The sequence below is a fragment of the Lynx rufus genome, unplaced genomic scaffold (genome assembly GCF_022079265.1).
Source record: "Lynx rufus isolate CCGP_SWC_20201006 ecotype Redwood Valley unplaced genomic scaffold, mLynRuf1.p SCAF_16, whole genome shotgun sequence".
Lineage (NCBI taxonomy): Eukaryota > Metazoa > Chordata > Mammalia > Carnivora > Felidae > Lynx > Lynx rufus.
This window is the reverse complement of record NW_025814830.1, coordinates 8,714,380-8,852,450: the sequence shown is the minus strand read 5'-3', so window position 1 is coordinate 8,852,450 and position 138,071 is coordinate 8,714,380. Positions and strand designations below refer to the sequence as shown.

At 50.3% G+C, this 138,071-nt stretch overlaps 7 protein-coding genes, 1 long non-coding RNA gene and 1 pseudogene across 19 annotated transcripts; 5 read left to right on the top strand and 4 right to left on the bottom strand.

Moving 5' to 3' along the window:
* The first annotated feature begins 3,040 nt into the window (after nucleotides 1-3,040).
* TEX101 (testis expressed 101) lies at nucleotides 3,041-5,529 on the top strand. Its single transcript, XM_047077941.1, has 5 exons — nucleotides 3,041-3,107; nucleotides 3,240-3,383; nucleotides 3,501-3,695; nucleotides 5,025-5,153; nucleotides 5,312-5,529. The coding sequence occupies exons 1-5, from the start codon at nucleotides 3,044-3,046 to the stop codon at nucleotides 5,527-5,529; spliced, it is 750 nt and encodes a 249-aa protein (XP_046933897.1). The 5' UTR covers nucleotides 3,041-3,043.
* A 36,999-nt stretch (nucleotides 5,530-42,528) lies between these two features.
* LYPD3 (LY6/PLAUR domain containing 3) lies at nucleotides 42,529-47,698 on the bottom strand. The gene is made up of 7 exons (XM_047077940.1): nucleotides 47,526-47,698; nucleotides 46,934-47,008; nucleotides 46,516-46,833; nucleotides 45,821-45,952; nucleotides 44,854-45,024; nucleotides 44,404-44,565; nucleotides 42,529-43,583 (listed from the first exon to the last, which is right to left on the bottom strand). The coding sequence occupies exons 3-7, from the start codon at nucleotides 46,598-46,600 to the stop codon at nucleotides 43,102-43,104; spliced, it is 1,032 nt and encodes a 343-aa protein (XP_046933896.1). The 5' UTR covers nucleotides 46,601-46,833; nucleotides 46,934-47,008; nucleotides 47,526-47,698; the 3' UTR covers nucleotides 42,529-43,101.
* LOC124511068 (uncharacterized) lies at nucleotides 44,928-46,104 on the top strand. The gene is made up of 2 exons (XR_006961817.1): nucleotides 44,928-45,369; nucleotides 45,853-46,104. It is a non-coding gene; the product is annotated as an uncharacterized LOC124511068 (long non-coding RNA).
* A 4,165-nt stretch (nucleotides 47,699-51,863) lies between the features above and the next one.
* On the bottom strand, nucleotides 51,864-73,664 carry PHLDB3 (pleckstrin homology like domain family B member 3). 3 transcript variants are annotated; one of them, XR_006961816.1, is made up of 16 exons: nucleotides 73,302-73,662; nucleotides 72,452-72,634; nucleotides 72,094-72,231; nucleotides 70,628-70,756; nucleotides 70,229-70,390; nucleotides 69,160-69,270; nucleotides 68,915-68,998; nucleotides 68,447-68,557; nucleotides 59,122-59,221; nucleotides 58,865-58,955; nucleotides 58,695-58,782; nucleotides 58,423-58,479; nucleotides 54,223-54,442; nucleotides 53,520-53,605; nucleotides 52,030-52,282; nucleotides 51,864-51,984 (listed from the first exon to the last, which is right to left on the bottom strand). XR_006961816.1 is itself a non-coding variant. In XM_047077937.1 (15 exons), the coding sequence occupies exons 1-15, from the start codon at nucleotides 73,560-73,562 to the stop codon at nucleotides 52,148-52,150; spliced, it is 1,917 nt and encodes a 638-aa protein (XP_046933893.1). In that variant the 5' UTR covers nucleotides 73,563-73,664; the 3' UTR covers nucleotides 51,864-52,147. The 3 variants fall into 3 exon arrangements, 2 of the variants coding, with proteins under 2 accessions (XP_046933893.1, XP_046933890.1); XM_047077937.1 differs by having other exon boundaries at nucleotides 51,864-52,282; nucleotides 72,133-72,231; nucleotides 73,302-73,664; XM_047077934.1 differs by having other exon boundaries at nucleotides 51,864-52,282.
* A 1,831-nt stretch (nucleotides 73,665-75,495) lies between these two features.
* ETHE1 (ETHE1 persulfide dioxygenase) lies at nucleotides 75,496-92,368 on the bottom strand. Its single transcript, XM_047077933.1, has 7 exons — nucleotides 92,220-92,368; nucleotides 91,706-91,850; nucleotides 91,448-91,596; nucleotides 78,355-78,484; nucleotides 76,366-76,455; nucleotides 75,848-75,964; nucleotides 75,496-75,682 (listed from the first exon to the last, which is right to left on the bottom strand). Exons 1-7 carry the CDS (start codon nucleotides 92,298-92,300, stop codon nucleotides 75,630-75,632), a joined length of 765 nt encoding a protein of 254 aa, XP_046933889.1. The 5' UTR covers nucleotides 92,301-92,368; the 3' UTR covers nucleotides 75,496-75,629.
* On the top strand, nucleotides 77,411-77,523 carry LOC124511995 (uncharacterized; annotated as a pseudogene).
* A 5,026-nt stretch (nucleotides 92,369-97,394) lies between the features above and the next one.
* ZNF575 (zinc finger protein 575) lies at nucleotides 97,395-100,284 on the top strand. Of its 6 annotated transcripts, none has more exons than XM_047079164.1 (4): nucleotides 97,512-97,610; nucleotides 97,748-97,843; nucleotides 98,281-98,437; nucleotides 98,910-100,284. In XM_047079164.1, the coding sequence occupies exons 3-4, from the start codon at nucleotides 98,356-98,358 to the stop codon at nucleotides 99,566-99,568; spliced, it is 741 nt and encodes a 246-aa protein (XP_046935120.1). In that variant the 5' UTR covers nucleotides 97,512-97,610; nucleotides 97,748-97,843; nucleotides 98,281-98,355; the 3' UTR covers nucleotides 99,569-100,284. The 6 variants fall into 6 exon arrangements, with proteins under 6 accessions (XP_046935115.1, XP_046935120.1, XP_046935118.1 ...); XM_047079162.1 differs by having other exon boundaries at nucleotides 98,240-98,437; XM_047079161.1 differs by having other exon boundaries at nucleotides 98,194-98,437.
* Nucleotides 100,285-104,547: 4,263 nt separating this feature from the next.
* Nucleotides 104,548-130,950, bottom strand: XRCC1 (X-ray repair cross complementing 1). 5 transcript variants are annotated; one of them, XM_047077932.1, is made up of 17 exons: nucleotides 130,814-130,944; nucleotides 130,371-130,463; nucleotides 120,912-121,022; nucleotides 110,572-110,730; nucleotides 109,624-109,698; nucleotides 109,423-109,528; nucleotides 109,095-109,204; nucleotides 108,908-109,019; nucleotides 108,461-108,719; nucleotides 108,046-108,162; nucleotides 107,391-107,484; nucleotides 107,124-107,256; nucleotides 106,728-106,782; nucleotides 106,496-106,635; nucleotides 105,330-105,420; nucleotides 104,867-104,942; nucleotides 104,548-104,761 (listed from the first exon to the last, which is right to left on the bottom strand). In XM_047077932.1, the coding sequence occupies exons 1-17, from the start codon at nucleotides 130,862-130,864 to the stop codon at nucleotides 104,648-104,650; spliced, it is 1,896 nt and encodes a 631-aa protein (XP_046933888.1). In that variant the 5' UTR covers nucleotides 130,865-130,944; the 3' UTR covers nucleotides 104,548-104,647. The 5 variants fall into 5 exon arrangements, 2 of the variants coding, with proteins under 2 accessions (XP_046933888.1, XP_046933887.1); XR_006961814.1 differs by having other exon boundaries at nucleotides 104,669-104,761; nucleotides 105,330-105,629; nucleotides 130,814-130,948; XM_047077931.1 differs by having other exon boundaries at nucleotides 108,908-109,204.
* Nucleotides 130,951-132,250: 1,300 nt separating this feature from the next.
* Nucleotides 132,251-135,934, top strand: PINLYP (phospholipase A2 inhibitor and LY6/PLAUR domain containing). Its single transcript, XM_047079011.1, has 5 exons — nucleotides 132,251-132,320; nucleotides 133,144-133,260; nucleotides 135,081-135,233; nucleotides 135,455-135,598; nucleotides 135,780-135,934. The coding sequence occupies exons 1-5, from the start codon at nucleotides 132,251-132,253 to the stop codon at nucleotides 135,932-135,934; spliced, it is 639 nt and encodes a 212-aa protein (XP_046934967.1).
* Nucleotides 135,935-138,071: the final 2,137 nt, after the last annotated feature.

Genomic DNA, 138,071 nt, shown 5'->3' with positions numbered 1-138,071 from the left:
AGGGACAGGGTCCTTGGGACCAGAGCTACCTCTTCATATTTATATTCACTGTCCCTAATGTCTTCATTAATAACATATTAGTAATTATATTTAATACTAACTGCCCCCAATTGAAAGTTCTTAATATATGTTTAGATAAAATTAAGAGCTTTTACTAACACCATTCTTACTGAGGCATTTTCTCTATTAAAAATAAATATTCATGGGGCACCTGGGTGGCTCAGTCGGGTGAGCATCTGACTCTCGATTTCGGGTCAGGTCATGATCCCAGGATCGTGGGATCGAGTCCTGTGTCGGGCTCCACGCTGGATGTGGGGCCTTCTTAAGATTCTCTTTCCGTCTCCCTCTGGCCCTCTCCCCCACTCTCTCTCTCTCTCTCTCTAAAATATAATTAATTTAATTAATTAATTTAAAAAGTATTCATTTATATAGCTTTACTTCCAGAAATAGTACCAATCCTGAAAGTTCACAAAGGGTACCTTATTTTTATGTTACATTTAGATGCTGAGAGTTGAGGTGGGTAGTGGCTTGGGTTTCTGGGTCCAGGTGACAGTAGGCTGGGGGCAGGACCCCTGGGTCTGAGGGAGGAGGGGCTGGGGGCCTGGACTCCTGGGTCCAAGGGAGGAGAGGGCTGGGAATAGGGACCCCCAGAGTCCTGAGAGATGAGAAAACTCGGGGCGAGGCATCAGGGACCCCGTGTTTGAAGTGAATTTCTTGCTATCTTTTCTCTTTGCTCTTGGGGGTGGGATCAAAACCACAGTAAGCACTAAAAACGGCTTATCCCGTAAGTCTGCTCCTTGTTAAAAGGCATCAACCAAGACGGTCCCTTCGTTTACTCTAAGAACCGCCAAATGTTCCAGGGTATTCCGACCAGACAGTGTGGACAGAATAGCCAGGCTCCCCCCCATCATAACAGACAGACCTCCTCCCCTGAAATCTGTGGGCTCTACCCCGAGACTGGTTGCTGGGGCAAGGCTGGGACTGGCCATGGCCCTGCTGTAAGGTGCTTTATTTTTCCTGCCTCCTAATGATCCCAACCCAGCCTGTCCTGTAGTCCAGGACTTAAAGGCATCTGACACCTAATTATTTCTCATCCCATGAATCACATGCCTCTTCTTAGTGTTTTGAGCGTTAAAACATGAAATAATTAGAGCTACACTATAACCTAATTGCAGCTTTTTTTTTTTTTGTCCTGGATTAATCTTTGAAAACATTTTTGGGGGTGCCTGAGTGGCTCAGTCGATTAAGCATCCGACTTCGGCTCATGTCGTGATCTCACAGTTGGGGAGTTGGGACCCCACGTTGGGCTCGCTGCTGTCAGCAAGGAGCCCGCTTTGGATCCGCTGTGTCTCTCTCTCTACCCCTCCCCCACCCCCCCAAAAATAAACAAACATTAAAAAAAAATTTTGGGGGGTGGTTTCTAAAAGGTCAGAATACTCTTCCTAATCTAGACAAATTGTTTTCGCTTCACATTTGCATTAACTGTTCCCAGTTGTTTCAGTTCTCATGGTAGTATTTTCTCGATTCAAAATAAATACTCACTTACAGAAACAGCACCAAGTCGGAAAGCACAAAAAGGGCACCTTTGCTTCTTGTTACATACATATCTGGAAAGCTCACCTATAGACGAAATAGAATTTTCAGCCAGGAACAAGAAATCTGAATGAAAGGCACGTCTTAGTCGTGGCAGTGGCACGGCCACGTGGGTCGGCCATAACGGCAATCTGCGCCTTCAGAGTTGAGGCTCATGCACACATTCGGGGATGCTGGAAGGAACCCTGAAGCCGGCATTTCTCTCTTCGGCCTTCCAGAAGGCCATGGAGGGGCCGGTGCTGTGATGCGATCAGAGGGAGGCGCCCGGGCTGGGTAGGAACCACTGCAAGTGAGGGTGATGAGATCACGTTGCCTCCCCAGTGCCTATGGCCACCGGGTGGGTGCTGGGGCAGGAGCCAGACTGGGAACATGGGAGGCCATTCGGACAGGGAGAGAACTTCACTGGGTGATGGCCAAGGGTCTGACCTCCTAGCCTGGCTGGAGAAGCAGAGATTCCACAGCTCAATGAGAGAAAAGGGTCAACGAGGCCACTTGAGGACGGGCTGCCCACCTTGCCTCGCACGACGCGTACCACAAACACCGGCTACGTCTCTGGACTCACACACCCCCACCCGCCTCCCGTTTGCTCGCCGCGCGCCAGCCTGCGCATGCGCACCTCCCAGGACTGCCTCTTCTCCGGGGCCAAGGGGGTGCGGCCTTGCTTCGGGTTCATCCAATGAGCTCATCAGATGCTTTCACATCGACCAATGGGGCTTCGAGTGACCCGCTGGGCGAAGCTGGCCCCGCCTTCCGTGCCTCCGAGAGACAAAACGAAGGCCAAGTGGAACGAGAAAGCCGTTCCGGGCCGTTCCTTCGGCTCCGTTAGGATTCTTGTGAGATTATCCAAAGCCAGGTGGAATTTGGGTCCCTTAAAGAGAAAAGGGGGGGCTGGGGATCCTGGGTCCTGAGGAAGGAGGAGGGTGGGCGCCAGGACTCTTGGGCCTGAGAGGGGAGGAGGCTGGGGGCCCTGCGGGAAATGGCGGCGGCTGGAACCCAAACCCCTGGATCCCTAGATAGAACAGGGCGGGGATCTCAGAATTCCGAGTTCGGGGGGCGGGGACTGGGGGCTGAGAATCCCCGGCCTCGGGAGAACGTAGGTTTGAACCCGGCCTCCCCAGTGTGCGGGAGCAGGGGCCTGTGGGCCGGACTCCCGGATCCCGTGGTTGGAGGGTACTGGGTTGTTGACGTCCTCTGCCCTCGGGGGACAGGTGTTTGGGTCGGAGAGTTGCAGCTGCGGAAACTGAGGCGCAGTGAATGCGTTATGTGGTGCAAACTTGCAGGCTCGATCGGGACACGCCGACTCTGGAGGTCACGGTCTTCTGTGGCGCAGACGTGCCCGTACTTGCCAGACGGTCCCTGCAATCTCGTTTTCTGTGAGGCTGAAAAGCCCCCTCGTCTCTGTCAAATCACAGATCCTGAGCCGCGCTTCCAGCCCTCTCTAAAGGACGCCATGGGTACCCGTCGTGCCCAGAGTTTGTTGTTCCTCCTCCTCCTGGGAGCCCCCTCCTTGGCCTGTAAGAACGGGGGCCGGGGGGGGTGGGGGTGGGGAGAGCTGGTTCACAGGGGATGGATCGCTGGTAAAGGAGGGCTGACGGGGGCCCCACAGAGAAGAGCAGGCGCTCACCCAGATCTCCTTTTCTCCCCAGCGGTGCAAAACTTATATTGTCACAAGGGCGTGTTCACCAGTATAGAAGAGGACCCAAGCAGTATGTTTAACTGGACCACGGAGAAGGTTGAGAGTTGTGAGGGCGGGTCATTCTGCCAGGAATCCCTTCTGATGGTCAAAGCAGGTGAAATGAGAAAGGGCGGGAGGAGGGGTGAGTATATCCGGGTCAGTGCTGCTCCCACCCACTCCCAGAAACCTCAGGCCCACCCTCCGCTTTCTTCCCCACCCCGTCTCCTAACAGGGGCCAAGACCGCAGTTTTGGCCACTAAGGGCTGCATCTACGATGGGACGCAGGCGGTGACGTATGTCCAGCACTCCCCACCCCCAGGCATAATCACAGTCTCCTACACCAGCTATTGTGAGGATTCCTTCTGCAACGGCAGAAAGGACCTCCAGGAGCTCTGGAGGCCGGCAGAGACCCTAGAAGCCTCGAGAGGTGAGAGATGGGGACTCGGAGAAACTATCTGAGCCCCTGCAAAGATGGTATGCCTCCTTTCTCTGTGTCCTTATTTGGCTCAGGCCCTTGGGGGGCCACACACACAAAAAGAACCTCAGACCTTCCGCCAGGCTTTTTCTAAATGGTTACCTTGGGGTCTAAACGCCGCCTGGAGCACCGGGACGTCAACGAAGGCTGGGGTATAAGTTGGCTTTTGTGTTTATTTATTTATTTATTTATTTATTTTTTAACGTTTATTTATTTTTGAGAAACAAAGAGAAACAGAGTGCGAGCGAGGGAGGGGCAGAGGGAGAGGGAGACACAGAATCTGAAGCAGAATCTGCAGCTGACAGCTCAGAGCCCCATGAGGGTCTCAAGCTCAGGAACAGTGAGATCATGACCTGGCTGCTTAAGCGACTGAGCCACCAGGTGCCCCATGGCTTTTGTATTTATTAAGCAATAAAGTGTCAGTGGAGGTTTCTGAGCAGGGCGGGGTGGCCTAATCAGTCTGGCAGTTACTGCTTCCCCAGTTCCCCAATGTGGCCAATGTGGCCAATGTGGCCGGGGGCCTATAGCAATCTGGCCCTGCCTGCTCTCAGCTCACTTCCTTCTCTCTCCTCCCCCTTTACTGTGGTCCAGTGGGGGGAGGGGGGCTGGTATTCAAAATGCTGAAGTGCAGATATGGTCCTGGCCCAACCAGAATGGGTGCTGGCCATAAAGACCGGCCCAGCCCTCCTGTGCCTACCAACTGAACGCCAGCCCTGCAGTGTCTCCCAGTCCCGGAAAGCCACCCGGCTGGCTCCCACCTCCGGGCCTTTGTCCTCGCCGATTCCTTTGTTACCCCACCCACCCCTCCACTTTCACGCAGCTAACTAACCTCTGTTCACCCTTCACCTCAACTCAGGTGTCCGCTCTGCGAAAATACTCGGCAAATTGTTCCGGAGAGTTAGGTTGTCCTCCACTCCTTTGCCATCATACCTTGGACGCAGCGCCTACTGAGATGTATTGTAATTCCTGACACATCCTTCTCCTTCTAGACAAGGGTCCTCGATGGCAGGAACCGTGTCCTTTTCATCTCTGTCTCCACACCCAAGCACACAGTTTGGAAGTCACAATGGATGGGTTCTGACAGCGAAGAAAAACAGCTGGAGAAGCCAGCGGCGGGGCGAGGCGGGGGGGGGGGGGGTGGGTACAGGGTGGGGGGAGGTGGCAGTGATAGGTCGTGACTGCTGTGGTGTCAGCAGCAAAGACTTGGGAAAGGGAGGGAAGCAAGAAGAGACAACTCCAGAGGCCGGACACACCCTGATTGTCCCTCTGTCTCCCCTCCAGCTCCCAGTACCTCAGTACCCTTCTACTGCCCAACCTGTGTGGCTTTGGGGACCTGTCTGACTGCTCCTTCCCTTCCCTGTCCCAATGATACAACTCAGTGCTACCAAGGAAGACTTCAGATCACTGGAGGTAAACTGAACATCTGGTGGTTTCAGAGGCTGGAAACCCAGACATCTGAGTGGATCCAAGAGGTTCTGATACTCAGGGTTCTAGGAATGAGGGAGGAATGATTCCTCTCTGATTTCCCAAAACATCTATGTGTCTCCCCGACCTTTCTTCTTCCACAGGAGGCATCGATTCTTTTTTGGAGGTGAAAGGTTGTACATCCATAACTGGTTGCAGGCTGATGGCTGGGTTCTTTACCATAGGACCCATGTGGGTGAAGGAAGTTTGTCCGTACCAGTCTCTCCCTCAACCCCGAAAGACTGAAAATGGGGCCACCAGGCTTCCTGTTTCAGTTTGGAGGTTCGAGCTGCTGCTGCTGCTGCTGCTGTTACTGCAATAACTAACTTGTCCATTGTTCCTGTGGAGACACTTCTGGTCCTGGATCACAGGACACCTCTTTTGACCGGGAGCCTTCTGACTGCTGGTCACCAACAAGTTGAGATTTGAAGAAAGGAGCGTTCTTGTGGTTGTGTTTTATATTTCTAATAAAGTTTCTACTGTAATTTGTGTATACCTCAAGCCTAGAAGTGGAATTTTAGTGCTGAAAGGGCCCTTAAAATTCATCGTATCCAACCCACACGTTTTGCAGAAAGGGAGGCAGAGATCTGGAAAACTTTAGTGAGTTTCTCACACGGATGTAGCTCTGGGCAGAGCAAGACCAGAACTTTGATACTTCGACCTAAAGTCTGGTTTTGCTTTTGCTTTATTGGTCACCTTCTCTTGCTGGCTGGGCAAGAGATCGGCATCAGACTCCTCCAGGGCACTCCCGGCCCAACCTTACGGCCACGGTTGGCTGTTCTGGTTCTAACATTTCCCTGGGAGGTATGGCAGAGTTTGAAAAATCAGACTCCAAATTCTTCCGTTACGTAACGGGCCCCCTCTCCTATGTCCTGTCTCTTGCCCCTTTCCATCATCCCTTCCCTTCTCTGCTGCCTACGTCGTCATCCTCGGTGGGCAGAGGGAACGCAGGAGGCAGCTGGGGCCCAGCAGGGTATGAGGACTGGGGGCCTGGGACTCTTAAGACTTGTTTTGAGCTTCTCATGCTTGTTTATTTATTACTCAAGAACACATAAAACCCATCTTAGAAAAGACTCCAATGACCTAGGAGCTTATAGAGAAAAGTAAAAAGGTGGGGTAAGGGTAAGGAGGAACAGATATTTATTGTTTTCTTTGAATAGCTTTATCGAGGCTTAATTGACATAGTCAATTGCACCAGGGGTGGAAGGAGACTTAAGGTGAACGATTGACCCCTCCCACAAAGGACAGGGGAGTCTGGCCATAGTATAGTCCAGCCAAGTTCTTTCTAGAAAGTTCTCTGGTTCTAAACCAACTCTTTTTGAGTTAGAGCCCCACTCCAGCTAATTCTTCATCTTTGTCACTAGGCCTCCAGTTCCCCATTGTGTCAGTTTGCCAGTTTGCAGAAGAAATCACAAACAACTCAGATTTGTTCATGAGGGGACTTAAGAGTTTCTGAACGATAAGTATTCAGAGCCATGGCTGGCAAACGCCATCTAGAGCAAAAAGATAAAAATAAAGAAAACAAAAAACAAAAAAGCCAAGTAGACGTTTCCCATAGGACAATGGCTTTCTGATGGCACTGAAGACAGTGACAGGAGAAATCCCTGAGTGGATGGAAGAATGACACCATTTTCTAAAAGCTGGCCTGTGGATTATTCTGGTATCTTGCAAATCCTATGTATCATATGCCACAGAACTTCAGGCAGCATGGGCAAATTTCTCAGGGCACAAACCCAAGTGTGTAAACTTTCCAATAACATATTTAGGTAAATATACATAATATAAGAATATTACAATATATTATTTATTTTTAGGATACCTTTGTTTATCACGATCCCTCATCCAACCCAGCGGTAGGCAGAAACTCAACCAGTTTGAATAAACTCAGCCGCCCCGGGGTTTTCTCCAGTCACTTCCAATTTCAGCTCGGTCAGTTCAGGGCTCTCTCCTTTTCTACCCTCCTCACCCAGGGCGTGGCTACAGGGCTGGTGGGAAGGAGGTGACGGTCTGGTTTTCGCCTCTCTGCTGCTCATGTCCAAGTGCCTGCGGTTGCCTGGCAGCTGGCTCCCGTTCCTGTTGGTGCCCACCGGGAACCTCCAAACCTGTCTGGGCACCGATGGGCACCCACGCGGGTCCCCTCGGCTCGGTCATCCCTTTCGGCTACATCGAGGTCTCTCCCAACGGCTTTCGAGTGCCACTGCGGTGCTTCAGGAGCATAGGAAACTTTCGCAGTGGTAGGTATGTCCCTAATCTTGACTGTGGTAAGAGTAGAGCTTTCAAGGTATACACAGGTCAAAAGTCATCGAGTGTTATGCTCTGAATATATGCAGTACACTGCTTGGCCATCACGCCTCCATAAAGTTGGAAAAACCAAAAAGAAAGCAAGCACAAACCGTCACACGGTAACAGTTTGTTTCTCAGTCCTTCCTTAAATTACCATTTCTTGACGAGTGAGAGCTGAGATGGAGGAGAGGGCTGTTACACCAAGAAAATTAACTCTGTGTTCGCTGGCCTGCCAGATGCCAATCCATCCCGTTCCTTCCTACTGTCCCCAGTGAGTCAACTGGCTGCTTCGCAACACAGGAAAATCTCCCGGATGTTCTCCTCCACTTCTCTGCTCTCAAAGCCAGCGTCGGCCTGGCCTCGGGAGGCGACCACAGCTCGCTCTCCGCCGAAGGGCTCCCTTCTGTGAATCGGCAGCACTTCCTTGCGTCCATTCCTCCTTAACCTTCCGTCGGCCGTGTGGAACACTGCGCGGTATCTCGGCATTTCTTGGTGCCGTCCCAGAACTGAAGGTCCTCCATGTGCTCCCACATCCCAGGCCAAAACCAGAATCTCAACGTGTGTCTAGCCTGAGAACGTGGAGTCTCTGGTCCTAATCAAATATCACTCGCCGGTGTTTTGCTTCTGTGCCTTCAGCATCACGCGATCACATGCTACTTTTCCTTGTCGTCAGCACCAACCAATCTCCTTTAAAAGCCCCTTCATCAGGGGCGCCTGGGTGGCTCAGTCTGTTAAGCGCGACTTTGGCTCAGGTCATTATCTCATGGCTCCTGAGTTTGAGCCCCACGTCGGGTCCTCTGCTGTCAGGGGTGGAGCCCATTTCGGATCCTCTGTCTCCCTCTCTCTGCCCTTCCCCCGCTCTCGTGTGTGCACACACAAACTCTCTCTCTCTCTCTCAAAAATAAACATTAAAAAATTTTTTTAATTAAAAAACATTGAAGTCCTTTCATCAGTTTATAACTTCACACTTGCCCACTGCCTTCTTCTCCATTATTTACTGTTACTACTCAGCTACCTGGCTCTCTCTCCTTAACCACCTCCCCTCTACTGACCTTTTTCTTTCTGTCCTCTTCCTCATTGTCATCACAAGTCCATTGAAAATACTGTACCATGGAATACTACTTGGCAATGAGAAAGAATGAAATCCTGCCATTTGCAGTAATGTGGATGGAACTGGAAAGTATTAGGCTGAGTGAAATAAGTCAGTCAGAGAAAGACGGATGTCATATGTTTTCACTCATATGTGGATCTTGAGACACTTAACAGAAGACCGTGGGGGAAGGGAAGGGGAAAAAAAATAGTTACAAACAGAGAGGGAGGGAGGCAAACCACAAGAAACTCCTAAATACAGAGAACAAACTGAGAGTGGATGGGGAGGGGGGGAATGGGTGACGGGCATTGAGGAGGGCGCTTGTTGGGATGAGCACTGGGTGTTGTATGTGGGTGACAAACCACAGGAATCTACCCCAAAAACCAAGAGCACACTTCACACACTGTATGTTAGCCAGTCTGACAATAAATCATATTAAAAAAAATAAAAATAAAAAATAAATATGGAAGGGGCTATTAAAGCAGAAAGAAAAGAAAAGAAAAAAGAAAAGAAAAGAATGTACCAACCTTGGAATGTCAATTAAATGTCAATGTCAAACACATTGAACAACTATAATATAAAGGAAGAGAGTAATAGGATCTGTATGGTGGTAAAATTTCTACATTATGCTTGAAATGGTAAAATTCTGATTCTAAAGAGACTGTGAAAAGTTAAGTGTGAATATTACACTCCCTTGAGCAATCACTAGAAATATGACACAAGGGTAATTATTAATGACCAATTATTATAAAAGACCAGTAAGTTAAAATTACAAGAGACCTATTATTAAAAGATCAATAATCAGAATAGATTAAAAACATGAGCCAACCATAAACTGTCTATAAGAAATCATTGCAAATACAATGATGCAGGTAGGAGAGAAGCAAAATGATAAAATGCTACACTTGTACTTCTACCTCAAATGGAGTAACAGGGACTGGATTTATTTTCCTACATAAAACAGCCAAAAAAGCAGAGAAAATACATGAAATAATAATTTTCTTTTAAAACATTTTTTTAGTGTTTATTTTTTTTTTAATTTTTTTTTCAACGTTTTTATTTATTTTTGGGACAGAGAGAGACAGAGCATGAACGGGGGAGGGGCAGAGAGAGAGGGAGACACAGAATCGGAAACAGGCTCCAGGCTCTGAGCCATCAGCCCGGAGCCCGACGCGGGGCTCGAACTCACGGACCGCGAGATCGTGACCTGGCTGAAGTCGGACGCCCAACCGACTGCGCCACCCAGGCGCCCTAGTGTTTATTTTTGAGAAAGAGAGAGACACGAGAGAAATGGAGACACAGAATCCGAAGCAGGCTCCAGGCTCTGAGCTGTTGGCACAGAGCCTGATGCGGGGCTCGAACCCACGAGCCATGAGATCATGACCTGAGCCGAAGTTGGACGCTTAACTGACTGAGCCACCCAGGCACCCTGAAATAACAATTTAAAAACAACAAAGGACAGTAATCCTTGAGAAATGGGAAAGGAAACAAGGCAAACCCTATCAATTACATCAACTTTCTATCTTGAGAGTTTCCAGACCATGGGACAGGGAGCGAGAACTCAGGGGGTGCCTGGCTCCCTGTCTGAGTTGAGGATAATCCAGAACTCAGAATCTGGGGCGCCTGGGTGGCGCAGTCGGTTAAGCGTCCGACTTCAGCCAGGTCACGATCTCGCGGTCCGTGAGTTCGAGCCCCGCGTCGGGCTCTGGGCTGATGGCTCAGAGCCTGGAGCCTGTTTCTGATTCTGTGTCTCCCTCTCTCTCTGCCCCTCCCCCGTTCATGCTCTGTCTCTCTCTGTCCCAAAAATAAATAAACATTGAAAAAAAAAATTAAAAAAAAAAAAAAAAGAACTCAGAATCTAAGGAAATCGAGGCAGCTAGAGTTTGCAGGACAGAATGCCACTGCGGAGAGAACGATGTAGAGAGAGAACTCTGGAGATCCGCAGAGGGTCCCCCTTGACCATGCAGCTGAGTGCTAATCATCACATATGTGTGAGAAAACTAGCAGGACTGGGGTGAAAACAACCTGAAAGGATCAGACATGAGTCCTGGCACTCACGTAGGGCAGGGAATAATGACTGTTGCCAGAGTATTGAATTGAATTGATTCATAACCCCTGATTTGCCAGAATTGAAATATTCATAACCCCTGGGACACTGGACTCAGGAACCTCTTGCCTCGGTAATAGAAATAATTAGCCCCAGGCAAGCAGTGTTCCAGACCTGCCTAACAAATCATAAAAGCAAGACCCAAAAGTATCAAACTGTTTCCAAATAGCTAAACCGAATTCTAGAACAAGGGTCAAGAAGACTTACAGGTACACAAAAATATTGAGCACCAAACAAAGGTAAAATTCACAATGTCCATGCTACTATTAGTTATAAGAAAGCTGGAGTGGCTATTTTACTATTAGCAAAGTGTATTTCACACCAGAGAACACTATCAAGGATAAAGAAGTTCATCTCATACGAAAAACAAGTCAATTCATCACAAGGACGTAACTATTAAAGATGTATGTCCTTGGTAATAGAGTTTTAAATCCATGAAACAAAAACTGAAGGAATCGCCGGGCACTTATCCCAGAGAAAGGAAAATTTATGTCCCTCCCAAATCCTGTACCTGATTGATCATAGAAGCTTTGCTTGTAATAGTCAAAACACCTTCTAATAGGTAGATGTTAAACAACCTCAGTAATTAAAAAGGAACTACAGAGGGGCGCCTGGGTGGCTCGGTCGGTTGAGCGGCCGACTTCGGCTCAGGTCATGATCTCGTGGTCCGTGGGTTCGAGCCCTGCGTCGGGCTCTGTGCTGACAGCTCAGAGCCTGGAGCCTGTTTCGGATTCTGTGTCTCCCTCTCTCTGACCCTCCCCCGTTCATGCTCTGTCTCTCTCTGTCTCAAAAATAAATAAACGTTAAAAAATTTTTTTTAAAAAGGAACTAAAGATACACACAACAACTTGGGTGGATCTCAAAGGCATTGGGCGGAATGGAAAAAGTCAATCTCAAAAGGTCACATGTTATACAAGTACGCTTATGTAACATTCTTGAAATGGCAAAATTGTTGAGAAGAGGTCTATTTTATTTCACTGAATGTATCCAAAATATTGCCATTTCTACGTGTCATATAAAAATTTAATGAGATGTTTTGCATCCTTGTCATACTAAGTCTTAAAAATGCAGTATTTTACATTCATCCTAATTTGGATTTGCCCACATTTCAAGCGCTCACTATCTGCAGGTAACTAGTGGCTACCACAATGGACAACAAAGGTCTAAGCAATAGGAAATATCTATTCAAATCTGTTGCCCATTCTTTACTGTGGTGCTTGTTTTATTTTATTTTTTAATGTTTGTTTATTTTTGAGGGAGGGAGGGACAGAGCACTAGCGGGGGAGGGTCAGACAGAGAGGGAGACACAGAATCCGAAGCAGGCTCCAGGTTCTGAGCTGTCAGCACAGATCCTGACTTGGGGCTTGAAACCACGAACAGTGAGATCATGACCTGAGTCGAAGTCAGACGCTTAACTGACTGAGCCACCCAGGCGCCCTGATCTACTGGTAATCTTATTGAGAATCCTTTGCATTGGTGATTTGCTTCTCTTGGTGCTTTCAAGATTTTCTCTTTGTCTTTGACTTCTGAATGCTTGGTTATAATGTGTCTCAGTGAGGGGCTCTTTAAGTCCATTGTATTTGGAGTTTATTGAGCTTCTGGGATGTTTACATTCATGTCTTTCATCAAAATTTGGAAAGTTTTCAGCCACAACTTGGAAACAACCCAAATGTCTATCAGTATTTCTTCAAATATTCTTACTACTTTCTCTCTCTCTCCTTCTTTTGGGACTCCCACAACATGTGTATTTATTCACTTGCTGGTATCCCACAGGACTCTTAGGTTCTGTTTACTTTTCTTCAACCTTTTTTTTTTTTCCTGTCTCAGACTTGAAAATTTCCGTTATCCTACACTCAAGTTCATTGGTTCTTTCTTCTGCCTACTCAAATTTGTCTTTGAATCCTTCTACTGAATTTCTCATTTCAGTTATTGTAACTTTCAGCTGCAGAATTTCTTTTTGGTTTCTTTTTAGGTTTTCCATCTCTTTATTGATATTTTCATTTTCTTCCCATGCTCTCTTCTTGACTTCCTCCACATCCTCCTTTAATTCCTTGAGCATTTTTAAGACAGTTAAAGTCTTTGTCTAACATATCTGCCATTAGGTCCTTTTTGAAGACAGTTTCTGTTGGTTTATTGTTTCTTCTTTGCGTACCACATTATCCTGTTTTTTTGTATGCCCTGTGATGTTTTGTTGTTGTTGTTCAACACTGGACATTTGAGTCTAATAATATGGTAACTCTGGATATCAGATTCTCCCCTTTCGTAGGGTTTGTTGTTTTTATTGTTTTTGTTTATATATATTTTTATTGTTGCAGATTGTCTCTTTGCTGACGGTCAGCCTGAGGTATAAACTCTAGGTCCTCTTGGGTCTTTTCTGAGGCTTTCCTTGGGCATGTAATAGTCCCCATATATGTAGTTGTTTTTTGAATATCCTAGTCTTTTTTTTTTAAGTTTATTTATTTATTTTGAGAGAGAGAGAGAGAGAGAGAGAGAGAGAGAATGAACAAGGGAGGAACAGAGATAGAGACAGAGAGAGGGAGAGAGAATCCAAAGCTGGCTCCACACTGTCAGCTCAGGGCCCGATGTGGGGCTTGAACTCGTGAACCATGAGATCATGACCTGAGCCAAAACCAAGAGTCAAACACTTAACCATCTGAGCCACCCAGGTGCCCCTGAATATCCTAGTCTAATGTCAAACTCCCAAAGGGGAAAAAGTGAAAATGAAGGGAGGAGGAAAGGTGTCAGCCCTTCACATCCCCCAGAAGTCACTTCAGCGGGAGAGAAAGGGGCTTACGACAAAAGGGAGGTGCAACAACGATGACTGCCCGTCTCTTTTGTCTGCAATTTTCATTTTGTTCACATGCTCTCTTCCTGACTTCCTCCACATTCCCTGAGCATCTTTAAGACAGTTAAAGTCTTTGTCTAACATATCTGCCATTAGGTCTTTTTTGAAGACAGTTTCTGTTGGTCTATTTTTTCTCCTTTGACCACCACATTATCAGAAGCAGCAATCAGCGATCAGAGCACAGACCCCCAATATTTGGAGAACAGAGCCCTCATTGCCCACACTGGCAATACAAGTTGCATACAAGTTGCATACAAGTTGCTCCAGAAACACACGCACAACAGCCTGTCACATGGCTGGGAGTGGTGGATGGGTAGCCGCGACTGTGCTGAGAACTAAAACTGGCCAAACTTAACCACAATTTACCCTCCAAGCCCTCCCCTGGAAGTTGAAAGCCTTCAACGGACTCTGCAGAGTTCCAAAATCGTATCAGACAGATTCTGCCGGTGCAATTGTAGTCTAGGTGGAGGGACAGATTCCTGGTGCTTCCTATTCTTCCATCTTCCCACTGTTAGTCTTATGTTTTTTAAGTTTTATTTATTTATTTTGAGAGAAAGAGAGGGCCCGAGCATGTGCTCAGGGGAGGGGCAGAGAGAGAGAATCCCAAGCCGGCTGGGCACTGGGCACTGTCAGCGGGAGCCTGAGGTGGGGCTCGATCTCACAAACCATGGGATCGTGACCTGAGCCAAAATCAGGAGTCAGCCACTTAACCGACTGAGCCACCCAGGCGCCCCGGTTTGTCATATTTTTGTAAGCTTAGATCAACAGTCCTAACTACCACGTTAAAGGGCATTCGTGGGGCAGAGGAATGTGTTAAGTGACACCAAATGTATACAGTCAGCAAAATCCAGACTGTGGGGACTCTGCAAGACAATGACTTGGCTTTGTAAAAAATTATGTTTACAGGAGAGAAAAAAAAAAAAAGATGGGAAGCTATAACTTAAAAGAGACTTAAACACACAAAACCAAGTGCAATGTGTGGACCTCATTTGGAGCCTGACTTGAAAAACCAGGAAAAATATTTTTATGAGACCAAAAAGGAAATCTATTAATTGACTGGCTATTTAACCATCGTAGGTATTTTAAATTCTATTAGATGTAAGAACTGAAACCACGTATTTCAACATGACAATGGTTTGCTCCCTGAAAGTCTTGCCTAGAAGGAAAAGGCTGTAAAAGCTCACTTATCAGACAACAGCTTGTTTATCAAGACTGTTTCAAGACCCCCCATTTGTTGTGTTCACTAATCCTAAACTTTTTTTTTTAATGTTTAACGTTTATTTTTGAGAGAGACAGAGTGTGAGAGGGGGAGGGGCAGAGAGAGAGGGAGACACAGAATCCAAAGCAGGCTCTGGGCTCTGAGCTGCCAGCACCGAGCCCGATGGGGGGCTTGAATCCACAAACCGTGAGATCATGACCTGAGTCGAGATCAAGATGCTTAACTGACCGCACCACCCAGGTGCCCCTAATCCTAAACTATTCTGTCCCAATCCTTGCCTAATCCTAGCCAGTTTCTTGCTATGAAGAGCCTGCCTCAAACAGCCTTACTTGACTTTGCCTTCTGTGGCACCACTGAGACTCTGGTGGCCTTTGTAAGAGGGTCAACTGTGAACCGGTATAATAGTTTTTTGTGCCATGTTTATTTTAAAAAAGGGAAGTTTATCTCCTTGAGGCATATATTGAAGGATTTACATATTTAATGAAAATAAGACTGAGACTTGCTTCAGTACCATATGGGAGCGAGAACGGGTGGAGCATAGAGAAAATGAAATTGGCCATAAGGTGATCATTATTGAAGCTTGTTGGTAGCTACATGGGGTCTCCTACACTCCTTTTGTCTACTTATGTACATGTTTGAAATTGTCTGTAATAAAAAGGTTTTTTCAGTGTGCTACTCAGACCACAACATTGGAGTTACGCTTAATCATCTCTTCTTCTCCTATGATGTGGCCAATCCATTAGCATATCCTACAGATACTCAGAATTCCTCTAGAACCTGACCACTTCGCATTACCTCTGCTTCCCCGCCCAAGCACCACCATTTCCCCCTTTGATTATTGCAATAGTTAATGGTCTCCATGCTTTAGCCCCTGCCCTCCCTCAACCCCATTCTGTTCTCAACACAGCAGCCAGAGTGATCCTTTTAAAAAATAAGTCTAGGGGCGCCTGGGTGGCTCAGTCGGTTGAGCGTCCGTCGGCTCAGGTCATGATCTCGCGGTTCGTGGGTTCGAGCCCCGCATCGGGCTCTGTGCTGACAGCTCAGAGCCTGGAGCCTGCTTCAGATTCTGTGTCTCCCTCTCTCTCTGCCCCTCCCCCACTTGTACTCTGTCTCTCAAAAATCAATAAGCATTAAAACAATTTTTAAAACTTCTTCTCAAAACATTGCAATGGCTCTCCCTCTCACTCAAAGTTCTTACAATGGCCTACAAGGTCCTACACTCTCTGTCCCCCCACCCTTTGTCTCTCTGACTTCTTCTCCTAAGTCACACCCTTTGGGCCACTTCAGTCACACTGGCCGCCGTCCTGTTCCACCAACGCACCAGGCATGCTCCCCCCTCAGGACATTTGCACTTACCGCTCCTTCTGGTCTATGATGCCACCTCCTTCAGGTCTTTACACAAATGTCCCCTTCTCAATGAGGCCTTTTCTGACCCCCGCCCCTCATTTAAAATTGCAAACATCCTGTCTCCCCACCCAGACACTCCCTCTTCCCCATCTTTTTTTTTTTCTTTTGTACTCATTGCCATTATACATCATGCTTGTTTACAGTACTGTCTCTTTCCTTAAAACAAGCCCCACAAGAGCAGGGATTTCTGTCTGTTCTGTTCTCTCCTGTAGCCCCAGTGACTAGAAAGGGCCTGGAACAGAATAAGTGCCCAGTCAATATTTATCCAATGACTTTGGTCACTAGTGTCTTCTGTACAGTGTCCTCGGCCACTGCACTATTCCTCCGGGGTTAAAAGTTAGCTGTTAGGTCCCGATGGGATAATTAGGAAAAAAAAAGTCTTGATTTTTTTTTTTTAATGTTTATTTTTGAGAGAGAGAGAGCACAGGTGAGGGAGGGGCAGAGAGGGGGACAGAGGATCCTAAGTGAGCTCTGCACTAAAAGCAGAGAGCCCGATGCAGGGCTCAAGCTCAACTGTGAGATCATGACCTGAGCTGGAGTCAGACACTTAACCAACTGAGCCACCCAGGCATCCCGAAAGTCTTTATTAAAATAATAATAATAATAATAATAATTATAATTATAATTATATATATATATACACACATATACATATGTATATATATGTATATGTATATATGTGTGTGTGTATATATATACATATATACATATACATATATATATATATATACATATATATATATGTATAAATATATATTCTAAGGGAAGAGAGGTAGGGTCCTAGCCCAGCAGTCTGTGTAAATGATGCTCTCTGGGAGCCAGAGTCTGTGAAGGGTGCTTCTGGGGCCAGGCCCTTGGACCGTGGCATCACCCGTAAATCGTCCAGTGTGCTGGGAGACTGGAAAAAGTGTGCACTTTCTCCTCCTAGGAACGCACAAAATGCAAACGAAACAATAAGTTACTTTGGCAGCTTTACAAACAAGGGAAGGAGATGGGCAGAAATGAGCAAACTTTGTTCAAGGCACAATTTTAAAGCAGCGTTTGATTTTCTGGGCATGTCTTCAGACAGATGCCTCCGATTTCTGCCTCTTTTTAAAATACTGACATACTTGGGGCGCCTGGGTGGCGCAGTCGGTTAGGCGTCCGACTTCAGCCAGGTCACGATCTCGCGGTCCGTGAGTTCGAGCCCCGCGTCAGGCTCTGGGCTGATGGCTCGGAGCCTGGAGCCTGTTTCCGATTCTGTGTCTCCCTCTCTCTCTGCCCCTCCCCCATTCATGCTCTGTCTCTCTCTGTCCCAAAAATAAATAAAAAAACGTTGAAAAAAAATATAAAATACTGACATACTTAACATCACGAAATCAAAAATACCAGTGTGCACTTTGGAACGACCGTTTGGCAGGACCTACCAAGACTATACATATGGGTGCCTTATGACCTACCAATTCCACATCTGGGTATATCCCCAAGAAAAGTGATTGCGTATATCCACATACAAGAATGCCCACGGCAGTTCTATTCATAATAGCTAAAAACTAGAAACAGCCCAAATGTCCACCACCAACAGACTTGGGAAATAAATGCGGGATATTCGTAAAATGAAACGCTTCCTGGCAATTTTTTAAAAATAACAATACTGCCGTATGCAACAACATGGTGGACCCTCACGACATAATGTTGAAAGAAGCCAGAGACAGAAGAATACATAATTGTATGATTCCTTTTATATAAATGTCAGAAACAAGCAAACCCAATTCATGGTGAGAGAAATCAGAAAGTGGCTAGCTCTGGATGGTGTTGACTAGGAGGGGGCACAAGGGAAACTTCTAGAATATTAGAACATTCTAGTGGTGCCCGGGTGGCTCAGTGGGTTTTCCACTCTGGATTTCGGCTCAGGTCACGATCTCGTGGTTTGTGAGATCGAGCCCCACAGCAGTGTGGAGCCTGCTTCTGAGTCTCTCTCTCTCTCCCTCTCTCTGCCCCTCCCCCACTCACACTTGCTCTCTCTCAAAATCAATAAAATTAAATAAAAGGAAGATTCTATATCTTGACCCAGGTGGTAATTACATATATATATATATATACACACACACACACACATATGTATGTACATGTATACAATTACCTAAATTCCTTGAGCTGCACACCTCAGCTTTGTGCTTTAAGTCATACCCCAATAAAAAAGTTAAAATTCTTAAAAATTATAAAGAAAATAGAGTAATGGCTGCTACTGTTAGTACCTTCAAGACCTGAAACGCCAGAATGCAGGGCTGGCCTGGTGAGGTGTACCCGTGGAGAACAGGGCCAGGTTCTAGGATCCCCTCTCTCTCCACAAGGTGGCTCTCTCCCCTCAAGTCTCCTTCCCGATCCTCTGGGGAAAACTCAGGAAATCTCCCAGGAAGAGGAGGAGTGTGTGCTCTGGAAACCACAGTGTGGGACCTGGGACAAGAATGCTGTGTAATGACCCCGGCGGCCTCACTACAGAAGAGTATAGCCCTTTCAAAGCAAAGCCTCGAATCCCAGTTCCGCCATTTTCTAGCTGTGTGGCCTTGGGAATGTTCCTTAACCTCTCTATGCCTCAGTTTCCTCATTGGTACAGTGGAAATAATAATAGTGCGTACCTCGTGGCGTGGTTGGTGGTGGTGGTGCTGTTATCGTTGTCGGCGTGAAGCGGGTTCACCCTCACGGAACTCTCAGAACCTCACTTGGCACGGAAGAGGTCAATGTCATTACCTGAGTTAATATTAAGAGACAAAATGTCAGTAACGGATAGGGGAACACCTGGTATCTCACTTCCTCGGGGACCAAGCAGGTACTGGAGGCCTGGCTGAGCTGGAGATGAAGAGAGCTTGTTCTGGCTTCCATGGTCTTTTCTAGAACCTGATGACCTACTCACGGTGGCCCCAGCGAGTACCGGTCCGGATCTGTGGCTCAGAGGGTTTGGCTGGTCTTTCTGTAGCTCTCAGAGCTCTGTACCTCAGTGTGGGAAGCAGAATAACGGTCCCCCCCCCGAGATTTCTACACCCCCATCCCCTCCGGACCTGTGAATATGGTACCTGACAGGGCAAAAGCGACATTGTCAGTGTCGTTAAGTACCTTGAGACGTGGAAGTTATCCTGGATTACCAAGAAAGATCCAAGGTAATCACCTGGGTCCTTATAGGAGGGAGGCAGGAGGATCAGAGTCAGAAAAGTGGAAACGAGAACAGACGCAGAAGTCAGAGCGATACGGCTAGGAGCCAGGGAACACAGGCCGATGTTGGATGCTGGAAAACACAAGGAGCAGATTCTCCCCTAGAGCCTCTGTAAGAACTGTGGGGGCCAGGCCGCCCCAAGATCTTCGCCATGAAGACTTTTTGAATTAAAAAGCAATGGAGGGGCTGCGCCTGGGTGGTTCAGTCGGTTGAGTGTCTAACTCTTGATTTCCGCTCCGGTCATGATCTCGCGGTTCGTGAGGTCAAGCCCCACATTGGGCTCTGCGCTGAAAGTGCCGAGCCTGCTTGGGATTCTCTCTCTCTCTCTCTGCCCCTCCCCCCATAGCTCGCACACTTGCTTTCTCTCTCTCTCTCAAAATAAATAAATAAAAACTTAAAAAAAAATAAAGCAATGGAAACCCAGAAGATTCAGGCTCTGTAATTTTCCCTCAGTGGACTAAAAAGAATTTAGATCAAGGACCTGATGCAGGAAGAGAGACATCAGAATAGATAATTACATTATGATATGAACTAGGTATGGTGGGCAGGAACTTACTGGCAAGGCCACTCTGATCAAAGCCCTCTCTCTGTCCCATTGTTTCCGGGTGGCCCAGCAAACATTTGTTTCCCAAACATTACTCTTTGTTTCATCGTTGTGTGAATTGCATCCCTTTCCTCTGAAATCCCAGACGTGCCTGCTCCCTTCTCCTCCATTCAAAAGGACACATAGAGGGGGGGCCCGGGTGGCTCAGTTGGTTGGGCGACTGATTTCAGCTCAGGTCATGATCTCACGGTTCGTGGGTTCAAGTCCCACGTCAGGCTCTGTGCTGTCGGCTCAGAGCCTGGAGCCTGCTTTGGATTCTGTGTCTCCCTCTCTCTCTCTCTCTCTCTGCCCTTCCCCTACTCACACTCTGTCTCTCTCTCTCTCAAAACTGAGTAAATATTCAAAAAAAAAGACACACAGACCTCATTTTTGCCTGAGTGTCTGGAATCTCCATGTCTGTGTGGCTTTCCTGTATGTACACCTGTTAAATTTGATTTTCTCCTGTTAGCCTGTCTCATGTCAATTTGACTCTTAGTCCAGCTAGAAGGAGCTAGAAAGGGACAGGAATTCTTGCTCCCTGGCAAAACACCGCCTTTGACATTAGCCCCGTAAGACCTATTTCAGATTTGGGACCTCCGGAACCATAAGGTAGCACAGCTGTGTTCGTTTAAGCCGCTAAGCTTGTGGTCAGCTTGTTACGCAGCAACTGGGAACTAATACACTCGAGTCCAAGCAATGTCTGGGCAACCCGGGTGGCGTCTGTAGTTGTACATCTGACAACTTCATTTCCTTCATTTATTAAAACGGCACATGCAATCGCATGGTTCAACATTCAGTAAGTACGTACAACCACCTTGGCTGACCGTCTGCATACCCCCGGACCCTGCATTGCCTGTTCCGCCTACGTTCTCGGCAGAAACGCACAGGTGTGTCCACCAAAGGACCTCTACAAGAATGTTCCTAGCGCCGCTATTTGTTATTGCCAAAATTTGGAAGGGACTCAAATGCCTGTCGGCAGTGGAATAGATAAAGAAACACACTCGTCATTTAATACGCGGCCACCTTGGGCCCCGAATCTGCCTTTCTCGGTGCTCACAGCAGGGAGGGGTGCCTGGAAGGCTATGACCCTTAGTAATCACTTATAATATCAACATTCAGTATTTAGGGTGCTTACGAGCAGGGCGGAGGGGGAGGTTTGAAGCACTTTCCGGATGTCACCTGATCTCATCTTCACAGCAACACTGTAAGGTCAGTGCTTTTATTATCCCCATTTCACAGATGGGGAAACTGAGGCACAGGTCATCTAAACAAGATGCCAAGGCATGCTTACGAGGGCAGAACGGGTATTTGGACCCAAGCAGTGTGGCTCTACTGTAGGAGACATGGAAAGTCACAGCAGATGCAGCCCGGGAGCCGGAAGCTTGTCCCCTGACAGCTGGGAAATGTAGAACATTCAGGGCCCAAACCACAAGAGGCCAGCTACCTCAAGACCCTGTCTGGAAGCACTTTCTAATCCGTGGGCTGTCCCTACAAATGGGCAGCCTTCCCAGGAGGCTGGTGGGCATAGGCTGAGGGTGCCAGAGTCGGAACTCATAATGTCCATCCCAGCTCCAGACTGGGTGCAGGACCTTTGTTCCCGGTCCGATGGTCAGTGCTGGGGACGCCCTTAGGGACACAGTGATGGGCACCGTGGAGCAAGGGGTAGCCAGGAGAATCTTCAATATTGCAAAAGCCTAACACTTGAGCCAGGTGGTTAGCGCTGGGGCAGAATACCATTCCTCAGTGGCCAGGACATAGCAGAAAAATCGAGTTCTGATGGGTAAAACACAGGGAAATTAATTAGCACTCCAAATGCATCGGGAGGAACGATAAATCTTCCAAATGTGGAAGACCGGGTTTGGGTTTGCCACATCAGCTGTAAAAGCTTCACTGTTATTACAGGCATGAGCCTCGAGGATAGGGAGGCCACTCCAGGAGACCAGGAACCGGGGAAAACCCACACCCAGAGTTACGGTAAGAATGACAGCTAGGGGGTGCCTGGGTGGCTCAGTCCGTTGAGCGTCTGACTCTTGATTTCAGCTCAGTCATGATCTCATGATTGGTGAGAAGGAGCCCCGCGCTGGGCTCTGCATGGAGCCTGCTTGAGATTCTCTCTCTCTCTCTCTCTCTCTCTCTCTGCCCCTCCCCCACTTGTGCACACACACGCATTCTCTCTCTCAAAAGAAAAAAAAAATGACAGCTCTATTCTGCATGTTGCTGAAGACATGGGCCCGGCCTCAGGCCATCTCTAATCTCTAATCTGCTGGTGACAGCCCGGCCAGCCTCACTTTACCCACAGACATTCCAGGACCATCTGGGTCCAGTTATTTTTACAAGCGGCAAAAGTCCTGGGAAACTCTTGTGCAAGCCACTAAATATCTCTCACTTGTAAACTGGAGTTAATCATAGTTCTGGCTCTACAGAGCTTCTGTGACAATTAACCGGCCTCCTCACGTCGTGTGCACGGAACCAGGCGGGAGTACAGGAAATACAGGAATACAGGAAGACCTAGATTGATGTATATTTGATAGATATAAATTAATCTAGATTAAAACTCCCAGGGGCGGGGTGCCTGGGTAGTTCAGTGGATTAAGCATCTGACTTTGGCTGAGGTCATGATCTCACGGTTCGTAAGTTTGAGCCCCACATCGGGCTCTGTGCTGTCAGCACAGAGCCCACTTTGGATTCTCTGTCTCCCTCTATCTCTGCCCCCTCCCCTGCTCTCTGTCTCTCTCCCTCTCAAAAGTAAGTAAGAACATTAAAAAGAAAAATCCCAGGAGCGCCTGGCTGGCTCAGTCGGTGGAGCATGTGACTCTTGATCTCGGGGTTGAGAGTTCGAGCCCCACAATGGGTACAGAGATTACTTGAAAAAGTAAAATCTTAAAAAGAAAAACCCAAAAACAGGTAATGAAGTGACCACAATTAAATATCAAGGCAGTCACTCATCAACCAGCAAACATGGATGTTCTCCAAGCTTCCTGCCAACTTCCTGTAGACAACCACACCCAAGTAAGAAATGCACACACAACAGCCTCTTTGCCCGGCCATCCTCTCCTGCTTGGTTCCCTTCCCCCACCCAAAGCCTGTTCTCCTGGAGCCTGGGAGTTCCCTTCAAAGAAGCCCCTCACGGGAGCTCCTGGGATCTTCTCTCAAATGGCCTCCCACCTCTCTCGCCCCAGAGACCCTGAGCTGATGACCAACTCTGTAGATTGCACGGCTGGCCCCGGTCGGTCCCCGTGTAACGCCAACGCCACGGTTACAGGACCCTGGCTTGGCCTTGTGACTTGCTTTTGCCAACAGCACGAGGGGGAAGTAACAGACCGCCGCTTACAATCGTAGGTGTCATGTGAGGGGCCTTGGGCGGTTCCACTCCACCTCCGGGAGGACAAGCCCAGGCTAGCCTATTGGAAGGTGACAGACACTTGGAGTAAAACCAAGTCTCCCGGCCACCCCAGCCGAGACCAAGCTAGATCAGCGAGCAGCTGGCCCGCAGACATACGAGCGTCCAGGAGACCTCTCCATCCAGACTCCGCTGAAACTTGTGAGCTTAAATAAAGGCTACCGAGTGTGGGGGCGGTTTGTTACAGAGCATTTTACCGTAGCAACAGAGCCAGCGGCGGGAAACCTGCAGACCCTGGTCAAACCTTCAGGCGGGGCTGCTCGGATGGGAATCCCATCTCCACAAGTTAACTCTTAGCTGAGTTGCCTTAAGATTCTTCATCTCCAGGGGCGCCTGGGTGGCTCAATCGGTTGAGCGTCTGACTTCGGCTCAGGTCATCATCTTGCAGCTCATGAGTTCGAGCCCCGCATCGGGCTCTGCGCTGAGCACAGAGCCTGCTTAGGGTTCTCTCTCTCTCCCTCTCTCTGCCCCTCCCCCACCCTCGTGGGTTTTCTCTCTCCCCCCCCCTCAAAATACATGCATAAATAAACGATGTTCTCATCTGTAAAATGGGGTAGTAGTGGTTCTAAGGGTTGTTTTGGCATTCAGGAGGCGTTCCTACCGCACGGTGTCAGGAGTAAGAGACAAGGCCCTCGCGAAGGGACACCCAAGCGGCGCACGTGCATGAAAACGTCAGGTGGAGAGAACTGCTGTGTAGAGAAGTACAGCCGAGCGAAGGGATGGGGGGCTGGGGGTGAGGGAGGCAGGCTGCTTTTGACAAGGTGGTCAGGGAAGCCCACTCGGAGGAGGTGACCTGCCAGCAGACACGGGAAGAAGAGGGAGAGGAAGCGACGTGCAGCCGGAGAGGGAGAGCTTTCCAGCAGAGCGCACAGCCAGTGCAAAGGCCAGGAGGCGGGCGTGCAGGTGGTGAGCCTGAACGACGGAGGAAGGCTGGGGTGAGGTGGGCACGGAGCAGAGAGGCAGGAGGAAGTGAGTGTCCGAGCAGCCCGAAGTGATGGGATCATGAGGAACCAGGAGCTTGCACGTTGTCGTTGCGAAAGTGAAACCAGTTAATATGTGGGAAGCGCTCAGGACAGTGCCTGGGTCGTGGTGAGTGTCCAGGAAGTGACGGCCTTTACTTTCCTATCCGCACCTTATCCACAAAATGCGGTGTCTCCCTGCTCGGGGGTCCTAAGAGGAAAATCCCCATGGGATGGTTGCCCTTTCCTGGAACTAAGGAGAAAGAGGCTCACTGAGGGAATCCTGACAAGGGAAATGCACTTTTGACTCTGAGTTGGTGCCGCTTGAGTTCCTGTAAGACTGAGTCCAGGGGTGCCTGGCTGGCTCAGTCAGTAGAGCCTATGACTCGTGATCTCTGAGTCATGAGTTCAAGCCCCACGTTGGGCATGGAGCCTACTTTAAAAAGTAAATAAGGAGGAGCGCCTGGGTGGCTCAGTCGGTTGAGCGTCCGACTTCAGCTCAGGTCCTGATCTTGCGGTCTGTGGGTTGGAGACCCGCATCGGGTTCTGTGCTGACAGCTCAGAGCCTGGAGCCTGCTTCGGATTCTGTCTTCCTCTCTCTCTGCCCCTCCCCCGCCCACGCTCTGTCTCTCTCTCTCTCTCTCTCTGTCAAAAATAAACATTAAAAAAATAAATAATAAATTAAAATAAATTAAAATAAAGCAAAAAGTAAATAAGGAGTCAGGGAACCTGGGTGGCTTAGTCGGTTGAGCATCTGACTTCCGCTCAGGTCATGATCTCTTGGTTCGTGAGTTTGAGCCCCACATGGGGCTCTCTGCTGTCAGCACAGAGCCCGCTTCCCATCCTCTTTCCCGCCCCCCTCTCTCTGCCCCTCCCCTGCTCATGCTCTTTCTCTCTCTCTCTCAAAAATAAACATTTTTTTAAGTAAATAAAATAAAATCCTTTAAGAAAGACTGAGTCCATGTATTATTTATGAGATTTAAAAAATAACAAAATGGGGCACCCAGGTGACTCAATCGATTAAGTGCCCAACTCTTGATTTTGGCTCAGGTCACCATCTCACGGTTCGTGGGATTGAGCCCCGCATCGGGGTCTGCGCTAACAGCACGGGGCGCCTGGGATTCTCTCTCTCCCTCTCTCTGCCCCTCCTCCACTCATTCTCTCTCTCAAAATAAACACATTAATTAAAAAGAAACAAACAGAAGGTGCTCCATAACAGCTTCTAGAATGAACAGAAATAGTCTCTTTCTTTTTTAAAGTCTGTACTGGCAGCATAAAAAGCTGATAATCCCATGTATGACCCTCCAATCTTGTCTTCGCAATTTGCCGGCTCCCAAGTTCCAAACTGGGTGACGGAACAAAATCCCAAGGCCAAGGTTCTTTGGCTAAATGGGCCGTGGCCTATTTCTGCAGCCGCATCTGGTGACTCCCTCCCACGCCAAGCTGCACACTCTTCCCAGAACAAGGCGGGTTCTCCCGCGCCTTTGCTACGTGTGGGGTAAGGCCCTGTTCCAACGTCGCCTCCTCCAAGAAGACAGCCCAGAGCCCAGGCAGAGCCACTCTCGAGTGGACACAGTGTCTCTGCCCCAGGATTTAGTTGAATGTCTTCCCCGCGTCAGCCCGAGAAGCCAGGAGCGGACAATGCTCCTCGCAGCCACCAGAGGGCGCTTTCAAAACACCAACCGGCCCTCTTGGTTTCAAAACCCCCAGTGTCTCCCAGGTGCTCTTCCGGTTACCAGTTAAGACACCTGCTGGGTTCAAATCCTGGGCGGGCCACTTATTCTGAAACTCTGAGCTAGTGACATCACCTGTCCAGGCCTCTGTTTCTACACAGTGTCGTCAGGTGGGTTAAGTGGATGGTTTCCTATAAAGCACTTGGAAAAGTGTCAGACACATAGGACGTTCTCAGCACATGCTGGCTTCTGCATCCCTAAGTTATTTACTGTTTTTAGTTATTAGTTATATGCTAATATTTTTTAGTTATACTATTTTAGCTATACTATTTTTATTTATTAGTTATATACTATTTTTCAGCAGCAAACAGCAGACTCAAGTTGAGCGACTGGGGAGAGTTAGAGGCTAACACAAGAGCAGAGGCAGTGAGCAGGGAAACCACAAAAGGTGGCTCCGAAGCCCCAGGGCTGGGAAGGAGTGATGGACAGACAGAGGGATGGAAAGAGGGGTGGATGTGATACAGCGAGCAGAGTACAATGTTAACTGTAGAATCCAAGTAATGGGTACGCAAGACTTCACTGTAAAATTATTCCGACTCCTCTGTACGTTTGAAATTTTTCATTAAAAGAGTTTGGGAAAAATGTAAAAATAAAAGCTGGGGGGGATGTTGAGTCAGCAAAGAAATGTGGACGGAATTGGTGAGAGAAGCCAAGAAAAAAAGAATTTCTCTGGGACTTTCCACAGAAACCACAGCCTGCAGCGTTCAGGAATGAATTAGGCCAACCATCAAGCCTCGGCTTCTGAGGAAGCCTGATGGCAGGAAAAACAAAGAGAAGGGGTGAAGACAGTGCTCCCACTTCTCAGGAGTCCCGCCATCACGTCCTGAGGTCCGTCTCACTTCTGAGCTCATTTGTTTCTCGTTCAACAAACATTTACTGAAACCTTCCTCTGTGCCTGGCCCTGAGCTGGGCAGTGTTAACAACACAGCCCGGCGCTGCCCTCAGGAGACTCGGGGTCCAGTGGCAGAGCCAGACTCGCTCCTCTGACCATCTAGAGTGTCAGAACACCTATGGGGGAAGCCCAGGGACTGTGGGAGCCCCAGAGGAGGCGCCCGATCCAGATGGAGGTCAGAGAGGGCTTCCTGCTGGAGAGGACGTCAGAGCTGAGTCTTGAAGAAGGAGGGGGTATCGGCCAGGTAGAGAGAGGGGAGGACAAGGGAAAAGCATCCTGGGCAGAAGGAACGGCACACGGGAAAGCAGGAGGGTGCCGAAGGGCATGATGCTCACAGTGAACTATGTGTCTAGGCCTTAAATTTTTTTTTAATGTTTATTTATTTTCGAGAGAGACAGAGCACGCATGGGGGAGGGGCAGAGAGAGAGACGGAGACAGAATCTGAAGCAGGCTCCAAGCTATCGGCAAAGAGCCCGATGCGAGGCTCGAAACTCAAGAACCGTGAGATCATGACCTGAGCCAAGATCAAGAGTCAGATGCTTCACCAACTGAGCCACCCAGGTGCCCCCCTTTTTTTCTTTTTTTAACTGAAGTATAATTAACATTCAATGTTATATTAGTTTCAGGTGTGTAATATAGCGATTCAAGATTTCTATACACACCTGGTGCTCATCACCTATTTCACCCATCACCCCCCCCTTCCCCTCTGGAAACCACCAGTTTGTTCTCTGTATTTAAGAGCCTCTGCTTTTTGTTTGTCAACGAGAGTAAATCTTTTTTTTTTTGTAATTTTTTTTTTAACATTTATTTGTTTTTGAGACAGAGAGACAGCATGAACAGGGGAGGGTCAGAGAGAGGGAGACACAGAATCCGAAACAGGCTCCAGGCTCTGAGCTGTCAGCACAGAGCCCGACACGGGGCTCGAACTCACGGACCGTGAGATCGTGACCTGAGCGGAAGCCGGTGCTCAACCGACTGAGCCACCCAGGCGCCCCAACGAGAGTAAATCTTAAATGTTCTCAGTCCACATACAAAACGTGGTTAACCATGTGAGGTGACGGACGTGTTAATACTTGAACGTGGCACATTTCAAGGCACACGTGTGTCAAATCATCCTTTTGTGCACCTGAAATCTATACAAGTTTTAATCATCAACTATACCTAAATAAAGCTGGAAAAGCCAATCAGGTGGCTGTTGAAACAAAAATGGACCAGTGCTCCCCATGACAGGAGCTAAAATTGGTACACCCAGCACTTGTCTAAACCAGCGCCACCCGAAACCAACTTTAAAAAATAAAAAAATAAATAATAAAAGAGGGGCGGGGGGACCTGGATGGCTCAGTCGGTTGAGTGTCTGACTTTTGACTTTGGCTCAGGTCATGATCTCACAGTTCGTGGGTCTGAGCCCCACGTCAGCCTCTGCACTGATGGTGCAGGGCCTGCTTAGGATTCCCTCTCTCCCCTCCTCTCTCTCTCTGCCCCACCCCTATTCGTGCTCGCTCGCTCTCTCTCAAAATAAATAAATAAACTTTAAAAAATAAATAAATAGACCATCACCATCCAAGAGAAATATAATGTGAACCACATGTATAATTCTAAGTTTCCTAGTAACCACGTTAGAAAAAGCAAAGAAACAGGTGAGATTACTCACAGTTCAACCCAACATGGCCAAAATATTATCATTGTAGAATGTGAACAATATAAAAAGTATTAATGAAGTCTTTTACATTCTTTCATTTTTCCTGCTAAGTCTTCAAAATGAAATGTGGGGGTGCGCCGGGGCGGGGTGGGGGTGGGGCTCAGTCAGTTAAACGTCTGACTCTTGGTTTCGGCTCAGGTCGCGATCTCGTGGTTCGTGGGTTCAAGCCACGCGACGGGCTCTGTGTTGATGGGACAGATCCTGCTTGGGATTCTCTCTCTCCCTCTCCCTCTCTCTGTCCCTCCCCCACTCACACTGTCTTTGTCTCTCTCAAAATAAATAAATAAACTTAAAAAAAAAAAAAAACACCAACCAACCTGCAGGGTATTTTACATTCACAGCACATCTCTATTCCGACCAGTCACTCTTCAAGGGCTCAGTAGCCACATGCGGCCACCGTATTGCACAGTGCAGATGTAGACACATTCGCCAATTACTGTGTCTTCACGACGGCCCAAAAAGTAGTTCCTGCTTCCATTATACAGATGAAGAAACTGAGGCACAGAAAACGCAGCGACTTGCTCAAAGTCACAAACTGGGGGAGGAGGAAGGCTTTGGACCCAGGCAATGGAGCTCCTTGTATGTGGAGCCCAGATGGGCTGGTACACAGGCTGGGTGAGCAAGAGCCCCGGAAGCACCCCCCACCCACGCTCACCGGAGGGCCCCGCAGAGGAAGAGGATGATCCTGGAGAAACCGGAAGAAACTGCACTGGACCCAAGCGTGGGGGAGTGGGTGGGATGAAGAGCCGTGAGGAAGGACTGGATCACCTGCCCCCTCACTTGGCCCAGACCTCCCAGGACTTAGGAAAATCCCCTGTGCATCTGGCTGCAGACCACGGGCTACGGTGCCACGGACCGTGGGGGATGAAGCAGAAAGTTGGAGGGAGTCCCCACGAAGGCCCAGATCCAGGAGGGTCAGGGTGGGAAGGCCTGTCTCTTCATTGGCCCACCTGGTGTACAACTCCCCAGCGAGAGCCCGGGTCTCTCATTTTAATGACCGTCTCTTTCCAAACGGGGAAACTGAGGCTCAGAAAAGCCCCACCACCCGTCCAAGATCACACAGGAAGAACGGAAAGGATGCATCAGGAAGGATGAATCCCATGGCCACCCAATTTTCCCTTTCCGGAGGCAAGGGTACTCACTGTCTTGGGGGTATCTCCTGAAATATTTTAGGCTATATAAACATTCACGCCTGGATCATCGCTTTTACACAGAAGTGGAACCCTACTCGGCATCTTCCTTATTTGTCACTGAGCGATATCATCTTCACGATCTCTCCAGATTAATACATCTAGATGTGCGGTTTTTTAATGCCCGTAGACATGAAAGAGTCTCCTCTTTTTTTTAATGTGTATATATTTTTGAGAGGGGGGTGGAGGGGCAGAGAAACAGGCTCCAGGCTCTGAGCTGTCAGCACAGAGCTGGACGTGGGCCTCGAACTCACGAACCTCGAGATCATGAACTGAGCCGAAATCAAGAGCTGGACGCTTAACCAAGTGAGCCACCCCAGAGCCCCAACAGGCGCGCTGTTAATAAACATTGAGGCTATCCCTAGTTTTCTGCCATCACAAGCCGAGCTAGAACCAGTGTCACTTGGGCAGACCTTCCGCCAGCCGCCAGCCACGAGGCCGCACCTGTAAAACAGATTCCCTGGAGGAAGACGGCCAAGTCAAAGGGATGTGCGTTTGTCATTTTGAACAACGTTTGCTTGCTACGCTCCAAATTCTCCCTTCCGCTGCTGGTTGACTGCCGGTCTCTCAAAAGGGCCTTTGGCTCTCTCTGTGTTGTTTAAATGTTTCACATGGAGAAGGTATCCACGTACTGCTTATGTAATTAAAATTAAATAAGCCCTTCATTAAAAACACAAACCTGGGAAGGAGAGAAACCAGAAGGGCCAGTCCCTTCAGAGCCTCCCACCCTGTCCCCTGTCACACCTGCCTTGTCTCCAGCAAGACCTGCCTGATGGCGAAATCCATTTCTCAAGCACAAACATGGGCCTCAAAGACCTTGGGGAAAATGCGGGGATGAGATGATGCCATTTTTGCCTCTGTTGCTTTTTTTTTTTTTAATTAAAAAAAAATTTTTTTAATGTTTATTTATTTTTGAGAGAGAGACACAGAGCATGAGCAGGGGAAGGGGCAGAGAGAGAGGAAGACACAGAAATCGAAGCAGGTTCCAGGCTCTGAGCTGTCAGCACAGAGCCCGACACAGGCTTGAACCCACGAACCACGAGATCATGACCTGAGCCGAAGTCGGCCATTTAACCGACTGAGCCACCAGGCGACCCTCTGTTGCTTTTCATCTGAGCTAGATTCTTCTGCTCATGTTCTTCTTCCTTCTCCTCCCTCTTCTTCTCGCTCAAACCTCTGTTTTGGTGAGCACTGGACTGAAGACGTTTTGAAGCTATGTCCAGTTCAATAAAAGAAGGCTTAAGTTAGGCAGAATCTGGCCTTTTTTCACCAGAAAGAGGAAAGAAAAGCAGAGCTAGGAGCTTAGAAGTAGAAATCAAAGAGCAAAAACAATCATCTATTCTATTTTAAATACTTTAATCTCTTCCTTTCCCTTCCCTTCCTGCACCCAAGCAAGCAGGTCTGGAAGACAGATCAGAGCAAGGGGGCACAGGGTTCAGAATTGGGTGTCAGAGACAAGTGGGATCAGCAGGGCGTACATCCCAGGGGCTGGTGGCGTGGGCGGATGGCAATCACAAGAGATTAGCTACATTCAGGGGGATCAAGCAAATAAGTAAACGTATTAAGATTTCTCACTGATGGAGGGGTGCCTGGGTGACTCAGTCGGTGAAGCATCCAACTCTGGATTTTGGCTCAGGTCGTGATCTCACGGTTCGTGAGTTCAAGCCCCACATCAGGCTCTGCGCTGACAGTGCGGAGCCTGCTTGGGGATTTTCTCTCTCTCTCTCTCTCTCTCTGCCCCTCTTCTGTTCACATTCTCTCTCTCTCTCTCTCTCTCTCTCTCTCTCTCTCTCTCTCAAAATAAATAAAATTTAAGAAAAAGATTTCTCACTGATGGAGACATGAGCTACAATTATGCAAACAGAGAAAAGGAGAATGGACTGTGCAGTGTGGGGTTGGGATTGGAGAGAGCAGGGGACGCTCATGGCTTTCGATGTGTAAAAACAGATGCAGAAATAAACATAGACGTAAGTCTGGGTACATGTATATATGTAGGTGTATGAGTATATATTCCCTACCTCTGTCCACTGAGAGAGCCTGGGTGCAGCAACAGCCCATGGCAACAACCCCATGTAGCAGCCAAATCCAGGTTTCTGAATCTCAGTCTCCAGCAAAATATAGCAAGGCTTCTTGGGGTGAAGGCTACTTCCACGACTGGGCCGGGTGGGAAAGCACATCTTGTTGCGCCAGGAAGCAAAGAAATGCTCCAAGAATGAGGGGGTCAGGCCAAAAGGACACAAAAGTCAGCTCCAAGGGGCTCCCTCTGGTCCAAGTGGGGACAATTTGAACATAAAAGTAAACAATGGTTATAATACATTGGAATCCGTTGATGCTGAGTCTATTTTGAGGGGACTAAATGAATAAATCAAAAGTTTGCATGAGGAATGGGATATTTGCATAGCCCGAAAATATCTCCCTAGAGCACACATGAATTACCAAGGGAGAAAGAGTAACTTTACAGTGGGGAGGCCTGGAAGACGCCACCTTCCTGAAGTAGCAAAGCACAAGTCCCGATAGGGGTATAAGAAGACCCCACATCGCTTCTGTGTCACTCCTGCCAAAGACGCTTAACCAGGCTCTGGTTGTGGGAAGATACCAGGCGAACACACATTCATGGACACCCAACCCCCAAACTGGCCTGTAATGTTGTTCACGGGAGTCATGAAGGTCAAGGAAAGAATGCAGAATGTTTCCAGACTAAAGGAAGATACAGACCACGACAAGGGAGGAGGGGCGCCTGGGTGGCTCAGTTGGTTGAACATCTGACTCTTGGTTTCAGCTCAGGTCATGATTTCATGGTTCATGAGATGGAGCCCCACATCGGGCTCTGCGCTGACAGCATGGAACCTGCTTCGGATTCTCTCTCTCCCTCTCTTTCTGACAGACCTCCACTCTTCTCTCTCTCTCAAAATAAACTTAAAAAAAATTTTTTTTAAAGAGAGTCACGACAGGGAAATGGAAATACAAGAGTCTAGATCAGAATCTTTGCCACGGAAGCCATTATTGGGATAGCCAGCAAAAACTGGAGTGTAAGAAGTGGAAAAAACTAGAGTATAAAAATTGAGTGGCAGTAATTTAATGATGCTAACAGTTTTCATTTTTGAGGCTCTAGTTTGGTTATACAGGAGAAGGACCGGGTTCGTAGGAAACACACATTGAACAAACTATCCAGGGGTTATGGGGGCATAACACCGGCCACTCACTCTTGGACAGTTTAGGAAAGATCATTTCTTTGTACCACACAATTGCAACTTTTCTGTAATTTTGAGATCTTGCCACTGAAAAAATATTACAGCAGTGCTTTTAAAACTTGTTTGAGCACACTGGGAGTCAGAAATAGATCCGACATCAAGACTACTGTGAAACACATTTGCAACACTGAAATAAAAATGTCACAAAATGAAACATATCCTTGCTTCGAAAGATAATATCAAATATGGGTTGTTGTTTTTTTTATAAATTATTAACATAACACAGGAAAATAATTCCAAGAGAAACCAGTGAAGAAACAAACCCCCAAAACACTGGTGGAGACTAAGTTGACTTCATGACCTACAATTTTTGTCCAGTCTTTTTGCAAGGACATTATAATAAGGACATACACGTATATAGGTTGCTTCAGGCCCCGGGCACTGTTGTAAGTACTTTGTAGCTACTGCTTACTCCTCAGGACTGTCTTACTCCCAACTTAATGAAACTAAGGCTGCAGAAAGGTTAAGTAACTTGCCCAAACTCACATTACTAGGAAAAGGTGGGGTTGGCTTAGAATTTTAGCCTGACTTCACAATACCCTGCAGAAGGGACGTCATCCCCCACTTGACAGACTGGGTAACTGAGTTTTGGAGCAACTAAATGGCCAGCCCAGAGCCATGCTGATTTTGAAAAGCATAGACTAGTCCCCAGGAACAGTCTGGCAGAGTCAGGGAGACAGGATGTCCATGTTAAATCCCAGCTCAGGAACCTCTATTTGTTCATCGAACCCAATTATGAGAAGAGAGTACGTCAGTTTCACCAATACTCAGGAGGTCAGTCTAGAGCTTTGCCATCCAATACAGTAGCCACTAGCCATATGTGGCTATGTAATTCTAATTAATTAAAATTAAAACTTTGGTGTCTCACACTCACTGCTTTTCTTTTTTTTTTTTAATTTTTTTAAAAAATGTTTATTTATTTTTGAGAGAGACAGAGCATGAACGGGAGAGGGGCAGGGAGGGAGACACAGAATCGGAAGCAGGCTCCAGGCTCTGAGCTGTCAGACAGAGCTCAAACTCATGAAAGGTGAGATCAGGACCTGAGTCAAAGTTGGACACTTAACTGACTGAGCCCCCCCAGGCGCCCCGCTTTTCTTTTTAAAGATTTTATTTTATTTTTTAAAGTAATCTCTATACGGGGCGCCTGGGTGACTCAGTTGGTTGAGTGTCTGACTTCGGCTAAGGTCATGATAGCGCAGCTCGTGAGTTCGAGCCCCGCGTCGGGCTGTGTGCTGACAGCTCGGGGCCTGGAGTCTGCTTTGGATTCTGTGTCTCCCTCTCTCTCTGCCCCAACCCACTCTCATTCTGTCTCTGTCTCTCTCAAAAATACATAAACATCAAAAAAAATTAAAGTAATCTCTATACCCAGGGCACCTGGGTGACTCAATCGGTTAAGCAACCCACTCTTGATTTGGGCTCAGGGCATACTCCCAGGGTCACGGGATCGAGCCCCGCATTGAGCTCCCCGCTGGGCATGGAGCCTGCTTGGGATTCTCTCTCCCTCTGCCACTCTTCTCCACTCCTGCTCTCTCTCTCTCAAATAAAAACACGGTGTTTTTTTTAAGTAATCTCTACACCTAACGTGGGGCTCAAACTCACCACCCCGAGGTCAAGAGTTGCACACTCCACTGACTGAGCCAGCCAGGCGCCTCTCACTGCTTTTCAACATGCGCTCACAGCCACTGGGCTGCACATCACAGACTCCAGGACATCTCTGTCACCACAGGAAGTTCTATTAGGGTGGAATCTAGAGATTACTTTTCTTGTCTTTTTTTTTTTTTTTTTTTTTTTTTTTTAGAGATTACTTTTCAAGGCCTCAACAATGATTCTTTCTAAGGGGGGCAGGGGGATGGAGTATTCCAGATTAATTAAATGACAAATTTGATGAAATGACAAATGCAAGAGCACATTCTATCAGGCTGGGGGGTTAACAACCACATTCCATCGTGTTTGCACTGAGGTAACACTGTCAGATTTTTCACATAAACGAGTTAAGTCAGGGGACAATGCCCACTGGCTCACAAACCCCCAGTGGGTTTCAAACCATGGTCATGACACCTGATGGTACCTTTGAACGCGCACTTTGTAGATTTCTTTCCTTTTTTTTTAATGTTTCTTTATTTTTGAGGGGGGGAGGGGCAGAGAGAGAGGGGGACAGAGGATCTGAAGCGGGCTCCGCGCTGACAGTAGAGACCCGATTCGGGGCTCGGACCCATGACACCATGAGATCATGACCTGAGCGGAAGTCGGACGCTCGACCGACTGAGCCACTCGGGCGCCCCCCTCCCCCCACTCCTGGGAGATTTCTAATCCATTGCACTGAAACCCCGGATCTTGCCCTGGCGTTTGACATTCTGTGTCACACAAGGTACCTATTGCCTTGAAGAACTCCAAGTGGAGAAAACAGAAACAGAGTTTCAGCAGCGACCGATAACTAATCGCTCTTTCCAGCCAGGGCTGTTCACAGACCTAATCGTCATTCTCACGCTACCCCTAGGAAGCACGCGTGATCACGGCCGTTTTACAGATACGACAGGTGGCTCGCAGAAGTGAAGTCACTGCCCAAATTCACACAGGTAATAAACAGAGAATATGAGCTTGGATCGGTCCCACCTCAAACTCCACATCCTGCTTCTTCCCATGAATAGATTTACCTAATCTAAAGCAAGCCCAGGAGAGACACGGATTGCGCCACAAAAGCAATTCTGACTCAGCCCACGGGAAGGCTGGGAAAGTTCAGTCAAGACCATTGGCACAGAACACACTTGGGGCCCTCCGGGGCTGGGGGCTCAGTCGGTTAAGCGTCCAACTTCGGCTCAGGTCATGACGTCGCGGTATGTAAGTTCGAGCCCCACATCAGGCTCTGTGCTGACGGCTCAGAGCCTGGAGCCTGCTTCGGATTCTGTGTCTCCCTCTCTCTCTCTCTCAAAAATAAATACACATTTAAAAAAGAAAGGATTACAGCGTGCTAACGACTGAATTCATGCTAATGATAGGTCAGAGGTAGGGTGGAAACTAGGAAAAAGTAATAGGCATATGAGGGCAGATGGAAGGTTTAAAAATAGAGTGAAGAGTGAGGGGAGGAAATGGCCAGCTGGTTAGATTTCCCCCCAGTCTGGTGCTGCCATATTCTCTAACCGATGCTCACTGCCATTACCACTGTCACGTGGGTTGAAATCACAGGTCTTTTCCACTGGAGTCCAGTGTGCTAATAATGAGAATTTTGATATCTGTGCCATCCATACGGCGGGGCTCGAACTCACAATCCACGAGATCATGACCTGAGCTGAAGTCGGACGCTTAACTGACTGAGCCACCCAGGCACCCCTAATTATTATTTTATTTTATTTTATTTGAGAGAGTGCACATGAGAGTCGGGGACAGGGGCAGAGGGAGAGAGAGAAAGAATCTCAAGCACATTCCAGGTTCAGTGTGGAACCTGAAGCGGGACTTGACCTCACGACCCTATGATCGTGACCTGAGCCAAAATCAAGAGTCAGACACTCAACTGACTGAGCCACCCAGGCGCCCTGAGGAACTGAATTTTAAATTGTATTTAACTTTAATGAATTTAGACTTAAAAGCATACACTGCCCGTGGCTAGTGGCCACCATACTGAATGGTGCTGCGCTAAACAGGGAGCTGTAGAAGGTCAGGGCAGGGCCTCCCCATTTGTGTCCCGCAATGTCGAACATATCTGGGGGACACCCTCTGGGGTCAGATTCCCTGGGTCCAAATCCCAGCTCAGGAAAACCTTCAGGAAGTGACTTAATCTTGTTTGCACCTCAGTGTTTGCATCTATAAAATGGAGCATCATTAAGTGGGCCTGAAAAAAATGTTAGAAGTTACTGAATCTAAGTGAAGCGCAAAGGAATGTGCATTGCATGATCTTTCCAACTGGTCTGGGTGAGATTTTTTTTTATAATAAAAGTTGGAAAACCAATGCTAGCTCTATTCTACAAGACCGCGCAGGGCATTCAGTGGTGCCTATAAAATGCTTACCTCAGTGCCCGGCACGTAGAAACAATGGATGCCTTAAGGAGCAAGCATTTACCTGGCAAACATCTACTTTCTGTGATGTTCCAGAGACATAAAGATCAAAGAAATAATAGGGGCACCTGGGTGGCTCAGTCGGTTAAGCGTCTGACTTCAGCTCAGGTCATGATCTCGCAGCTCGTGGGTTCGAGCCCTGCGTCAGGCTCTGTGCTGACAGCTCGGAGCCCGGAGCCTGCTTCGGATTCTGTGTCTCCCTCTCTCTCTGCCCCTCCCCTGCTCGTGCTGTCTCTCTCTGTCTCTCAAAAGTAAATAAGCGTTAAAAAAAATTTTTTTTAAGACATAATAACACGTAGCCAGCACCTTCTAGATGCCAGTTACTGTCCTAGCCATTTATGTATATGAACTTATTTTAATCCTCACAACTCTCTGAGGCAGGTACATTATTATTATTTGCTTTAGTGGGGTACTATGGTTCCCTCTTAATTTTTTTAAGTGTTTGACATCATTTCAGACTTAGAGGAAAAACTATAACAATGCAACAAAGAATTTCCACCTACCCTTCAACCACATTACCCTGAGTTAGCATTTTACCACATTTATTTTACCACTTTCACTATCTCTGTATAAATATTTTTTTTCCTGAACAGCCTGACAGTAAGTGGTAGACATGTTGCCCCTTGACCTCTAAATACAGGTTGATGTGGATTTCATAAAAACAAGGACATTCCTCCTACATAAGCACAGTGTATCTATCTAAATCAGGCAATTAACACGGAACACAAATGATCTCATTTGTGGACTTCCTTGAGATTCTTTTCAATTGCTTAAATAATGTCTCTTGTAGCAAAAGAAAATCCTGACTCATACACGCACTCTGTTGTCAGGCCTCTTTACCCCCCTTGCATGTACAACAGGGCCTCTGTCATTCTTTGTTTCCTGCCAGGGATATTTTTGAGGAGCAGAGGTCAGCCACTTGTCAAATGTTCCTCAGTTTGGGCCCGTCTGATGCCTCCACACAGTTAGATTCAGGCTGGGCACGTTTTGCCCAATAGCACAAAAGTGAGGCCTGTCCTTTCTCGGGTATCGTATCAGGAGGTCCAAGCTGTGTGTCCGTCCCATTATTAGTGATGTTAACTCTGATCATTCGGTTAAAGTGGTGCTTCCGGGGTTTCGTTTCTTTTCTTTTCTTTTTTTAATTTTTAGACAGAGAGAGCACTTGAGCTGAGGAGAGGGGCAGAGGGAGAGAGGGAGAGAGAGAGAGAAAGAGAGAGAGAGGGAATCTTTTTTTTTTTTTTAATGTTTAAGAGAGGGGAGGGGAGGGGCAGAGAGAAAGGGAGACTCAGAATCCAAAGCAGGCCCCAGGCTCTGAGCTATCAGCACACAGCCCGACGTGGGGCTCGAACCCACAAACCACGAGCTCACAACCTGAGCCGAAGTTGGACGCTTAACCAACTGAGCCACCCAGGCACCCCAAGAGAGAGAATCTTAAGCAGGTTCTATACTCAGCGTGGAGCCCAACGCGGGGCTTGATCCCATGACCCTGGATCATGACCAGAGCCAAAATCAAGAGTTGGACGCTCAGCCGACAGAGCCACCGGGCACCCCCCAACGCTTTTTTTACAGATTTTATCTTTAAGTAATCTCTACATCCAGCACAGGGCTCGAACTCACAACCCTGAGATCAAGAGTCGCACTGCTCCTCAACTGAGCTGGCCAGGTGCCCTAGGGTATTTTCTTTTTATGTCAATATTCCCTCCTGTGAGGGAGATCTCACAGGGAGATCATTTGTGACCATGTAAACATCCTGTTACTTCTCCAACATAAACCCACTAAGGTCAGCATCGATCGTTTGTTTTTTTCTTTTAATTTTTTTTTTAACATTTATTTATTTTTGAGACAGAGAGAGAGCATCAACAGGGGAGGGCCAGAGAAAGAGGGAGACACAGAATCTGAAACAGGCTCCAGGCTCTGAGCTGTCAGCACCGAGCCCGAGGCGGGGCTTGAACCCACGGACCGCGAGATCATGACCTGAGCCAAGTTGGACACTTAACCGACTGAGCCACCCAGGTGCCCCTCTGCAGTTTCTTAATAGCTGAACATACCCACATCCTCTAATGTAGCAGGTCTACTTCTAAGAAGTTATGCATGAAGAATGACAGCTTCTGTCTGTAAAAGCAAGCGTACAAGAATATTCCTAGCAGCTTTATTCATAATAGCCCCACACTGGACACGGCACAGGTATCCATCAATAGAAGAATAAACAAACCATGATATACATCCCGTTGAGTAAGTGAAGCCTTACACTTATATACAAAGTTCCAAAGCTTTCGATATTGAGCACTTGAAATGTGGCTAGTGTGAATTGAAACGTAATATAAGCATAAAATGCACACGGGATTCCAGAGGCTTAGTATAAAAAAACCCCACAAAAATATCTCATTAATAATGGTCTTATACTGATTAACTTTGTAAGTGATAATGTTCATATATATGAGGTTGAATGAATTACTAAAATTGACCACATCTTTTTACTTCTTTAATGTGGATACTAGAAAAATTTTTAATTACATGTATTTTTTTAATGTTTATTTTATTTTTGAGAGAGAGAAAGAGAGCAAGCAGGGGAGGAGCAGAGAGAAAGTGAGACAGAGGATCTGAAGCAGGCTCTTCGCTAACAGCAGACAGCCCGATGCGGGGCTCGAACTCACAAACGGTGAGATCATGAACTGAGCTGCAGTCGGATGCTTAACTCCCCAGATTACATGTAGCTTATGTGTGTCTTGCAATGTATTTCTGTGGGGCAATGCTTGATCTAAAATGTATAAATTAGACAAAAGCAGAACCTTAAAAATTTTTCACATCTTACTGGAGCGCTCACAGAACCACTCAAGGATTATCTGGTTAATGTAGCTTTGTATTTATTTATTTAATTTTTTTTAATGTTTATTTATTTTTGTAGTAGAGAGAGACAGAGCATGAACGGGGGAGGGTCAGAGAGAGGGAGACACAGAATCCGAAGCAGGCTCCAGGCTCTGAGCTGTCAGCACAGAGCCCGATGCGAAGCTCGAACTCACAAACCTTGAGATCATGACCTGAGCTGAAGTCGGACACTCAACCGACTGAGCCACCCAGGTGCCCCTGGATGTCCTATTTATTGTTGATTGGGGCCCAGACTCTGTAAAGTTTAGATTTAACTCTGCAAATGATTTTTGCTAATGATAAGGAGATTGATACACTGCAGACTATTTTTCTCGGTAAGCCACAAATGATTTTGGATGTAAATGATTTCTGCCCAACAAAAGTGCACCTGACTGCGTTAAACAGGGAAGGAGGACTTTATTGGGGGGGGGGGAGGGTACTGCAGGAGGGAAAAGAAGCCAGAGCTCAGTCTGAACTCAACTGAAACAAAGAGAAGGTGGGTTTTTAAGAGCTGGAGTTAAGGGGAGATCTTAGATCATCTGCGTTTGCTAACTGGCTTTCCCCAAAGGAAAAGGAAACGTGCTTGTGTCTCTGTGACAGGAGGCAGTTTTACAACTGGGAAAAAGGTGCCCACAGAAGTTAGGCTCTCACCCCCTTAGGGAAACTGGGAGACAGGGGGGCAATCTCCTTAGATGTTTACATTCCAAAGAGATGGTTCCCAGGTCCCCTGAGACCGACATTTCCTGGATTGTAAAACTGGCAAGCGGCTTTTAAAGATATTTACATATCTCTCAAAGGGACGGAGCAAGAATTTATAATGACAAGTTTTCTAAAGTCAATGCTCTAAGAAAAGCGAGGTCTGGGACCCCTGTGGTTAGGCCATCTGGATTCGGGAATGGCCTGGATGAGAGGGAGGTCAGCGGTTTAAAAACAGAGAGAAGTAGGGGTGCCTGGGTGGCTCAGTTGGTCGAGCATCCAACTTCGGCTCAGGTCATGATCTCACAGTCTGTGAGTTTGAGCCCCGTGTCGGGCTCTGTGCTGACAGTCTGTGAGTTCGAGCCCCGTGTCAGGCTCTGGGCTGACAGCTCGGAGCCTGGAGGCTGCTTCAGATTCTGTGTCTTCCTCTCTCTGACCCTCCCCCATTCATGCTCTGTCTCTCTCTGTCTCAAAAATAATAAACATTAAAAAAAAAAAAAACTTTTAAATAAAATAAAAACAGAGAGAAGACTATCTAAAGTTTAGTCGAGCTGAGGGAAAAGTCACAGCTATCTTGGTCACGCTCAGTAAAGCCAAACCACACCTCTTGGGTTCACATCTGGGTTCCAGTGACTTTTAGCTGGGTGACCTGGGGCAAGTGTCTCAACCTCTCTGGGTCTCGTCTCTTCATCTTGTAAAATGCAGATGATTAATACTTACCTCACAGAATGGCTGTACAAATTAAGTGTGTTAATGCAAGTACAGCACTTAACACAGTACCAGATACATGGATGGTCTGCTGTGGTGCTAAATCACTTTACCAATTGTGAGCTTTGGTCTCCCCAGCCATCCCTTCTGAGAATGTAAATGGAAAATAAGACTGTGGACGCAAACATCCTTGGTACAGGCCTGGCACGTGGTAAGACTTTTTAAAAAAATTGGGGCGCCTGGGTGGCTCCGTCGGTTAAGCGTCCGACTTCGGCTCAGGTCAGGTCATGATCTCACGGTGTATGGGTTCGAGCCCCGCATCGGGCTCTGTGCGGTCAGCTCGGAGCGTGGAGCCTGCTTCGGATTCTGGGTCTCCCTCTCTCCCTGTCCCTCCCCCGCTCATGCTCTTGTCTCTCAAAAATAAATAAAATAATCGTTAAAAATCTTTTAAAAAAGTAAATGATTAACATTCCGTAACTAGTTATTATTGCTGTTGCTCGTGCTCTTATTAATTTTCCATTTTGTCCCCGTAATCATTATTTACTCTTGTTTTGTCATACTACTACTCCCCATTAATAGTGATGTCGGAAATATCACTGTTACTATCTCACTCCTGCCCACATCTGGTCCCCCTTCCATCAAGCAGTTGCAAAGCCTGCCGGGGCCTCAGGCTCAAGCCAGGCTTTTCCTCCCTGGGCCCCTACACCTTCATCTGATTGGAGGAGAAGGAGGTGGAGCTTAGACGAACACAGACTGACAGCGGCACCTGTGGGACGTCTGGACAGGTGCGATGCAGTGGCTAAGCCCACCACACAATCCTTGGGAGACCAAACAGATGACAAGGTGGGTGGGGCCTGGCAATGGGGGACAACCCATTAAGCAGAGTTCCCCTCTGAGCCCAAACCTTGCTAAAAGCCCCAGGCACCCTCGCCACTGCCTAACGCTTTCACCTGGCATCCCCTTCACCAGTGGTGGGATCGCCCACAAGCTGGCTAAACCCCAGGAGAGCACAGGAGTTCCAACCCCAACCTCCCCCCTGGGCTGTGGCTCCAGGTCTCAGCTTCTCTGCGAACGGTCTTGACACTCCCGCCCTAGCTCGGCTAAGAGGCGACACTAAGAGGTCAGTGTAAGAAATGAGTCCTTCGAAACGCTTATACAAAGGAATTAAACTTTTATTGAGACCTTCATGTGCCAGAAACTGACCACACGGAGGCCTGAGGCGCGGTCCCTGCCCTTGAGGAGCTCACAGTCTAATAAGGAAGTCAGATGCTGAACCGATTCCCACAGAGAGGGGACGGGGAGCAGGGACACCAGCCAGCAGAGGAGGGAACCATTATCCTGCTCTGCGCCCCCCCCCCAAATTCTGGACTGGCTATAAGAAGGTGAATAGAAAGCTTATCAGTGTTTCTCCCATCTTCCCTGTGACAGCCCTGACTTTTCTCTGCCCAGAGACACCATGAGGAGACCAGGGAGAGACCAAGAAGAGGGAGATACACCTGTTGCCTTCCAGAAGCTACAACACCCTGGCAGGATATATATACAACGGTAAATTTATTTCCCAAAGCCGCAAACCAGTGCAGCAGAAGCTGGGGATGGGGGGGGGGGCGGAGATTGAAAGAAGAGGGGCTGGGCCAGCCCAGTCCAGTGAGGAGAAAGGGAAGTCATGGGAAGAGAGGGTACCCAGGGCTGGGGAATAAGGCAAGATGGAAGTTTCTAGATGGCAAAATTCATGGTAGGGTGCCAGCAGCCAAGGCCAACACTAGAGCTGCCAACCCAGCCGAGGAAGTTGAAGAGCCTTTATTATGGGCCCCCCCTCCTGTAGGGTGCTGTCCCATATTCCTGCGGTCCTGGTGGCCAGCGGCACCTCCAGCCAAGCTAGATTCCTCTTTCTGAGAGGTCTCAGGATGTACTTCCCGTGGGGAAGTCTGGCTGGCCGTGGTGGGTTTAGTGGCAGAGACAAGAGTGGTTGGGGCTGGAGTAGAGGTTGTGACAGAGGTGGTTGGGGCCTGAGTGGTGGGCTTAGGAGGGGGCAGCAGGACAAGGGGTGGGATCCGAGGGGAGAAAAAGGTCTTGTTGTGGAGGTCCGAGTTACAGCGGGACCCCTGGCAGCAGGAGCCACTGAGTGTGAACCCTGGGCCTGTCACCGCATCCCGCGTGCAGAACTCGTCCTGGACACAACCCCGCACAGGCAAGGATACAGTCACATTAGCTGCAGGAGGGAGACACAGGGAGGTCGGTGGTTGGAGGGTTGCAGAGCCAGAAGGAAACTTAAAGGCAAGACCAGGGCAAGAACCCCCAAAACAGGGGACAGGGGGCTCTACATCCATTAATCCAAAAAGCGCCACTTTGAGAAACACTGTCCCACTGTCTTTGGCACTTGGTGGACCACGTTTTCCATTTTGGAGAGGAAAGGTGTGTAGGACGAACTACAAGTCCCACAATGCCTTGGAAGAAAGTCTGGAGAGTTTGGACAGAGATACACCTCTCATGAGACCAAACAGCGAAACAAGCATCCCTATCATCGTATTTCCCATCTCCCTCTCTCCTGCACCTGCCAAAATTTAGTCTTAAGAATCAGAACTACATCTCCCATAACACCCCTGGCAGAAGAGGCGTTTGAAGGACGTCTCCCAGGGTTCCCTGAGACAGAGGCCAGGAGGTGGCCTCTCTCCTAGGTGGCTGGGTGGGGACCCTGACCCCTTGAGTTTTGAGGAGTCACAACTAGACTCCCTGGATTCTAGAAGCTTGGAGGCTTCCATTTCCCAAAGCACGTCGTCCCACTCTGCACCAGGCAGACCTCTATGGAAATGTATTTCCCAAAAAAACCTCTAGGACAAAAGCAACCGTAGCCCCACGCTACGTTGGGGATAGGCCTGCATTTCTCACGACGCTCTAGGGTGAGACGAGAACTTTGGCCTACAATTTTCCAGAATGCGCTGGAGATGCGTCCCTCTGGGTAAAGGGACTACCCACCGCCCATGAGACCAGAGAGGGCACAACTGTAGGCCCCCTCCTCCTGGCTCGCTCACCTGCCGTCAGGGTGACGTTACCGTCGAAACAGCCCTTGTAGACGCGCTCGCTGGCGTTGTAGCAGCTCACGACAGGTGGAGCCGTGCCCCGGCACGCCTCATGGCTCAGCCCCACGCAGCTGTAACACTCGGCACCGTTGGACGGGTACGCACTCTCATTGCCTGCGAGGGGAGCGCGACGGAAGGAAGGGGTCGAGAAGGTTCAGGCAGCACGGCTTCGCCCAAAGTCCCTCCAGCCTAGTACACCGAGCTCGGCCTCTAGCCCGGCCCCAGCGCCTGGCCCGCGCTTAGCGTCCCCGCTACGTTGCCTACAGCGACGAGGCCCCGCCTGCCGCCGCGTGGCCCCGCCCCCGGCCCGGGCGCAGTTCTCCCGCCTCCAGCTGGGGATCAACCCAGTGGCTCAGCCGCGGTGTGGCTCCGCCCTCGGGCCTAGGGCCCGCCTCCACCGACCTGCGGGGTTGAGCGCTCGCGACGTGAGGTTGAGTTTGGCGTTGCAGCGGTCCTGGGCGCATTGCTGCAGCTGCATAAAGGCCAGAAGCCCGTGAAGATCCAGTCCGCGGTCATTCTTGCCCGGGAGTCCGGACCCGCAGCCCCGCACTGCCACCGAGAACTGCCCGTGGACTGCGGAGAGGAAGGGGCGGGGTGAGCGGAGGCGGGGGGGCGGGGCCTCGAGTGGACTCCTCCTCCTCCCCCCTCCCCCCGCCACGGCCAGACGGTAGCCAGGCCAGAGTCGAAGGGCAGGGGCCTCAGAATGCCGATCGCCGGGGGAAGGACGACAGACGGAGGGGCAGAACCTCAAAGAGCTGAGTCCGAGGGAACAGACAGGCGGACAGACTCTGGACAAAATCGAGGAGGAGGGCCAAGAGTGGAGCTAGGACGGGGCTCGGCGGCAGAGGGGCGGAACCGCGGAAAGCATCCTATAAAGGAACTGGGAGACTGACAGAAAGGGCACCGGGTCAGACCGAGGTGGGGTCTCCGGGAACTGTAGCCTCAGAGAAGGGCGGGCTTCCCCCGGGGGTGGGCCAGCGGGGCGGAGCCTCAGTCTAGGGAACCTAGGAGGAGAGCCCTAGAAAGGTCTGCATCACCACGGGCCTGCCTGGATAGAGGATTCTGGCAGGGACAGAGTGGGTAGGGAGGTCTCAGGGGTGGAGCAGAAATGGATAGGGTGTGCCCTCGAAGGGGACCAGGTCCCCGATCCCGGATCTCCCAGTTCACCCCAGTCAGTTACTCGGCAGCCCCTCACCCATCTAAGCCCTAACGGTAGTGGTGTTAAAGGGCTCCAGCCAGGATGAAAGGGAGTCCTGGAGGGCGGTGAATGGGTGCGGACAAATTCAGAAGAAGGGGCGGGGCAAAAGGAGGCGGGGCCTGGCTGGAGGAGCTTCGAAGGGGTACGAATGGACCCGAGGGCCCCACTCACTGGTCTCCACCGCCCCCACGGCCTCTGTGCAGACGTCCACGCCCGGCGCGCACTTCACGGTCTTGGTCTTCTGCGGAGAGCATCCGTCATCTGCTTTCTGCACGCAGCTGTAGCACTCCAGGGCCCGCGCTCCTGGGGGCGCAGGGCCGAGCAGAACTAAGCGATTCCTACCGAAGCCTCGTCCCCGAAAGGAGAAATAGTCCTTCCCACGCCCTCTGTCCCCGGGACGTGACAATGCTATTGCCCACCATTTTCCGGGACAGGAGTAAAAATCTCGCCACAGATCTGGTGCCGCTTTCCTTCCAGCCGCCTATGCCTACAGTGGGAGCATCCTCCCCATAGCCCCTTCTGCCCAAGATCGGGGGATCCTTGCTTTGGATGGGAGGGACACCTTCCCCCCCCCCACCCCCCGCCCCGTTCTCCGCTCAGAATGGGAGAACTTTTCCCGCAGTCCAGTTAGCTCGGTGAGGGATCCTTTCCCACTGCTCCTTCGGACCAGGGCGGGGGATCCTTCCCCTCTGGCCAGATTGGGGGACGGACCTCTCTCACAGCCCCCTCGACCCGGACAGACGATCTTTCCCACAGGCCCCCTCTGCTCAGAATGGGAGATCGTCCCCACAGATCTCTCTGTAGGAGAGACCTCCTTCCCAGAGCCCCTACTCGACCTCCTCCATCCCCTCCCGCAGCACACCCACCTTCTCCAAGCAGCAGCGACAACAGCAGCAGCCAGCCCGTGGTCCAGATCACTGCCTGGGCGCCTGCTTTCCTGGCAGGGTCCATGGCTAGGTCCTGCTCCCTCGGCGTCCCCCCTGGGTGTGCCGCCTCCCAACCTGGGCCCTCTTACCTGAGCCCGGGATGAGTAACCTCCCCCCAGGCAACCCTGGCCTTGCCCAACCGGGCTAAATCAGCGTCCGCTGTGGGGCGGAGCACCCGCCCCTGGGTGCGTCACCCAGCAGCTGCCAAGGAGGGAAAGGGTGGGAGTCAAGGTTCCCCGACAGCTCCCCGGAGAAAGTCTGTGTGTTTGGGGGGTAGAGGGGAAAGTAGGGAGGCTCAGAATGGGGAAAGGGTCTACTCAACACGGGGCCCTTGCTGCTGTATTTAATGAGTACCTACCATGTGCCAGCTTTGATCGGGACTGCTGTTGGAGGTTAAGACAGAACCGGTGCCTGCCCTCACAGAGCTCACTGTCTGATTGGGGCGGGGGGGGAGGGGACAGAGATTAAGTAATCACACAAATTGTTGTATACAACTGGAACAATGAAGGAAGAAGTGTAGGTAGCTCCAAGGAGGTATGGAGTCTGGAAGTGGGGGCTGGTTGGTCAGTGAAGCTTCCCTGAGGATGTCCTTCAAGTTGTGCTCTTGAAGACCCCGGGGGCAGAGCAGATTACAAAGCAGAGGGGGGCCGTGCAAAGATCTAGGGGTAGGAGTAGCCTGGACCATTGTGTGCCTGGAGCTCAGGAAACAAAGAGGAGGAAGGTGGAAATTGAGGCCGAAGAGCCAGGCAGGGGCTAGACGGATCAGGACATTACAGGCCCAGCGAAGAGATTTGAATTAATTCTGAGAAAGGTGGGTGAGCTTTGAGAGGGTCTAAATCGGCGGCAGGGAAGGACACATTCAGACTTGCTTTTTAATATGATCAAAATCTGGGAATTAATGCGAATATCCACAAAGAAGAGAGCAGAAAAAGAATGAGTGGTTCACTCACCCCATGGAATATTACACAGCAGTGAGAACAAGCCAACTATTGGCATCTGCAGCCGCGTGGATGAATCTCAAAAACTTTATGTGGAGCTCAAGAAACCTTATGCAGGGGCACCTGGCTGGCTCAGTGGGTGCAGCATGCAACTCTTGATCTTGGGGTTGTGAGTTCCAGCCCCATGTTGGGTGTAGAGAGTACTAAAAAAAATAATAAACTTAAAAAGAAGAAGAAGAAGAAGAAGAAGAAGAAGAAGAAGACTTACCCAAATAAAACATACAGTGAACTCCATTTACATGAGGTTCTAGAACAGGGGTTACCTTGTCCCAAAGGGGCAATAGTGATGAGCCCCCACTATCTTCACACAGGCAATAGTTACATGTGTGTACAAATATGTGAAGAATTATCCAGCTATAGAGGTGCCTTGGTGCTCAGTCGGTTAAGCATCCTACTATTGATTTTGGCTGAGGTCATGATCTCACAGTTCGTGAGTTCGAGCCCCTTGGCGGGGCTGACAATGCAGATAGGGATTCTCTCTCTCTCTCTCTCTCTTTCTCTCTCTCTCTCTGCCCCTCCCCTGATCGCGCTCTCTTTCTCTCAAAATAAATAAATAAACTTAAAAAAAAAAGAATTACCCAGCTGTATACTTACATATTTCACTAAGTGTACATGATTAAAAAAGGAAGTAGGGGATGGGGAGAAAGAAGAAATGTCACTGTGGCCTCTGTGTAAAGCAGGACAAGATTCTGGAAGGAGAGAGAAATGCAGGAGACCAGTGACGATGCTGGACAGTCTTCCAGGTAAGGAAGAAAAGCATCCCCGGACAGCAGGGAGCTGGCCAGGCACCCACAGCGAGGCCATGGTGTTCTGTTACACCCTAACACAGACGGGGCCACACTGTGACCTGGGGGAGCGAGACACTCAAGACCGCTGCATTACCGTGTCTGAATTCAGAAACAAACAAGAACGTTGTGCAAACCACAAAATGACTAAGCGTCCCCATATCCAGGCCAATATAAGTGACTGCTATGTTATGGTATATTATACTGTTATGTTGTAGTATTTATACAGATTATGTATTATTTATCTTATATACTATATTACATCATTGTATAAGTTACATCTCTCACCTTCCTTTGTTTCTCCCGGCTCAGATGATTTATCTCTGCCGGGAAAACGAGCGGCTGTGTTCATAAAAATATTACCTGTTCCCCAGACCCTGTTCAGCACCCCCATTCCCAATAATGACTAGCGCCTCAGTCATATAGGTGGGGTCACTTGGGATCATGCTGAGGCTCACAGAGAGAAAGTGAATGACTACTTCTGAAGTCATCCAGCATGGGCCCCTGCCTCTCAGCCTTGAAATCCCAGCCCCACTGATGGTTTGCTGTGTGACCCTGAGAAAGTGTCTTCACCTCTCTGAGGCTCTGAGATATCTGTTTTACAGTAAAGGAAGGAGTGTCTTTCATGGTGGAATGAATGAGGCAGTGGGCAAAGTCTCAACTCTGGCATCAGACAACCTGAAAACTGAATTCTGCCTGCGCCCTCTTGCTGTGTAACCTTGAGCCGCTGGGACTCCCTCTCTGAACTTCAGCTGCTTCCTTTGCCAAAAGGGTCTGAAAACCCCTATCTCCTGAGACATAGAATGAGGCAGGGTAATAATACTGTAACTATTGTGCGTTCAGGAGCAGGAGGCCCTGTAGGCCCCAGCCGCGTGGGAGAGTTTCAGGGAGGAACCCCAGCTGGCCAGACTAGAAGAACTAGCATCTTGGGAGGGAGTGGTACCCAAGGGTGGGGAGCCTCCTCTTGCTCAGGCCTGCCTGGATCCCGGGCGCTGACCCCCACCTGGCCCGAGACCAGAGAGCAGAGGGAGGTGTGAATGTGGGGCCTCCACTTACTCTTCCCTGCTCCTGTTCACGGAGGTCACTGCAAAGTGATTTAGAATCTGGTTCCCCAGAGAGGTGGACGCAGGGGTCAACGTGGAGGCGGCTCTCCGGCCGTGGAGGTCATGCCTGGGCCTCAGACAACCCTGGGGCCCAATTTACTATGTTTTCCTGTCCCTGGGCCAAGGCAGGCTCTGAGGCCAGTGGTATCCCCAGCCTGTCTCAGACCCACTGCCTCTGGGACACACAATTTGGGAAGGGGTGGGGTCAAGGGGCAGGGCTGGCTACCTAATTTGTGAGGCTTGGTGCAAAATGTAAATAGGGGGACCCGGTTCAAAAGGCAGGAAAGAGTGCCATTAAAGGTACTAAAACAGAACTGCATTTTTCCTTTCTTCTGCCATCTTTCTCCACCCCTCCTGGTGTTCAATGTCATGTTCCCAAAGACAAACATCTTGGGCGCTTGAGAGCCCAGACCTTCACAGGTACCTACAGACCCTGTCCCGCAACCGGAGCGATTGGATTGCTGGGCTCCCCTTCTAGTGCACAGCTGCCCGCTGCCATGCCCCACCCTGAGATGCCATGAGGCACAAGTGCATGGCCCTGATTGTCCCAGGTGCACCCAGGCCCTGCGGAAGCTGGAGGGTGGCAATGATCACAGAGCAGGGGCAGGGAGGGAAGGGCAGACAGAACCTGTCCCAGGGAGGCGGGAGGTGGCAGGAGGTGGCACCTTGTGTGAGCCAAGGTTCCAATCCCTCCAACTCAATGCATGATATCCCTTCCTACCTCACCTACAAAACACAAATTCAAAAAGAAAATTAAGGGGGCGCCTGGGTGGTTCAGTTGGTTGAGTGTCTGACTCTTGATTTCAGTTTAGGTCATGACCCCAGAGTTGTAAGATCGAGTTCCGCATCGGGCTCTATGTTCATTGTTCAGTGTAGAGCCTGTTTTGGATCCTCTCTCTCCCTCTGTCCCTCTCCCCCACTCATGTGCTCTCTCTCTCTCTTTCCAAAACACACACACACAGAGAGAGAGAGAGAGAGAGAGAGAGAGAGCGCTCTTCCAGCTCTTGTGAGCATTCAGTTTGTAGAGGGGCTGGGAATGGATTGATCCAAGAATCCAGACGTCTCGCACCTGGAGGTGAAGGCCAAGGGACACCGGGGATCCCTGAGGGCCTGAGGATTGGGGTGTTTGCATTCCCAGGACTCAGGAGCGCCACATCTGGATCCTCAAAAAATTCTGCAACGGGACACCTAGGTCCTGGGGAAATGGGGACCAGAGGGACTGAGTACCTACTTCCAGAGAGGTCTTCCCAGTGGGTGAAGACCTGTCTCTACACTCTGGTGAGTGGTCCACGCCAAAGTGAGTGATCCCAGGGGACTGTGGATCAAGGAGGGCTTCCTGAAGGAGGAGCACCTTGAGGAAGATCTAAAGAATGAAGAGCCCTTTGTCTGACTGTTCTCCACTGTCCCTCAGTCCTCAGCAGCTCTTTCTCCTCAGTTTATTCAGCTAGCAGACATTCCTTCAACACCTCGTTTGCACTTAGACCTTGTGCCAAGGACTCAGTAGTGACCCAGACAGCCCCAATCCCTGCCTCCTGGGACTCCCATTCAGCACAGAAGACACCCTCATCAGCAGTGAGGACCCAGTGTCTTCAAGGCTGTGATGGGACAGGCACAGGCAGAGTGATCAGGGCTGGCACAGAGGAAGCCCGGAGGAAGCACCTGTCTCAGCCCGGAAAGTCAGGGAAGGCCTCCTGGAGAAGGAACCACCTGAGCTATGACCTAAGTGATGAGTAGTAGGGTGGACTGAGGAAAAGTGCCTAAGCAAAAGGAACAGTATGAACAAAGACCAAGAGGTGAAAGGGAAGCATTTTTCCTCCGCTTTCATGGAATGAAACGTGTCCTATGGTGCTGAGGACATGGCAGTAACCAGGACACCTCTGCTTCTGACCTCATGGGACTCCCAGTCCATAAGGGATGCAGACCCATTACCAGTGATGACCTAGGGTGTTCAGGGATGGGAGAGGGGAGCTCAAAGTGGGATGCCTGGCCCAGCTGAGGGAGCCACGAAGGGCTTCCTGAAGGAGGGGACATCCCAAAGAAGACCTGAGGAAGGAGGAGCTAGCTGGTCAAGGGCAGGGTACGGGGAATAATTATGTGCCAAGGCCTGGAGGACAGGAGCCTAGAAGTTCCTAGAAATTGCCAAGAGCTCAGTCAAGTCAAAAAGGGTGGAAGCAGGGGGGGGGGTCCCACAAACTGAAAATAGCAAAATTACCAAAGACTAAAGACGCATGCCTCCCCACCTCCTTCTCCCCGCCTTGACCTTAATGATGAAGGCCTCCATTCCTAAAGAGAGGAGAACCGGCCGTGGGATGCTTCGCGCTCAGAGATACCTATAACTCGGACATCCTGCCTAGGAAGGGGCCCGGGACGCCTGTGCTAGAAACCATGGCAGCAATCACTGTTTTCCTCCGTGTTTAATTCGGTATCACAGGAGCACCAATAAATAGTTCCTTCCCGCCCCTGCAATCTTCCTCCTGCCCGGGGCAGGGCCCCTGAGGCTGGCTTCCCGTAGCGGGAAGGCACCTGCAGCCCCAAACGCCGCGGCTCGGGCCCGCCGAGCCGCGGCACCTGCAGGATTCCCGGAAGTTCCGAAGGGGCGGGCCCGGGGCTTTTCGACAGCAGGCGAGGCCGCGGGCGGGGCGGGGGCGGAGCCTCGCCAGTACGCCCCCCGGGAGGGCGGGGCCCCTCAGGGGGCGTGATTCTCGTCCGCGGCGGTCACGATGACGTCCATCCAAATGCGCATGGCCTCGGGGCTCGGTGCCACCATGTAGAAGAGGCGTTCGTAGGTTTTCACGCAGAACGTCAGGCGAGGGTTGGGGCTCTGGAGTAAGCAGAGTGAAGGTGGTTAAGAGGGCATTGGGGTTCGAATCCCAGCCTTGCTACTTATGTGCTGTGTGGCACTGGACAGGTTACTTAGGCTCTCTGAACCAAGTCCCCCATCTGTCTTCGTAAATAATGCTACCTACCTCACTGGGTTATGAAAACCTAAGGAATTAACATTTGGAGGCTTCGAATTTGGGGAGCAGGAGGAATTTAGATGGAGGACTCATGTCCCCTTTGTAGCCTACCTTATATATTAGAAATACAAGCTTTCAAATTTCCCCTTTCCAGAATCTAGGTTCTCCTGGTTTGTCACTGGGGAAAACTAGTATCTACACTCCATTTATTAAGTACCTACTTGCCAGCCCTGAACTGAGTAAATCCCTTACGCCCATTGCCTGTTAACCTTCTCAACTCTGAGGAAACGGGGTTGAACTATGCCCATTTTGGAGGGGAGAAAAATAAAGCTGGCTAAGGGAAGTCACTTTCCTGAGGTCCCACAGCTGGGGTTCCAATCTAAGCTCTAAAAGGCCACAGTCAGGGCGCCTGGGTGGCTCAGTCGGTTAAGCGTCCAACTTCGGCTCAGGTCATGATCTCGAGGTTCGTGAGTTCGAGCCCCGAGTCGGGCTCTGTGCTGACAGCTCAGAGCTGGAGCCTGCTTCAGATTCTGTGCCTCCCACTCTCTCTCTATCTGCCTCTCTCTCTCCCTTCCCTTAAAAATAAACATTCCTAAAAAATAAAAGGCCATAGTCGGTTGCTCTCCAGAGCTCTCTAAATACTATACCAGTTGCCAACATTTACATTTCTGGCACTGCACTTGTACAAGTTTCGAATTCCTGAGTCCTCTAGGGTAATAGAGTATGAAGTGACACCATGTGGCCCATTCCCATTTGGCAACTATGGGCAGAGGCTGAGAAACGATCATCTCCTTAAGATGGTCCCAGGCTGCCTGGGTCCTCACCCTGCCGTCTTCAGTCATTTATTCCCAGCTTGGCATCAGAGCCTGCCAAATTTTCGCTCTAGATCTTTTTTTTGCCCCAAGACAAGTAACAGTGGCAGAGAGCCAGAGACTGGGCTGTTAATTTTTGGTTGCTACAGTGAGATGACCGGTGGGCTCTTGTGCTGGGTGGAGTAGCCTGATGGTGCAGTCTCTGGGTGGCCTTTCCCAGGGACAAGCTAAGGTTTGACTGCAGGGGCTCTGACCAGGAGGGCAGGGGGGTCCCACACGAGGGCTTCACCTTGAAGGCACAGCGTAAGTGGTCGTAATAGACTTCCTCTATGGCCTGGAAGTAGATGACGCCTTTGAGCTTGGTCTCTTCCTTGTCTGATGGAGGGAGGTGAGGAAGAAACAGCCAGTGAGAGGTTTGCATCTGTGCGTCAGGGTGGGGATGGCCAGACCCAAGTCCAGAGACTGGTGCTGGGGTGAGGGACTGGTGACAGAGTCTGAAGGTCCCTACAATACCCTGGTTGGGAGGTGGGTGAATGTTGAGGTTGGAAGGGAGACGGACAGGACTGGGGAATGGGGTCTGGGGAGCTGGAGTCCTAGGTCCCTGAGTGCCTTGGTCTTGGAGAAGGAAAGAGACTCAAGGAGAGGTTGAGAATCTTGGACTCTCCTGGAGAGGGAGGGTGAGGGGCCCGGACCCCTGGGTGTTGAGGGTGGGGGAGGACCCGGACAATGTCGGTTCAGACTCTTCCCGGGTGTCTTAGGGAAATGGGGTCTGGGGGGCCAGAATTGTATGAAACTGTCACCCGTGTTACTGAGGAGGGCTGGGGGGTTGGATTCCAGGTTGCTCCTGGGGCTGGGGAGCCAGACTCGTGGGCTTAAGATAGAAGGGGGCGGAGGGGGGGGGTGTCTCTTAGGCGTCTGGTGGGGAAGGCCTCCGCTGTGGCCACTTCCAGGGTCTTGGGGTCCCGGGTCCCAGGCGGCCAGGCGGGGCTTACCGGCGTAGTAGGCCAGGCGGCGCGCCTGGCGGTCAAAGCAGAACCACCGTTTCTTCCAGGTCTTAATGCGGCCGCCCATCTTCACCAGGGATCCGCGGCAGCAGCCCCCCGACACCCTCACGTGCGGGCAGTTCTCCGGGTTGTGGCCCCAGCGTTCCAGGTGCTGCCTGAGATCCAAGACCCGGGGGCCTGGGGGGCGGGGCGGGGGCGGGGGCGGGGCCTGAGGGAGGAAGAGAAGGGGGCGGCTGACATCAAAGGGTCAGGGAGGGGGCGGTCCTGCAGCTCACCTGTGAGGCCCGCCACAGCCTTTCAACGGCAACATCCAGAGTGGCCATCATGAGAACGATCGTGATCTGGCAGTTACGTTTCTGGACCATGGCACCTTGCCCAGGGCTTTCTAGCAGCAACAACTTGACTCCCCAGGACTGCCCTTGGGAACCGGGCTACTAGGAGCCCCATTTTACAGATGAGCAAATTGAGGTACAGAAATATAAAATAATCCACCCGAGGTATCACAGGGCTTCTAGGTGGTAGAGCTGAAACACAAATCCAGGTCTTCCCGCCCCTAGAGTTCACTCTGAAACACAAGAGCTATGCCAGAGAAGTGAGGGAGCCCAGCGGGACCCTCATATACTGTGCAACAGGGACCAAGTAAGTGATCAATACTTGAGAGCAGTTTCTACTACTACTGTGGTTATTCTTGTGATGAAATCAGCAATTCTTACCTGTGCTAAGCGCTTTATAGGGATAATCCCTCGGCCCCCTCAAACTCTCTTGGGACGGAAGTACATTATTACCCCCATTTCATAGATGTGGAACCCAAGACTCAAGAGAGGTTAAGTCACTAGGCCCAAGTCACACAGCTAGAGCCGACAGAGCTAGGATTCACCAAGCACAGCGATCATCTCTGGCGGCCATAGAAGGGAAAAAAATTAAGGCAATGAAAGTGTCTACTGTTCGTAAGGCCCAGCCTGATCGCACCTATTCTTTTCCCTGCAAAGAATGGTATAATCCCCCACAGTCACACTGAGGCTCAGAGCACTGTCTCAGACTTGAGCACACAGGCAGACCCCCTAGGAATTTCGTTAAAAATGCAGCCACAGGGGAGGGGGGGGAGGGGGGCTGGATGGCTCAGTAGGTTGATTGTCCCAACTGAAATCAGTCGGTTGATTTCAGCTGGAGTGATGATCCCAGGGTCGTGGAATGGAGTCCCTTCTCAAGCGTGAAGCCTGCTTGAGATTCTCTTTCTCTCTCTCCCTCTGCCTTCTCCCCCGATCACATGCTTGCTTGCTCTCTCTCTCTCTAAAATAAAAACAATACAATTAAATTAAAAAATGTTTTTAAATGCTGCCTCGGGTTCGGTCAGGGGTGGGTGTGAGGTTCTGCATGTCTAACAAGCTCCCAGGGGTCAGTGCTGCTGGCCCATGGGCCACGCCTTGGGTATCAAGGGCTGAGAAAACGAGTTGAGGAAACAGAAGTAAGGCAAGGAGGGTTGAGAAATAGAGGAGACTCACTGCATGGAGATGGGGAAGGTGGAGGGCAGGTGCAGAGGAGCTGGAGGAATGCATAGGAGGGGAAGAAGCAGTTACAAGGTCAGCCAGCGGGGCCTGGAATCTTCTATGGGTCCTGTCGCCAAATCCAGACAGTTACACTAACAGTCACCAACGTGTACGAAAGGTCTCACTCCGTGTTCAGCACTGTGGGAAGTGATCACAGTGGTGATCACCTTCCTTCCTCTCAAAATCAAAACAAAAGCAAAACAGAAAAACCAAAACCAAAACACCGTCTATTGTCCCCATTTCCCAGATGAGGCAACTGAGGCTTCTAGACAGGCAGTGACTCACCAAGGTTACCCAGGTAGGACGTGGCAGAGCGGGGCCCCAATCCAGGAGAGTAGACGGGCTCGGGGCTCGCGACTCCACCGCTGCCCCTCCATGTCACCCCCACGGAACCCCTGCCCCTCTAGGAGCCTCGGTTCCCCTGTGCTGAAATTCGGAGCTATCACAGCACCCTCCTCACCGAGGGTGTTTCAAGGACAAGCTCTCGAGCTCTTGTTCAGGGTCCCAGCCCCGCGATCGGGCATGCGCACAAGAAGGCGGCCTGGGGTGAAACTGGAACTGGGGTGGGGGTGGGGGAGGCGCGACCAGGCACAAAGCAGGGGGCTGATGAATAAATGATGATGCTCCAAAGCAGGACTCCTTCATTTTTAACGAGGCAGAGCTCATGCCTGACAGCCCGAAGGCTCCACTGCCCTTCCCGGTATATTTTACTCCTTGGCTCTTATCAGCCCCTGACATGCTGTTTATTTTACTTATTGATGCTGGTGTTTTTTCGATGTGCCTCCCTAAAAGCCAGCTTCCCCCAGGGCAGGGACTGTCATTTGGGTCACTGCCGTACCCCAGGGTCTACCACACAGTAGGCGCTCAAATATTGGTTGAAAACAAAGTAATAATAATAAGGAAAGGACAGATGGTTGAGAAAACAAAAGGCAGGTTGGGAACAAAGTGATCATTTACGGGAAAAATAAATTCACAAAATGTGGTTCGATCGGTGCACGTGGAGAAGTATAGAATAAGATTCGAAGTCTTCTCAGCAAGAGAAAACGCTTGGGCCTCCAGAGGTACAATGGGCGACCCTCACTTCCCCCAATGCAAAGCATTTGTATTCATGCTATTAGCATAGATAAAAATAAAATTTTAATGAGGAACAGTCAGCTAAATCCAGAATATGCAAAACTCTCCGGGATACATGACTCAATTTTTTTTCCCCACCAATAAATGGCATTTTTTAAAAAGTAGGGAGGGAGGATTCTTTTTTTTTTTTTTTAATGTTTTTATTTATTTTTTGAGAGAGATACAGAGCAAGAATGGGGAAGGGGCAGAGAGAGAGACACAGAGAGAGAGAGAGAGAGAGAGAGAGAGAGAGAGAGAGAGACAAGGAATCCAAAGCAGGCTCCAGGCTGTCAGCACAGAGCCTGAGGCGGGGCCTCAACCCGTGAACCTGGAGATCCTCATGACCTGAGCCGAAGTCGATGCTTCAGGGATTGAGCCACCCAGGCGCCCCAAGAGGGTTCTTAGTATTAGAGATTTAGGAGACGTTTTAAACGCATTGTGTGTACTTTGTTTGGATCCAGATTTGAATAACCAACCATAAAAAGACATTTCGGCGACCATTAGGAAGATGTGACTATGGATCACACATTAGAATGTTACAGAATTATTAATCATCTCATAAAGTATGACAATGGGATTTTTGTTATGTTGAAAAGAGAACTTACCTATTGGAGATACACAGTGAGGTACGGACGAAATGATACAATGTCTGAATTTGCTTTAAAATATTCCAGTGCATGGGGTACCTGGGTGGCTCAGTTAGTTAAGCGAGGGACTTCAGCTCAGGTCACAATCTCATGGTTTGTGGGTTCGAACCCTGCATTGGGGTCTGTGCTAACAGCTCAGAGCCTGGAGCCTGCTTGTATTCTGTGTTTCCCTCTGTCTCTGTTCCTCCCTTGCTCATGCTCATGCTCTGTCTCTCTCTCTCAAAAATAAACATTAAAAAAAAATGCTTTAAAATATTCCAGTGCAAGATGGGAAGTAGGTGAGGGATCAGTAAAACAAAGCTGGCAAGTCAAACAAGATTCAAAACTGATTATCACTGGGGCGCCTGGCTGGTTCAGTTGGTGGAGCGTGCAACTCTCGATCTTGGGGTTGTAAGTTCAAGCCCCACGTTGGGTGTGGAGATTACTTAAGAAAAAAAAATCTTTAAAAAAGGAAAAAAAAAAAAAAAGAAAAAAGACTGATAATCACCAAAGCTGCATGTTGGGTATACAGGGGCTTATCAATCTATTCTACCTCTGCATATGCTTGAATATTTGTATAGTGAAGTTTTTTAAAGAATCGAACACATTTTTAAAAGTTTTGAAAAGCCTCGGCAGATAGTTGCCCTCATTCTACAGTAACTGCTGACATTGTCACCTACTTACAGAAGAGGAAACTGAGGCACAGAGAAGTAGAGCATGTTACCCGAGGACATGTCATGGATATAGTGGGAACAGAAACCAGGCCTTTTTAGTTCCCCTCCCCTTGCCAAGGTCACTTTTCTATGCCTTTCGAGGAGAGGAGAGGAGAGGGTGAGATAAAGGGCAGAGGCCAGGGCAGAAACAGAGCAGGGAGGTGAGGCTGAGGGCAGGGGTGGACTGACCATGATGGCAGGTACAACAGGGCCTGAGGAACCTTCTGTGCTTCTTCTCATCCCTTCCTGTGGGTTCAGGAGGAAGGACCCAGTGAGGATGCTAACCAATAAGAAGCGGGGGAAAACTTACTGGATCCCTGGGTCTGAGGGGGGATGGGCTGGGGGCCTGGACCCCTGGGTCTGAGGGAGGAGGGGACTGGGGGGCCTGAACCCCTGGGTCTGAGGGAGGAGGGGCTGGAGTAGGATCTCCTGACCCTAAGCAGGAGGGGCTGGGGTCTCACCCTGGCCTTGAGCAGTCGCTCCCTTTCCGCCACAGCTTGCTGCAGGAGCCGCTCCATGCGGGCGATGTCTGGGTGGAGGGCCCCACAGCTGGGAGGAGGGAACAGAGACCAGGGCAGGCTCCAGTGGCCTGGCCTCTTCCCGTTTCCCCACCTTCTCCCTGACGTCTCACCTGTTCCCAGGGCCACAGTTCAGCAGCTGATAGAGCGGGTGTCTTCCAGAGTCTTCCGATGTTGCTGGGAGGGCCGAGGCCTGCAGGGGTCCTGGAAAAGAAGGGCTGGGGCTAGGGGACCAGGATGCTCCCTTGTCTAAGCACCCCCCACCCCTTACAGGCATCCAGATTCCTCCATCGTTGCCAGGGGAAGGGTGGTGGTGGGGAAGGAGGTACGTGGGAATAATGGGGGGGGGGAGGTGCGGGGAGACCCTCACCAGTACAGTGGAGGGATAGAGGTCGGGGGGATCCCCTCTGGCTCGCTCTCTCTCCCCTCTTCCGGGGCAGGCTTCCAGTCCTCTGGAGGCCGATGGAGCCCTACAAACAAACACACAAGGCCCATGCACACAGGAAGAGGCACTCAGTCTCAACTGTTAAGCCGGAGGACCGCCAAGGAAAACCAGTAGTTACTCGGCTCCTATCAGAAAGCCACTGTACATGTGATGCTGGGGAAAAGCAGCTAGTCACCAAGGACCACACAGGGCAAGGCGCGGAACGGCAGATTTAGAGACAGGAAGTAGATTCGTGGTTGCCAGGGGATGCGGGAGGAGGACATTGAGGGGTGACAGCTATAGGGTGCAGGGTTTCTTCTGGGGGTGATGAATATGCTGTAAAATGGATCGTGGGGGGGGGGGTGCCTGAGTGGCTGAGTCGGTTGAGCGACCGACTTCAGCTCGGGTCATGATCTCATGGTTTGGGAGTTCGAGCCCCACGTCGGGCTCTGTGCTGACCGCTCAGAGCCTGGAGCCTGCTTCCGATTCTGTGTCTCCCTCTCTCTCTGCCCCTCCCCCTCTCATGCTCTGTCTCTCTCTCAGAAATAAATAAACATTTTTAAAAAAATTAAAACAAAACAAAACAAAACAAAAAAAACGGATCGTGGGGATGGCTGCACCACTCTGTGTGTGAATATACTAAAAACCACTGGATTGTATACTTTAAATGGATGAACTCTAGGGGCACCTGTGTGGCTCAGGTGGTTAAGCGGCTGACTCTTGATTTTGGCTCCGGTCATGATCTCACGGTTTGTGGGTTCGAGCCCGGTGTCGGGCTCTGTGCTGACAACACGGAGCCTGCTTGGGATTCTGTCTTCCTCCCTCTGCCCCTCCCCTCCCCTGCTCACTCTATCTCTTTCTCTCTCTAAATAAATAAACTGGTAACCCAGGCTGTGCCCAGGAGGTGGACTGATGGATGGAAACAAGGGTGGGAGAGTCATCTCTCTGAATATCCTGCCATACCCTTCAAACGTTGAACAAGGGGAATTTTGGCTTTAAAAAAATAAATAAACATAACAACCCAATGTAACCTGTGCTCCTGGACCAGAAAAAACTTTGGTTTTTGCTAGAAAAAACAACGGTGGAACAGCTGACAAAATACGAATAGGATCTGGTTATTTTACTAGTATTATCTCAGTGTTAGTTTCCTGAATTTGATCACTGCACTGTGGTTTTATAAGAGAGTGACCTTGACCCTAGGTAATAAATGTAGGAAGGGTTTAGGGGTAAAGGGGAATCATGCTGCAGAGAAAGATAATAAAGTGTGTGTGTGTGTGTGTGTGTGTGTGTGTGTGTGTGTATGGAAAGGATAAGAAAGCAAATGTCAAATATGGTAAAATGTTAATTACAGAACCTGAATGCCAGGTGTACAGGAATTCCTTCTACTATTTCTGCAGTTTTTCTGTAAGTCTTACATTACTTCAAAATAAAAAGTTACTAAAAAATGAAGACAAACTTATTTGACAGAAAGAGAGAGAGAGAGAGAGAGAGAGAGAGAGAGAAAGAAAGAAAGAAAGAAAGAAAGAAAGAGAAAGAACAATGAAATCATTCTAAAAAGAAAAAACAGGGTTGCCTGGGTGGCTCAGTCTGTTAAGTGTCTGACTCTTGATTTTGGCTCAGGTCATGGTCCTGCGGTTGGAGAGATAGAGCCCTGCATTGGGCTCTGCACTCAGGGTGCGGAGCCTGCTTGGAATTCTCTCTCCTTCTCTCTCTGCCCCGCCCCCCCCCCCCATGCTGCTGCTGCTTTCTCTCTCAAGATAAATAAACTTAAAAAAAAAAAAAAAAAGAAGAAAGAAAAAACAGCAACTCTGCATAGATAATAAGGAATGATAAAAATAGGAGCGCCTTGGGGCGCCTGGGGGGATCAGTCAGTTAAGCATCCAACTTCAGCTCAGGTCATGATCTCACAGTTTGTGGGTTTGAGCCCTGTGTCGGGCTCTGTGCTGACAGCTGAGCCTGGAGCCCCATTCAGATTCTGTGTCTCCCTCTCTCTCTGTCCCTCCCCTGCTTGCACTCTCTCTCTGTCTCTCTCTCAAAAACAAACAGACATTAAAAAAAAATAATCATAAAAGCTCCTGGCTGGCTCAGCCAGTGGAGGAGGTGACTCTTGATCTCGGGGTTGTAAGTTTGAGCCCCATGTGGGGTATAGAGATTATTTAAAAATAAAAATTTTTATTTATTTTTTTAAGTTTATTTATTTTGAGACAGAGAGAGCATGCACATGTGCACAAGTGAGGTAGGGGCAGAGAGAGAAGGAGGGAGAATCCCGAGCAGCTCCCACAAACCACAAGTTCATGACCTGAGCCAAGACTAAAGAGTAGGATGCTCAACCAACTGAGCCACCCAGGCGGCCCCAAAATAAAACCTTTCCTTAAACAATGATGTGTGGGTTTTTTTAATGTTTATTTTTTTTTTTAGTTTTGAGAGATGGAGAGAGCCTGAGCAGGGGAGGGGCAGAGAGAGAGAGAGAGGGAGAGAAAGAATCCCAAGCAGGCTCCGCATCATCAGCGCAGAGCCCCATGCAGGGCTCAAATTCCCGACTGTGAGATCACGACCTGAGCCAAAATCAAGAGTCGGACGCTTGACCCACTGAGTCACCCAGGTGCCCCCAAAATAAAATATTTTTTAAAAGAATAATAAAAACAATACACGGCATAATTTGAGCACCAGCAAGGGTACTCACTGCTGTAGATCACAACTCATCAAGACATTTAATCTGTGGGGCGCCTGGGTGGCTCAGTCGGTTAAGCGTCCGACTTCGGCTCAGGTCATGATCTCGCGGTTTGGTTCATGAGTTCGAGCCCCGCGTCGGGCTCTGTGCTGACAGCTGGGAGCCTGGAGCCTGCTTTGGATTCTGTCTCTCTCTCTCTCTGCCCCTCCCCCACTCACACTCTCTCTCTCCTTCAAAAATAAACATTAAAAAAAAAAGATATTTAATCCGTGAGTTAGTAACAGTAAAGGAAGGCAAGTCTCTCGACAGAAGTAATGCAATGAATGGGTGAAGAGGAACAACAGACTAGAATTTTAGCACTTGAGACCCCTCAGAAAGATGGAGGAGGCACCCACGCCAGAAAAAGAGAGACAGGTGCACGGCGCCCAGCACAAAGCTGAGCCTGCATCTGCTCAGGGCCCCACAGTCAACTTTACAGGAAATACAAAGAGGCAGAGAGGTGACAATGACCCCCACGAGGCAATCAGCAAACCCTGCCTGGGAAACTCCACAAAACGCCCAGCTGGTTTCCTCCCCAAGTAAATTGCCAAGGGGACAAAAAAAAGAAACAGAGGGGGAAGTCTATAAAGACTTAAAGCATACAGCCACTTAAAAAAAAAAAAAGAAAGAAAAGACAGAAAGAAAGAAAAAGAAAAAGGAAGACTAAACTATAGTGTGTAGGGACACACACTTAACTGACGGAACTTGAAAGCAAAGAGAGAGGCTATAGATACTGTAAAGGTCAGGCTGGTGGCCATTCTCTAGGAGGCGGAGGGGGTCATCATTCAGGGGCATGCGGCGGGTTTCTGGAGCAGCTGTTGGGTCTACCTCCTGACATAGCTGGCAGTTCCAGAGTGTTCCCATGTAATCATTAAGCTGTGCAAGTGTTCCACGTGATTTTCTACACTCATGTTATCTCTAACCAAAAAAAAAAAAAAAAAAGTTCCAGGGCGCCTGGGTGGCTCAGGTCATGACCTTGAGGATTGCGAACTCGAGCCCCGCATTGGGCTGTCCGCTGTCAGCACAGAGCCCGCTTCGGACCCTCTCTCTCTCTCTCTCTGCCCCTCCTTGGCTCGCGCTCTCACTCCCTCTCTTCTTTCTCTCAAAAATAAACATTTAAAAAAATTTTTTTTAAGTTTGAAAAAATAAGAACTGCGAGTATTTATCAAGTGCTCATTATATGCCTAACAGTGTACCTGGCACTCTGCAGAGTTACCTAAACTTCTAAAAGCCCACAGGGGGGCTCCTGGGTGGCTCAGTCGGTTAAGCATCTGACTTGGGCTCAGGTCACGATCTCACGGCTTTGTGAGTTCGATCCCCTCATCGGGCCCTGTGCTGACAGCAGGGAGCCTGCTTGAGATTCTCTCCCTCTCTCTCTGCCCCTCCCCGCTCATGCTATCTCTCTCAAAAATAAATAAATAAACAACAAAAAAAAAAAAAAAAAAAAGGAAAAGCCCAAGGAGCTGGGAAAGTTTCGTTCCCCTTCACAGGGAGGAAACAGCCCATGTCTGTTCACTCTTTCCTTGCTTCGAAAGATGTTCCCAGCACATCCTCACTGAGACCTTAGACACCTGGCACTGAGGAAGTGAGTCGGCAAGGTGGACTCAAGCCTTGTCTGCATGGCACTTATGTTGTAGGAACTAAATAAACCATCATACAAGTAAGTGCATCATCAGAAATTGCTGTGAGATGGGGCGCCTGGGTGGCTCAGTCGGTTGAGCGTCCGACTTCGGCTCAGGTCATGATCTCGCGGTTCATGAGTTCGAACCCCGCGTCGGGCTCTGGGCTGACAGCTCAGAGCCTGGAGCCTGTTTCCGATTCTGTGTCTCCCTCTCTCTGCCCCTTCCCCACTCATGCTCTGTCTCTCAAAAATGAATAAACGTTAAAAAAAAAATTAAAAAAAAATTGCTGTGAGTAAAGATAACAAGGTGTCAGAAAGGAGGATCACCTTCCAACTGGAAGGGTGGGTCTGGATGCTGACCCTAAGGCCCAAAGAATGACAGTTGGCCAGGGAAGACTGAGGGGAACAGTGTTTCAGGTAGAAGCAGCAGCAAATACAAAGGCCCTGAGGCAGGAGCAAGTATGGGATGTTGGCAGGTCAGCGCTCCTGCAGCTCAGCAGAGCGTGTATGGGGGACAGTGGTGAGAAGCGGGCAGGGGCCACATCATGGAAGGACTCATAGGCTGAGGTGAGGAGGCCCAGAGGGCCGCTGACAGCTTTTGGTGGGGAGGACTGAAGGAGGAGGGGTCGCGATCACCGGCTGTTGTGTGGGAAACAGATAGCTGGGAGACAAAAAGTAAGGTGGAGAGAGCTACCAATGAAGAGGCTGGTCTAGGGTCCCCAAACCAAAGATGAGGGTGGGAGTAGGTGGAAGAAGGGCGCTAATAATTATAATACTACTAATAATTGTAATTATAATCAGAGTAACAGCAGCACATTCACCGAACACCTACTGCGTGCCAGGCATCATGCTGAGCACTTCAGCCACTAACCAGTGGGTTCTGTGATTCCCATTCGGCCGCCAAGTAAACTGAGGCAAAGAGACATGTCTCAGTTCAACCACCTAGGAAGGGGGAGAACAGCTGGACCCAAGCAGGGTCAGGACTCTTAGCTATCACGTGAGCCTGGAAAGGTGGGGGGAGGGTTGGATTTGGGAGGGATTTAACAGGACCTGGAGGCACAGAGAGGAAGGAGCAAGGAAGAGTATTGTTTGTTAATACTCTTCATTTGTCTGTTTACCTGGCTGAGTAAATAAATACTCCCTGGGCTCAAGATGTGCCGGCGGTCCCCAGCTGCTCCCTCCGAGCTAGTATTAGCCACGTTGCCCACTTGGATTCTGAAGGATTCCTGAGATACCCTTGCCTCCTGAAAGGCATGGGCCGTGGAAACAGGCAGAACTGGGTCAAAGCTATCTCGGCCACTTCCTGGGGGTGTGACCTTGGCAATTCCTGTCTTCTCAGGCTTGATTTCCTCTCTGTAAAGTGAGCGCCGTCCCACCATCCTGCTGCTGCAGTTGGTGCAAGGATGATGTGAGTGACCTCGTGCAGAACACCCAGGAGAGGGCCTGGAACGTTCCCCCAGGTGACATCCAGGCGCAAGGTGGGTATGAGATCCACGCAGTGGGTACAGGACCCACGGGAGCCAACAGCTCAGGTAATAACTCCATAGGAATGGACAGGGCCTCCCAGCAAGTATTTATAGATATGCAATTTACTTCTAAGGATCATAATTACCCGACGTCGTGTTGCCTGGCAACCCAGTTGTCACTTCACCTTTATCAGGCTGCCAGGGGAACCAGCTGGAGAGTTCAATTCCCATACGGAAGAGCTGCAAACCCTTCACCCAGATAATGATGGGACCTACTTCTGGGGGTTCTTCTGAGCAAAGAAGGAAATATTTTTTATAGATAGATTTATTTCATGATATATGTATTATATGGTACCATGTCACACTGCCAATATATGACTGCTTCTCACTCCCAAATAATAGCTTCGAAATGATAAAATGGCTTAGAGGGCACCTGGCTGACTCAGTTGGGTAGAGCATGTGACTCCTGTTCTCAGTGTGGTGAGTTCAAACCCCATATTGGGCGTGGAGCTACTGAAAATGAATGAATGAATGAATGAATGAATGAATGCATAAATAAAAAAATAAGATAAAATGGCTTAGAGCAGACCCTGGCCTACCTTAAGCCTTCAAAAATCATGATTGCTGGGGCGCCTGGGTGGCTCAGTAGGTTGAGCATCCGATTTTGGCTCAGGTCATGATCTCACTGTTTGTGAGTTTGAGCCCCGCATCGGGTTCTGTGCTGACAGGTCAGAGCCCGGAGCCTGCTTCGGATTTTGTGTCTCCCTCTCTCTCTGCCCATCCCCACTCACACTCTCTCCTTCTCTCTCAAAAATAAACATTAAAATTTTTTTTGAAAAATCATGATTGTTACTAATTAATAAATACTATATATTACATATTACACGCTGCATATAATTATATCAGACAATACAATAACGTTAATAATAATTAATATTAACTAATGGTATCATTGTGTGTACAAAAAAGGACACATGCACACACGGGTATTCACAACAGCATTGCGTAAACTACAAAAGCCTCAAATCCCCAAAGCCCCATTGAGGTCAGGCTCAATGCCCCCCCGTGTAGACCTCTGTACCCCACCAGAGCCTGGAGCGGTTAGTGCACTGAAAATAGTGCCTGGGTTCAAATCCCATCCCTGCTGCATTCCAGTTAGTTAACTACCTTCACCTCCCTGCCTCCAATTTTTCACCTATAAAAAAAAAAAAAACGGAGGCAAGAACCCACCTGATAGTATCATTGCAAAGACCAAATGAGTGAATCCATGCGAAGCATTTGAAACAGTGCCTGGGGGGCGCCGGGTAAGCATCGGACTTCAGCTCAGGTCATGATCTCATGGTTCCCGAGTTCAAGCCCGGCATCGGGCTCTCCCCTCTCAGCGCAGAGCCCGCTTTGAATCCTCTGTCTCCCTCTCTCTCTGGCCCTCCCCAGCTCACGCACACCCTCTCTCTCAAAAATAAACGAACATTAAAAAAAAAAAAAAAAACATAAAAATAAAATAAAACGGTGCCTGGCACACTCCAAGGACTCAACAAATGTCAGCTGTCACCATTACTATTGCTTATACTGTTGTCGTTAGAGTGATTAAAAATGATGAGCAGGGGCGCCTGGGTGGCTCAGTCGGTTAAGCGTCCGACTTCGGCTCAGGTCACGATCTCACAGTCCGTGAGTTCGAGCCCCGCGTCGGGCTCTGGGCTGAAGGCTCAGAGTCTGGAGCTTGCTTCCGACTCTGTGTCTCCCTCTCTCTCTATCCCTCCCCCGTTCATGCTGTGTCTCTCTCTGTCTCAAAAATAAATAAACATTAAAAATTTTTTTTTTTTAAAATAAAAATGATGAGCAGCTCTAAACGTATCAGTGGAAAACAATCTCCACGGTAGAGTGTGAAGTTAGGGAAAAAAAGTTAGCCAACGAGTGGCTGATATACACACTTTTTTTTTTTTTAACGTTTATTTATTTTTGAGTCAGAGAAAGACAGAGCATGATTGGGGGAGGGTCAGAGAGAGGGAGACACAGAATCTGAAACAGGCTCCAGGCTCTGAGCTGTCAGCAGAGCCCGACACGGGGCTCGAACCCACGGACCGCGAGATCATGACCTGAGCTGAAGTCGGCCGCTCAACGGACTGAGCCACCCAGGCGCCCCACACACTTTAAAAAAAAAAAACGCTTACGTGATATGCCAATGTCTAAGCGCTTACGACGCGACCGCACCCCTGAAACAAAGCTTTTCACCTAATATTCACCCCTACCTCGTGCCCACCTCTGACACTCTCTACTCTGTTTCATTTCGAAGAGTTAGCAACAACCCCTTCAACGAATGTTGTAACCCGTTAATAAGTGGGGACCCCCAGTGTTAGGGAGAGCTGGAAGGAGGGGTACCCAAGAAACAAGTAGCTGTGCCAGGGAGGGGGGCTGGGGCCAGTGGGGTGGAGAGAGGAGGCCTTTTTATCAATCTTTTAAAATGCTGCTTTTAAAATGCACTCCTGGGTGAAAGGGGGAACACTTCTGCACTGCTGGTGGAAATGCAAACTGGTGCAGCCACTCTGGAAAACAGTGTGGGGGTTCCTCAAAAACTGAAAAATAGAACTACCCTACGACCCAGCAATTGCACGACGAGGCATTTATGCAAAGGCTACAGGTGTGCTGTTTCAAAGGGGCACACGCACTCCCATGTTTATAGCAGCACTAGCAACAATAGTCAAGTTATGGAAAGAGCCCAAATGTCCACTGATGGATGAACGGATAAAGAGGATGTGGTATCTATATACAATGGAGTTATTACTCGGCAATCAAAAAGAATCTTGCCATTTGCAACTACGTGGAGGGAACTAGAGTGTGTTACGCTGAGCAAAATTAGTCAGAGAAAGACAAATACACGATTTCACTCATACGTGGAATTTAAGATACAAAACAGATGAACATAAGGGAAAGGAAGCAAAAATAATAAGAAAACAGAGAGGGAGACAAACTGTAAGAGATGGTTTGAACAATACAGAAAACAAATACAGAGAACAAACTGAGGGTTGCTGGTGGGGTGCTGGAGGGAGGGGGATGGGCTAAATGGGTGAGGGGCATTAAAGCAGGACACTTGTTGGGATGAGCACTGGGTGTTCAATGTAAATAATGAGCCACTAAATTCTTTTCCTGAAATGATTACTGCACTATATGTTAACTAATGTGGATTTAAATGAAAAAAAAATTCTATTAAAAAAGTAATTAATTAATTTTTTAAAATAATAATAAAAATAAAATGTCCTCCTGGGGGCACCCAGTTCCATTTTGCCAGGGGAGCGGGGGGAGGGGGGGATATCAGGCAGAAGAAAGAAAATCGATACAGGAAGCTTGAGCCTCATAAAAATTAAATTAAAATATCCCTCGATCACGCCTCCCTGTCCCCCATGCCCCCGTGGCAGAGAGAGCCACCGTGAAAGTTCTGGAGACGCAGTGACAGGAAGACATGGGGGAGGAAGGTACCTGCAGAGAGCTGTGAACAGAGAAGAGGCAGGAAGAAGTGGCGGTGGCGGTGTGGGCGGCGGGGTCCTGCAGCACCAGCAGCTGGCGGTCTGTCTTCTGGGTGAACAGGAGCTTCAGGAGAGGGGCGGAAGGTTAATGGGAGCCACAAAGATCACAGATGACCCACCAGTTCCCAGATGCTCTGGCCCATGGCTCCAGCGTCAGCCCATCTCTCAGACGGAGAAACAAAGGCTCAAGGTGACAAGAGAGCTAGACCCTGGTCTTAGGGAACAAGGGCTCTGGGCAGAGACTGTTTATTGGTCCCCTGGGGGGGCAGAGGGGGGGGCTCCGGGGCCTGAACTCCTGGGTCCCAAAGGTAAACGCATTTAGGGGGCTGAGAAATGCAGATCCCAAGGGAGAAGGGGTCCGGGGGCCTGGACTCCTGGGTCTGAGGGGGGAAGGGCTGACAGGTGCAGGACATCCCCTTACCTTAGTGAGGGCCTGGCTGGACTCAGAGAAGTCCCCTCCAGGGGTTCCCTGAAGGCAGTTAAGCTGGAGCAGTCGGCTCCGTTCCTAAGGGAGAGCAAAGTGATCACCACTTCCCATATCGCAGTCGAAATGGGATGTCCCAGCAGCCTTCCCTGACGCCAGGAGACATCCTGGGGGACCGCGTGGCGACGGGATGCCCCCAGAGGGACGTGAGGACAGCTGCACAGGCCTCCAGGAGGACTTACCTGCGTCAGGGCCTCAAGGGCCTCCTCCTTCTTCTGGCTCAGCCCCCTGCTCTCAGCTGCCATCTGCTCCCCCAGCGCCTTGAGCTGCTCCTCTAAGACCTGGATCCGGCGCTGCAGGGCACACCCGAGTGACCTGGTCACTCAGCTGCCCCAGGGCTCCCGGCTGGCTCCCACAGAGCCAAGTCCTCCTCGAGAGCCCGGGGTTTGTTGGACCGTGTAACAGAGACCCTGGGACTTGGGAGCTGGGGGCTCAGAGTTAAACTCCCTGGTGCCCTCTTCCCTTTTAGGGGTCCAGAAGAGACCTGGGGTGGGTTGGAGGGGCTGGAGGGTCCGATGTACAGATAGAGACTGAGGGAGACAGAGACCCAGACAGAGTCGCGGTGAACAGAGAAAGAGAGAAACCAGAATAGATACAAAAAAGAAGGACTGAGACAGACCCCCAAGAGAAAGATACAGAGAAAAGAGACAAGACACAACAGAATGGAGACAGACAGAAGCTATGTGAGACAGGAAGGGAGAAGAGACAGTGACACGGAGAAGTGGAGGTGGGCAAAGGAGACCCATGTCAGACCCTTCTAATTGAAAACTTTAGAAAACTTTGTGTTAAATATAGTCAAAACATGTCACTTTCTCCAGTAGGACCTGTCCGACCCTTGAATACGAAACTCCCAGAGAGGGCCGGCAGGGTTCTCTTTTTGGACTTGGGTTTGAGAGGCAGAGAACGCAGTGGCCAAGACCGAGTAGGTTCAGATCCCAGCTCTATCCTCTACAGACTGAGTGACCTTTGGAAAAGATTACTCAAGCACCTTGACCTTCAGTTCCTATACTTATAAAGTGGAAAGAAGGTAAGGTTTGCCTCCTAGGATTCTTGAATGATTCAATGAGCAAAGACTCATGAAACATTTAGGACCGTGCCTGGAACATAGTAAATGCTCCGTTTATCAACGCTTGTCCCTGCTCCAAAGAACGGGACCCAGGCGGGAAAGGAGGACAGAGAAAGGGCCAGTCGTGGAATGGAGGAGACAGAGGGCAGCAGCGAGGGAGGCAGGGCCAGCCCGGCCCGACTTACCCTGTGCTGCGCCACGCTGGCCTGAAGTTCTCGGACCTTGGGGTCCAGTGCCCGGGCCCCGGGGCTGTCCCGGTCCTCGTCCTCCCGCCGGCTCTCCTGCTCCAGCTGCTGGAACTCTAGGTCCTCGTAGGCATGCTGGGCCACATCCAGCTGTTCCCTCATCTGCGGGTGGGAATGCAAAAAAAGACTGGGGCCCAGGGGGTAGTGGGCCGGGGCCAGGAGTCCCGGTCAAGGAGGTAAGAGGGACCTGGGGGTCTAGCCTTCAGAGTCCTGGGGCTTACAGGGCTGGGGCCTGAACTCCTAAGGGAGGGAGGAGGGGACTGAGGGCCTGGACGTCTGGGTCCAAAGGAAAGAACGGTTCAGACCCCAGGTCCCCAAGTGTATCTGGAGGAGCCTCACCTCCTGCACCCCCTGCAGAAGTCGCTCACGCTGGTCCTCTGGCTGTGAGTCGAGTTGTCCCTGGGCCTCCTGGAGTCGCTGGCGAAGAGCCTCCACCCGATCCCGCTCCTGGCTCAGTTGCTTCTGTTCCTGAAAGAACAGCCGGGCTCTGAGCCACAGTCTGGACACAGGAAGTGAAACAGAGGCCAGCCCAGCCAGAACTCAGAAGCCTGCCTGGGTGCCAGGGCCAAGAGTGCAGGGACCCTATCTGTCTGGTTCTGTCTATCTGTAACGGCTGGGTCCATTCCACTCAGAACAGACTGAGACAATCAGGGCAGTGGGGCACAGAGACCGGGAATCGAGAGTCGGGAGCAATTTCTACAGGGGTGATCCAAGACTTCCTGGGTGGGAGGAGTTTAAGGTAAGCCTCAAAAATCAGGGAACATTTAGGGGCGCCTGGGTGGCTCAGTCAGTTAAGCCTCCGGCTCTTGATTTCGGCTCAGGTCATGATCTGATGGTTTGTGGGATTGAGCCCCCATGTTGGGCTCTGTGCTGACAGTGCAGAGCCTCCTTGGAAATCTCTCTCTGCGCCTCCCCTGCGCGCTCTCTCTCTCTCAAAATAAATCAACTTAGGGGGCGCCTGAGTAGCTCAGTTGGTTGAGCATCCAACTTTTGATTTTGGCTCAGGTCATGATCTCACAGTTTGTGGGTTCAAGCCCTGCATCGGGTTCTGTGCAGACAGCGTGGAGCCCACTTGGGTTTCTCTGTCTCCTTCTTTCTCTCTGTCCCTCCCCTGAGCTCTCTCTTTCTCAAAATAAATAAACTTTAAAGTAAATAAATAAACTTAAAAAAAAAAAAGAATGAGGGGCGCCTGGGTGACTGACTTCAGCATCAGACTCTGTGCTGACGGCTCAGAGCCTGGAGCCTGCTTGGGATTCTGTGTCTCCCTCTCCCTCTGCCCCTCCCCCGCTCATGCTCTGTCTCTCTTAAAAATAAATAAAAATTTTTAAAAATTTAATAAAAAAAAAGAGAACGAATAGGTTCTTAAAGAATTTACATACAATATCATAGCTGGGATCGGTGTTTAAAACTGGGGATAGGGAAGCAAATTGGGGGACAGAAAACAAAACGGGACGATTAATCACTGCTGAAGCCGGTGGGCACAACCACACGGCCACCATCTGACTATTCTGTTTGTTGGTTTGACATTTTTCCCAGTATGACATTTAAAGACCAAAGAGGCGGGGCGAAGGAAGACCCCACTCCTGCAACCCCCCCCCCCCACCCCTGCCGTGAGTCAGGTTCTAGAATCACGGTCTGGGAGGGAGAAGGAAAACGAGTACATCTGCCCATTCCCCACCCCACCCAGACCAAGTGTCCCCACTTGGGGAACGGGGATAACCCTGGGGCTCGGGTCCCAGGAGCACCACCAGGAATATCCGTCCCACAGGAAGGAAACTGGTGGTGAAGGTCCAGCAGGACCAGACCTGTTCCCGCTGTTCCCGGCTGCCCTGCTCCGTTTCCACCTGCTGTCCAAGCAGCTCCCGGAGTTGCTCCTCCTCGCGCCGGGCAGCCACTCGCTCCCCAGCCAGCTCACCCCGCAGAAGGGCTACCTCCACCTCCATCTGTGGAGACAATGCAAGGACTGGGGCCCAGAGGCCTGGGTCCGAGGACGGTGTGGAGGCGGGGCACTCGGACGCCTGGGAATCTGAGCTCTTGGATTCGGAGGGAGGATAGGACCGGAGGCCTAAGAATCGGATTCCGCAGGAGGAAAGGCCTGGGAGCCTGGCCTTGAGGGCTTCCCTGGAGCTGGGGCCAGACTTCCCACGAGGTCCGCGGCCTCACCTCGATCCTCAGCTCCTTCCTCTGGCGCTGTAGCTCCTTCACTCGCTGCTCCATCAGGGCCACGCGGGTCAGTGCCTCCAGCTGCTGCTCTCGAAGCCGCCGCGCGGCCCCTCGCACCTTCTCTCCAGGCTGGGTGGATGCGGGGGCCGTGGCCGGGATCTGTGCTGGGGGCGGAGCCTCCCCCTGAGGTTGAAGGGTGCGTGGTCAAGAGCGGAGGCCTCACCCCTCAGCCACCGCGTAGGTCCGTTCCCCACCGCATTCCCCGGACTGGGGGTCCTGATCAGCCCCAGTCAGTCGCCACGCCCGGTTATTCAAGTGGGGGAGGGTGTAGGTGCGGTGTCCCCCGGCCTGGGAGGAGGCCCAGGGGCTGGCAATAGGGGAGGGGGTATGTGGCCGACTCAAAGAAGGTGCCTTTTCCCATACCCAGGTCCCATTCCCGGCGCTGCGTTTTCATAGGCCCGGATCTCTTTCTCTCTGTCTGTCTCTCTGCCTCTCTCCCTCTCCCCCCCCCCCCCCCCTCCGGGTCTGAGTCTTTTCCTCTGTTTCTCTGGGCTTTGTCTCTCCGACTTAGTCTCTATCTCTGAATCGCTATGTCTGTCCCTCTCAGAGTATTTTCCTTTCTCAAAATTTCTGTTTCTCTGAGCATCTCTGTCCTTTGTTTCTGGGCTTCTGTCTGTGTCTCTATCCTCATCTCTCTGAGCCTCTGTCTCTGGCCTGTGTCTCTGTCTCTTTTGGGTCCTTGTCCTTGCCTCCCTGTCTCCGGGTCTCTCTATACCTGTCCCTCTGTCACCCGCCAGTGCCTCTCTCTGGGTCCCCCCGTGACCCCTCCTTCGCCCTCCAGGTCCCTCACCGCGTCGCGGCTGCTCTCCGTGCTGCTGCCTTCTCCCGCTTCTTCCTCTTCCTCAGCCTGCTGCTCAGCTCCTCGGCCGCTGGGAAGCTCCTTCACTCTCTGGGGCTCCTCGGGGGCCCCGGGGACCTCGGGCGCCTCCGGCTTGTGGGCGTCCCCCGCGTGCACCTGGGGCTGCGTAGCCCCATGGGGCCGGTCCTCCGCGTCGCACTCCGGTACCGGAGGCGGCTGGCACCCCTCCTCCGGGCCGCTCGGCGTCCCCATGGCCGCTTCGGGCTCCGGCGGAGTGGGCTGGCCCTTGCGTTCCGGGGGCGTGGTCTGGCAGCGTGGGGGTGTGGCCCACGAGGCCAGAGCAGCTCCCGACTGCTCGGGCGCGTGGAAAAGAGCTCCAGGAGGCGGGTCTAGGAGATCAAAGACTGGAACTGAGCACTCGGAGGCGTGGCCTGGAGTTTCTGGGGGCGGAGTTCGATGGCTCCCAGGGCGCCACACCCCCGAAGGCCAGACCGGAATTTGAGTCGGGGTCTTAGCACGCCCCCTACTGGCCTCTCCCTCCTACCCAAGGGTCTAGCCTCGGACCTTCCCGGCAGCCCCTCACAATGCCTTAGACCACCCAAGAGCGACCCCATCTCCTTCTCCCTCCGGGACTCCGGCGTCCGGACTCCCGTATCCTCTTTTCCCGAGCCTGGTAGACTTGGCTCCGACTCTACCTGAAGGGGGAGTAGCGCCCCTGCCTTCTCACTCAGGGATCCGGGAGTCGGGGCTCCTAGTTTCCCTCTCTACGCAAACCGAGAGTCTGCGTCCTCGGCTCCTCCCCGGGGCTAGATTCCCAAACTGCAGCCTCCCTCCTCCCCCGGACGCCCAGAAGGCCGAGCTTCCAGCCCCGTCTTACCCCGCAGCCCCGGCCCCCTCACCAGCTCAGGCTTCGGCGCGCTTCCCTCTGCGCTCCGGGCGCTGCCTTTTCTGTCTAGAGGACAGGTGGCTGGGGAAGAGGGAGGAGACAAGCTGTTCTGTCCCCCTCCCCAGCAGCCCGGAAGTGGAGGGGGGGACAACAGGTCCAACAGCTCCCGAGGGAGGAGGGAGAGACCAGCTTGCCCCGCCCGCGGCCGCGGCATCCGGCCATCCCGGCCCCACCGGCCCCACCCTTGGAAAACCCAGCATCGCGACCCCCCACTCTGCCTCCAGCACCCCCCCCCCCGTTCCTGTCCCCTAAAGGGCTAGTCGTCTTGATCACCTATGCATAAATGCCTCCCTAAGGCCCAGACCCCGGGAATCCTGAAAGAAAAGGGGGGGAAGGGAGATAGGGGCCTCTCCCCTCTAATGAGCCCTTTAGAAGGGCTCCGACCGGTTTGGGGAGCTGGGCAAGGGGAGGGGGTGCCCTGAGCTGAGTCAGAGACCCGCCCACAGACCAGGAAAGTGTGCCCCCCCCCATCTGTTATGCGGTGGAGGGCAGAGGTTAAAGGTCTCAGCCAGACCCTTTCCTCTCTGGGCAAAAACAGGAAAATAACTGGCACGTGAGAAAGGATTATTGGATGTCAGGAGCTGTGCTAAACACTTTATACACGTTAATTTCATCCTTACAGTAGCCTAATGAGAAAGGGGTTACCATCTCCATTTTATAGCTGGGGAAACTGAGGCTGAGAGGGACAAATGTGCGCAAAGTCTATACATGTTGTTAATCTTAAAGCTGGAGTTGTTCTCTGGAAAGTCTGTGTTCTTAACCATTAGACATACTGTCACTCTGGCGCAGCCAGGAAGTGCCTGGAAGATCATTCCAAACGATAGTTACAATAATTGTCACCACTGATAGGAGCCCGGCCATGTGGGGAGGGTGCCAAGCACCTCATACATGTAGATTCCTTGGGTCATCATGACACCCTATTATTAGTATTATTTCCATCTTACAGATTGAAACTGAGACCCGGAGAAGTGGAGCACCTTATCCTGGGTCTTACAGGTAGAAGTGGTTCAAACTCAAGACCGTGTTCTAATCCAAGGAGGTGAGAAGCCCTGCCCCAGATACGAGTTTCTGATCTTGTGAGTTGGAAAATTTCCTCCTTCCAGGCACCCTGGATCTTCAGTGACCTTGCTCACCCCCTTGGCCTCTCTAGACCAGACACCTCAGCCCAGAAAACCAACTGGTTCCCCCAGAAAATGGACAGAAATAAGATTCAGAGCAACAACAAAACAAAACAAAAAGAAATGTTTTAAATTTTATTTAAGAAGCTCAAGGGCTGGTGAGGGAGGGGAAGAAGAGAGGCTTCGGTGATGGCGCCCCTCTCTGTACCCCACCTAGTGCATTCTTAACGGATATGAGCACCTGACAAAGCCAGGTCAGGAAGGGGGAGTCTGGATCCCACAGCGCATATTAGCTGGAACAGCAATGTCTGAAAGGAAGAAACCAAGGTTAAAACAAAGGGCTCCAGCAGACCCCCTCATGCCCCACCGGGGACCCAGAAATCCTAGGAGCCCCTCTTCTTTGGGAAACTAGAGTTCTGGCCCTGAGCCCCACCCTCCCTCAGACCCAGCAGTCCCGGCCCCCAAATGCTCACCTATCTGCTGAGGCTTGGGCAAGTTCAGGTTGTCCATGACCTTGACAAATTCCTCACAGCTGAGAGTGAGCCGAGGGTTCAAAGTCCTCTCCTCCTCCACAGTGGACACTGTGAGCCCTAGTGGCCGAGGGAGGGGAAGAATGTCAACCTGGCAAGTGCCTGGGGCTTCCTAGGACTACACTTCCCAGGAGGCTTAGGGTGCATCTCCGGCCTGGGACTAATAGGCTCTTCCCAGAATGTACCTGAGATCGCTGGCTCTCCTCAAAAGGCACTATGGGAAATGTAGTTTCCCACCTTCCCTAAGCTCAATAAGGAAGTCCCGGGAAAACTCTTGCCCTCCGGAATTCTAGTTGTAGTTTCTCCATCCACACTCGGCACACCTAAGCACTTAATCTTTTTTGGCCAGAGAAATTTCTAGGAATTGTAGTCTCCATGCCCCACAAGGACTACAGCAGTTTGGTACGCCCTCTCAAATGGAAAGTTATAGAAGTCCCATACCTCCCCCAGGAAGCCCTCACCATGGTAATCATGAGCAGGGTAGACCAGACAGTCTCCTGGAAGCGTGAAGATCTTTTCATGGACTGAGTGGTACAAGGTCTTAGCACAGCCTGGGGAGGGAAAGTTCAGAGGAGTGAATCAACAGGACAGGAGCCCTCTAATCCCTTCCTTCAAGAAAAGGGTGGGAGGACAAAATCACATAGCTAAACTGCCCCCCTCATTTCCTGCCAGTACTCCCCTGCCTAGGCACAGAAAGAGAGGAAAGGGCATTCTAGACAGATGGAACAGCATAGGCGAAGAATTGAGGAATGGTGAGAAATTCACCATGGTGGTAAATAAGGTTGGGATGAGATCCTGAAGCACCAGGGAGTTGTGCCCTCAGCCTGGGGATGCCAAGAAAAGCTTCAGGGCAGGGAGGCTGGACTAGAAGGTAAGAAACTGAAGACATGAGGCCAAAGAGAATGGTTCCAACAACAACCTCTGAGTCCTCAATTGGGGCGGGGGCAAACCTCTCTAGACCATCATTCCCGCCATTCATGTCAGCCCAATCCTTCAATTTCCTAACTGTGCCGGGAGTGGACAAATGGGAGATGAGGCACCTCGGAAAGAGACAGACAGACACAGACGGAGACATAAGGAGAGGAAGAGGAAGCAAGAGGCAGCCTGGGGCTCTGGTTACACACTTCCAGCTCATGGTTGTCCTATCTTTCCTCTGTCTTTATCAGGGCAGCTAAATCCTCCCAATCTAGTGTCAGCCCCATATTCGCATGCACACGCACGCTCAAGGGCAGGCACACCCAGAGATTCTGAAACTAAACTCCCTTCCCACAGTGAAACTCCTGAATCTAACTGCCCCCCTAGCAGCTGAACTCCTGAATCAAACTCACACCCCTCCCCGCTGCAACACCTCCAGCAGCCAAACTCCTTATGGGGTTTAAAAATATGTCCACAGGGGCGCCTGGCTGGCTCAGTCGGTAGAGCATGTGACTCTTGAGCTTGGGGTTGTGGGTTCAGGTCCCACGTTGGATGTAGAGATTACTTAAAAAAATAAATAAATAAAAAAGGGCTCCCTTGGGCAGTGCATACACTACAATTGGAATGATACAGGAAAGGTTAGCGTGGCCCCTGTGCTAGGGTGATATACAAATTCCGTGAAGCATAAATATTAAAATATTATTAAAATAAATAATAAATATATGTCCACAAACTCACTGACGCTTTTCTGTTCAAAATGTGATCCTTCCCCTCGCCTTGACTTAGTGGTCTCCACTAAGTGACTTGCAACGAATAAATAGGATATTGCAGAAATGACAGAGGTTAACTCCTGAGACTAGGTCATTAAGAAAAAGTTAGGGCTTCAGACTGCTTGCCCGTTGCATCTCTCTGATCATGCCCTCTGGAGGAACCCCGCTGCCAGGTCATGAAGACAAAGTACCCCCATGGAGAGGTCACATGGTGAGAAACTGAGGCCTCCTGCCAACAGTGGGAGCCAGCTTGCCAGCCATGTGAGTGAGGCGCCTTTGGAAGCGGACCCTCCAGCCCCAGTCACGCCTTCAGATGACTGCAGCCCAGGCCCTAGCTTGACTGTGCCCTCCATGAAAGATGCTGAGCCGGAACCACCCAGCTAAGCTACTCCCAGAGTCCTGACTCTCAGAAGTTATGCGAGATAATGTTAATCATTGTTTTAAGTCATTACACTCTGGGGTCATTTGTTTCACAGCAATAGATAACTAACGCCACCCCCTTGAATCTAACTGTCCCTCAATACAGTAAACCACTGCATCTGCCCCCCCAAGGGTCATGACTCTAACTCTCCCTGACTCCAGCATCTAAACTTCTTGAATCTAATCCTGACCCCCTAAAGCCCCCATTCATTCATTCTTACAACAGGTCCTTAAAACTCTGGTGTCATTCTAACACCCATTCATTCATTCTTACAACAGGTACTTAAAACTCTGGCCCACGCATAACCATCCTACGATCTCAGGCTGGAGAAGGGGGCCTGTGACCTTGCTGGAAGTCCGTCCGCCCACACCCTCGGATGAGCAGGGCATCTCCAGTGAAGGCCATGCTGTGGTCATTCAGGACGAAGGTGACACAGCCTGGGGTGTGGCCGGGGCTGGCCCGAGTCTCCAAGGCCTGGTGGGGAAGGAGAGTACAGACAGTTATCAATAAGCCAAGGACTCTGGTCTGATGGCAAAACTCACCCCAGAAGCACCCATCCCACCTCAGGATCACATCTAGCTAGCATAGTTTTTTGCAAAAAGATTAGTTGTGCCTGGGTGGCTCAGTCAGTTAAGCGCCTAACTCTTGATTTCAGCTCAGGTCATGATCTTGCTGTTCATGGGATCGAGCCAGGCATCGTCTGCCTCTGCACTGACAGCACGGAGCCTGTTGGGTATTCTCTCTCTCCCTCTCTCTCTGCCCCTCCCCCATGCACATGCTCGCTCGCTCTCTCTCTCTCTCTCTCTCAAAATAAATAAATACACATTTTAAAAATTAAATAATAAAATTATGTTATTGAAATGAAATTAAAGATGCTACACACAAATATTTAATGACATGAAAATATGTTAAATATCCGGAAAGTGCTAAAAGCAGATTAAAAAAAAAAAAAAGAAAAACTTGTACAGTGTCATCTTTTAAAAAAAATTTATTCATTCACTCAAAATATATTTTTTTCTTTAGACTTTTCCTACATTAACAATTTTTAAACAAAAAACATGTCATTTTATAATTAAAAGTAAAACACAAAATTCAGGATAAACTAAAGATGTAAACATTAAAAGAACCATAAGAGGGGCGCCTGGGTGGCGCAGTCGGTTAAGCGTCCGACTTCAGCCAGGTCACGATCTCGCGGTCCGGGAGTTCGAGCCCCACGTCAGGCTCTGGGCTGATGGCTCGGAGCCTGGAGCCTGTTTCCGATTCTGTGTCTCCCTCTCTCTCTGCTCCTCCCCCGTTCATGCTCTGTCTCTCTCTGTCCCAAAAATAAATAAACGTTGAAAAAAAAATTAAAAAAAAAAAGAACCATAAGAATTCTAGAGACAGAAAAAAGAATTCTAAAGGAAAATATATAAGGATGAGTATATAAGAATATATATAAAATCATATAAAGATATATATAATCTTTTTTTTTAAACATGACTTTTTTTTTTAACGTTTATTTATTATTGAGAAACAGAGAGAGACAGAGTATGAGCGGGGAGGGGCAGAGAGAGGGGGAGACACAGAATGAGAAGCAGGCTCCAGGCTCTGAGCTGTCAGCAGGGAGCCCGACGCGGGGCTGGAACTCACTAACCGCGAGATCTTGACCTGACCTGAAGTCAGACGCTCAACCGACTGAGCCAGCCAGGCACCCCAAAGATATATATAATCTTATAAATACATAAGGAGATTATACACACACACACACACACACACACACACACACACACACATAAGGAAAAACAGTGACAAGGATGACCACATAGTTTAACTTCATCATAGAAAAGAACAAAATAAGAGTTAAAAGACAAAAAACTCAGACAATAGTCTCAGCATGTATAAGAAAGTATTATAGGGGCGCCTGGGTGGCTCAGTCGGTTAAGCGGCCGACTTCGGCTCAGGTCATGATCTCTCAGTCTGTGGGTTCAAGCCCCACGTCGGGCTCTGTGCTGACTGCTCAGAGCCTGGAGCCTGTTTCAGATTCTGTGTCTCCCTCTCTCTGACCCTCCCCCGTTCATGCTCTGTCTCTCTCAGTCTCAAGAAAAAATAAATGTTAAAAAAAAATTAAAAAAAAAAAGAAAGTATTATAAAGTGTGAATAGCCATCATATATAAACAGCTCCTAAGCATCAATAAAAACTCCCAAAAGAAAAATGCACAAAAGAAAAAAAAAAAAGAGGCAATTATGGAAGAGGAAACAAATAGTCAAAAACCATCTGAAACAATATTTGATCTCCCTTTTTTGGGAGAAAAGGAGGGAGATTTAAATGTTAAAAACCCTCACTTTTCACGTACCAGATTGGCAACTGTTAGGGTATTGCTCAGGGTGTTTGAGGCAAGCCCTTTTGTTTCCTGGGACGAGGGTATGACTCCATGTAGCCATTTCAGAGGGCAAGTTTGTAGTGTTTACCAGCATCTCAAATGTGCACTCTTTCTGACCCCTCAAAGGTACTGCTAAGACGCTGTTGTTAAGAACTTCCGACACATGTGCAAAAAACGCCCACTCAGGAAAATCCTCATTATCTAAATTCCCACACTCAGTTCAGGGAAGCAACTGTCAGAAAACAATTGTTACCCTAATGATCTAACAACCACTTAGGAGATTAGTTCCCGCTCACATAGCACCCCTCCCACCAATTAGCATCCTGGTCCAGGTCAGTCTAATCAGCAGATTATAGAAGGGCACCATGTGCAGACCCTGTGTCCACACCCAGCACCCATTCTGCCCTTCCCCACTCACAGGTCTCCAGTTTGGCTCGGGGCATCCGTGTGCCCAGCCAAGCACTTCCTTAGCCTCCATGGTAGCTTGGGTGGTTTCTGACACGGTTCTCTGGCCACCAAGATCTCCGTAAATGTCTGAGAATGTCTGAGAAAGCTTTTCCCTTCCTGATACAAGAGTTTGGCACCTCTCCTTCCCACTTCATCTGGTTCTGGACAAAGGTGTGACGGCTGCAGCTGCAGCAACCACCTTGCAACCATGAAAAAGAATCCCCAAAATGATAGCGCTGCTTAATCGGACCATGACTGCCTTCTTCCAGACTCTATTACAGGAGAACATTGAACACCCAATTATTTAAGCCACTGTATGGTTTTTTAAGTCATGTATTGGTTTTTCAGCCAAACACCTTCCTAGCTCATATATAATAGGATAGATGTGCAATGCCAAACAAATGCAAAGCAAAATCACAGACCTTGCAAAAGCTTGTGAGAAAAATCGCAGGCATCCTGCACCAAATTAACACTTTTTGGTGGCAGCAAAGGGATGATCTTTCACTTTTTATTTGGTCTGTTTCTGTACTCCCTGAATTTTTCTTTCTCCGGAGCCTTTATTTCATTTTATTTTTATTTAAATCCAAGTTAGTTAACATATAGTGTGACAGTGGTTTCAGGAATAGAATTTACTGATTTATCGCTTACATAGAACACCCAGTGCTCATCCCAACAAGTGTCCTCCTTAATGCCCCTTGCCCATTTAGCCCACCCCACACCCAACACCCCGCCAGCAACCCTGTTTATTCTCTGTGTTTAAGGGTCTCTTATCACCTGTCTCCCTCTCTGTTTTTATCTAATTTTTCCTTCCCTTCCTTTGTGTTCATCTGTTTTGTGTCTTAAAGTCCTCATATAAGTGAAGAAGTCATATGATTTTTGCCTTTCTCTGACTAATTTTACTTAGCATAATACCCTCCAGTTCTATCAGTGTTGCAGATGGCAAGATTTCCTTCTTTTTGATTGCTGAGTAATACTCCATTGTATATATAGACCACATCTTCTTTATCCATTCATCCATCGATGGACATTTGGGCTCTTTCCATACTTTGGCTATTGTCGATAGCGCTGCTATAAACATGGGGGTGTACGTGCCCCTTCAAAACAGCATCCCTGTATCCCGCGGATAAATGCCTAGTAGTGCAATTGCTGGGTCGTAGGGAAGTTCCATTTTTAGTTTTTTGAGGAACCTCCATACTGTTTTCCAGAGTGGCTGCACCAGCTTGCATTCCCACCAGCAGTGCAAAAGTGTTCCCCTTTCTCCACATCCTCGCCAACATCTGTTGTTGCCTGAGTTGTTAATGTTAGCCATTCTGACAGGTGTAAGGAGGTATCTCATTGTGGTTTTGATTTGTATTTCCCTGACGATGAGTGACGTGGAGCATCTTCTCATGTGGCGGTTGGCCAGCTGGATGCCTTCTTTGGAGAAGTGTCTATTCATCTCTTTTGCCCATTTCTTCACCGATTATGTGTTTTTTGGGTATTGAGTTTGAGAAGTGCTTTATAGATTTTGGATACTAACCCTGTATCTCTGAATTTTTTTTTAAAACAAAGGACGTGGGTGCCTTTTAAACTAAATATTGTGATCAATGATCAGGAGTAGTGTTCAAAGTAGTGAATCACAGTTGTAGCAATGGGTATTGACCAATCAGAAGGACATCAGCCATGAACAACCAGTACAGTTAGAAAGTATCTATATGGTCTATGTGGTATGGTAAAAGTATATATATGATATAGGTAATTGTGTATGTATATAAATCGGACAAAATTTTAATATCAGTTGAGCAAAATCCTGCTTGCCACGTAGATCAAGATTCCTCAGGCCCTTGGTGATGGAATCTGTGTGGCAAGTGGCTTGGCTAGTGAGCGGTATCCCTGGCCATTCCCTTCTCTGGAATATCTAGAATCCGTCCTCCACCACCATGTACCTCCCACCGTCCCACCCATCTTGGGCCTCATCCTCTCCTGCTTGGAACAACCACCAGCATCCTCCCTGGCCCGCCAGCCTCCATCCGTCTCCCGCAGGACCCTGAAGGGGGTTTCTATTGCCCAGATTCAAACCTGCTCCTCTCTGCCCAAGACTCTTCTTGGCTCCCACTGTCCCCAGGGCAGGGTTCTGGGTCCTCGGCCTAACTTTTGAAATGCCCCTGTTCTGGTGCCTGTCCACCTTCACAGCCCAATGGCCTATAACATCCTCCATTTCTCAACACGCCCAGCTACTCTGAAACCCAGGGTCATTTCCAGAAAGCACCAGGTTTTTCCACACCTCTTGCCCATGCAATTCTCTCTGCTAGGTACACCCTTCCCTCTTCACCCATTAGTCAGATCGACTCATTTCCAAGAGCCCTGACATTGACTGACCCCTTCTCCTGTGCCGGGCTCTCTTCTAAGTGTTCACTCGACTGAACTCATTCAGGCCACACACACCCTTATGAGGTAGGTACCGTTCCTGTGCCCATTCTGCAGATGAGGAAACTGAGGCACAGGATGAGAATAAGAACGTGCCAACTATAACCATATACTAGAATATGAATGAATCTCACGGATAAGACAAAGGCAAATAAAATGCACTAGACACAGAAGAGCAGAAAGATGTGGAATGGAATAGGATGGATGGGGCAAGGAGGGGGATAGGATAAAGTGAGAAATCTCAGGGTGCCCATTACACAGTACAGGGAAGTGGTATTTCATGAAGTGGAGGTTTCATTGACGAATCCAGAAGGAAAACATCCCATCTCATGGCGAAGGTGCATGGACCAGTGGTCAAGAACAGTTTCCTGAGCCAGGTGACATGGGTTCTAAATTTGGCTCAGCTATTACTAGCTGTGTGTCCTTGCACAAGTCACTTCACCTCTCTGGGCTTCTCTACTCATTTGTAAAATGGGGATAATAATTGTCCCCACCCCATAGGGCTATTACAAAGATCAAATTATTTTGTATCTGTAAAGCACTTAGAAAAATGCCCAGCACACAATATTCGCTGTATAATAAAAGTAACATAATAATGATGTTTTAAAATTTGTAAAAACACTGATCTACTGGAACCACAAGGCCTCCTGGGTTCAAATCCCCGCTTGGCCACTTTCTCAGAGTAATTTTGGGGCAAGTCACTTCCCCTCTTTAAAAGGGGGAAAACATTTCCTTCTCTGTAAAATGGGGAAAATATTTCTGATCTCACTATGTGGTTATGAAGGTTGAGATCTGTTTGTCAGAGAAGAAACAGCAAAGGCCCAAGGGCCAGATTCAGCCATAGAAGTGTTTTGTTCGGACTGCTCAGGAGTTATGAGAAGTCTGCATTTGTAGTCTATCCTTAAGGAGTAGAAGATATTGGGGGTGTCTGCTAGCCCAGTTAGTTGAGCATCCCACTCTTGATTTTGGCTCAGGTCATGATCTCAAGGTCATGAGATGGAGCCCTGCATTGGGCTCTGTCGAGCTCCACGCTGACAGCACGGAACCTGCTTAACATTCTCTCTTGGGGCGCCTGGGTGGCTCAGCGGGTTAAGCATCAACTTTGGCTCAAGTCATGATCTCATGGGTGGTGAGTTCAAGCCCCATGTCTGTGCTGACAGCTTGGAGCCTGGGGCCTGCTTCAGATTCTGTGTCTCCCTCTCTCTCTGCCCCTCCCCAGCTCACACACACTTGCGTGCTCTCTCTCTCTCAAAAAAAAAAAGTGGAAGATTTCTGAAGAATGTATATTTGCAGCTTCTATTAAAAAAAAAGAGAGAGAAGGCTTGGCAGTAGACAGACTACATTCCTAAACATGCATAATCAACTCAAATTGTGCAGTGGGTGTCCCGCCTCATACACAGAACACACACCCTAACATTTGCCACAGGCCCCACCACTCCCTGCTGCCTGCAGCAATGTTTGATCATGAAAATCCTTCCAGACAAAAGCTGAGGAAATGCACTTACAGACCTCAGCACAGTGTGTGGCAAGAAGCAAACCCACAAGGCTTGTTAACTATTGTTAAATTCTCATTATTACCACTAACCGATATCAAAATATATACCATCTATTCTAGTTGCCAGCAAAGAAGAAGAAGTTGAATGACACCACGAGCAAACAACCGGACGCACCCAGCATGTGGAACGTTCTACAAGACAACAGGCTGGAAACTTCAGAAGTCAATGTCATGGTGCAGAAAGGGTATGAAACTATTGTAGAATTATTTGTTGTAGCTTTAAAAAAACGTTTACTTATTTAGAGAGAGAGTGAGAGGGGAAGGGGCAGAGAGAGGGAGAAAGACCAAGCGAGCCCCACGCTCATCACAGAGCCCAACATGGGACTTAATCCCACAACCATGAGATCATGACCTGGGCAGAACTCAAGAGTCGGGGCTTAACCAACTGAACCACCCAGGTGGCCGTAAAGTGTTCTAGATTTACATGAACCTCGTTGGGTCCTGGTTCCTAAAAACAGCCTTAAAAATGATTCCTGGGCACCTGGAGAAATTTGAACATGGCCTGGATTTAAGAATGATTTCAGAATTATTGTATATTTTCTGTGACAAAGATTTTGTAAAAGAATTGTTCTCAAAGTGTGGTCAAGGGAACCTTGAGGGTCTGCGAGGTGAACTATTTTCACGAGAGTAGGAAGACTTCTTCCACCTTTCTTACTGTCATTCTCCCATCAGAGTTCGGTGGTGTTTTCTAGAAGCTCCGTGGCTGGTGATGACGCCACTGCTCTGACGGCTGATGGGAGTACTTGGATATTCTTGTGTTAAAAAAAAAAGTCTCAGTTTTAACTTCTAATGCAGTAAATTTTGTTGGATCTCTGAATAGGTATGTTTTATTTATTTTTTATTCAGGGGCGCCATTCAGACCCTCCGCCTCCCTCTCTCTCAAAAAAAAAAAATTAATTAAAAAAAAAAAGTTGTGGGGGTAAGCACCTAATATCTTGACCTCACGCAGGTCACCTGTTCTTGAAACTGGATAATCTCAGCGGCAGAATATTCTGCAGGGATTCCACAGGCCTGCCTAACCGCACATTCTTTCACATTTCTTCTTCCCATCCACGGTGCTGCAAATACGTGACACCTTTCAGCAGGTGCTCCTTCCCCGGCTTTCCGCTGCAGGGGTAGCTTCTCAAACTCGGTCCCATCCGCTGAACCAACAGGAAAGGGACCCGCCCCGCAAGCTCACTCGCCTTGCAGTTCCCACGGCCCACACTGCCCCCTGGTGGCAGGCGAACTCTTGCCTCCTATTCCATTTGGTCCCCAGGTTCATGCCACGACTCCTTTATTCAAAAGCACTTAATCTTGGGGGCTCCTGGGTGGCTCAGTGGGTTAGGCATCTGACTCCTGATTTTGGTTCAGGCCATGATCTCATGGTTTGTGAGTTCGAGTCCCGCATCTGTCAGCGCAGAGCCTGCTTGGGATTCTCTCTCAAAATAAATAAGTAAACTTAAACAAAGCAAAACAAAACACTTAATCTTGATATAACCAACCACTATTTCTGTGCACTCTGAACTCAAAAACCCAAAATGTCTTTTCCCACTGCAGCTAAATACTCTGAACCTCCATCAGCCTTCCTTTCCTTTGTGAAAGAAAACGACATTAGTTGTGATGTTCAGAGGACAGCGTACAGATATCTACAACTTGACGATGCGTCAAAAATTAAGACAGGTGATGGATGGACCCGACGTACACGGTCAATTTTTCTTTCAACTTTTCTTTATGCTTGACATTTTTCATAAAATGTTGGGAGGGTCCCCCAATTCAAATAGTTCCAAATAGAAGGAAGCACTGAAATCCTCATTTGGACTACAAGAGGACCACCTGGGAGCTTTTATTTTATTTTTCTTAATATTTTATTTTTAACTCATCTCTACACCCAACGTGGGGCTTGGACTTAACCTCGAGATCAAGAGTCACAAGCTCTGCTGACTGAGCCAGCCAGGCACCCCACCTGTGAGCTTTTAAAATATACTGGTTCCCTGTGTTCACCCCTAACAATTAAATCAGAATCTCTAAAGTGGGATCTGGGGGATCAGTATCTGGCAATGCTCTAAATTAACATATTAAACAAACAAGACTAACTTTCTGGATCTGCCACTCCTCGTGGGAGCTGAAATGTTCACATCTCATTGCTCATTAAAACAGAAATTTATTTCTGCAGTGAAACCATCCAAATCTGGCCCACTGTGAATGCAAAATATACAACCAGCTCAAAAAAAAACTGGCAATTTCTACTCAAGTTAAGCGTATGTCAGTCCTATGACCCAGAAAGTCCATTCCTTGGAATTGAGAATAGTGTCCACCAAGAGATCTGTATAAAGGACCCTCACAGTCCGCATTAGTTCATAATAGCCAAAAACTGGAATCAACCAGCAAAAGGAAAATGGATAGACTGCCATAAATTCATATAGTGAAATGCTCTACATCAGGGGTTGGCAAACTATGGCCGCTGCACCAAATTTGGCCTGTCACCTGTTTTTGTATGGCCTGAGGGCTAAGAATGGTTTTTACACTTTTTTCATGGTTGGAAAAATAAATAAAAATGGGAGTGGTATTTCATAATACATGAGAATGCCGAAATGAAAATTTCAGAGGCCATAAATAAAGTTTTATTGGAGCACAGCCATGCTTATTCATTTATGCATTGTCTACGACTGCTTTCACACCAACACAACTGAGTGGTTACAACAGAGACCATATGGCCTGCAGAACCGAAAACAGTTACTGTCTGGTCCTTTACACAAGAAGTTTGCCAATCTCTGCTATATAGCAACAGAAGGAAAGGACTACAACTATATACAACATTGTGTGGAGTAAAAGAAGCCAGGCACAAAAGAACACACATTGTATGACTCCTGTTGACAAGGTCCAGAACACGTAGAACTAATCTGCGATTAAATAAGTCAGAAGAGGGGCGCCTGCTGGCTCAGTCAGTAAAGCATGTGATTCTTGATTTCAGGGTAGTGAGTTCAAGTCCCACGTTAGGCATGCAGCCAAGAAAGGAAGGAAGGAAGGAAAGAAGGAAGGAAGGAGGGAGGGAGGGAGGGAGGGAGGAAGGAAGAAAGAAAGGAGCTAATATTGTAAATCTTAAAAGTCCTTCTCTGGGAATGCAAGCTGGTGCAGCCACTCTGGAAAACAGTATGGAGGTTCCTCAAAAAACTAAAAATAGAACTACCCTACGACCCAGCAATTGCACGACTAGGCATTTATCCAAAGGATACAGGTGTGCTGTTTTGAAGGGACACATGCACCCCCGTGTTTATAACAGCACTATCGACAATAGCCAAAGTATGGAAAGAGCCCAAATGTCCATCGATGGATGAACAGATAAAGAAGATGTGGTGTGTGTGTGTATATATATATATATACACACACATACATACACACATACACAATGGAGTATTACTCGGCAATCAAAAAGAATGAAATCTTGCCATTTGCAACTACGTGGATGGAACTGGAAGGTATTATGCTAAGTGAAATTAGTCAGAGAAAAACACAAATCATATGACTTCACTCATATGAGGACTTTAAGAGACAAAACAGATGAACACAGGGAAGGGAAACAAAAATAATATAAAAACAGGGAGGGGGACCAACTAGAAAAGACTCCTAAATATGGAGAACAAATTGAGGGTTACGGGAGGGGTTGTGGGAAGGGGGATGGGCTAAATGGGTAAGAGGCACTAAGGAATCTACTCCCGAAATCATTGTTTCACTATATGCTAATTAATTTGGATGTAAATTTTAAAAAATAAAAAATAAAATTAAAAAAATTCACCAAAAAAAAAGTCCTTCTCATAAGGGAAAAAAAATTAGAAATAAAAAAATAAGTAAGAAGAATGGTGTTTTGATGGGGGTGTCAATGGCCAGGGAGAAAGACAAGGAAAACTTCTGGGGTGATCGGTGTGTTCTGTATCTGGATCTTAGCAATGGATGCTCAAGTGTAAACATATGTAAGAATTTACAGGGTGCCCGGGTGGCTCAATCGGTTAAGCATCAGACTTTGGCTCAGGTCTTGATTTCATGGTTCATGAGTTCGAGACCTGCATTGGTCTCTCTGCTGTCAGCACAGAACCTGCTTCATATCCTGTCTCCCTCTCTCTCTGCCCATCCCCCCCCCCACTTGCATGTGCACTCTCTCTCTCTCAAAATAAATAAACATTAAATTTTTTTAAATTACCAAGCTGCACATGTACAATATGTGCAATTTCTACCATACAACATGCACACTACAATTCTTTTAAAATGGGGGGAAGAAGGGGCGCCTGGGTGGTTCAGTCGGTTGAGCGACCGACTTCGGCTCAGGTCATGATCTCATACTCTGCGAGTTCGAGCCCCGCGTCGGGCTCTGGGCTGATGGCTCAGAGCCTGGAGCCTGCTTCGGATTCTGTGTCTCCCTCTCTCTCTGCCCCTCCCCCTCTCATGCTCTGTCTCTCTCTGTCTCAGAAATAAATAAATATTAAAAAAATTTTTTTAATAAATAAATAAATAAATAAATAAATAAATAAATAAAATGGGAGGAAGAAAATGAGGGAGGAAAAAAATGTGGCCATCGCTAAAGGTATCTAAAGAACACAAATGAAAACCACACAGAACACTGGATAATCATAAAGACAGGTACTGGCAAGGGTTGGCAAGGATGGTGGTGGGAACATAAAATGGTGCAGTCACTTTGGATATCGGTCAGTCGGGTCCTCAAAGTATTAAATATATAGAGTGATTATTGATTTAGCAATTCCATCCTAGGTGTGTATGTATGTGTATATATATATATATATATATATATATATATATATGCAAAAAGAAATGAAAATGGAGGGACACAGAAAAACTCGTACATGAGTATTTTAGCAGCATCATTTATAATAGCCAAAAAGTGGAAAGAGCTAAAATGTCTATTGGCTGATGGATGAATGAAGGAAGTATATTCACACAATGGAAGAGTACTCAGCCATAAAAAAGAATGAAATGCTGATAGATGCTACAATACAGGTGAACCTTGAAAATGTAGGGTCAGCAACAGAAGCGTGTCAAAAAAGGCCATATAATACATGATTCCATCTCTATGAAATACCCAGAATAGGCAAGCCTGTAGAAACACAAAGGAGATTAGTGGTTGCCTAAGGCTGTAGGGGCAAGAGGGGAGGGGGCTGGGGTGACAATCAGGGGGAGTGGGATTTCTTTTGGAAGTGACAAAAATATTCTAAAATTAATTGTGGTGACGGATGGACTCAACTCTGAATATACTAAGAAGTGTAAAGTTCCAATAGATGAATTGGACAGTTTGTGAATTATACCAATTAAGTGGTTTAAAAAAACAGACACAGAAGGGGCGCCTGGGTGGCTATTTCAGTTAAGCATCCAACTCTTGACTTGGGCTCGGGTCATGATCTCACCGATCCTGGGTCCGAGCCCTACATCGGGCTCTGCATGGACGGTGTGGCTCCTGCTTGGGATTCTCTCTCTCTCCCTCTCTCTCTGCCCCTCCCCTCTCTTAAAATAAATAAATAAATAAACTTAAAAAAAAAAAAAAGACCCTGAAGCTAAATTCGCCACAGCTAAACCCTTCAACATGCATGCATGCATGCATTCAGTCAGTCAGTCTAACAAAGGGCTCATCTTGACACAGAATCCCAACAGTTTTTCACTCTTCTAAGCCTTCTCAACTCAAGAAGTGCTTGCTAATACCTGACAATTCCGTGCAGTGTATGTAAAAGTACAGTGCATTTTTTTTCACCCGCTTCCAGAAGAGGACTTGAAATGAAGAGGCCACATCCATGTAGCTAAGCCCTCTGATCCCACACACAGCCCTCATTTCCTCTAAATGCTCTGACTCATATAAACTATCCCCATTTAGCAAAACCCTCTAACCTGGAGGCCAAGACTTCATCCTATCCCTTGACCATTCTGTCCCCAAAGTCAGCCAGACTCTCCGTATCTTTAGCCAGTCCGATCAGAAAAACAAAAGCTTTGTTAGGTGTTTCTCCTCCCCCGCAGCACCCCCTTCACCTCTATCTATTGCTCTGGGTTGACATGCTGGCTGGAAATCTGCTGACTAGGCCTGTGACAGCGAAAAAGAGGTAGGAACCTTCAGACCCTTCCTGTGTGAAGCAACAGCCATGCCAAGGGTGAGACAGGCCTGCACGTGGCGGGGGGTGGGAGGGTGGGGGGAGACATTTAAGGAGGTGGTGGCTTGAAGGTGCCCACCCTGCCCTTGCCTGGCCCTGAGAGCGGACACCTCCTTAAATGTGCCCTAGACGCCTCGATGGCCTCACCCTGATCCTGGCTCTGGGCAACAGGAGGCTCCTTCCTCCAACAGCGGCTCTAGAAGACAGCGCTGGGTCTCTCCCTCAGCCCTGGCTTCAGAATTTTAGCCCTCCATCAACTTTTATGGAGATGCCAGGCCAAAAGAGCTGCTCCAAGGTGGTAGGAAACTCCACAAATGTTGTTGACTTAAGGGGCCTGGTCAAAGACACACCTGCCCAGCCTCTTGCCCCAGTGCCCCGCCTGGGTTTATGGCGCCCTCCTCCCAGAGACAAACTCAGGGATCAGAAATCCAGGCCAGAGGCCCCTCCTACCCCAGGATTCAGGAGCCCAAGCCCCCAGCCCCCTCTTCCCTTAGGTCCAAGAAGTCCAGGCCACCACCCTCTCGGGACCCAGGATCCAACTCACGAAGCGCCCGAAGTGGATGGAGTCCCCATCCTCAATGTGCAAGTCAGCCTGGGCCCCGCTAAGGCGGGAGATGACAGACTGGCAGCCGGGGAGTAGGGACCGGAGCAGCCCTGAGCCCGTAATGTGATCCGCGTGGCAGTGGGTATTCACTGGGGGAGAAAGGAGGGCCAGGTCCAGGAGGGCACAGAGGAGGACGCAGGCTTCCCAGCCCCCACCCCCCTCCTCCCTCAGACCCAGGAGTTCGGTCTCCAGACTGACCAGCATACAGCAGCCGCAGCCCCAGTTCCTTGACCAGCTGGGCATCCCGAGGCGCTGTCTCCAGAACCGGGTCGATCAGAATGGCCTCACGGGACTCTCTGTCACCCAACAGGTACGTGTAGGTGCAGCTCTTGGGCTCAAACATCTGGGAAGGGGGCGTGGGACAGGTGAGAGCGCAGAACCAGACTTCCAGTCACTGGGGACCCAGGACTCCGAGCCTCGATTCGATTCTCTTCCTAAGATCCAGAAGCAGAAACCCTTCTTTCCCCTCGGCGTCGGGAGTCTGGGGCCCCTGCACCTTACTCCATCTGAACCAAGGAGTCCCAACTTTCCAATACCCCCCCCCACTCCCCCGCCAAATCAGGGTCTCCAGCAGCCTCTTCCGTCTAGGACTCAGGAGTCCGGCCCCAAGCCCCGGGGATCCCAGATCTCCTCCCTTTCAAGGAACCCGGAGTCCCGCCCCTGCCGCCGCCCAGCGCCCAGTAGTCCCGTTGCGGGTCCAGCGTCCTCGCACCTGCCGTAGGAGGATGGGGACTCCAGACCCGCTGCGCTGGCTGAGCTGCCGCCCGGCGAACCTCAGTGTAGCCCCCGCCATCGCGCTCGCGGCCGGGTGGGACCGAGCTGAGGCGCAGCGCCGGCGGAAGCCGGGTGCCCACTGGCTGACCTGGGCGGGGAGGGGCGGGGCGCGGCGCGGCGCGGGCGGGGCGGGGCGGGGGCGGGGCCGTCTTAAAGGGGCCGCGCCCGCGGCCGCTGGGGTGGGGGTGGGGGTCCAGTCTGGCGAAGAGACTTCAGAGACCGAGAAGACGGTGAGACAGAGAAACGGCGAACGGGGAGAGACTCAAAAGGCGAGGGAGAAACGTTGGGAGAAGCACGGACAGAGAGAGAAATGAAAACCCAACAGGAGGCCCCAATACACTGATAGCGGGACTCCTTGTGTATTTCCGGTGGTTTTTCTCAGGAGAGAAACACAGAAAAGCTCAAAGTCAAGGAGAGAATTTTGCACATTTATTCCCCACTTGGGGTCTCCTGTGTGCCTGGCCCGAGCTGGGAGGAGCTGGGGACCTGGAGGTGAGCCCTGTCGGGTCGGTGAGGGGAATGGTGCAGACATCAGGGCTGAAACAAAAGAAGGTTCAGGGATTGCCAGGAGCTCAGGGGAAGGAGGAAACAGGAAAGCAGGGATCCTCAAGCACTCTTTACTGTGAGGTTCCCCCCAAATAAGACCTCTTCACTCTGGGGTCCATTCTTGCTGTTTCTGTAGGATTGCTAGACTGTTTCCCAGTCCCTTGAAGGCATGCATACCTTCTAGGTCAGCTGTGAGATGCCGCCCTAAGGCGGCAGAAGAGGTTTAGAAGAGGTTTCTAAGAGGTAGAAACCTGGGCATACCCCTTCCCAACTGTGCGACCTTGGGCTCAAAACTTACCGTCTTCTGGGCTTCATTCAGTATGAGTATACTCATCTGTAAAATGAGGTTGAAAAGAGCTCCTCCCTCATTGTGAAGATCTAATAAGTTCAGACATGTAAAGTAAAGAGTCTGGGAGAGCGCCTGGCACAGAACAAAACTATTATTGTGATTTCATCACCATCCTCAACTCCTTCCAATTCATCACTAGGCCCTGTTTTAAATTTTTTTATGTTTATTTATTTTTGAGAGAGACAGAGACAGAGACAAGACAGAGTGCGAGTGGGGGGAGGGGCAGAGAGAGAGGGAGACAGAATCTGAAGCAGCTCCAGGCTCTGAGCTGTCAGCACAGAGCCTGATGCGGGGCTCAAACGCATGAACCGTGAGATCATGTGATCTGAGCCTAAGTCGGACGCTTAACCAACTGAGCCACCCAGGTACCCCTATCTAGGCTCTGTTAAGTTAACCTCTCCAATCAGGCCACTTCTCCACCATCACGCCCTCAGCCCCAGTCAAGAGGCAGCAAAGCATAAATGCAAATTACATGGGTTCCAGGGCCTGGCTGCAGGAGTTTAAATCCTGACCCTGACCCTGTGTGACCTTGAAAAAGTGACCTCCCTCCTTGTGCCTCATTTTCCTTTTTCTGTACAATGGGGATAATAGTATCGCCTCCTCTTAAAAACTTGCTGTCAGGATGAAATGAAAGAACGTATACCAAACACCCACGATAGTTTCAGGTATACAAGAAGTGCTAACTAAATGCTGGTAGTTAATATTATAATTAATATATAGCAGCCACCTCGCTGGGCTTCCGGCTTCTGCTCTGCCTCCCTACAGTCTGTTTTCCATGCAGCAACCAGAGTGAGCCTTTTAAAATACCAATCACAGGAGCGCCTGGGTGGCTCAGTCGGTTAAGCATCCGATATTGGCTCAGGTCGGGATCTCGTGGTTTGTGAACTCGAACCCCATATCCAGCTCTTCAGGCTCTGCAGTGACATTGCCTGCTTGGGATTCTTCTCTCCCTGCCCCTCCCCCACTTGAGCTTTCTCTGTCTCAAAATAAATACATAAAAAATTTTTTTTTAAATGTCAGGGGTGCCTGGGTGGCTCAGTCGGTTAAGCGTCCGACTTCAGCTCAGGTCACGATCTCGCGGTCCGTGAGTTCGAGCCCCCGCGTCGGGCTCTGGGCTGACGGCTCAGAGCCTGGAGCCTGCTTCCGATTCTGTGTCTCCCTCTCTCTCTGCCCCTCCCCCGTTCATGCTCAGTCTCTGTCTGTCTCAAAAATAAGTAAATGTTAAAAAAAAAAAAAGTCAAAAGAGGCGCCTGGGTGGCTCAATCAGGCGCCTGACTTCTGCTCAGGTCATGATATAGCTCATGAGTTCGAGCCCCGCATCAGGCTGTGCCTTGACAGCTCAGAGCCTGGAGCTGCTTCAGATTCTGTGTCTCCCCCTCTCTCTGCCCCTGCCCCACTCTGTCAAAAATAAGTAAACATTAAAAAATTAAAAAATAGGGGCGCCTGGGTGGCTTGGTCGGTTAAGCATCTGACTTCGGCTCAGGTCATGATCTCATGGTCCGTGAGTTCGAGCCCCGCGTCGGGCTCTGTGCTGACAGCTCAGAGCCTGGAGCCTGTTTCAGATTCTGTGTCTCCCTCTCTCTCTGCCCCTCCCCTGTTCATGCTCTGTCTCTCTCTGTCTCAAAAATAAATAAAATAAAATATCAATGACAGATTAAAGAATCACAGAAAACAAACACAGTGTGTGGATCTTGTTTAAATTCCGATGCAGACGCAACAAGTGTAATACAAAGATATTTATGGGATATAATGTCCAGCATATAGCTTCAAAATCATCTGGGAGGAGTGGGTGGGGGAATGAAACATTGGCCATCAATAGATAATTGCTGATGCCAGCCACTTCTATTATTAACAATTCTAGGGGCGCCTGGGTGGCTCAGTTGGTTGAGCGTCCGACTTCAGCTCAGGTCATGATCTCACTCTCCATGAGTTTGAGCCCCGCGTCGGGCTCTGTGCTGACAGCTCAGAGCCTGGAGCCTGCTTCGGATTCTGTGTCTCCCTCTCTCTCTGCTCCTCCCCTGCTTGTTCTCTGTCGCTCTCCATCTCTCAAAAATAAATGAACAGTAAAAAAAATAATAATAAAATAAAAAGAAATGACTAAAGTTTGAAAGTTGTGATAATGATATTTTAGTTGTGTTTCAAAGAGAGAAAGAGAGTCCTTATTTTTTAGGAACACAGGTTTAAGTGTTTCTGGATGAAATGTATGGAATTTGCTTCAAAATAACTCAAGGGACTTAATGGGGGAGGGGATGATGGAACAAAATTGGTCATGTGGGTGATGGATTGGTGACGGGCTGGTTATACTCTTCCCCTTCCTTTCTTTTGGTCATGTTTGAAATTTTCCATAAACTAAAACAATTTTCTAAAAAAGAGTATATTGAGGCCCCTGGGTGGCTCAGTTGGTTAAGCGCTTGACTGTTGATCTCAGTTCAGGTCTTGATCTCAGGGTCATGAGTTCAAGCCCCATGTTGGAGTCTACACTGGGCATGGAACCTACTTTAAAAAAAAAAGGAAAAAGAGAGAGTACATGAAGACCTAAACTAGTTCATGCCACTTCCCATATTTAAAACCCTTCCTTGGTTTCCCACTCAGCTAGGCCTCTTTCTAATTCCTTGACCTCAAGTTCTGTATTGTCCCCAACGTCTATCTACTCATCACAGAGAACTTCTGGCTGTTAATCCTTTCCAGCGTTTATTTGATACAGATTTATTGGACACCTACCCTGTTCTGGACAGAGGGTGAACAAGGCAGACAAGTTGTTCGTCTTAACAGGGAATACATTCTAGAGGACAGGAATACTGTATTAAGTGCCTACCAGGGAGATGTGACAACAGAATAATGAAGGGAAGGGAGCATCATGAGCTACGGTGGACAGGGGAGGCCTTCTGCAGTGGTAATATTTGAAATGAGATCAGAGTGGGGAGTCAGACACATATGTTGATGGAGGAATGACCTTGGGGGAGGACATAGGGAACCGCTAGTGCAGAAGCCCTGAAGTAGGATGGACCATGGGATGTACCAGCCCTGGAAAGAAGGTGAGTTTGGAGGATGGAGGTAGGAAAGATCCCCCGAACGCAGCATGTTCCTTCCCACCTTGAGCTCTCTGAACTTGCTATTCTGGGACAACTTTGATTCTATCATGGCCTATTTCGATGCACAATAAAAACAAAGAGTAATATTGGTAACATGCATTGAGCACTGTAGGCACTGGTCTAAACTTGCCATTGATTACTGAATTTAATCCTAACACCCCAGAAAGATGAAGGGACTTGGCCAAGGTTACACAGATAGAGAGTGGCCAAGACAAGATTCCAAACTGGTTACCCAGGCAATCCGGCTCCAGAGTTCGAATGACCCTACACCTAACACCCAGGGCTCCCAGGACTCGCCAGACCTTATCACACTGAAGACCCACCCATGCAGGGCATTTTTATGGGCACTTCACGGTCATTCCCGTGCTGGGCAGGAAAGTGCACCGTCACGGCCCGGGGAAGGGTGCCAAGCGTGGCACCCAGGGCCTGGCACCAGGAGATCCAACCCTCCCAAGGACTCCCGCTGGGATATTTCGGGAACCGCCGTACCCCTCCCCTTACCACATCTGGGCCGGGGCATTGGGGTGGGAGGGGCTGAGATTCTTGAATCACCCAATGGCGAAGGGTGCCGGGGGCCTATGCAAATAACACATTTTTTATTGGACCTCAGCTCTCTCTGAACCTGGAGTCTCACCCCGCCCACTCACGAAAAATTGGCCTGACCTCTTTGCAAAAGCCTTGGGCAGACGTTCCTTGCAATTCCCTCCGGAGAGTGAACTCAGGCTCCCAACGAATTCTCGAAAGGAAGGGGGACACAGAGAGGGAAGGTGCCTATGCTGGGCAGTGTCTCAGTGATCTCTAAACCCAGTTTCCCCGAGTTAGGTCCTGCACGTGCTTGACTCCACTCAGCCACCGTAGGCCCCGCAAGCCGCAGTACACTTTCCTATAGCCCTTAGACTAGCTCCGCGCTTGCTCACCAACTTGCCTGCCTCGCGTACCCACCCCTTCGATTTCTTCTCCCGCGGCAGCCTCAGCTGGCCGCGACTGCGCATGCGTACTGACGCCCCCACCGGGCCCCGCGTGGGAGGAGTGGATGGAAATGAGGCTGGGCAGAGCAACTCGCGCACCCTCCCTCCCCTCCCGTCGCTGGGCGCGCGCCGGGAGGTGCAGCTCCGCCGCGTCCGAGGGCAGCGCAGCAGCTGCAGCGGCCGCTGCGGGAGGGGCCCGGAGCCCCGCCCCCGGGGAGGGGCCTTCCGCAGGTGAGCCGGGCTCGGGTCCGGGCCTGGATGCCTGGGTCTTCGGGAAGTGGATTGGGGGCTGGACGCCAGGATCTCCCGGAAAAGAATCGATTGGAGTCCTGATGCATAGGTTCCGGAGGGACTGCATTGGTGCCTGAGCCTTGGTAGGGTGCATTGGTGCCCGAATGCCATGATTCCGAGGGGTGCACTGAGGCCCGGACGCCTGAGACCCCGAAGGAGAAATCCATTAGGCGTCTCTTAATCGCAAGACAGGCCACATTCTTTCTGCATCTCCCTCCAGGTCTCCCCTCTACCCTCCACGCTGGGGATGAAATTTAGCAACAAGAAGGAAGCAGTTCACGCGGCGTCCATGGACTGAGACCAAACCGCGACTCCGGTAAAGCTACCTATTGGAGGTGAATCCCGCCCACTGAGCTCAGGCCCCTCCCCTGGGACAGAGTTGTAAAAGACCCGCCCACCCCGCTGGAAGGCCCCTCCCCTGGGTCTGAGTGGCTTTGGAGCCTATTTATATGGCCCCGCCCATTCCCGTCTTAGTTTCCACTGCTGGGAGGTTCTAATGGGGGGAGGTCCCGCCCACTGTGGATCCAGGCTTCGGCAGCTCTGCGCTCAGGACAGCCCCAGAGTTTAAGTTGTAGAGGCCTCGCCCACTCCGTTCAAGGGCTTCAAGCCTGGGTCTAAGTTGCAAAGGGTCACGTTTGCATAAACCCCCGCAAGTTGTGCTTTTAGGCTCCGCCGGCCCGCAAGCAACACCTGCCCTGCCTTTGGATTCCAGACTTAAGACCTCGCTCCTAGAACACTGGTCCGTGATTTTAGGCCCTATAGCCTATCCCCATCAGCCTGATCATCACCGGCGTGGCCTAGCTCCCTCTGGGTTCCTGGGCCAGCAAGATGCTGGAACGAGATGCGGAGTCCGCGGCCGGGGACCCGGATCCTAGTCCCACCGGCAAGGAACCTATAACCAAAGGAGGAGGTGAGAGCAGTCCCGCCTGTGAGTAGGGGGCATTCTACAGGAATTGGGGCCAAGAGAATCACATTTTGAGGGAATCTCAGGGCGAAAGTTTGAAGGCCTAGGGTGATGGCCATTTGGGTTGCTCCGAATCGCGTTCTGGGGAATCGTACTATTTGGCGTTGGGGAAATTCAGTGATCATTTTTGGGGCTCAGAAAATTAAAGGAGGGTCAGGGGGTTTGATATGTGGAATTTCAGGGTGATCACTTGGGAATGTACTAGAAACGAACATCTTAGTCGCTTTGCGGTTCCAGCTCCGTAACCCTTTGGAGCCCCTTAGGATGATCATTTGAGGAATCCCAGTATGACCCTTGAGTGTCCAGATACACTCCAAGTATCAAGGCTGGGACGGGGTGGGGGGCAGGGGAGGGAAGCCTGGCCTAAATTCAGGTTGTTGGCTGATGCCTGGAGCCCACCCGCCCTCCTGTCCTGTAGCTCCCCACCAGGGCTCGCCGCAGAAGCCCAGCCAGTCGGTTCCCGGGCCTGCCACGTCCGCGGGGGCGCCTTCTCGACCCCGCCGGCGGCCCCCGCCCCAGCGCCCGCACCGCTGCCCCGACTGTGACAAGGCCTTCTCGTACCCGTCCAAGCTGGCCACGCACCGGCTGGCACATGGCGGCGCCCGCCCGCATCCGTGCCCCGATTGCCCCAAGGCCTTCTCCTACCCCTCCAAGCTGGCAGCTCACCGCCTCACGCACAGTGGTGCCCGCCCACACCCGTGCCCACACTGCCCCAAAGCCTTTGGCCACCGCTCCAAGCTGGCCGCCCACCTCTGGACCCATGCGCCTGCCCGCCCCTACCCGTGCCCGGACTGCCCCAAGTCCTTCTGCTACCCCTCCAAGCTCGCAGCCCACCGCCACACCCACCACGCCACCGACGCCCGCCCTTATCCTTGCCCGCACTGCCCCAAGGCTTTTTCCTTCCCCTCCAAACTGGCCGCCCATCGCCTGTGTCATGACCCCCCCACGGCGCCGGGCAGCCAGGCCACGGCCCGGCATCGCTGCTCCAGCTGCGATCAGGCCTTTGGCCAAAGACGCCTCCTGCTCCTTCACCAACGCAGCCACCACCAGGCTGAGAGCCAGGGCGAGCGCGAGTGAGCCCTCCCCTTGGCTCACAGCGCCCCCCTGCCGCCAGCCCAGGTCAATGAAGAGGTGGCATTTCTAAGCTGGGCTGTATGGACTTGCCTCTGCTCCACGCTGGGCTCAAACTTACCGGGCTGAGGACTTCTGCTCACCTGTTTGGGGAAGGGAAAGGTGTCACCCATAGTTAGCACTGGGCCCCAAACTATGGGTTTGGAGCTGTGGGTTGAAAGCAAGTCCTGGCTCCGGTTTTTTCCCTCCTATTCATAAGGCAAAAGTAAAAAGTCTTGCTAGCACCGGGGGTTGGTGAGGAATGTGGGGAAACAGGGTCTCTCCTTATTGTGAGTTAAATTGGTGCCTGCATTTTGGCCGTTTCGACTGTATCTATAAAAAATTTTAAATGCACACATGGTCGTGTCAACTATTCCACTTCTAGGAACTTATCCTGTAGATAAACTCAGCACGTTGAAATAGGCGTAAGGGTAAGGATGTCCACAGTGGGATGGTTGTGGCCAAAGATGGGAAACCATCCAAGTGCCCATTGGTAGGGGACCAGCTAATAAATTCCTGTAGGGCCACAGAATGGACTATGTTGCTGTAGGAGAAAAAAAAAAAAAGTCTGTACAGATGGGGAAAGAGTCCCTAAATATACTAAATAGTGAAAGCAAGAACAAAGGGTATATTACCAAGAGAAAAAAAATTTTTTTAAGTATTTATTTTTGGGGAGGTCACAAGCAGGGGAGGGGCACAGAGAGGGAGACACAGGATCTGAAGCAGGCTCTGCGCTGACAGGCTGACATCAGCGAGCCTGATGCAGGGCCCGAACTCCTGAACCTCGAGATCACGACCTGAGCTGAGCCGAAGTCGGACACACTCAACCGACTGAGCCACCCCGGTACCCCAGTATAATTTTTTTTTTTTAAAGCTCAAGCTTTAGAGCCAGCCCTGACCCACTACCGGGGGACCTTGGACAAGCTTTGACCCTTCTCTGGAGTCAGATGCCTTATCTAGAACATGGGAGTGTTGTAAGGCCTTTATAAGGACGCAGGCGTCATCTCTGGCAGTCACTTCCCTCCTGAAGCCTGTTTCTCCTGCTATAAAGTAAGAATGACTGAGATAACCTGGAGCTGCCCTTCACTCTTCAGATGTGTATTAAGTGCCCACAGTGTGCTGGCCCCTGCCCAGGGTGGTGGGAACACACCAGTGAACAAGACAAGCCTGGTCTAGTGAGGGAAGCGGGCACTAATCAAGTAGGGACCAAGAAAAGAAAAGAAAAGAAAAGAAAAAAAAAAAAAAACCCTAAAGCGGGGCGGGGGGGGGGGGGGTGGGTAGGGGAGGCAGCCACCACCAAGAATTATTTCAATGTTGACATGGCCAAAGACGCCATTCAATGAATGACATCCGTGGCATGGGCTTGGGAACAGGCCAGTGAAAGAGAACCGGGAGCTCAGAAACAGACCTGTGCTTACCGGGGGTCCTGACTAGTGACAATCCCCACATGTCCATGAGGGCCTGACAGTATATGTTTGTAGGTTTTGTAGGCCACGGTGTCTGCTACAACTACCCCCACTCTGACGCTGTGGTACAAAAGCAGCTGTGCACGTTATGATACATGGGTGAATGAGTGTGGCTGTGGTCCAGTAAAACTCTGCAGAAATAGTAGGTGGGCTGGGTGTTGCCCATGGGATGTCATTTGCAGATCTCTGCTGTCGGTGAGCGGGGAAAGGACAGGCTAATCTGTGAACCAGCTGAGAGGTACGGAAAAAAAACCAAGTGGGACCCTGTGGAGGCAGAATAATGGTCCCCCAAAGAGGTCCACGTCCTAATCCCCAGGACGGGAGCATGTTAGTTTACACATGGCAGAAGGGACTTTGCAGATGTGATTAAGGATCTTGGGCGTGGTTAGGCAGAATACTGGCCCCCCAAAGATGTTCAGTCCCTAATCCCTGGAACCCACAAATATGCTATGGGGCGAAGGAGAATTATGGATGAAGGAATCAAAGTTGCTAATCGGCTGACTTTAAAGGAGGGAGATTATCCCCTTGAGATGGGGAGATTATCCTGATTATTCCAGCCCCCCCACAACGTAACCAGAGGGGTCCTTATATGGGAAAGAGGGAAGCAGAAGGGTCAGAGGCCATGTGACAATGGGAGCAGAGACTGGAGGGATGCAGGGCCATGGGGCAAGGAATTCAGGCAGCCTCTAGACACTAGAAAAAGTAAGGAAATGGATCCTCCCCGAAGGCACACAGCCTTGCACACCATGATTTTAGCCCACTGAGACTGACATCGGACTACCACTGACCTGCAGAACTGTAAGAAAATAAATGTGTGTTGTTTTAGGCCCCTAAGCTTGGGATAGTTTGCTACAGCAGCAATAGGAATCTTACAGATCCCGGTCTCATACCATACACAAAAATAAGTTTCTGGTGAGTTAAGATTTAAGTTGGGAAAGCAAAACAGATGGAAATAATAAAGGAGAATATCTTAGTAACCTCAGAGGTACAGAAGGAATCTGTACGACACGAGAAATGCACATCGTAGAGGAAAAGACTGGTAAATTTGACCATAAATCAAGTGACAACTATGACAAGAGATACAAGAAGAGTGTATATATACCTAGCACATACTATTATATAGAGGGTTAGAAAAGATATGTTTGAGGAGGGAGTGTTTGAGTTCAGATCCAAAATGTGTGGACGGAATGAGAGATGCTTTGTGGAAGTATCCAGCATAAGGGGTAGGACCGAGCAGGCAAGTGCAAATTAGCAGGCCGCCAGACCACAGTCCACTCAGCAAAGCCTTGGGGGAGGGGTGGGCAAGGGTGAGGATTCAAGTCCTTCCACACCCGGAAGTGCGGTTTGTATCAATGTTTACACACAGAGCTGTTCTGGAAGATGCCCTCTGCAGCAACCACACCACCATCCAAGTTTCAGGAACGCAAACGCACTTGAGGGGTGTTGATCTCTGGTCTAAACGTCATTGTACAGGTGAGGAAACAGGCCCGGAGAGATGGGATTTGCTTGTACCCAAACAAGGCCAGCAGGCCGGGACCTGATGAGCCAGGGTGGATCGCGTGTATAGCTCAGGCCAGCTCCTGCCCGAGGGCCTTTGCACTTGCTTTTCCAGACCTCCCCTACTTCTCACCGCAGAGGAATTCTTCCTGCAGAGGAATCAGTCCCTTGAGATGCCTCCCCCGCTGACCTTATCTAAACCACGCCACCCTGCCCATCACTGTAACACTGCCCTGCGTTATCTGCCTCACACATTTATCACTGCTCAGTGCTGCAGTCTCTCTCCCAGAGGAATGTCACCCCGTGAGTGGGGCCTCATCTGTTTTTCACACTGCAGTTCCACGGCCTCACCCATAGCGGGCACAGTGGGCAGAACAATGGCCTCCCAAAGACATCCACATCCTAATCCCTGGAACCCGCCAATATGCTATGTGGCAAAGGGGAATTACGGTTGAAGAAATCAAAGTTGCTAATTGGCTGACTTTAAAACATGGAGATTATCCCAGAGTACCCAGGTGGTCTCGAGGTAAACACGAGGATCTTTTAAAGGTGGCAGGAGGGGCGCCTGGGTGGCGCAGTCGGTTAAGCGTCCGACTTCAGCCAGGTCACGATCTCGCGGTCCGTGAGTTCGAGCCCCGCGTCAGGCTCTGGGCTGATGGCTCAGAGCCTGGAGCCTGTTTCCGATTCTGTGTCTCCCTCTCTCTCTGCCCCTCCCCCGTTCATGCTCTGTCTCTCTCTGTCCCAAAAATAAATAAACGAAAAAAAAAAAAAAAATTTTAAAGGTGGCAGGAGTCAGAAGAGTCAACGTCAGGGTGATGTGAAAGATTCCCCTTGCCACTGCTGGCTTTGAATACAGAAGGGGAATCGGGGATTTGGGGAAAAGACAAGGAAGCAGATTTTCCCCAGAGCTTCCAGAAGGAACACGGCCCTGCCTACATCCTGAGTTTTAGCCCAGTAAGACCCGTTTTGGACTTCAGACCTCCAGACCTGGAAGGTTCTACATTTCTGTTGTTTTAAGACACTGGGTTTGGGCTAATTTGTTACCTCTGACTGCCCTTTGCTCTGCTCAGACCCCTTCCTGACCTCCCTGGCCACAGGATAATGTCCAAGCTTTTCGACCTGGTGTTCACAGACCTTCGGGACAGCCCCGTCCTCTTGCTTTCTGCAGTGATGTCACTGTTCTCTATCTGTATGCTCTACTACAGCAGCCACTGAGCACTTGAAATGTGGCCAGTGTGGCCGAGGAAGTAAATTTTTCCTTTCCTTTCAGTGCAGTTCATTTAAATAGCTACCTGTATCCGCGTTGGACAGCACAGCTGCAAGGGCTACGTCCACCCTTCCAGACAGATCTGCCCTTAAAGTCTCTTAAGCAACTGCCCCTGGGGAGCCAGGCTCGTTCCCATGTCCTGGCTTTGGCCCACGCCATGGCCTCTGCCCAGAATGCCATCCCAGCTTCTGCCCAGATTCTCTAACACACTCTCAGTTCCCAACTTAAATGTGGTGCAGGCTTGAAGGGGGTCCAGGATTTGGGTGGGTTGATTAAAATGCCCCTTCCCCTATTTTACTTCCCAAATGAGGTAATGTAAAACATCCTGGTGACAGTTATACGGCCACTTCTGAAAGCCCTGAGAACGGGAGATGTCCCTGGCCCAGGGGGGCTGAGACGGCTGAGAAAGGCATACCTCATGAGCACCCAGGCCTCCAGCCCAGGACCCACGAGGGACAAACAAGACCCAGGAATGGGCTCAGAGGTTCAGAACTTCAATTCCCTGCCACCATAGGGGTAAACGGCCAGGGAGAAGTAACAAAGAGCTTCTTCCCGACCAACCCCCTGATGGAGAGCTACTCGTTCTCTCCAGGACCCCAGGACAGGAGTCTCAAGGTGGCCGAGACACCTGGCCCTCAGAGGGAAGGAGAAACCAAACATAAGACAGAAAGCTGGGAGCCTCTGGGAGACTTCCAAGTAAGACAGAGGGCCAGCTGTTCCAAACAGGTCACCTTTATTAAGCTCATCTTGTGTGTGTGCGCACATGGGTGTGTGCGCGCCTGAGTACACGCGTGCACACACACGCAGGCTCATACTTTAGGCCTGGGGCACCACCCCATAAAGCTGGTGGGGAAGTAACTTCTGCTTCTCGTTGCAACTGTAGATCCATCGGGGGCGGACAAACACCAAGGAGGGGTTGTCCATCAGGGCCTGCAGGGTGGAGTGGGGTGCACATGGGAACATGTGAATGAGGAGGGGATGGAGGGGACACAAGGGCGGGTTGGGTGGCCCTTTCCCTGCCCTGCTGGAACTCACCTCCTCAAAACTGGGGTCCCACTCCTGTGCCGTGATCACAAACTGGACCCGGTCGCTCATATAGTCCTCAAGTTCCCTGGCGGGAGAAGGAGAGAAGCAGAGGATTGGTGTCCCCTCTCTTGACATCTTAGCCCCCAACTGTTCTCCAAGGCCATCCTCCCTCCCTCCTCACCTACATCTCCCAAGGGCTACCTGGGCACCCCCTTCCGTTCTCCCACGTGCCAACCTTGCCACAGCCCTAAAACCGAGGCCTCCCAATGTTGCTAATCCTTTCAGAAGGCAGGTCGGGGGAGCCTCATTTTAGAGAAGGGGATGGGAGGGGAAGCTATCTATCCAGGGATGCCCAGCAGAGCGAGCAGGGCCTGTGCCCACCCTGCAGCCCTTCACCTCCTCCACGGGCCCGATCGCTTTCCTTCCCACAACCCCTCCTCCCTACCCTTGCCCCCACCCCCTGGAGACTGACCCATTGAAGGCTGTGACATATCGGCTGAGCTTCCGCCGCTCGTCCCCAGGGAACTCCCCGTACAGGAAGAAGTGTTTGCCCTGGAAGAAGTCTGCAGGGGAGATGGTGGGAGAGCCAAGTGTGAGGCCACTGGAGTTTCAAAGCACCAGCCAGGAGCCGCAGAACACTTGGAGGCAGGACTGGAAGGCCAGTGGAGTGGACGGAGAGGGGTGTTTGTGAACACCCTGGCAGAGATGTCGCTCACAGACGGTTCCCAGTTGGGCAGGCCCATCAAAACCTTTCTGGAGCTTTTTTTTTTTTCTTTAATGGTGAAAGAATTACTATTACTATTACTGTAATAGTAATTACGAATTACTATTACTGCAATGTGTTTCTTACATGAGGTAAATCCCAGATGGGCAGGTGGCACTTAGCTAGCTCCGTGCGGTTAAAAGCTTTGTAGCCCTGTCACTTCTTCACCTTGGCTGCCTCGCCCCTTTTCAGCCAGTGCCTTCTCTGGCTCTGACCTTCTGGATGCCTCTTTCCTTTGTTCCATTTTAGTAGGGCTTTCCAGACCATCAATTTGCTGATGCCACTTCTGGGGCCATGGAAGATCAAAGCGCTTACGTGCCCATCACCCACAAGGAACCGGGTGGAAACGGCCTCTTCCAGTGGCCACCGACCCTCACCTCTGTTCAGGTGCTGGCTGCCCATCTTCTCCCTCCATTCTCCACTGGCCGAGGCTCTGACCCTTGCCCCCCAGCCTGCGCCCCCTGCATTCATGTTGGGGTGACAAACAGCAATGCCAACACCACCCGGGTCCCAACAGAGATCGGTGCCCACATCGTCTGTGTGCCTGGGTGACATCCCACACCAACAGAACCGAACCCGGGGGGCAGGTGAGGGAGGTGCCGTTCGCACTTGCGTGGAAAGCCCTGGGCTATGATGGAGGTGGTCACAGCAGGAAGTCAGGAGGGGGAACCGAGAGAGAAGTCGTGGGAGGATGCCAAGCAGAAGGGAACAGGCCCAAGGCAACAAGAAGGTAGCAGAGGCAGGAACTGCGGGGGAAGGAGGTGGGGGGGCAAGTCACAAGTCACGAGGAGCAGGGGGAGCAGCAGCGATCCCAGGGCTGGCGGAGAAGTGAGAAAGACCAATCCCACTTCGGGAGGCAGGGAGGGATTTCCTACCTGGGAGCTCCGGAACTGGCAGGTCGGGAGACTCTGGGGGACCCTCATTGTCTGTGTTCTCATCTGTGGATCCTGCATACGGGTCCTCGCCATTCTCCCCCTGGTCAGGGGGCTGCTTTTGCTCCCTCTGCTCGGCCACCCTGAGAGAGCCAACAGGGGTGGGGGAAGAGCGTGCAGATCAGATCCCCTCCACCCGAGCCTGGGGCCACCCTGACCCCCAGCCCTGCCTTACCTTCTCAGCTCATCCTCAGTATCCCCAGAATCTTCTGCCCCATTGCCCAGTTCTTCTGCAGGTGGAAGCTTAGTCAATGCAAGGCACGTGCTTGGTAATCCTCCCTTCCAGTCTTTTGCCCAAACACAGATGCAGGCATGCCAACCCCCAAGCTCAAGGGCCCTCCAGATCCAGTTACCTGGGACCCTCAGCCTCCTCTCCCCCAGATCCACTGTCTGGGATCCAGCCCCACCTTCCTTAGATATAGGAATCTGGGTTTCCAGCTTTATTCTCCTTCAGACCCAGAAGTCCAGGCCCCCAACCCCTCCTCCTCCCTCAGACCCAGGAGTCCAGGCCCCCAGCCCCTTCTCCTCCCTAGACCCAGGAGTCCAGGGCCCTCCCCTCTCAGGCTCTGACCTGACTGTTCCCCCTCAGTGTCAGTATCTTCCCGAGGCCCTGGTGAGGCTGGTTTGGTCTCTTCTGGGGTTGTGGGTCTCTGGGGTGAGCTGGGTCCTGCTGCCTGAGGGGGCTTGGTTTTGGTCTGAGGGCGCTGAGGAGGGAGGGGACAGCACGGGCGTGAGCGTGTGTTCTCACAGAAGGCAGGAGTGGAGAGTCTGGGGTACCACCACAGACCCACGTCCTCCTCCCACCGCACCTCCCCCACCAAGACAGGGGGCATAGGACCTTTTGGGGGAGCTTGGGGGCTTCATCCCCACTGCTGCCGCTGTGAGAGCCCCCTTCATCCTCACTGCTGGAGCTTGGCCCTGCCATGAGGTACCTAGGGGAGGAATCAGGCCTCAGATAAACAGCACATCCTGTCTTGCGGAGGGGTGCTCAGGAAGCCACGGGGACCGGCATTTGTGAAGCACTCAGGATGCCTCACCTTCCACCTTTGGAAGGGCCCCGCTGAACCTGTTTCAAAGACCTTGAGGCCACGTTCACGGTTCCTTACGTGGCTGACACTCCAGGAAAGGGGCTCCCCTAGCTGGACCCTAACAGCTCCTGCTCACGCGGCATTTCCTACGTGCCAGGCACAAGAGCCTTTCGAATGCTGTTTCTCCAGCCTGCCATGCTTCTCATGCTCCCGAAGCAGACTTCACGGAGCCCTCGGGGACGCCAGGCGAGTCCTCTCTCCTCCGCAGCCTCGCAGCCCCCGCCCCTCCTCTCAGAAGCCTGCTGACGCTGGGCGAGCCCACCCTGTGTTCTCCACGTACGGAGGCCCCAGTCTGATTTCCTTCCAGATCCCCAGCTCTGCCCGGCACGGGCCACGGGATGCGGGGCAGGAATGGTGTGTGCGCGCGCATGCGTGTATGTAGCCATGAATCCAGCGAGGCCTCACCTCCGGGAGGGCAGCCGCCGCCGCATTCGGTGACAGTCCAGCACCCACTCTTTCCGCACGATGCGGCCTCCAAGGCCTAGGACCTGGCTGTACTTGGGGGTGTTGGCAAAGGCACAGCTGGTGGGGGAAGAAGGAAGGTGCGGTCAGCCAGGTGTGGTCTGAGGGGCAAACGGGAAAGAGGGTCGGGGACAGAGGGGAAGAAAGACATGAATAAAAGAGAAAGAGAAGGCCATGAGAGAAACAGAAAAAGACATTAGGAGACCAAGGGACAGATGTAGGAATCAGAAAAGAGGCAGAAGATACAGAGAACGGAAGAGACACAGGCAGAGACGGGCAGACAGGAAGAAACAGAAAGTAAGATGGAGGAGACAGAGGGGTGGCGAGGAGCACGGCGGGGAGGAGGGCGCCGGCCTACATGAGGTGGGTGCTGTCTGGAGTCCAGTCTGGCCGATACTTGGCCCCCAGCTCCAGGGCCTTGTCCCGGAGCTCTGAGCGGAAGGGGTTCTGGAAGCCACTCAGCACCACCACCACACCTTGAAGGATCTTCCCCAGCTCCTGCGGGCCAGCTCGGGGCCCCCTGGGCTCCGTGGCTTCTCGGGTCTTCCCTGGCACTGTGCCTCGTGCTGAAGCAGGGACTGGGGTGCTGCTGGCTGGGGTACGGGTGGGAGCTGGCACTGGGGAAGCCAAAGAGTAGATTCACTTAGTACTGCTGGGACTAAACCCCAGCCCCTCCTCCCTCAGACCCAGGGGCCAGGGGCCCCGGCCCCTCCTCCCACAGACCCCAGGATTCCAGGCCCCCAGCCCTCCTCTCCCAGGAGGCAGGAACACAGGCCCCTGTGACAACAAGGAATCCAGGGCTCACATTTGGGTCTCTTGAGGGCAGGTGGTGAGGGCTGGGCTGATGCTTTGCCGGGCATCTTCTTTTCTTCTTGGTTCAAATCCAATTTTCTCTTCCCTTTGGGGGCCTCCTGAGGCTGAGGGGTTGGGATGAGACGAGGCCTGTGGCTTCTCCCCTCCTTCTCCACCCCACCAGGGTCTGATAATCTCACCTTGGAGGCGCCGCCCACTGCCCTGGAGACTGGAGAGGCCGAAGAGGCGGCACTAGAGGCCTGCAGCGTAGCAGCTGCGTAGCTGGGTCCTGCTGGGTCGGTGGCTGTGGCTACAGAGGGAGAAAGTGGATCCAGGGTGAGGGGGCTGGGCCCTAAGACCCTTCACGTCCTACCCATGGGGCAGAGCGTTGTTCTCGTAACGCGGTAGTGATCCAGGCCCCCAGCCCCCTCCTCCCTCAGACCTGGGAGCCTCTAGCCTCCTCCTCCCTCAGACCCAAGTCCAGGTTCCAACCCTGGACTCAATGGGGACTCACGTTTCCGCACTCACCGGGGGATGTCTTATTGATCCGGCTGAAGAAGAGGGCCCCGGGTCTCAGGGAGTTAGCACCCTCATCCTCCTCCTTCACGCGGAACTGGCCAAGCTTGGTCACCTTCTAAGGTCTCACAAGGTCAGTACGGTGAGTGGCTGTTGGCAGGTGGGGGTGAAGAGGTAGGGAGAGGGCTCCGGGAGGTGGTGGGGAGAGCTTACCTGGGGTGAGGCCTCCACCTCCTCTTTGTCTGGGGGGCTGTGAAACCGTATAAAACTCAGGCCATAGGGGGAGTCCTGGGAAAGGAGGGTGGGAGTCAAGAAGTGCGGCCAAGGCAGAGCCCCTTGGGGAAACCCCCTTCTGGCTCTTTCCCTCCTATGGACACACATGTCTAGGGAGGTGCCCAGAGGACAATGGCGATAATACAGCATCAAGCTGGCAGTGAGCCCTAACTCTGGGCCAGGTGCGGCGACAAGCCCTTTACGTGCATCAGCTCCGTCAGCCTCAAAGCGAGTGACAAAGGCTGCCGGTGTCCAAGCGAATCCTCTCCCACATGCTCAAATTCCTGACTACAGAATGGGAGGGAGCACTGTGCACCACTTCGGGAGCACAGAACTGCTCCAGGCTCTTTCCTGCTCTACCGGCTAGGGGAGCCTGGATGACCGGACAGACACTCCCAAAGACAGGTCCATGGGTAAGAAGTCTACCTCTACTGTGTGGTGTCATGATATACTTGAGTCTCTTTGGTAGCACAGCTTAGCATCCCTAACCCACAGCAACCCTATTAGGATCAGGAAACTGAGGCCAGAAAGGTTAAGTCACTTGCCTAAGGTCACACAGCTAAGAAGTGGTGGGCCCAGCGTCAGACCCTGGATCCCGTGATGGTAACTATTAGACTACTCCTCTAACAAGTCAGCAGCCCCCCTTCTCCTCCCCTGAGGTCCTGCAGTCTGCCTTTCTCAGACATCCTCTAGGAAATGAAGCCTCACCTGGGAGAAGGATCGCAAACCCACTTCAGAAACCTCCGGGACCCAGCCGCCTCATAATCCCCCAGGGACACCAGATGCCCCGTCCTCCCAGCTCAGTCCTCTGGGACTCAGTGTTGGCCCCTCGCCCCTCTCCTTGCCCAGGACCGAGGACCCTGCACTCTCAGCTCCCACCCCAGGTACCTTGCTGTAGGGCTGGCTGCAAACGATTTTGACGCGGTCCCAGCGCTTCTCAGCTGCTGCCCGGACCAACTTGTCGGGCCCAAAAATGCGAACGCGGTTGGGGTTTGAGCCACTGCGGCTCTCAGAAGGGGACATGAAAGACGAAGTGACCAGCAGGACCTGGAAGAAGGAACATCGAAGGAGAACTAGGGCTGACTGATTTCAATGACACCTCCTAGTGGCTGGAAAAAGAACAGGGGCCCAAGTAGGGGCTAGGGAGGCCAGATCCAGCCTGCACCTCAACGTCTGTCCCTTCCCTTGCTTCTGGGCCTCCAGTCACTTCCTCCCTGACAAAGGCTCCAGTGAGAGCCCTCCACTGCCAAGTCTGAATGAACCTCCTCTAAATTCTTTCACGGAGTCTTCTATATCCGGCCACAGAGCCAGCTACACCAACTAAGGAACCCCCAGCACAGAATAATCACGACTGGCCTAATATTCAAACACCTTTTGGAAATGCACGGCTGAGTCAATGGAAAGGCAGAGGAATGATCAGCGGCCAGAAATGAGAGAGAAGTGAGGCGCCTGGATGGCTCTGTCAGTTAAGCGTTCAACCCTTGATTTTGGCTCAGGTCACCATCTCACGGTTTGTGGGGTTCTCTCTCTCTCTCTGTCTCTCTCTCTGTCTCTGTCTCTGTCTCTCTCTGCCTTTCCCCTGCTTGGGCTCTCGCTCTCTCTCTAAACAAACAAACAAACAAACAAACAAACAAACAAACATTTAAAAAAAGGAGAGAGCAGAATCCAATGGGGTAGGGGAGATGCACCAGTTATTAAGTGATTCGCTCGGGGACATTTCTGCTTCTCCTGCCGCTCCTTCTAGGACCCTGCCAACAGGGGGAGCTAGAGAGAGAGAGAGAGACGCTGAGAGGCAAGAGGAGGGAGGTGGGTGGAGGGAGGAGCTCCCTCCTTCTAGCAGCTCCCGTGAGTGTCACCCCTCAAGTGCTCCTGCTTCTGCAGCTGCCCCTCCCCAGGGCAGCAGATGAATCTGGTTTCAGCTTCTTAACACCTGCAGAACCGGCATCCCGCAGCCTCTCCTAGGGTTTCCAGCGCCCGCCCCTCAGGGTCCGAGTTTCAGCTCTGAGGAACCCCACTTCGAAGCTTCTAAGCGTCTAAGTTTCAGTAATTCCAACCTTGTCCTTCCGGTCCCCCAGCCCTAGGGGAGGTAGCTGCTCCCTGCATTACCTCACCACACCTTACTCTTCCTGCCTCTCTGGTCCAATACCTAGTTGCTAATTCTTTATGTTAAATTCTCTGTTAAGGGGCGCCTGGGTGGCGCAGTCGGTTAAGCGTCCGACTTCAGCCAGGTCACGATCTCGCGGTCCGTGAGTTCGAGCCCCGTGTCAGGCTCTGGGCTGATGGCTCAGAGCCTGGAGCCTGTTTCCAATTCTGTGTCTCCCTCTCTCTCTGCCCCTCCCCTGTTCATGCTCTGTCTCTCTCTGTCCCAAAAATAAATAAACGTTGAAAAAAAAAATAAATCTCTGTTAAAATAACTGGTGACTCTCAGTCTCTTGGCAGGACCCTGACTGATAGGGCGGGTGGCATTGAGTGCTGACTCTGGGTGCCAGGGAATTTAATTTTTTTTTAATGTTTATTTATTTGGGGAGAGAGTGAGCAAGAGCGGGAAGGGGCAGAGACAGAGGGAGAGAATCCCAAGCAGGCTCCGCACCGTCAGTGCAGAGCCCGACACGGGACTCGGCTCCACGAACCGTGAGATCCAACACTCAACTGAGCCACCCGGGCGCCCTGAGAATTTAATGTTAATGGGTGGCAGGGGCAGAAGGGGGACAGAAGACAGAGACTGGGCTCCAAGCCAGGAAGAAGAGTAGCTCAGAGGCTACCACCACCAAATCACACAGAGCGGAGTCACCTCGAAGGGCAATACCCTCCATGAACAAATTAGGGGAAAATGTGCCTTGTGGAGTGACTCAGTGGGAGGCCTTAGTTCTAGAGGACAGCAGAGAAAAGATGAACAGTTTCTCTGGCGGATTCCTAAGCACAAGTCTGTGCTCTTGAGCATTTGGAGTAAAAGATTCGTATTAGCTCTCTGCATGGAAAAACCCAAGCTGAAGGCTCTGAGTGGTCCCACGTACACAGGGTCACCTGACACCATGGCAAATCCTCTTTGGAGGAATGTACTTCAAACCAGTCCTCAGAGATTTCCCACAGACGCCTTCTCAGAGTACAGAAGTTGACAGTTACACACACACACACACACACACACACACACACACACACACTGCTGTGAGGCACGTGGAAACAAGCAACAGAAACCACAAAGTACAGACTCAGACTCACAAAGGCTGCATACACTGAAATGATCAGACGCACAATATAAAAGAAAGTATATATACATACATTTTTAATTTTTTTAAGTTTATTTTGAGAGAGACAGAGACAAGTGCGAGTTGGGGAGGGGCAGAGAGGGAGAGAGAGAATCCCAAGCAGGCTCCGTGCTGCCAGCACAGAGCTGGACATGGGGTTTGAACTCATGAGATTGTGAGATCATGACCTGAGCCGAAACCAAGAGTCAGACGCTTAACCAACTGAGCCACGCAGGCGCCACACAAAGAAAATATATTTAATAGTTTAAAGAAACAAAGGGAGCTCCATCATGACAGCGTGATGAAGGGACAAAAGAGAATCAAACGGTCCAGGCAGTTTTGAAAAAGAGTGGGAGAGCTGTGTGCCCAACACTAAGGGGTGAACCAGGATTGGTCCAAGCAATCCAATTCCCTCTGCCAATGGCTGCTTGGGGACGGGCACATGACCCAGTCGGCCAATGGGATGGTAAGAGGAAGGGTGCTGGGGGCTGCTAGGAGAGATCTTCTTTCCTCAACATGGAGAAACAGGACGGAAGAGAGCCACTGAATTTCTGCCATTCTACTTCCTCCACTTCCTGCTTTGGGTGCTACTACGTGATGGATGGAGCAGCAGCAATCATTTTGTAATCCCGCAGCAAGTCCAAAGGAAACAACAGATGCCAACCGAGCCCCCTCCACCTCCGACTGCCGTATCAACTGTGGGTCTGCCTAATGCTGTACTCCCCTCCTCAGGAAACGATAAATTTTCTTACACAGTGATCCAATTTGAGGTGGGTATATTCTGTTTTACTTAGTGTCTTCTCACGGACATGCCGTGAGATTTGTGAAATCAGAAAACAAAGCCTTTCGCTGAGGAAAGCATGGAATCTATCGGTCTCTTTGTGCTCAGCTCTGATTATGAAAAGGAAACAACAAAGACAAGGCCGGTTATACAGAAGGAAAGCCATCTCCCTGGCCTTGACTTGTTTAGCAAAGGGCCCGATTATGAGCTGACAGGGGAGCTGAATTTACCATTGAGTAACTACAGTGAAGGGGCAAGGTAGACTGTGGTGGGCAGCTGTGGTCCGCACTCGGAGGTTCCTTTCCTCAATACAGGCTCCTCCCATTCACTGTAAGGAGAAAACAACTCTAGCTGTCCAGACTGTTTTATTATCCAACACTGTGTTTGAGGCTCTGGGGTTAAACCTTTATTCTCTAGACTGTTTTAACCTCGAAAGCTTATGTATCTCCCTTGGAGAATTTGGAGAGGGAAGAAAAGAACATATTGATTTTGTAGAAAGTGGTATTGGTTATGACAGTTGGGGCCTTACGCCTGATTTGGACAGGCGACACCAAAGTGGACTAGCCCTGCTCTGCCCTTGAATTTCCTTTTCTTCCTTGACTCTTCCAGCCCTACTTGGTCTCTGGGTGGAAGCCAAACATCACAAGTCCTGGAGTCTTTAATTCAGTCCTGGTTAGGAGTTACTCTTGGGCATAGGCATTTTCAGACTTTGAAAAGATAAAGCCCTGAGTAGCCATTTCATCTTGCTAGATAGAGGGGGAATAATAGACATTCACCTACACAGATACGATAGAATTTTAGCTAAAAACACACTTCCTCAGTTGTCATCGTTATAAATAGAATGTTGATCCAAATCTCTATGCCAAGAAGAACAGAGAACTTTTCTTAATAGTTCCAAGGACTGCTGACTTTGTTAAAACAGTTACCAAGTGGGGGTTTTAGACTGGGTGACTCTAGTGATGAGGGAGCCTCTGTGAATAAACCCAAACCTAAGCCAGAGTCAGAAAATTAAATGCATACACAACGAATCATAAACAGCAGACTCAATTTCTCAAGTCTGAGAGAATGAAATTCAAGAACAACTATTCTAACAGCTACCAAGTAACTAGATTTTTCCAAACGAGGCAATCGTTTAAAGCTACAGCCAGTTAAGTCATTTCTTCGGTTTGCTTTGGCATCTTCTCTACAAAAACCTCTGCTTGGGGCGCCCGGGTGGCTCAGTCGGTTACGCGTCCGACTTTGGCTCAGGTCATGATCTCGTGGTCTGTGAGTTCGAGCCCTGTGTCAGGCTCTGTGCTGACAGCTCAGAGCCCGGAGCCTGCTTCGGATTCTGTGTCTCCCTCTCGCTCTGCCCGTCCCCTGCTTGCTGTCTCTCAAAAATAAATAAACATTTAAAAAAAAAGTTGTGGCAGCAGGAGCTAGCTTAATTTTAAACAACAACAACAACAACAACAACAAAAAACTCTGCCCTAGCCTGCCCACACAGCACTCCTAATCATTTTCAGTTTGGGCCCCCAATTTGCATGGTTTGCTCAAATAAACTGGCCAAAATTCAACGTGCTTCAGTTTACCTTTTTACAACTGAATATAACCTTGAGAACGAGAATGTTTGCTAAAGGACACCTTCGTTTGTGAAAATGTACCTCACAGATCAGAAAAAGCGCTTGATTAAAGTCCACACATGTTCACGAAAAAGCTCTAATGAAAGCAGGTCTGGAAAAGAACGTCCTCAACTTGACAATGGACATGGGTAAGCCAAATCTCCAGCGGACATCATATTTCATGGTAAAGACTCAACACTTTCCCTGTACGATCAGGGGCAACACAAGGATGTGTGCCCTCACCAGCTCTATTTGACATTGTACTAGAGATACTAGCCAGGGTGAGAAAATGAGAAAAAGGAAAAACAAAAGCATAAATGTTAGAAAGAAAGCTATCTTTATTCACATACAGTGTCACTATCTTTGTTAAAAAAAAAAAAAAAAAATCCCCAGGGATCTACACAAATTCCATAGGATTCTCCTACAAGAATTAGTAACTCAATTTAGCAAGGTCACAAGACACAAGGTCGATACACAAATATCAACTGTGTTGTTATTATACTATCAACAACTGGGAAATGACATTTTTTTATTTTTTTCTTTCTTTTTTTTTTTTTTATTTTTTATTTTTTTAAAAAAATTTTTTTTCAACGTTTATTTATTTTTGGGACAGAGAGAGACAGAGCATGAACGGGGGAGGGGCAGAGAGAGAGGGAGACACAGAATCAGAAACAGGCTCCAGGCTCCGAGCCATCAGCCCAGAGCCCGACGCGGGGCCCGAACTCCCGGACCGCGAGATCGTGACCTGGCTGAAGTCGGACGCTTAACCGACTGCGCCACCCAGGCGCCCCGACATTTTTTTAAAAAATATAATTCAGGGGCGCCTGGGTGGCTCAGTCGGTTGAGCAGCCGACTTCGGCTCAGGTCATGATCTCGCGGCCCGTGAGTTCGAGCCCCGCGTCGGGCTCTGTGCTGACAGCTCGGAGCCTGGAGCCTGTTTCAGATTCTGTGTCTCCCTCTCTCTGACCCTCCCCCGTTCATGCTCTCTCTCTGTCTCAAAAATAAATAAATGTTAAAAAAAAATTTTTTTTTTAGAATATAATTCAAACAGCAGCAATAATTAGGCAAGAACCAGTAACAGATGCAAAAACTCGTGACTACACGTTTGTGCAGAAACAAGGTATTTATACAGCCTCAAAGTATTTCCCTAAACGATACTTATTCATTTCCAAAGGGCAAGACAATAATTTCACAGTGGCCAAACCTGGTCCTTAATAAAATGACCCAAGTTAACACCATCAGTGTTAGAGCAGCTCAACAGCGTGTGCTCTGTGATCCGACGCGCTGAGAGTGCAACATCCCCTCTGTGGTGTTCGGGCCAAAGCTGTATGACCTAAATTTCGTCATGAGGAAACGTCACACAGTCTGTACAATGAGTGATATTTTACAAAGTCACTGACCTCTACTCTTCCAAAATGTCAACGGCATAAAATACCAAGAAAGTCACAAGAACCGCTCCCAGGGAAACGAAACCAAGCAGACATGACAAATCAATGCAATGCATGATCCTGAATTTTCTTCTGCTATTAAGAACGTTACTGGGATAATGAAGAAAATCTGAAAAAGGTCTGAGATCAGATGGCAGAGGACTAGATCAACATTAATTTCCTACCGTTAATAAATGTACTGAAGTTAAGAGAATATCTCTCTTTTTAGGAAATATCCGCTGTTAACAGGAATAACATGGGCAAATGACTTTCAGTTCAGTAAAAAATACGTACATATGTGTTAACATTTGAGAAATCGGAGTGAAGATTATAGGGGAATCCTTTGTACTACTTTCGTAAGTTTTCTATAAGTCAGAAATACACTTACTGACAAGCTGGTTTAATAATGTACATGGAAATAAATGTTAAAGATCTAGAATAATCAAGGGACTCTTGAAAACCAAAGTTGGAAGTCCAACACAATCTGATTTCAGTATTTATCATGAAGACAGTGGGGTACTGACCTAAAGATAAACATACATATCAATGAAACAGAATAGAGAGTACAGAAATAAACCTACATATCTATGATCAATTAATTTTCAATAAAAGAGCCAAAACAATTCGGTAGGAAAAGAAAAATCCTTTTTTTAAAGATTTTACTTTATTTATTTATTGGAGTTCATTTATTTTGAGAGAGCCAGAGGGTGAAAGAGGGAGGGAGAAGCAGAGAGAGGGAGAGACAGAATCCCAAGCAGGTTCCATGCTGTCAGTGCAGAGCCCGACGTGGGGCTCAGACTCCAAATGGTGAGATCGTGACCTGAGCCGAGATCAAAAGTCCGAGGCTTAACTGACTAAACCACCCAGATGCCCCTAAAGATTTTATTTCTAAGTAATCTCTACACCCAACATGGGGCTCAAACTCACAACTGAGATCAAGAGTCACATGCTCCACTGACAGAGTCAGCCAGGTGCCCCAGGAAAATCTTTTTTTTTTTTTCTCCTTTCTTTAGAGTTAAAGCAGCAAAGTTTTTTGTTTTTGTTTTTGTTTTTTTTTTTAGCAAAAAGTGACAGTACACTCCAGAGACAGGGGAATGGGCTGACCCAAGGATGGGTGCCTGGAAAATCTTTTTTTTTTTTTTAGTATTTTCAACAAACATAAAAAAAAAAAGGAAAAAAGGACCTTGTCCTCTACTTCATACAATATAAAAAAATTCATTTGAGATGGATCAGAGATCTAAATGTAAAATCCCTGGCTGGCTTAATCGGTTAAGCATCCAACTCTTGACTTCGGCTCATGGTTCATGAGTTCGAGCCCTGCATCAGGCTCTGCACTCATAGTGCAGAGCCTGCCTGGGATTCTGTCTCTCCCTTTCTCTCTGCCCCTTCCCCTCTAGCTCTTTATCTCTCTCTCAAAATAAAACAAACAAATAAATAAACGTAAAATCTAAAATTATAAAGCTTCTAGAAAAAAAACACAGAAGATGCCAGTAGGCAGAATAACAGCACCCCAAAGAGGGCCATGTGCTAATCTCTGACACCTGTGAATATGGCAAAAGGGACTCTGCAGATGTGATTAAGTACCTTGAGATGGTGAGATAAGCCTGGGTTATCAGGTGGGCCCAGTGTCTTCACAAGGGTCTTTATAAGAAAGGGCGAGGGGCACCTGGGTGGCTCAGGGGGTTAAGCACCCAACGTCAGTTCGTGGGTTTGAGCCCCACGTCAGGCTCTATGTTAACAGCTCAGAGCCTGGAGCCTGCTTCAGATTCTGTGTCTCCCTCTCTCTGCCCCTCCCTGCTTGTGTTCTCTCTTCCTCTCTCAAAAATAAATAAATAAACGTTAAAAAAAAAAATTAAAAAAAATAAATAAAGGGCAAGGCCGGAGAGTCAGAGTCAAAGTGAGGATGGAAACATGCTACAGTTTGTGGTTGCTACCTTTGAAGATGGAAGGGGCCACAGCCAAGAAATAGATATGCATGTGGCTTCTAGAAGCTGTAGTAGGTAAGGAAATGGATTCTCCCCTAGAGCCTCAGAAGGAACCGTCCTGCTAACACCAAGAGTTCAGCCCCCTGAACCTGATTTTGGACTTCTGACATCTAGAACTGTGAGACAGTAAGTCTGTGTTACGGTTTTAAGCCACCGAGTTTGTGGTCATTTGTTGTAGCAGCAATGAGAAATTAATACAGGGACTATCATCATTACTTTGGGACAGGTGAATGTTTTTTATAGGACACAAAAGGCACTACGCAGTAAGAAAAAAAAAAAGAAAAAAGAACAAAAAACCTTGGTCGACTGGACTTCATCAGCTTCTGCTCATCAAAAGGCACTGTTAGATAATGATCATGATGAGCACTGAGCGATGTATAGAATTGCTGAATCGTTACACTGCACACCTGAAACCAATATAACACTGTATGTTAATTATACTTTAATTCAAGAAATTTAAAGATAATGAGAAGGGGGAATCTGCAACATACGTATCTGAAAAAAAAAGACGGAAAAAAATAAACAAACCCATCATTAACATCCATGACAAAAAGACAGCCCAATAAAAAACAAGCAAAAGACTTGGATGGCCACTACACAGAATAAGATAAATGAAGGGCTAAAAAGTACACGAAGGGTTATACGATGTCATTACTTGCCAGAAAAAGACAAATTAAATCCATATTAAAGTACCACCACCCGCCATATGAATGGCTGAAATTTAACAAATTAAAAACTCTGGCAACATCAATATAAGTAAGGATGTGGAGGAACTAGAACTCTCTCATCTACTGCTGAAGGGAATATAAAATGGTACAACCACTTTGGAAAACTGGCGATATCTAAGAAGGTTAAAACCTACCTCTACCCTAAGACCACGCAATCCCACTCTTGGGTATTTACCCTAAAGAGATCACCATGCAGAGGCTTGTACGAAAATGTTCACAGCAGCTTTATTCATAATAATCAAAAAGTGGCCACAGCCCAGATGCCCATCAACAAGAGAATGGAGGAATAAATCATGGTCTCTGCCTACGGTGAACACTACTTAGCTGACATGCCATAGGGAAGAATCTCAAAAAACGGGACGATGAGTGAAAAAGGCCAGCCACGAGAAAAGAGTATAAACTGTGAAATTCCATTTGTAGGAAATTCTAGGACAGGCAAAGCTAGCCCGTCATGACAGAGAAGAGACCAGAGGCTGCCCGAGCTGGTGAGGGTGTGGGTTTGGGAAGTGAATGCAAAGGGGTGTGAGGGACCTTCCAGGGTTGTTGCCCTGTGTCCTCATTTGGGGCCAGTTACACAGATGTACACAGCTGTCAAAACTCATTAACCTGTACATTAAGATCTGTGCATTTTAGGGGCACCTGGGTGGCTCAGTCGGTTAAGCATCCAACTTCAGCTCAGGTTGTGATCTCACGGTTTGTGAGTTCGAGCCCCGCGTCGAAATCTGTGTGGACAGCTCAGAGCCTGGAGTCCGCTTCTGATTCTGTGTCTCCCTCTCCCTCTGCTCCTCCCTCGCTCATGTGTGCTCTCCTTCTCTCTCTCTCTCTCAAAAATAAACATTAAAAAAAAAAAGATCTGTTCATTTTATCGGATGCAAAATATACTTCAATTAAAAACCATTAGTCACTGTAAGAAAAATCCTCACCTTGTAGAAAACTGGTTTGTTTACTTACAATTATAAACTTGCTTTTTCAAGTAGGTTTATTTCTACCCCAAGACATTCTGTGAATTAGCCAGCTGGCTAACTATGATCTCCCCAGCCCAGCGCTAATGAATTCAACCAGTAACAAAAGGATCGTGCCAACTCTTAAAATACTTGTAATAGAGCAAAAGGCTTTCCTCCTTGTAAACATTTGCGCGTATAAAGTGACTAACAGAGGCATCCCAAACAGCACGGAATCTCAATTTGCCAGGACATCTGTGAGAACCTCTGGGACCAGAGAAAAGCAGTTCTGCTCTCAAGCAGCGACGGCCTCTTAGAACAAACCAGCGCCTCTGACTGTTCACACCACCCCGATGCGCACTCGGGTGTCTGTGCTGGTGCGCAGTGGATCACCTGGGTCTGCTCCTCCAGAGGCGGAGGGCAGTGTGACTCATCTCCACCTGGGCGCGGGGGGGGGGGGGAGGGGGCGGCGCGCTTGGGGCAGGGAACAGCGTGGGGCCCATCTCAAGGCCCTGCTTACCTCGTAGTCTTGCTCCCCAGCCCCTCCGGCCGAGCTGCCCACCAGCACCTCCACGAAGGCCGAGCCGTCGTTGCCAATGTCCACGCTGTGTATCTGTTCCTCCTTCTCCAGCTGTGGGAGGGGGAGAGCCCGCCGTCAGTGCCTGCTCTGCCTCTGGGCTCACTGTGGCGCTTCGGGAGAGGGACAACCCCCCTCTGGCTCCTTGCAATGTCAACTCTGTGACACTGCGGAGGCCAGGGTGAGTGGGGCCACCGTGTCCCCCACACGTGGCACAGGGCATGGCCCAGGGTTGGAGTTCAGAAAATATTCACTGAATGAAGGCGTAAGCCCGTATACTTGTTCCCCCAACTCCTCCAGACTCTGCCAGATCGGTGTATAACGTGCCACCACGGAGCCCTCCTTGGTAGCACCTGCCAGAGTGACAACGTCATTCGAATAGTCACACGCACAGGGCGCCTGGGTGGTTCAGTGGATTAAACGTCCGACTCTTGGCTTCGGCTCAGGTCATGATGTCATGGTTTTGTGAGTTCGAGCCCCACATCGGGCCCTGCGCTGGCAGTGTGGAGCCTGCTTGGGATTCTCTCTCTCCCATTCTCTCTCTGCCCCTCCCCCACTCATGCTCCCTCTCTCTCTCAGACTAAACAATTTCTATTTTATTTTTAAAATATGTTTAATGTTTATCTTTGAGAGAGAGAGAGAGAGCACGTGTGTGTGTGTGTGTGTGTGTGTGTGCGTGCTCAAGTGGGGGAGGGGCAGAGAGAGGGAGACACAGAATCCGAAGCAGGCTCCAGGCTCCGAGCTGTCAGCACAGAGCCCGACACGGGGCTCAAACTCACGAACTGCGAGACCATGACCTGGGCCGAAGCCGGACGCTTAACCGACCGAGCCACCCAGGCACCCCTAAAATTTTTTTCTTTTTAATCATGCACACAAATGGCACGTGTGTCACTCTTACCCCCAGTCACACAGGACTCCATGGATGCTCCCTCAGGGTAGGAGCCCAGTGTGGTTTTGCTCACCACTGACTCCTGGGTTTGCATCCCAGCTCTGCCACACACTAGCTATACGACCTTGTCATATAACCAACCTCTTGGAGCCTCGGTTTGCTCATCTGTAAAATGGGGATAATCACCAGACCCAAGGTCATACACATGAAGACTAAGGCCACACTGCACAGCAGGTAGTAGGCGCTCTACCCTTGTCAATCAGGAGGCATTATTAGTCAACGCTGGACAATTTAATTATGTGCTGAAAGAAGAAAAGAGCTACCCGTAGGAGGGCTTCCTGCAAACGTTCCGCTATTCCCCGCTGACAGTTAAAGCACACAAAGCCATGTGGGGGTGGAAGGCAGTTAGGAACGGCTGAGGCAAGTCTTCTTTCCAGTTTGGGGCTCTTTTATTTGGCTCCTAGAGTGACAAGTTATTAACAACACTCAAAGGTACCTAGGCCACCACCCCAGGATCGTCTGACGCTCTAGTGTCGGCTCTATCACCCCCAGTCAGGAGGTCGCCCAGACTTCACCTACACACTGCTAGAAATAGGGACATCACTACAGGGGAGGAAGGAGCCTGGCCTTGGGGGAGGCAAGCCTGGGTGCAAATCCAGCCCTGCCGTTTCTAAGCTGTGCCACCCTGGGTGACGCGCAACCTCTCTGAGCGGCAGTTTCCTTTTGTGGGGGATGGGCGGGCCGTCATAATAACCCTCCTCCTGAAGGGGGCTCAGATGACTCAGAATAACAACCACAGTAACACTGGCAGCAAACATCTAAGTGCTCACGTTGCACCAGACACGTCACGCATGTGTCTGTCTTCTCTCCTCACAACGGCTCTGCCAGGCAGGGGCTATTATTATCTCCATTTAACACGTGAGCAAACGGAGGCAGGAAGCGGTTACGTAACGCCCCCCAGGTCACACAGCTGGCGAGTGGCAGAGCGGGGCCTGGAGCCCAGGCAGGCTGGCTGGCGTCCCACACGTGAGCCTCCACCACATCACAGGTGTGTCGGAGAAAGAGGCGGTGCTGCGGGAAGGGGCTTCCCAAGGCTGAGCCAAGCTGGCCTCTTGCCTTTCCAGCTCTGAGTCCTGGGACAGTGTGTGGCGCTGCCCAGGAAGTCCTAGTCTGACTTCTCAGCCTCCTGCCACACCGGGTGGCTCTCCTCCGGCCACGCGGGCCTTCCTTCTGTGCCAAGAAGAGGCCAGCTCCTTCCCACCGCGGGGCCTTTGCACCTGCCATGCCCCCTGCCCAGACCACTCTCCCCTCAAACCTTCCCACGGCCGGCTCTTTCCATCATTCAGGTCTCTGCTTAGATGTCACCTCTTCAGGCCAACCTAAGTAGGCTGGCCCCTCACCTCCTAACCAGGTGCTATGCTCTACCCCTAACCCTGCTTTATTTTTCTTCAGTATCCCCACTCAATATTATGTACGTAACTACACTTTTTAGTTCCATTTGTCGCCCATCTGTTTTCCCCCACCAGACTTTCAAGCTCCATGAGGGCAGACACGAGACCTAAGCCACCCCCCACTGTGTCCTGAACACGGAGGACAGGGTCTGGCCCTTCCCAGCTCTGCTTACTTAGTGCTGTGTGAGCCCGGAGCAAATAGTTTCATTTCACCCCTTGTGCCTCAGTTTCCTAACCTGGGAAATGGGGACGGTAGCAACTTCTAACTCAGAGTCGTGTGAAGGTTCCAGTGAGGAACATACACAAAGCCCCTTGAACAGTGCCTGCCACAGAGCAAGTGCTCCATAAATATCAGCTGCTACTGTTACCTCGGTACGCGCCGGGTGGACAGATGGGACAGATGGACGGGAAGCCCCTACTAACCACCTGCTGAAGGAACAGATGCCCCCTGAATTGTAACTCGGGCTCTGCCCTTCCTGACCAGGTGGCTTTGGTGAGGCATTTGCCTCAGTGTCCCCATCTGTCACAAAGGGGTCATCATGGCCAACACTTTCAGATTCTCACTGCGTGCCAGGGGCTCGGTGTATTAGTCTCCTGCTGCTGCTGTAACAAATTACCACAAACTTACTGGCAGAAAGCAGTACCTCTTACAGATCTGGAGGTCAGAAGTCTGAAATTTGGTCTTACGTGGGCTGAAATCCAGGTGTCAGCGGGGCTGCGTTCCTTCTGAAGGTTCTACGGGAGAATCTGTTTCCTTGCCTTATTTCCAGCTTCTAGAAGCCACATGCATCCCTCAGCTTGTGGCCTCTCCTCCACCCTCGAAGCCAGCAACAGCATCACGCCGACCTCTGTTTCTATCTCTACATCTCGTTCTCTGGCTCTCCTGCCCCCCTCTTGCCCTTATAAGGCCCCTTGTGATGATATTGGGTCTCCTTGCCCCTCAAATAATCCAAGCCAATCTCACCATCTCAAGATCCCTAACTTGATCAGATCTATAAAGTCCCCTTTGCCGTGTTCAGTGACATATTCACGGGTCCCAGGGATCAGGATGGGAAATCTTTCTGGGGCCATTATTCTGTCTATCACGGCTAGCTAAGCTCTCCCTGGGCCAGCCATCACTCCTCACAGCCATTTTGAAGGAAGGGTCTGTTACTATCCCAGTCTTAGGTCAGAGGTCAAATAAATAGCTCACGTCACATGCAGCTAATGACTAGGAGAGAAATTTGGAACCCACCTGCCTGACTGTAAACCAACACTCCTTCTCAACTCCCCTATTTTAACCCTTGAGGTAAAAACTCAACATCTTTACCTCTCCCACACGACAAAGCACAAGCCCCTATCTATATCCTGAATGAATGATGTTAGTTGCATACATCAACTACCTCTACTTTAAACATGCACACGTACTCCCCCGTATGTCTTCTTCTTTTTCTAAAAATATTTATTTTTGAGAGAGACAGAGCACAAGGGGAAGGGCAGACACACACACACACACACACACACACACACACACAGAAACCAAAGCTGGCTCCAGGCCCCGAGCTGTCAGTACGGAGCCCCAGATGGGGCTCAAACTCACGAACCTTGAGATCATGACCTGAGCTGAAGTCGGATGCTTAACCGACTGAGCCACCCAGGCGCCCAGTATTTCTTTTTGATAAAGAATTCCAGACCCTAGTGTTTACACGTGGAGACAACCCAAATGTCCATCAATTTCTGAATGGATGGACATTGTAGGGTATGTCCACGTAATGGAACAGTGTTCTTGTAGAAAGACACGCGAGTAATGATGCACGCGACACGGAGGAACCTCAAAAACGTGGTTCAGTGAAAGAAACCGGACACAAAGGCCATAGCATGTGATCCTATTTATGTGAAATGTCCGGAAATCTACAGAGACAAAACGTAGACCAGCGGTTGCTGGGGGCAGCTTGGAGAGAGGGGAATTGGGAGTAAATATGGAATGGTTATGGGGTTTCTTGTGGGCACTGAAAATGTTCTCAATTAATGGCAGTGATGGCAAGACGCTGTCAATATGCCGAAACCACTGAACTGTATACTGGAAATGATTAAATGGTGAATTTCATGTTACGTGGATTTTATCTCAAAAAAAAAAAAAAAATGACTGTTCAGGGTCAGTGGTTAGGAGAAGGGCTTAAGCATTAACTGTCTGTCCTCTGCGGCCAGGTTCATATGCACCTTTCTCAGGAAGAAGACCTAACTCATGACAGTAAAACAAATGCAGCTGGGAAGGTTCACAGAGTTCCTGAGAGACACTGTGTTAAAAAAGAAAAAAAGAAAAAAAAGAAAAATGTTCCAGGGCGCCTGGGTGGCTCAGCGGGTTGAGCATCTGACTCTTGATTTCAGCTCAGGTCATGATCGCAGGTCATGGGATCAAGCCCCGCGTCGACCTCTGTGTTGAGCACGAGGCCTGCTTAAGATTCTCTCTCTCTCCCTCTGCCCCTCCCTGTTCCCTCGCAAAACAAAACAAAACAAAACAGAACAAAACAAAACAAAACATCAAACAAACAGGTTCCATGTCCAAGAAAGGTAGTGTTATGCACCATTTAAAGGAATAAGGTAGAGGCACCTGGTGGCTCCATGGGTTAAGCATCCGACTTTGGCTCAGGTCATGATCCCTAGGTTCCTGGGTTCTAGCCCCACGTCGGGCTCTGGGCTGACAGCTCAGAGCCTGGAGCCTGCTTCAGATTCTGTGTCTCCCTCTTTCTCTGCCCCTTCCCTGCTCACGCTCTCTCTCTGTCTCAAAAATAAACATTAAAAAAAAAATTAAAGGAATAAGGTAGAACTTTGCCTAGTGCCAGCAGGTCTCCAAAATACATTGTCATTTGAAAGAAAGCATGGGGGATAATAGTGTCCATACTAGGCACTTGGTGGAAGAGGTGGATATTAATGTGCTTGTATGTACACAGTGACCCAGGAGGGCCACGTGAGAAACTCCTAACAGTGGTTGCCGGTGGACAGAGTGGGAGGGGGTGGAAGCAAGGAGAGGGAGGTGTAAACCCTTTTGTGCCCTTTAAATTTCGCACTGTATACACATGATACTCATTCAAAAAGTTCAGCTAATAAAAGGGCAACGGACGGGGCCTCCTGGGTGGCTCAGTGGTTAAGCGTCCGACTTCACCTCAGGTCGTGATCTTGCGGTTTGTGAGTTCGAGCCCCGGGTCGGGCTCTGTGCTGACAGCTCAGAGCCTGGAGCCTGCTTCGGCTTCTGTGTCTCCCTCTCTCTCTGCCCCTTCCCCACTCACACTTGGTCTGTGTCTCTCAAAAATAAATAAATGAAAAAAATGTTTAAAAGAAATAAATAAAGTCCAAGGGTTATCACCAACCATGGAGCACCATACAGAAATGAGGACGAACCATCCATGGCTACACCCACCCACAGGGATCAAAGTAACAAACAGGATGCTGAGTGACAGCAGCCAGACACAGACGTCTATACTGCGTGCTTCCATCTATGTAAAATCCCAAACCAGGCCACACGAATCTGTGCGGTTCAAAGTCAGGGATGGTGGTTACCCTGTGGGGGGCGGTGACAGGAAGGAGCGCAGGGGGCGATGGGGGGTTGGGCACGTTCTGTTACCCATGTGGGGGGGAGCACCTAGGTTGTCGCGTGTGAGGGTTCACTGAACCGTGTGCTTTGCTGTACACGTTACACAAATAAAAACCGATTTGAAACACCATGGGGGCCAACTGAGTGGTTGGAAAACCACTGAGCAACAAAATCCAAACGTGTGCCACCCTGTTGTTGAGCATCTCTCTGGTTTTGTTTTAATGTTTATTTTTGACAGAGAGAGAGAGAGACAAAGTGTGAGTCGGGGGAGGGGGGGAGAGAGAGGGAGACACAGACTCCAAAGCAGGCTCCAGGCTCTGAGCCGTCAGCAAGAGCCCGACGCGGGGCTCGAACTCGCAAAAACCGTGAGATCATGACCTGAGCGAAGTCTGACACTTAACCGGCGCCCCTGTTGAGCCCCAGGCGCCCCTGTTGACCATTTCTCTCAAAGAGCGCATGTCAATGGGGCACCGGAGCAATCTGGACCTGGTCCCAGCCATCCCCTCCGGCCCAGGAGCGGTTAGCCAAGAAGTTGGAACTCCCCTCCCGGGAGCAAGTTATCCACGGAGCCTCCTTCAGCTGCCACAAACAAAAAAGGTGTGTGTGGCCGTCACGAGCAGAGGGTTGAACCCTGTGTGGCAATATCCAGATGTTGCATCATATTGTTTGGAGGAAAAAAAACAGGGGAGAAGAACGTGCCACAGATCAGTCTACGGGCATCGGTGTCCAGAAAGTTCTGCCTTTTTCACTTGCTTGAAAAGACCCAAAGTTACCGTGAATCTGGAGTCGCCCTGCATCCTGGCAGTCGCCGAATGTGGTCAGATTTCCCGAAGTGTCTCTAACGTGGCTGGTGCTGTGCAGCTTGCTCCTGTACTTGCCCCCCGTGCTTTAATTCTCAACACGGACACCAGGGTTCTGTGGGAACCTAAGTCCGACTCTGCTCCTCCTCTGCTCAGAGCCCTTCAGTGGTTGTCTCGTCCAGAGTAAAAGCTGAAGTACTTAACGGTGGCTTTCAGGCCTTGGGTGTGTTGGGGGCCCTCCACCCCCACCCCATTAGCTCATGTCCCACCTGCCCCCTCCCCCACCAGGCTAAATCCACTGCACCCACACCAGTCCCCCTGCGGCTCCTCCGGCACGCCAGGCGCCAGGCCGCCTCACAGTGTGTTTCCTCCCTGGATATTTACAGCTCACTCTGCTCAATGTCACCCTCTCAGGGAGGCCCTCCTGGATCCCTGTTAAAATAAAAACCTCCTGCCACTGCCTCCTCCCCCAGCTGCAGCATTCTCCGTTCCTCTTGATGGGTGAATTTTCTTCCACCATCTGACATGTTAGAAAAGTTAGGTCACTTTTCCTACTAACATGACAGCTCCACAGGACTGACATATTTGTGTCCTGTCCTGTCCCCAGGACCTAAAACAGTACTTGGCCTACAGGAAGTGCTTCATAAAAAATTACTCAATGAATGAATGAACATAAGAATCCATTCACTCCTGGGGCGCCTGGGTGGCTCAGTCGATTGGGCATCTGACTCTTAATTTCAGCTCGGGTCATGATCTCACGGTTTTGTGGGATTGAGCCCTGTGTCGGGCTCCACACTGCCAGTGGCAGCCCGATGCTGACCGTGCGGAGCCGGCTTGGGATTCTCTCTCGGCCCCTCCCCCGCTCCCTCTCTCTCAAAATAAACTTAAAAAAAAGAATCCATTCACTCCTGAGTCTATAGGTCCTGCCCCTGTGCTGACAACTTCCACACCTCTGTCTCCGGGTTCAGTTCCGATTCCTAAGTGTCTCCTGAGTACCTCCCCTTGGATGTCCCAAAGTCACAGCACACCAGACATTCCACCTACAGGTTCCCAAGCTGCCCCTTCTCTGGGTTTCCCATTTCGGTGACAGCTGCAATACCTCCCTGTCTCCTGGACCAGAGAATCTTGTGCTCTGCTCTGGCCCCTCCCCACGGCGTGTCTCTTCTGCCTCTGGTCTCTCTGCTCCCACTGCAACTGGGGTATAGACTGGAATGTGATTCTCCTGGGGTCACCTGATCCTCAGAGGGCCCAGCAGAATCGTCACCCAGTAATAAAAACATGAATCCCTCCCTTTACACAAACATCTACATGTTGATGGAGCACTTGTGTAGACATTATGTCACCGAGTTTTCACAATAACCCTGGGCTTAGATCTCATTATTCCCAATGGACAGATGAGAAAAGATGTTCAGAGAAAGGCAAACATTTGCCTGAGGTCACAGAATGAGTAAGAGGGAGAGCTGGGGACTTGAACCCAGATCCCAAGACTAGATCGTGAGCAACCTGTACCTCTCTCAGTTTAAAGCATTGGCTCTAGGCCAGTGGCATAACCTCCCTGGGCCTCAGTTTCCTCATCTGTAAAATGGAGGTAATAACAGACTCTAGGTCATGGGGTTTTTATGGATTCAATGACTTAAGCCATGTGTGGAGTTCAGAACAGTAACTGGCAGTTGTAATGTTGAATAAATATTAGCTCTCATTATTATTATTACTATGTTAGACACTTAGATGTTTCAACTAAAATCAGAAAGTCTTAGAGTCTTACTTTTCCTGGGAAGAGAATCCTCAGCTTGTCTCTAATTCTTAAAAGGGTCTGTGACCCAAAAGTTTTTTGGAACCACTGGGCAAGAGAGAGACTGAGAATATGTTCAACACAATCATGAAAGCCTTGCTCCCCAACATCCCTCCCCACCCCTCCATTCAGAAGGAATATGGGCAAAATCAAGAAAGCCAGCGTATGAACACATAGCAAGTGTGACAAGGTGGCTCAGAGTGCCCACTTGGGTTCGAGTCTTAGCAAGCTATTTATTGATGGTGCTAACGGCCCCTGTGAGATCACGCAGGTAAAACACCCAGCCCAGGATCCAGCACAGAGCAGATGCTTCAAACACACTCAGCTCTCTCCTTCCACTAGCCCGTTTGGAATTCTGTCACCACCTGGGGTCAAACCACCCTTTTTCCTCTGAGCCTCCCTCCAACTTCAGAGCCTGGGCTGAAGGTTGGGTGAGAGCACGTACAAAAGCACTCAGAAGAACCTGGCAAGCATTCCAGAAATGGTGCTTAGACCGGCCATTTCACTTCTCCCCTCTCTGTGCTTCAGTTTTCCCATCTCTAAAATGGGGTTGATTGGCTCACATGACCTTCCAGAACACCTTGCAACCTGGAGCCCAAGGACTTCAGAAGGCAAGATACATGAAAACGATTCACTCTGTTCCAGGTGAGGAAACTGAGGCTCAGAAAGCAGAAGCAACCTACCCAGGCCACACACTGATTCCTATAGTCACCCTAGGCCTAGTCCTTGGACCACCTTTGTTCTCTGCTAAGGGGCACAGCCATCACACTGCCCATTTTCCAGGTAGGGAAGCTGAAGTCCAGAAGGCTTAACCCACTGCCAGTTGACTGAAGAGCAGTGTCTGGACCCTGAGTCTCCAGACTCCTACTAGGAAGGAGACAGGGGGAGGGCAGGATCACCTGGAGCACCACAGAGATGGTCTTCTCGCCTGCCTTGGCTGCCCGCCATTTTCGGTAAGTGTCCGCCTTGAGAAGGTTTTCTGCACAGTGGGTCTGCAGAGAAGAGTAGAAAAAGGAAAGTAAGGGTACAGGGATGAGAGCTCGGTCCCCAGTTCTCCAGAGCCCTCTGCTATCCCCCAGATTTAAAATTCCCCGTTAATCCCACCACACTCTGCTTGAGTCCCGTATAACATTTTCCCCTGGAAGCTCCCCACTTCCTCCTGTCCTCTCCGCAAGTTCCCCCATTCCACACCTCTGCCAGAGTTCCCTTATAGCCTCCTGGAATTTCCCCTTGACCTGCCGTGGACTTCCGTGAAGTTCCCTTTTACACTCCCAAAGTTCTCGCAGTGCCCCCGCAGGGATTCCCTTACGTCTTCCAGCCTCCCCCCATGTCGGTTCCTCACCGAGTCCTGGCTACTGCAGGACACCACATGGCGGAGACGGATCTCCGGCATGTCAACGTCTTGGGCTTCGCCAGGCGCGAAGGATGAAAGAAGTCCGAGTTTGGGGGGAAGCGAAGAGGGGGTGCTCCCTGCGCGGGCTAAAGTGCGCAAGCGCACAGGGCTCGGGCCTTTCAAACCGCGGCGCGCCGGCGCTCGCGTAAATACTGCGCAAGCCCAGTCGCGCCTCTCGGGAACGAGGCGCTTAGTCCCCTAGCAACTGGCTTTCCTCTAAGCCCCGCCTCTCCCCGGCCTCACCACTCTCTAGCCCCTCCTCCCGGTGACATTCACTCCTTGCTTTCTGGGCGCCTGGCAACAGGAGCGGCCTCCGGGATTGGCCCCTAGAAGAAATTCGCCATTCTCATTGGACAATGCAATCACCGCCCAAACCGAAGCCTTAGAAATCGAGAGGGCGCAAACCTGAGTCGATTTTCTTAGGGAGTCTGGAGCCTACCTCAGCGGGATCCTCTCCACCAGTTCCTGTGGTTACGCTCTTCCCTGCTACCCTCACAACCATGCGCGGGCGCGCGCGCGCACACACACACACACACACACACACACACACACACACACACGCGAACAATTTCTCCGATCTCTCCAGGGTTATGCCCGAGGCCAAGAGAGAGTGCGTCAAGGACCTACATAAGACACAAAGCACGCATTCAAACCAGATCCACACACGGAGCCTAGAGTGCTTCCACCCATGCCTCAGTTTTCCAATATGTGACCTGTGGGCATCTGTCTCCTACCACACCCGCCCCTGACCGTTGACAGGCATCCCTCTGTTTGGTCCCTGTGAGACCTAGGGGTGCAGCCCCAGGCAGGATCAGAGCTGGGGACAGCCCAAACACAAGACAGGGAATATGAGCCAAGCACACGAAGAAGGAAGAGAAACAGGGCGCCCAGGCCCCCGCAGAACGAGCCGGGACATGCTGGGCGCTCCCAGGTAGGGCCTCACCCACGCTGGGTAACTCCTTGGAAAGAGAGAGAAGAGAGGGGATCTCAGTCCTCCTAGCAGCCACTCTACACCTACAGGAAATCAAGTGACCCAACTCTGACCTTGGGCTTCAGGCCAGAAAAAAAAAAAAAAGGCGGGGGGTGGGGGGGGGTGGGGAGAAGGGCCATGAGAATGTGAGAAAACAGGAAAGTGACCTTCTGGGTCCTGATGGAAGAGGGGGCTAGAAGCCCAGACTCCTGGGGTCCCTGTGGAGCAGGGGGCTGAGCATGAAATGCCCATGTCCCTTTTGAATTCTGGTTCCATATCCCCAACCCAGAGCCACAAAGGCCCGCCCTGAGATCTTACCTCAGCTATGTCTCACCCCAGGGTGAAGGTGGATACAGACCCGCCCCTCCTCAGTTCCCTATAAGGGCTGGGGACCCAGGACTGCAGGTTCACTCATCATGAGGGCTTCCATGAAACCGGGGACCTTCTTTCTGGCCTTCACTCTGCTCTGCACCCTCCTAGGTCTGGGTAAGTGAGAAGGGGTGTGGACCATGAGGACCATGAGAGAGAGCACTCACCACGGTCCTTGAGGGGGAAAGTGGAGGTGTCCTGGGAATGCAGATTCATGGTGAAGGCAGAGGCTAAAGGAAGAGAAAGCCTGGGGCCCCAAAGGAGAAGCTCATGTGGTTGACTCCCTGGGGGAGCTTGGGGGGGCTCCGAATCCTCTAACCCCTCCCCCCCCCCAGGCAGGGTCTCGAAATAAGACATATGAATCTAGCCCCACCTTTCCCAGGACCCAGGTAGGTGTCTGGGCCCCGAGTTGTGTCTTCTTTTAGGACCAAGGAGTCCATGCCCTCAGCCCTCCTGGTCCTGACTCTCCCTTCTTGATCTGGCATGAAGACCCCAGCCTCGGGTTCCCCTGCTTGAGCTCCTGCCACCTCCAAGACCTACATCTGGTCTTGCATCCAAGAAACAGCTGGACCCGAAGCTTCCCAAAGCCCATGGAAACCTTCGCCAGGATCCCTCCCTGTCCCCGAGCTTTCTCAGGAGTCCCTAGCATCCCAAGTCCCCAGCCTTATAATTAGGTAAACAGGCTCCCTGGTGGAGTCGCTTCCCGCCCGTGGAAGCAGCTTTGCTGGCATCACCACCGCGTCCCAACCAGAGCAGTGGACATTTCCCTGGACAGTGGTCAGTGCCCCACCCATGAGCAATTAGAGAGACACCTGTCCCTCCTCCCTCAGGACTCCAAACCCGGTCCCCTGTGCCTCCATCTCCCTCTGGACTCTGAAGTCAAACCCGTGCTCCGCTGACCACACCCCTCATGACTACAGCCTGGCTCTCTACACCGCAGGGTGCCCACTGAGCTGTGAAGTGTGCAGGGGCTCCGGGCCCACGTGCAGCGGAAAAATGAAGACTTGCGAGGCTGGCAAGGACGCATGCGTGGTCGTCGTGGGGGAGTCCTGCACAAGTATGACAGCCTGGCGTCCCACCCTGGGGAGGGGGTTGTGCCTTCAAGGGTAGAAGATAGCGCCACATCAGGGAGGGACTGTCACGGTCACGGTTCTGGTGGTGGGAGGTCAGGGAAGAGGGAAAGACTGTCTTGAGGTGGTGGGTGGAAAAAAGCGAAGTCAATGGGATGATGGGAGCCATTGTTGTCAGGGATTTCTGAAAATGGGACTCTCCAAAATATTAGATGGTGGGTGGGGGGCAGATATAGAGACTTTCTTAGGCAGGAGGGGGTGAGGAAAGGAAAGGACACAGGGGAACAGAACTGGTGAGGGGTAAGTATCTAATAGGCAGGAGGTAGAATGGAAGGGGAGGAGGAATCGAAGAGAAGAGGCTGGGGTGGGTCTGGAAGAATGTGATCAGGTTGACCGCTTTGGGTGAGAAGGAGGAACCGTCCCAAATACCAGGGGATGGTTGGGGTGGTGCGGGCTGGAAGGGACCATTCCTTTTTTTTCTTTCTTTTCTTCTTCTTCTTCTTCTTCTTCTTCTTCTTCTTCTTCTTTTAATGTCTATCTACCTTTGAGAGAGAAAGAGACAGAGCACGAGCGGGGGAGGGACAGAGAGAGAGGGAGACACAGAAGCCGAAGCAGGCTCCAGGCTCTGAGCTGTCCGCACAGAGCCCGACAGGGGCTCCAACTCACCAACCGTGAGATCATGACCTGAGCCAAAGTGGGAAGCTTAACCGACTGAGCCACCCAGGCACCCGGGAAAGGGACCATTCCTGACAGGAGGAGGTGATATGACACCAAGGTAGAGGAAGAGACATAAAAGGGACCGTGCCAGGCAGGAGAGGAAGGATAACCCTGAAGTATGGAGCAAATCGTCAGGAAGAAAGGTAGAGATAGAGAGCCGGAGGCAGATGGGTGATATGGGAGAAGGCATGACTTTAATGGAAGCGACCGTCCCAGACCTGAGGAAGGTTGGGGAGAAGGGGAGCGATGGAGTGTTGATTCAAAGCTGAGGAGAGAGGATGGGGTTGGGGCAGGAGATGAAGGCCGCCAGGAGGGTAGGAAGAAGCCACCCCGACCGGTGCGGGTGTGCATGTAAGGAGGGTGAGACAGAGGGTGGTGGCGTTGGCAGGTGGGCCAAAGGACCCGAAGGGCTTGAAGAGACCACCCCAGGCATACATGAGGGAGATCAGACCCTGAGGTTGGAGGGAGAGGAAGGTGGGAAAAGCCCTTCGGGGGTGAAGAGGAAAATCCTTGGATTGGAATGGAAGAGACCACCACACGGTGGGGAGGGGGAAGGCCAGGAAGACTGGAAGAGACCACTGCAGGCAAGGCTGGGGGTAGCCAGGGAGGGAGGCAAGAGACCACTTTAGAGGATATGGGTGTTGCAGGGTAGGGGTTGGGGCCGCCTCCCAGGGTTTGTTGGAAGGGATTTGGAAGGTGGGAGGGAGGGCGAAGGTGAAGAGGACTGGAAGAGACAGTTTCACACAAGCATGGGGGTAGCCAAAGGCGCTTTGGGGCAGGGACCCTTGGAGGATGGCAGAGCCGCGGGGCTGGGCGGAAGGGCCCAAGTCAGGCTTGGCAGTGGGGAGCTGAAAGAGACCATCCAGGCTGGGGGCTAGGATAATGGGGCGGCGGGGGGGCGCGGGGGGCGTCACCTAATAAACGATCCAGACCGGATCCCAGGTAGCTAAAGGGGCATGGCGTTGTGGCGCCGGAAGAGACCACTCTAGGCAGTGGCGGGGGTTGGGAGAGACCCCGAGGCCGGGGTCCACGCCAGAGTGGGGTCAGCGGGCGCTGCCGGAGCCCTCTCTTCCTGTCCCGCGTCCTTCAGAGGGCCGCCACGCGGTGAACACCTACAAGGCCTGCATGAAGTACAGCGACTGCTACTCGGGATTCGTGTCCACCACGATGGGCCCCAAGGACTATATGGTGTCCAACACGCGCTGCTGCCAGAGCGACGGCTGCAACCAGGGCTCGGTGCCCCGTAAGTGCCAGCCCCGCATCGGGAGTCGCTTCCAGCTCGCCCCAAGAGCCCGCGGTGTGTGCTCTGCCCCGCATCGGGGCAACTTGCTTGCTGCAACCCGATTTCCTTACGGCCAAATGCAGTGTCCGTCATCCATTGGCAACCCGTGTTCCCCAGGGGTGTTGTGAGGTGAGGGAAGGGTTGAATCGTCCCCCTGCTTCTCACGCGCCACTCATCCCCAGCTCCCCAGAACAATCGTACGGAGAACGGCCTCCAGTGCCCGGCCTGCATCGCGCCCTTTCAGGAGACATGCCCCGGGACCCAGGCAGCCCGCTGCGTTGGCCAGGAGACCCACTGCGTCTACTTCGCTGGCAACGTGCAGGCCGGTGAGGGGAACCCGGATCTCTAGAGGGGGCAGGGGCCCCAGAACTGGAGGCCCATGCTTCCAGGCTCTAGGGGAGATGGTGGCTCCAGGTTACTGGGTGAGGACAGGGGTGGGGGAGGGAGGACGGGGTCATGAGGAAGGAGGAGTTAGGGGCCGACTCCATTTTGAAACCCCCTTCCCAGGTCTCATCACCCCCAAATTTGCCACTCGGGGCTGTGCCACGGAGAGTGCCTGCTTCGCCAAGGCCGGGGCGCAGGTGCCTTCAGCCTCTTATCTGTACTTCCTCCGCCGAGCAGACTGCCTTCCAGCCCGCCAGGCCCCTAGCAGGGCGGAGTAAAGCGCTGAGGATCATGTGGCTTGAAGTCTCCCTTTGTCCTCAGTCTACACCTGGCCATGTGCCTATAAATTAAACAGGTTAACAAAGCAAGCCCGAGTTCTTGTGATGTGATGCATCTCAGGAAGCGAGGGTGCAGAAAGCAGGGGTCTTAACCCTTGCGAACCCTCTCTTTGCAAGGAAGGGAGAGAAGATCCCACCATTTATTACAGGATTCCTCCCCGCTGGGCCCCTGTGCAGTGTTCTCCGTGCTGTACCTCATTTCATAACCCCAACGACTGTGTGAACTTGATATTACTATCCCCATTTTACAGATGAACAAACTGAGGCACGGGTTGTGTGGCCATTTGTTTTGGGGCAAACCTCTAGGGAGGGTCAGACCCCAGAGTCCACGATCACCTCTCCCTCTTTTTGCCTGTTTTCACATCTGCAAAACATGAGTATTAATAGTTATAACCTCATTGTGTTGTTGGGTCAAATGAAAGAAAAGCAAAAAAAGCACTTAGTGCAGTGCCTGGCACCTTTATGACAATGTCGGTTCTGGAAACGATACATCTGTAAATAATAATCATCGGAACAGCTGCTTCTTAATGAGTGCCCATTATCTGGAAGGTGCTAAGCCTTGTCATCAATCAGTATGCTGCAGTAACACGCAAGTCCCTAATTTCACTGGTTTAAAGCAACCAAGTTGTATTAGTCGACTAATGCTGGAGTAACGCTGCATAACAAACCGTCCCCAAACCGAGCCGTAAACAACAAGCATGCTTCTTGCTGAGGGTTTGTGGGTGGCTGGGGTAGCTCTGCTTCTGACCTTGTATTAGCTGGTTTGGCTCCAGTTGGGGAGGATTCAAATTCTGGGATCGGTGGTTCCCTGGCTAACACTCTGACAGCAGGCACAGGAGCACAGTGACCAAGTGCATTAAAAGCCCCTGCTGGGGCGCCTGGGTGGCGCAGTCGGTTAAGCGTCCGACTTCAGCCAGGTCACGATCTCGCGGTCCGTGAGTTCGAGCCCCGCGTCAGGCTCTGGGCTGATGGCTCGGAGCCTGGAGCCTGTTTCCGATTCTGTGTCTCCCTCTCTCTCTGCCCCTCCCCCGTTCATGCTCTGTCTCTCTCTGTCCCAAAAATAAATAAAAACGTTGAAAAAAAAATTTAAAAGCCCCTGCTGTCAGGTGTGCTAACATTCCACTGATTGAAGGCAATCCTGTGGTCAAAGCCAACATCAACCAGGCAAGGAGGTGTACTACCCTTCCGGTGGGAGGGAGAAGAGTAGGATTTGTCGAACAAGTCCCCACTCACAAATAGTCGCTTCCCTCCGACCCTCCATGTCTAGCACTGTCCACGGGGTGTTCTGCTCGTGGTAATCATACAGCAGCCTCCAGCTCGAGCGTTGCTGATTTCTGTGCACCGGAAAAGTCTCACACGGGTGATTAAATGCCGTGACCCAGAAATGACTTGACACAACTCATAGAATGGAGCTAATCACATGGCCCCCAAGCCCCACGGGGGGCTAGGAAGTCGCTCCCCAGTGTGGACATATTTTGTAAAAGGCATGAAGCTGTCACGGCCCCCTAGCAGGTGTTTCTCATTTTCTCTTCATAAAGACTCCCTGTGATATAGGGACTGTTACTCTCGGCCCTGTTTTCAGAAAAATCTGAGGCTCAGACGTGGGATGTTACACGCAACTACAAAGTGGCGGAGCTTAAGATCTGATCTTCGGGTCGTGTTGAGGGGGAGAAGGGACCACAGCACAGAGGGAAAAAGCCCGCATCGGTGATCTTTGGCTGTATCTTTATACATCGAACCACTCCAAAACTTTGTTGCTTTGAACAATCAATCATCTTTTATTTAGCTCATGATTCCGCAATTTGGTCTGGGATCAGCTGGGTGGTTCTTCTGCTGGGTGCGGCTCCTGTCGGCTTGGCAGCTCGGTTTCAGAGGGCTGGCTGGCTGGCAGTGGGGGTGTCAAGGCTGACTGGGTCACCTGGCCTCTACTCACCCAGCAGGTTAGCCTGGACTTGGTGTCCCAGTGGTGGAAGGGATTCCAAGGGCGGTGAGAGAGGAATCCCTGTATGTGAACCCTTTCTAAGCCTCTACTTTATCGCGTTCGCTGTTGTTCCTGTGGTCAGGCAAATCACACGGC

Coding starts and splice junctions, on each gene's coding strand:
- PINLYP (XM_047079011.1), top strand. CDS start 132,251: ATGAGGGCTTCCATGAAACCGGGGACCTTCTTTCTGGCCTTCACTCTG. Junction 132,321..133,143: donor CTGCACCCTCCTAGGTCTGG/GTAAGTGAGAAG, acceptor TCTACACCGCAG/GGTGCCCACTGAGCTGTGAA. Junction 133,261..135,080: donor CGTGGGGGAGTCCTGCACAA/GTATGACAGCCT, acceptor CGCGTCCTTCAG/AGGGCCGCCACGCGGTGAAC.
- TEX101 (XM_047077941.1), top strand. CDS start 3,044: ATGGGTACCCGTCGTGCCCAGAGTTTGTTGTTCCTCCTCCTCCTGGGA. Junction 3,696..5,024: donor GACCCTAGAAGCCTCGAGAG/GTGAGAGATGGG, acceptor TCTCCCCTCCAG/CTCCCAGTACCTCAGTACCC. Junction 5,154..5,311: donor AAGACTTCAGATCACTGGAG/GTAAACTGAACA, acceptor CTTCTTCCACAG/GAGGCATCGATTCTTTTTTG.
- LYPD3 (XM_047077940.1), bottom strand. CDS start 46,600: ATGGACCCTGCCAGGAAAGCAGGCGCCCAGGCAGTGATCTGGACCACG. Junction 45,953..46,515: donor GTCGCTGCTGCTTGGAGAAG/GTGGGTGTGCTG, acceptor CTGCGCCCCCAG/GAGCGCGGGCCCTGGAGTGC. Junction 45,025..45,820: donor CGTGGGGGCGGTGGAGACCA/GTGAGTGGGGCC, acceptor TCCTCTCCGCAG/TCCACGGGCAGTTCTCGGTG.
- ZNF575 (XM_047079159.1), top strand. CDS start 98,356: ATGCTGGAACGAGATGCGGAGTCCGCGGCCGGGGACCCGGATCCTAGT. Junction 98,438..98,909: donor ACCTATAACCAAAGGAGGAG/GTGAGAGCAGTC, acceptor CCTGTCCTGTAG/CTCCCCACCAGGGCTCGCCG.
- XRCC1 (XM_047077931.1), bottom strand. CDS start 130,864: ATGCCGGAGATCCGTCTCCGCCATGTGGTGTCCTGCAGTAGCCAGGAC. Junction 105,421..106,495: donor GCCAGTTCCGGAGCTCCCAG/GTAGGAAATCCC, acceptor TCTCCCCTGCAG/ACTTCTTCCAGGGCAAACAC. Junction 104,762..104,866: donor GGGACCCCAGTTTTGAGGAG/GTGAGTTCCAGC, acceptor TCCACCCTGCAG/GCCCTGATGGACAACCCCTC.
- PHLDB3 (XM_047077934.1), bottom strand. CDS start 73,562: ATGGGGACGCCGAGCGGCCCGGAGGAGGGGTGCCAGCCGCCTCCGGTA. Junction 68,999..69,159: donor CCCTTGAGGCCCTGACGCAG/GTAAGTCCTCCT, acceptor GCTCTCCCTTAG/GAACGGAGCCGACTGCTCCA. Junction 58,783..58,864: donor AACTGTGGCCCTGGGAACAG/GTGAGACGTCAG, acceptor CCCTCCTCCCAG/CTGTGGGGCCCTCCACCCAG.
- ETHE1 (XM_047077933.1), bottom strand. CDS start 92,300: ATGGCGGGGGCTACACTGAGGTTCGCCGGGCGGCAGCTCAGCCAGCGC. Junction 76,456..78,354: donor GCGGACGGACTTCCAGCAAG/GTCACAGGCCCC, acceptor TTCCCTCCCCAG/GCTGTGCTAAGACCTTGTAC. Junction 75,683..75,847: donor GCCCAAGCCTCAGCAGATAG/GTGAGCATTTGG, acceptor TCTTCCTTTCAG/ACATTGCTGTTCCAGCTAAT.